This window comes from Bombina bombina, chromosome 5 (genome assembly GCF_027579735.1).
Source record: "Bombina bombina isolate aBomBom1 chromosome 5, aBomBom1.pri, whole genome shotgun sequence".
NCBI lineage: Eukaryota > Metazoa > Chordata > Amphibia > Anura > Bombinatoridae > Bombina > Bombina bombina.
Window position 1 is genome coordinate 415,866,374 of NC_069503.1, and position 144,179 is coordinate 416,010,552.

Sequence of the window (144,179 nt, forward strand, 5' to 3'; positions counted from 1 at the left end):
GGGGGGGGGGGAGGGGGCCGAGAGATGAGCAATGGAGACTACCATAGTCCCAGGAGTACCAGTTCTGAGTTCCTAAATGGATATATCAAATGTTCTCTTTCATTCAATGGAAATATTTTAATAAAAGTTGTCCATTTTTTAAAGAAACCTTCAATGTCATTCTCTTCTTCTATGTTGGTGTCTCTTTGCTCTATCATATATTGTTTTTTTAGGCAATTTTTAAGTTCATTTATACTGGGGCTTGCCCTACCTTTCCATTTTTGAAAATTAAATATCTTGCCGCTATAATAATCATATTAACTATTTTATTATGCTTCCGGAGGTCTTTCGTTGCTTCCCATAGAAGGATTACAGAAACTATATCCAACCTCAGAGGAGAGATTTTTAAAACTTGATTAATCCAATATTCTATTTTAGCCCCAAAATTTTTAATCTTAGGGCATTCCCAGATCATATGGATAAGGTCTGTCGATGGTAATGAACATTTTGGGCATATACAAAAATTAATATTCCCACATCTTGTCCCTTTTTTCGGGGTATAGTAGGTCCTATACAGTAACTTAATGTGGGATTCTCTCCATGTAGCCGATAAAGTAATTTGTGATACTTTTGAAATAGAAGCCTGGATTTTATTTAGATTTATGGGATGTTGGGTTATCATAGAATCCCATACAACTGTTAAGTTTCCTAAATTCATCTCCCCTTTGTTAGATATTAATAATTGATAGCATGGTGAGATTGACATAAACCCATTTTTAGCTAACACCAGCCAGTTCTCCAACTTCCCCCAGGACCAGTTCCAACCAGATTCATTTATCATCTTAGTTATGAAGTGTCTAATTTGCAAGTATGCAAAAAATTCTTTATTACTAAGACTGAATTCTCTTTTTAAACTCTCAAATGTTTTAATACAATGGCCATTCCAGTCTATCATCTGAGAGACATTATTCAAACCTAATGTATGCCATTTTTGGAAAGGTGCCGATTGTAGTCCCGCTTGGAATTTAGGGTTCCCTTTAATTGGCATATAATTGGAGACATTTCCTTTAATGGATAGTAACCTACATATCTTCCTCCATGCCTGTAGTGGATACATTAATGTTTTGAATATTTTAATTTCCTGGGGGACTGTCTTAGGACTGCAGTGTATTAAAGCTGTGGGAAGGTATGGTAGACTTAAATTTTTTTCAAGTTCATTGTTTGTTACATAATCTTTATTTAGAATCCAATCTACAACTATGCGGGCCAATGAGGCCAGGTTGTAAAATTGTATATCCGGCAATGCAAGTCCACCATACTTCCTGGGAAGTGAAAGTTTCATTAACAAAATTCTTGGTTTTTTATTCTGCCATATAAAAATTCTCATCATACTATTAATTTTTTCGATATCCTTCCTTTTAAGAATTATTGGAGTGTTCTGTAAAATGAATAATAACTTTGGAAGCAAGATCATTTTAAATGCAGCAATACGACCTGAGATCGAGAGTGGGAAATTTTGCCATGATTTTAAACTCGCCTCAATTTCTCTCATTACTGGTTTTACATTGAGATCATAGCATTTATCTAGGTCGGAAGTGATCATTATCCCCAAATATCTAAATGATTCTGAGACTCTAAAAGGAATTTCTATCGAGGAGTCTGGGTTTTTTCTAATCCATAATAATTCAGATTTTAATGCATTGATCCTATAACCCGAGAAGGATCCAAATTGTTCTATAATTGAAACAAGTATAGGTATATTATTTTGCGTATTAGAGATATAAAGCAGGATGTCATCTGCGTATAACACAGTTTTAAGCTCTGCTCTACCTATTCTGATTCCTTCTATTTGTGTTCTTATCGCTATTGCCAGCGGTTCAATTGAAATATTAAAGAGGAGAGGAGAGAGGGGGCATCCCTGGCGCGTTCTCCTTTCCAGTAGTATTTCAGAAGATAATGTATTATTGACAATTAACCTGGTGAATGATTTTTTATAAAGGTTCTCCACAAATTTAGGGAAGTACCCACTAAAGCCAAACCTGTGGAGAGACGAGAGCAGGTGATCCTGATGGATCGAATCAAATGCTTTCTCTGCATCAATTGAAACAATTGCTAGATCTGGGGAGTCCCCCTCTCTCCTCTGCCCTGCCAGCTCAGTAGATTTAAAATAGTCTATAGTGACTAATACTTCCCTAATCTTTGCTGTTAAATTTCGTTTCTGCAAAAATCCTGCTTGGTCTTTATGTATTATTTCCGGGAGTACTAATTGCAGTCTTTTGGCTAAAATAGAGGTCAGGATCTTGTAATCAGAATTTAATAGTGCTATGGGCCTATAAGATTCCTTTTTTGTCGGATCCTTCCCGGGTTTAAGAACCAAAGTGGTGTGGGATGCACAGAATTGAGGCGAGACTACCTTTCCATTGATAAACATGTGGTTAAAAAGTTTACTTAACGGTGAAACAACAAATGGTGCAAGAATTTTATAAAATTCATTTGGTAATGCATCCGGACCAGGAGCCTTGTTTGATGGAAGATCCTGGATAATCTTTAGAATTTCTTCCTGTGAAATTGGGGAGTTAACCATTAACATTTTTTCACCGTCAAGTACAGGGTGGGTAATTTTGCTCCAGAATTCATCTGATTTAGTTTTATCTGAAACCCTTAGAGAGTAGATCTCTGTGAAGTATTCTAAGAAAATGTTAGAGATATCATCTACATTTGTATGAGTTTTCTTCTTATGCAGAAGCTTATCTATTAATGGAGATCTTTTTTCTCTTTTCATCAAATTGGCCAATAACTTTCCAGCTTTATTGCCATAGCGATAAAGTCTTGCCTGAAGTTTAAGAGTCTCTCTATAGGTTAGAAATGAGTCTCTTTCATTTTTTGCTTCAATATATCTGATCCAATTTCCCGGAGAGTTATCAAGCAAATAGCGATTATATGAGTTAGTTACAGCTTTTATCACTTCTGTTTCTCTAATTCTTAGTGTTTTATTTCTGTTAGCAATATATGAAATCATTTCCCCCCTAAGGACTGCCTTTGCAGCCTCCCAGAAAATATCTGGGCGGTCAACATAAGTCTTATTAAATTCAGCATATTCTTCATATTTGTTTTTCAGCCAATTTTTAAATTTTAAATCATTCGTCAGCCATGTGGGGAAGAAGAAGCGAGAGGTTCTTAGTTTGAAGTCATTGTATTGCATTTCTATTGTGATAGGGCTATGATCTGATATACAGATAGGAAGTATTTTGGCCATAATTTTCATTTTGCATAGCCTTTCATCTATAAGGAATAAATCTATTCTGGATAGAGTTTTGTGAGCTCGAGACAAACAGGTAAAATCTCTTAGATCTGGATTCTGGAGTCTCCATATGTCCCTGACTAACAAATTTTGAGAGATTTTCTTGAACATTTTAGTTTCCAGGCTATCTCGCTTATTCTTCCCCACTGTAGACTTCTGTCTAAGTCCGTCCAGGGGTTGGTGTGGGGCCATATTATAATCCCCGCCTAGAATTATGTATCCTATTGATTCAGAAATTATTTTTGATTGTAGATTATCCCAGAATATTGGATCGAACACATTGGGAGCATATAAGTTACAAAGTGTATAAACAATTCCTTCTATCTTTAATTTTAAAATTATATATCTCCCTTCCGGGTCTGAAATACTGTGCAAAGTTTCATATTTAACTCTTTTCCCTAACAAGATTGCCACGCCTCTCTTCCTTTTTGTGCCCGTAGAAGCAACCACTTCCTTTACCCAAGAGGACTTTAATTTTAGCACTTCCTGCAAATTTAAGTGGGTTTCTTGTAGCATAGCTATATCAGTGCCAATTTTTTGTAGGTGAGCCAAAACTGATTTTCGTTTGATAGGGGAGGTGAGACCTCCAATGTTCCAAGAGGTTATTTTACATTTATCTGCCCTACCCATCTCTCAGCCACCCAGAAAAAAACAACACAAGGAGAGAGAGGAAAAAAGAAGAGAAAAAAAAAAAATAAAAAAAATCCTGAAGCTATATACCCTCCTAATGCAGGCATTCCCCCTGGGGCCCTGCATAACCCCTTAATAAAGCTTACACCTTGCATCGCGTTTCAAACTGTAATCTGTAAACTCAAAAAGAAAAAAAAGAATATGCTGATTTTTCACCTATTATCGTTCCTTCCTAGCTCTTTTACAAATTTCTCTGCTTTTTCTACAGATTCAAACATATGGACTTCGTCATTAAGAGTAACCTTTAATTTAGCTGGATAAATTATAGTGGCACGATAACCTGCTTTAATAAGTTTCGTACAGATAGGGGATAACTCTTTTCTTTTCCCTGCTGTTTCAGCGGAGAAATCCTGGAATAATAGTATATTGTTTGTCCCTAAGGAGATAGGTTGATTCTTTCGGTAGTACTGGAATATTACCATCTTATCCTGAAAATTTAGTAATTTAGCTATTATTGGTCTAGCCCTAGTCTTCCCTCTTCCTTCATCAAATTGACGCCCTACTCTGTGGGCCCTTTCAACTATTATTGGAGGATAGGAGGGAGGTAATCCTAGTATTTGTTTTAAGGTTTCAGATATGAATTTTCCCAAGTCTTCATGTTGTTTCCCCTCTGGGACCCCTATTATTCTTAAATTGTTCCTCCTTGAGCGGTCTTCAAGATCCTCTATTTTAGCTTGTATTTTGGATAGTGTTATATCTGCAGCTTCTAGTTTAGAGCTGTGGATTGAGCTAATATCCTCCAAGTCTGACACTCTTTGTTCAGCTTCTTGAAGTCTATTTGCAAATTGTCGGATTTCATTAGTGAGAGATACGATATCTTGTTTAATCTCAAGTTTGAGAGATTCAAATCTTGGGGCAAGTGCCTCAGCTATACTGGATACCAATGCTTGAGTATCTGTACTTTCTTTGTTATAGGAGAGATTAGAGGAGAGTGAGTGAATGTCTACCTGTGTTTCTATCGTATTTTTGTTTTTCTTATCTCTATGTCTAGCCGCCATAGCTGGTGAGGGGGTCTTGGTGTGCGTGTGTACAAATTTATCCATGAATTGGTTAAGTGCTTAAAAAAGAGAAAAAAAAAAAAAAAAGGTGGGGGGAGAATTCCCCCACCTAAAGTGCTGAATAGTGATTTAAAGTGTTATCTATTGAGGGGGGGGAAAAAAAAAAAAAAAGGGGGAGTGAGGGAGTGAGTTGTGAGGGTATTTGGTGAGGATGTGAGAAAAAAAAAAAAAAAGAAAAAAAAGAAAAAGGTGAGTAAAGTGTTTTAAATTATGGCGGTATGTGTTCTTAAAGAGAGTTCAAACAGTTTTTTCTAAATATCGTAATTCTTTTTATCTTTTAGTGCTTTTGTTTAATTGTTTAATGAATGACTTTATAAAAAAATCACTTTTAATTAGCCCTCAGTATCCTTCAGCAAATTCAACCAGTATACTTAAGTAATAGCAGTGTTTATAGTCAACCCCTAATAAAAATATCAAAATTCTATCTGCCAAGGTATAAGACTTTAACCTAGCAACAGAAAATATTATGTCATAAATGTGTCATACATGATTGAATTGCTATCGTAGCTCAGCTAACACTCAAGCAACAGCAAAACCTATATAACAAAAATGCATTTTTATAACTTTTGATAATCTGTTAAGCTTATTCAGCCAGTTTAACCAGAAGATTTTCCTATAAATAAAATTCACCAAGCGGATTGGTTAAGACAAATTTTGAATACCTTATTTAATATTAAATGTATCTTTGTGTGCTTCTGAATGTAGGATATATGCTGTGTAATCGAATCGCATTAACTGCACCTTATATCTGAGGCTACCTATCCCTAGACTTAAATGGAATATATTTAAGGGAGGGTAGTTAGTTACAAATACCAGCTAAGCACAATGTTTGTTTCCTAAGAGGATTTTTCAGTATTCTTTGGAAGAATATAATTTTGGAGGAGACAATCTCTAATAGCTATGCATATGTTTAGACAGGTTGGAATCATACACTTAAGGCGCCCCAAGAGTTGAGTAAATTGCCCACATATCAGAGAAAATATTAAACAGACTCCTGATCCACTTGATAGACTTATATCTCGTGTTTTCTGTCTGTGGAGGCAAGCTAATGTTCACAACAACAGCCTACATCTTGGAATGTCAGTTTATCTGTATATATTTACTTAATTAAATTACTAAACTAAGCTTGAAACTCAATCAAGGCACCTTTTTATATCTGAACCACGCAGAGATTACCTGTGGGTTATGTCCCAGTTAAACAATATTAACATATACAAATGGTGTGAACCTTTTTGTAGGCTCTAAAAATACCAGCAAACAGCAGAGTCAGGACAAGAATGTACATATACTATCAACCAGATAAATCAATTTTCAGTTGTCCCAACAAATCTTTAACAATTGCAATACGTTTATACAACCAATTTGTACCTTTTGCTAGTAGTCAAAAGCCCCCCTATGATTTGCATGATAACAATTTTTGTTCTATAGAGAGTAACTTTTGAAAAATGTTACCTAGGTGTAGATATTGAAATCTATAAATATTGTGTGTCTATATGAATTAACTTAACATCCTTTAGAATATACGTAGAACCAATTTTGTATGTAATAAAACTATTACTTCGTTTGAAAGTTCAAAAATTTTCAAGCTTACATGGGAAGAATATAATCAACAGCCCAATCATTTAGGCCACAAACAGTTAGAAAAAAAGTCATTTAAACCTGTTTTCTTTTCTTTTTTTTCTTTCCTCCAGATTGTAAGTGTCCAAAATAAACCAAACAGATAACAAAGTTATCAGAATATATACAATAATCTTAATTCTGTCTGCGAAGACTTTTTATATTCCAACTTAGATAGTTTGTGGCAAGCCAGCTCCCATTTGTTAGGCTAGTAACTTTTCTCCTGTTTGTAATTAAGATTTTGAAACAATGTTCCCTTTTAATTTTCTCTTTTCCCCCTTCTCCTTTATACCCTTGGGTTTCAATTTTTCTCCACCTCTTTTCTTTTTGCTGGAGCTATATCAACTGTAGCCCAGGGCGATTTTTTCAGTTTTTTAGTTATAAAAGAGTTTCTCCCCTTCTTTAAAAAATCACTTGGATGTGTTTTGCTCCATAAATAAATTTCTCCCTTAAAGATTTAACCATCTCTCCTAGCTCCCCCTGCTCTTTCCCTCTGTGAATGTGTTTGTCAGTCTTCCCTTCCTTGCACATAAGTGAAGCGCCTTACCTCCTCACTAGTCCCGGTTTGTAGTGTATAGGATCCGACTGAAGCTGAGACCGTAGCAGGAGCACTTTGTTCAAGAAGCTGTATTCAGAGAGCCTCTTTCTTACCTGACCGCACAAACCGGGTCTCCGGCCGCAGCCCAACTCAGTCTCACCTCCTCTCACGTAACAACGATGGGAGAGGAGGGAATGAAATCCAGACAGCAGCCCGTCGAGGGCAAGGTGCCGTGTAGAACGTGTTCCTCTGATCTCAAGCCGGGCAAGCTCCGCCTTTCACCCCCTCTCACGCAGCAACGGTGGGAGAGGGGGGAAAGTCTCCAGCCGCAATACCAAGGAAGGGACCCCAGGTAAACCCGCAGGTACAAAAGAATTTTTCTCTCTTCAGTGAGACTGTCCTTCAGCGGGTATAGTAGGGATTAGAGCAGGGTAAGAGTACTGACAATTTTAATTTCAGGAGTATTCTGTGCAGTACGGGGAGCGTCGGAGTGTCTTTAGCGAACAATGCCAGGTTACAGTGCTCCTATCTCCGCCGCTGAATTGATGTAAGCCGGGAAAAAGGGAGGGGAGAAACAAAGGAAGCAGGCTGGATGTAACAGTTAGGATGATTTTTCGGGTATTCAATTCAGTTATATCAAGGGGGAAAATATATATTTTTAAGTATTCCTTAAAGGTTTATTGTATCTTGACAGTGGAATGGTTTACCACTGTTTGGGCTCCAGGAGCGATATTTCAGCGTATCCAAGAAGCAACCCCATATGCCGGGGAAGGCGCGCAACCCCACCGCCAAACGCTGTAAGACTGGAGAGCAGAGCTCAGCTGCACCTGTTCAGCTCCTCCTCCACCTGGAACCTAGCTCGAGAGCATACCATCACCCTTGTTCGTTTTCTTTAAACTAATTAGTGTATTCCCTTCGATATGTGTTTCATGAAAATGAACTGAATCCCTTCTATTCTTTTTATTTTCTATTCTGTTTTAGGGGTATTTCGTTTGATACTCTTCACCTTTATATATAGTTTTGTTTTAGCATCTGTAGACATTTTTTCCTTTGCTATAGTGCATGTTTTAGTGTTGCTTGCCCCTATCCATTGTGTGGAGGCATTCTACTTCCATTTCTTGAAAGATTATTAGTTTCTCTGGATTTACTATTTATAGGTATGTGTTTGAGTGAAATTTTAAAAAAATTGTATTATTCTATAAACTACTGACATTTCTCCCAAATTCCAAATTAAAATATTATCATTTAGAGCATTTATTTGCAGAAAATGACAAATGGTAAAAACAAAAAAAAAAGTGTGTGTGTGTGTGTGTGTGGGGGGGGGGGGGTTCAGACCTCAAATAATGCAAAAAAAAAAAATTAATATTTATTTTTAAACAATACAATACTAATGTTTTAACTTAGCAAGAAACCAATATCTGATGATCCTACATCCACACCTTGATTGACCTGGCTGTGTGACATGGAGCATTTTCCTGTTGGAAACAACAATCCTCAGAATTGGGGAAAATTGTCATAGCAGAAGGAAGAAAGTTTTCTTCCAGGATTACCTTCTACATGGCTTGATTCATGCGTCCTTTAAAAAGATACATTTGCCCAATTCCAGCCTTGCTGAAGCACCTCCATATTATCACTGATCCTCCACAAAATTTCACTTTAGGTGCGATACACTGTGGTTAGATGGCCTCTCCAGGTCTCCGTCTAACCATTAGATGATCAGATGTTGGGCAAAGCTGAAAATTAGACTCATCAGAAAAGATGACCTTACTCCAGTCCTCTACGGTCCAATCCTTATGGTCTTTTGCAAGGTTATCCAGGAAGAAAACATGATTCCTTTTGCTCTTACAGCTGTTCCCCAACTCTGAGAATTGTTTACAGCAGGAAAATGCTCCATGTCCCACAGCCAGGTCAATCAAGGTATCTTTTAATTTTGGATAGAGAGGAAATTAATTGCTGCAAATGTATACAAAAGTGTAGTGTTTTTTGGTGCAATACTTTGATGAGATATACTAATACAATAAAAATTGATTTACTTAGTATTAACTAGTATTAACAATAATCATGTAAAGTATAAATGACTTGCAACACAATTTTTCTAAAAAAGAAAATTAAAGGTTAAGAGTTCTAAACCTAGATCTTTAAAAGAAAATTAAAGGTTAAGAGTTCTAAACCTAGATCTTTAAGTACACATTTATGCTGCTCACAGTGGCCTAGATCAGGTCACCAACCTTTTGGACCTCAAGGACCACTAAACTCACAATTTTAAATCCCGTGGACCACTAACATGATTTTTTTTTTAAAAGGATACAAACCACTATAATGTATATATATATATATATATATATATATATATATATATATATATATATATATACATACACACATATATTGTACATAACTAGTATAACCATAGATAAGTTTACATTATGTATATATTTACACATCTTTAAGAATTATTTTTTGGATTTAACTAACTGAATGTCAGAACTGAGAGAATACTTCCAAATGACAGATGATGGGTGAGTGCCAATTTTTGAGCTGGAAACAGAGAGGCAGAATGTGGGGAAAAAAGAATTATGTTTAAAAGGACCACAAGACTTCCAAGTTACCTCCCCAGTTAGGAAGTATTCAAAACTACTTATGATCATGGGCAGACATTGGAGTCATAAATTACGTTTACAGGGAGTGCAGAATTATTAGGCAAATGAGTATTTTGACCACATCATCCTCTTTATGCATGTTGTCTTACTCCAAGCTGTATAGGCTCGAAAGCCTACTACCAATTAAGCATATTAGGTGATGTGCAACTCTGTAATGAGAAGGGGTGTGGTCTAATGACATCAACACCCTATATCAGGTGTGCATAATTATTAGGCAACTTCCTTTCCTTTGGCAAAATGGGTCAAAAGAAGGACTTGACAGGCTCAGAAAAGTAAAAAATAGTGAGATATCTTGCAGAGGGATGCAGCACTCTTAAAATTGCAAAGCTTCTGAAGCGTGATCATCGAACAATCAAGCGTTTCATTCAAAATAGTCAACAGGGTCGCAAGAAGCGTGTGGAAAAACCAAGGCGCAAAATAACTGCCCATGAACTGAGAAAAGTCAAGCGTGCAGCTGCCAAGATGCCACTTGCCACCAGTTTGGCCATATTTCAGAGCTGCAACATCACTGGAGTGCCCAAAAGCACAAGGTGTGCAATACTCAGAGACATGGCCAAGGTAAGAAAGGCTGAAAGACGACCACCACTGAACAAGACACACAAGCTGAAACGTCAAGACTGGGCCAAGAAATATCTCAAGACTGATTTTTCTAAGGTTTTATGGACTGATGAAATGAGAGTGAGTCTTGATGGGCCAGATGGATGGGCCAGTGGCTGGATTGGTAAAGGGTAGAGAGCTCCAGTCCGACTCAGACGCCAGCAAGGTGGAGGTGGAGTACTGGTTTGGGCTGGTATCATCAAAGATGAGCTTATGGGGCCTTTTCGGGTTGAGGATGGAGTCAAGCTCAACTCCCAGTCCTACTGCCAGTTTCTGGAAGACACCTTCTTCAAGCAGTGGTACAGGAAGAAGTCTGCATCCTTCAAGAAAAACATGATTTTCATGCAGGACAATGCTCCATCACACGCGTCCAAGTACTCCACAGCGTGGCTGGCAAGAAAGGGTATAAAAGAAGAAAATATAATGACATGGCCTCCTTGTTCACCTGATCTGAACCCCATTAAGAACCTGTGGTCCATCATCAAATGTGAGATTTACAAGGAGGGAAAACAGTACACCTCTCTGAACAGTGTCTGGGAGGCTGTGGTTGCTGCTGCGCGCAATGTTGATGGTGAACAGATCAAAACACTGACAGAATCCATGGATGGCAGGCTTTTGAGTATCCTTACAAAGAACGGTGGCTATATTGGTCACTGATTTGTTTTTGTTTTGTTTTTGAATGTCAGAAATGTATATTTGTGAATGTTGAGATGTTATATTGGTTTCACTGGTAAAAATAAATTATTGAAATGGGTATATATTTGTTTTTTGTTAAGTTGCCTAATAATTATGCACAGTAATAGTCACCCGCACACACAGATATCCCCCTAAAATAGCTAAAACTAAAAACAAACTAAAAACTACTTCCAAAAATATTCAGCTTTGATATTAATGAGTTTTTTGGGTTCATTGAGAACATGGTTGTTGTTCAATAATAAAATTAATCCTCAAAAATACAACTTGCCTAATAATTCTGCACTCCCTGTATATCAGAAAGCTCTCAGTATGGATGTGAGCTAACCACGACTCATGTTACTGGCAATTACTATAATACTGGTGGGATATGGCTGATCTGCTGGATGGCAATTACTGTAATTCAGGTGGAATGGCTTTATACGCTGGAAAATTATTAGAATGAAAAATAATTAATATTTAATTTAAAAAAAAGAATATGGAGGGGAGGAAGACAAACAGTGATGTAAGTCCATCTGAAGGAATTAGGAAAACTACTACATAGAGACAGGTAAAGGGAAGAAAATACATGAAATATGAGAGACATTTTTTTTTAAAGATTTTATTTTTTCATATACAGTACTTTAATTCCCCTATTTCAAGCCAAGACTATACCAACCTCTGCTGGCTTTAGAAAATAAGCCTCTTCCTCTGAGCAGCACGTGGGGGGAAGGAGTTAAAAATACAATCAAGCTACGCAAGTTGCGCAGTATTACCCAAGGTGCGTAGGGAGATTCTAATTTAACTCCTCCTCCATCAGTTCTCACTAATGTCCAGCCAGGCACTGTAGGGAGTTGTAGTGCAACGGGGGTGACACCAACAAAGGAGATTAATTCCTGCTTGATGGTGTCAAGGACCACCAACATCTTCTCGCAAAACACCAGTGGTTCACGGACCACTGGTTGGCGACCGCTGGCCTAGATTATGAGTTTTGCGTTACGGTGAGGTACGGCTATACTGCTGAAAAATTGTCCATTGCGCATTGAATGGCCGGTAACGCATACTACGAGTCGCGGCGGTATAGGCTGCAATGCAAGCATTTTAGTTTTAACGCAAACACTATATTAAACCTATTTAACCCCTAATCTACCACCCACCCACATCGCCGACACTAAAATAATCCTTTTAGCCCCTAAACTGCAGGCCCCCCACATCGCCAACACTATATAAACCTATTAACCCCTAAACCGTTGCCACCCCACACATCATAACTAATAAACTAAAGCTATTAACCCCTAGTCCGCCGCTCCCCGACACTAAATAAAGCTATTAACCCCTAAACGACCAGCCCCCCACATTGCAACTGATAAATTAAACCTTTTAACCCCTAAACCGCTGGACCCCCACATCGCAAAACACTTAATTAAACTATTAAACCCTAAACCTAACATTCCCCCAACTTTAAATTAAAAGTTACAATATAACTATCTTTAAATAAATAAAAACTTACCTGTGAAATAAAAAAAAAAACTAACATTAAAGGGACAGTCTTGGCCAAAATAAGCTTTCATGATTCAGATAGAGCATGTAATTTTAAACAATTTTCCAATTTACTTTTATCACCAATTTTGCTTTGTTCTCTTGGTATTCTTAGTTGAAAGCTTAACCTAGGAGGTTCATATGCTAATTTCTTAGACCTTGAAGCCCACCTCTTTCAGATTGCATTTTAACAGTTTTTCACCACTAGAGGGTGTTAGTTCATGTATTTCATATAGATAACACTGTGCTCGTGCACGAGAAGTTATCTGTGAGCAGGCACTGATTGGCTAGACTGCAAGTCTGTCAAAAGAACTGAAAAAAGGGGCAGTTTGCAGAGGCTTAGATACAAGATAATCACAGAGGTTAAAAGTATATTATTATAACTGTGTTGGTTATGCAAAACTGGGAAATGGGTAATAAAGGGATTATCTATCTTTTAAAACAATAAAAATTCTGGTGTAGACTGTCCCTTTAAAGGGACACTGAACCCAATTTTTTCTTTTGTGATTCAGATAGAACATGACATTTTAAGCAACTTTCTAATTTACTCCTATTATCAAATTTTCTTCATTCTCTTTGTATCTTTATTTCAAAATGCAATGTTGTTCTTGCTGATTGGTCGATAAATTCATCCACCAACAAAAAAGTGCTGTCCAGAGTCTGAACCAAAAACAAGCTTAGATGCCTTCTTTTCAAATAAAGATAGCAAGAGAACGAAGAAAAATTAATAATAGGAGTAAATTAGAAAGTTGCTTAAAATTGCATGCCCTATCTGAATCACGAAAGAAAAAATGTGGGTTCAGTGTTCCTTTAAACTATAAATGAACCAAACATTATTATTCTAATAAAATAAAATGAAAACTACCAATTAAAAAGCCTAAATTACAAATAAAAAAAACCTAATACTATGAAAAAATAAAAAAAATCGAACATTTCAAAAAATAATAAATAGTAAAATTATGAAAAATATTTTTTTTTAAAAGATTACAAAAAATAATAAACAAAATTGTCAAAAATAAAAATGATTACACCTATTCTAATAGCCCTATAAAAATAAAAAAGCCCCTCCAAAATAAAAACGCCCCCTAACCTACAATAAAATACCAATAGCCCTTTTAAGGGCAGTAAAAGAGCTGAATGCCCTTTTAAGGGCAATGCCCATACAAATGCCCCTTTAGGGGCAATGGGTAGTTTAGGATTTTTTTAGACTTAGTTTTTTTTTATTTTAAATGGTTGGTTGGGTGGGTGGTTTTTACTTTTAGGGGGGACTTTGTAATATTTTAATGTAATAGAGTTGTTTGATTTAGGGCAATGCCTTACAAAAGGCCCTTTAAAGGGTTATTGGTAGTTTATTGTAGGTTAGGGGGTGTTTTTATTTTGGGGGGCTTTTTTATTTTTATAGGGCTATGAGATTCGATGTAAATTGTATTATTTTGGATAATTTTGTTTATTATTTTTTGTAATCAGAGTTTTTTAATTTTTTGTAGTGTTTGGTTTTTTTTTAATTTGTAATTTAGGTTTTTTTAATTGGTAGTTTTATTTTATTTTATTAGAATAGTAATGTTAGGTTAATTTATAGTGTAACGTTAGTTTTTTTTTATTTCACTGGTAAGTTTTTATTTATTTAAATATAGTTATATTGTAAGTTTAAATTTAAAGTTAGGGGGTGTTAGGTTTAGGGGTTAATAGTTTAATCCAGTATTTTGCGATGTGGGGGTCCGCTGGCTTAGGGGTTAATAGGTTTAGTTTATTAGTTGCAATGTGGGGGGCTGGCGGTTTAGGGGTTAATAGGTTTTTTATCAGTTACAATATGGGGGGAGGCGGTTTAGGGGTTAATAGGTTTATTTATTGTCGGTGATGTTGAAGAGCGGTGGATTAGGGGTTAATCACTTCATTTAGCGTCAGTGATGTTGGGGATCGGTGGATTAGGGGTTAATAACTTTATTTAGGTGTCAGCGAAGTCGGGGAGCGGTAGATTAGGGGTTAATAACTTTATTTAGGCGTCATCGATGTCGGGGGGTGGCGGACAATGGGTGTTTAGACTAGGGGTTTATGTTAGGGTGTGAGGTTTAAACGTAACTTTCTTTCCTCATAGACATCAATGCGGTTGCGTTACGACGATTTGACATTCCGCGATCGCAGGTGTTTGTTTTTTCTAACACTCTCTCCCCATTGATGTCTATGGGGGAAAACGTGCACGAGCGCGTAAACTCAGCCCTTGGCTTTTGTGCGGTATGGAGCTTAACACACCATAACGCACAGCACAAGGATGTTTTTCACTAACTCGTAATGGCAGCGCTATTGATAGTGCTGTACCTCTCATTTTATTGCGTTCTTTACGCACCCTGTTTAGCGCAAAACTCGTAATCTAGGTGAGTGTTCTTAAAGGTGTGCTAGAAAGATATGATTTTTATGTTAATTATTTTTTTAATTACTTAGCTGCAGCTAGCTAATGATTTGAAAATAAAATAACTTGCAAATAAAAACTTTGCCTTTAAGGTAAACTGCTGCTAGCCTAACACAGTGTAGCAGATAAAATTTACCTTTACTTTTAAACTATAATTTAGCAAATTTGAAAATGCTGTAATTTGCTAAACAAACTTTTAAGAACACACCAGTGAATGAACAGAACACATAAAATACAGTAGTACACTACAGAATGGGTTAGATTTAAATTAAAATTGATTTTAGCTAAATTAAATTTGTTGGAGAGAATATGCAAGTCTGCAATATTCTCCCTTGAAGATTATAATATATTCTTTCTGTCTCCCGCTTTGTCTCTTAGTGTATGCAACAGTAAAGATCTGTCTCTCTCATTAACACAACAGAGTGGGAATCAGTTATGTGCTTGCATATTTATGCATTCCTTAGTCATACCAAACCAGCACTCAGGATTGGTCAGAAAACGTCACAAATCACAGGCTGACAGAAACATCAATCAAAACCACTAACTTAATGATATATTTCTATTGGCATCCAGGCTGCATTTTAAAGAAAAAAGAATAAAACAATTTAACTAATATTAACAAATTTCTTAGCAAAATTTGTTCATTCATTAAAGGGCCAGTTCTTTATTCATTTTCGTAAAATGTAATCAATAACAAATTTTGCATTAAAAATAGCATCACTAATATATAACATGTCTAATATCAGCACTATATGACATAGAAAAATATTTAAAGCCCATGTAATATAAACTGTGTGTGTATATATATATATATATATATATATATATATATATATATATATATATATATATTTATAATTTATATATCTAAAAAATACACATACACACAAATGTGTGTGTGTCAACAAGCCTCCAGGACAATTCAGAAGGGTACAGAAAATCTTATGTCATGATTGATAGGAAATTATGAACACAGTAGTATACCTAATCTTATAATTTAAGATTTAAAGAAAACTGCAAAATATATGTAGTATATATGATTATGGGTCAGATTACAAGTGGCATGCTAATTTTTGTTTTTTGCTTGTTAGCTAACACTGATGAATGTAAGCTTTACGCGGGTGGGTTAGTGCACGTATTACAAGTTGAAAGTAAAATGTAGTGTGAGGGGGGGGCGGAGTTAACTGCCGAGCAAGGTGGATGCATCAAGAAGGAGCTCTGCTACAGTTTATCATAAAAACTAAACTTTATGCCCTAATCTCGTGAAATTTGTCCTAACTTTGTTCCTGACATTTGATCTGACATTGGCAGAGAACTTGTATGAACTTTTTATGTAGTTTGTAACCCGCCAGCAGAACTTAAAAGAAAGGGGGAGGCACAGAAGCTCTGGAAACGAGAAGCAGTTGCCGGAGGGTCGGGGATCCGCTCCGAAGACTGTAGGTACGAACTAAGGGACAGTCCAAAGGACCAGAGCCTACCACCCGGTCATTGGAGAACACCCGCAAGCCCAGAAACGCTGCAACGGAGATACGCAACCAGATTGTGCAGGCCAACCTGTGATACGGCAGAAGACAAGTTCTACAGAAGTGTAGGGACTCAGTTCGGAGGGTTGGGGCTCCACTCCGGACGAAGGGGTCACCTCTGCTTCCCAGGGAGTGCCGCTGTAAAGGAGGAGAGGAGACTTTCAGACTCACCGCGTAGTGAAGCGATCATCGCTACTGTCCAGAGTCATATCAGAGGTCTTCTAGGTAAGCAGGCCAGGGGCCTTTCAATTTACAGCTGGGCCAGCACGATAACATTTGGGCCACAAAGGGCGCGAAAAGACGCCATTTTCACTCCTGACTCGCAGCACCTGGCAGCCACTGTTATTAAGCAAGTGGGACAATAGTATACAGGGGTTCTCCCTGCCACTAAAATCTGTTAAATGTTGTGCATGTTGATATCTCAGCCCCTTGTGTAGCACAGTTTTGGGCCAGCATATATCTTTATCTCCTAGCGCATACTACCATCCCAGCTGTCCCCTGCAGGGGTCCGGGTAAACAGCGTGCTAAATAGCAAACTACAATTGACTGCCTAGAAGCTATACTAGTAATACCTGGACTGTCCTATCTCATTTGTCATAACAGAATAGAGACTCAATACTTCCGCTTGCCCAGAACCACTTCTCATTAGGCAGATAACAAAGACCGGTGGATGTAAGTGATACTTGGAGAGAAGAGACACCATACTTTTGTTTCCTCTTAGCCCTACACTATAATAGAGGCTGCTCAATCATCAAAGCTATATAATATACACCTGATATCACATCAACTTGGAACTGTGTCAAATTTGCATGCCTGGGCTGCAGGGCCTGATGTACTTTGTTATATAGAACACATGTGTTTATAGCTCTGCCACAACTAGTAGTATTCCAAAGTTCTTTACTCACTCTGCACATTTGCTGAGGGGCTAGCCCCTAGGTAACTGCCCATAGGGCCTGTATACTAAACTACTGTTTCCAGAGTCCTGTAAACTCCTCTTTTCTCCCTTTTTATAGCAATATCAGGGGACATTATTCTTTCACTGTCCTGCATTTTTGCTGCTGCGTCAGCTTATGTTTCTCTGTTGTACACACACAGAGTGGAGTGTTATTGTCTTGTTACTGTTTACCTGCTATACTCTTGATTTATAGGAGCTGCTCATACATTCTGCTTTTTGTACATGTCTCTTACCTGTCAGATCTCAAATCATCTGTTTAACCCCATACTGCAGACTGCGCTTTAGCCCACATTACTAGGTGCCGTCACACCTTACTCTTAATGCTCAAGTTCTACTCCAAATCACAAACTCACCTCTCCCTACAAGCTGGTGAGCTGCTCCTCACCATGGGTATATCCCCTCTGGCTATAAAAATCTACACATAGTGCCCTTATTTTGTTCAATGTAAACCCTACGCAGATCTGTCATACCTACTTCACCTCACTACCTACTGATAACTAAGGTTCACTCCTTTATATGGTACAAAAATCCCTAATTTTATTTTACACTCACTGTAGACTATAACCATATTTTGCTTGCAGTATTGTGTGATTTAATTTTTATTAATTTGCTAAACACACACTGATCTTGTCATATTTAGTATATTCTTACATTCCTGGCCCACCCCAGTGGCGAGTTGGTCACTTCCACATCATTTACCATAAAGTACCTGCCCCTCTTCCCCCTATACTAAACTAAGTGATAACCCATTAGCTTTGGCCTCGGATTGCTTAATCCCCAACACTCGGGGCGTAGTGCTTCCCATCATTTTTATTCTAGCTATCTGCTAGGGCCTTTGCTTCCTAGAGTTGATCTAAACTTTGAAGCATACTGCTGTGTGTACTTATTGCTCTGTGTTGTGGTGATAGTGCTGTAGGTCCCGCCGCACGGGACAGGCTGCATTGGTCCCCCTCGCGCCTCCTCCGCTCCGGCCCAGCTTGTCTGGGTTGGTCACCTCCACTTTCCCTTCCTCTTTGTCGTATCCCCCTCCCTGAGGTGCATGGGGCTCTCTGGAGCTGTCAACATTGTTGAGGTGTAGTACTATGTGCTAGGTGTCACTCCTTATGAGGACAGTGCGGGCCCCGCTCTTACAGTATACCATATATTGCTAATGTCTTACCCAGGTATTGAAATTTAACCCTTCTTTCTCTCTGAGTTTAGTCCAGGGTTTTAACGACTTCTCTGTGGATACGTGGTCAGGGTGGGCCTTGTCTCCACCATACCGACATACTCCTTGGTCTCTTTTAACCATCAACCATGTCACAGTCAGCTAGAAAAAACACCAAGACCCAAGCTGCCTCGAAGCAGACTGTCCTAGACCATTTCTCTCAGCCGTGCAAGAAACCTCCCTCTGTGAGCAAGGACATTAGCGACCCAGAATCTCAAGATGAGGGTTCGCAATCCAGTTCTCAGTCTGTTGCACATCTCAACCACTACATCACCGAAAGTACTCTTCAGAAACTCCTCGCAGCTCAGACTAAATCTATCACTGCTGAGATTCAGAGAAGTTCAGCTGAACTTAAAAAGGAAATCCAAGAAATAGGAGATAGGGTTGATTCCCTCGAATGGCAACAAGACGATTTGGTTACAGATAACTCGAACCTCCTGGCCTACGCAGAAAATCTAGCCGAACAAATCTCCCAGCTGGAGCTGAAGCTGGCAGATGTGGAGGACAGAGCTAGGAGGAACAATATAAGATTTAGAGGCATACCCAAGACGGTAAACACGGGTGGTTTACAGGACTTTCTCACAGCTTTGTTCACCGCATACCTGGGACCCCTGGAAGGCAACTTGCATACTATGGAGAGGGCCCACACGGCTCTCCGGCCACGTTCAGTATCATCAGATAGGCCGAGAGATGTGGTCGTCTGCTTCAACCATTTTACCTTCAAAGACAGGTTGATGCAGGCAGCATACAACAGACCTACTTTGCCCGATAATCTCAAAGACATCCAACTCTTACCTGACCTCTCCTCACATACCTTGCAACAACGAAAGCTCTATGCTCCAATTACTACTCAGCTGAGGAAAGCAGGGATCAAATATAGGTGGGGATTCCCCACTAAGCTGATTGTGACTAAGGACAATCAAACCCACACAGTCTCTTCACCTTCTATGGGAGGCACTCTACTAGCTAATTGGGGCCTCCAAGCTGCCCCCAGCAACCAGCAAGAGTCTCGCTCCAGATTGAGGGTCACAGCCCCTGAATGGTCTGTCAAAGAACAAAGACCAAAGTGGTCAAAACCGAACCCCCCTGACCACACCCTGAGGCCTCAAGCCTCACCCACTTGAGATTGTCGGCATGCTTTTTACTGCCACTGTCAGGTTTATATACTGTGATTTGTTTCCATCTTCAATATTTATTGTAACTAATTTAAGTTAGAGTTTAAATTGTTATATATGGTTAATTAGCTATTATGTGTTTTTCTTATAGTTGAGCGGGGCTACTTGCACTAGTCCCTTTGTCTTTTAGACAAGGTTAACTCCCCCCCCAATTTCTGGTGCCCATTCTAGGGCCCCACATAGGTGGACTATTTCCACTTGCTATCCTTCATCCTTCATCCCCTACTCCAACCAACCTTTGACCCTACCCTTCTCTCCTCCCCCCTCCCTCAGGAATTCTAAATGGCCTCTCTAAGATTCCTCACTCATAATGTCAGAGGTCTCAACACGCTAGGCAAGAGATGCCTTCTATCACGTTCCCTCCGTCACCACGGAGCGGACGTAGCCTTCCTTCAGGAGACGCACCTCCTAGCGGACTCCTCCCCCCCCACATCTCCAAGGACTTCCCAGTATTTGAGGCGGCTTCCTTCACAAAGAAAGCCAGAGGAGTAGCCGTCCTAATACACAAAAGAGTGGCTTACGAGCCCCTCTTTATATTCAGAGACCCTCAGGCTAGATATCTCATCCTTATATGTAATTTAGATCATGTCACATATACCCTTGTTTCGGTCTATCTCCCAAACTCACTTCAACCCAGATACCTCAGGAAGGTCCTTCTGCATGTGGAGAAGGTTAAACAAGGCAGAGTTATCCTTGCTGGTGACATGAACATGGTATGGGATGAGAAGATAGATAGGAAAACAGGCCCCTCTAAGAAACTCCCCCCCAATCAAAACCCTACCAGTCGTAGGTTCCGGGAACTTATTTGCCAGTTCACGTATTTCGACATTTGGAGGTCCCTACATCCTCTAGATAAAGATTTCACCCACTTCTCCCACCCTCACTCTACATACTCTAGGCTTGATTACTTTTTTTGCCACCCCACTGACCTGGATCTGGTCCGCTCCGTGAATATTCACCTTACCCCGTGGTCAGACCATGACCTTATCACCTTAGACATTGACTCTAGTCACACTACTAAAACCAGAGCCCCTTGGAGACTGCCACACCATCTCCTTTCGGATGTCCCGTTTAGAGAAGAGATCAGGAAAGAGATCTGCTTCACCCTCCAGACCAATGATACCCCAGAAGTTAGTGAGAATACTATCTTGGGGGCATTTAAGGCTACTCTACAAGGCCTTTTCATCCGTAAGCAGGCTCATCTCATCAGACAAGCAGGCCTTTCCCTCTCCCAAGCACATAGCAGACTGCAGGTGCTTGAAACCCAACGGCGGATTCCGGACTCGGTAACCCACAAATCTGAGGGGAAGACCTTAGGCGGCACATTTGCCAATTAGAATTCCGTAAAACACAATCCAATCTCCTCCGTCTGAAACACCTCCTATACTCCAAGGGCAATAAAGCAGACTCTTTACTAGCCAATAAAATCAGGCAGCGTGCAGGTGCCACTCGTATTCATGTAATCAAACAGGGCGGCCGTTCGGTCCGACTTCCTTCCCAGATTGGCCAACAGTTCCATAAGTTCTATTCTGAACTCTACAATATAGGCAATACCGCGGTGCTGGGGACAGCCCCCTCTGAAAAAATAGATTCCTTCCTTCACTCCCTTGAGCTTCCCACCCTTGATGACTCTCATAAAGAGTGCATTGACTCCCCGATTACTAGCCAGGAGGTTAAATCAGTCATTAAAAAACTAAAATCTCTTAAAGCCCGTGGACCTGATGGCTTCACGTCCATTTTCTACAAGACATACCTAGCAGAACTCGCCCCTATGCTTACCAGATTTTTCAATAAGGCTATGTCCACAGGGAAATTCGACAGGGAATTCCTTGAGACCTCCATCATCACCATTCCCAAACCATTCCTACCCTTTGCGCTAATTACCGACCCATTTCACTCATCAATACTGACGTTAAGATTTACGCCAAAATCCTGGCTAATCGGCTAGCAAAATTGCTCCCAACACTTATTGACCCAGACCAGGTCGGGTTCATACCAGGGAGAGAGGGCCCAGATAACACCAGGAGGCTCCTTAACATACTCCTAGAGGCCAAGAGACTGAATAGGCCACTTGCGGTGCTCTCTCTGGATGCCGAGAAGGCCTTTGACCGCGTCAGATGGGAATACCTCTGGCGGGTCTTAGAGAACTTCCAGTTCCCTAAACGAATTATTTTGGCAATCAAAGCTTTATATTCCTCCCCAGTGGCCTTGGTGAGAGGACTGGGGTTTGACCCCACTCCCTTTCCTATATCTAATGGCACCCGTCAGGGCTGCCCCCTTTCCCCGATTTTGTTCGCACTGGCCATGGAGCCTCTGGCTGCGGCCATCAGGACAGATAACGAGATTTCGGGAATCACCCTACACGGTACGGCCCATAAAGTAGTCCTATTTGCAGATGATACTACCTTGTTCTTCTCCAGACCCTCACGAGAGATCCCGAGACTCTTGTCCCTCCTAGAGACATTTAGTTCCTTGTCGTACTATAAATTAAATCACTCAAAATCTGAATTATTTACCTCTGGGTTTCCCGAGGAGGTCTCCAAAAACCTATGTAAAATATATAAGTTTACCCCCAGCCATAACTACGTATCCAATCTCGGTGTTAAATTATCCAACTCTCTCCCCCAAATTCTTGAAGATAACTTCAAACCACTTCTGACCGAGCTAAGGTCCCTGCCCACACGTTGGAACTTCAAATGTGTATCCTGGTTAGGACGCATAGCAGCTCTAAAGATGAGCTATCTCCCTAAACTCACGTATGCCCTCCGCTGTCTACCATTAAGAGTTCCCAGAACTCTTTTAGTTCAGTTCCAGAGCGCCTGTACCAAATACATTTGGCAGGGTAAACCCCCTAGAGTTGCTCATAATGCCCTGCAATACCCTAAACTACACGGTGGAGTTGCTTCTCCCTCTATTTTTAGGTATGTGGATGCCGCTATGCTCACTCATATTTCTCAATGGGGTGTCAAGGACTCAGACAGCAAATGGAGGTCTATTGAACAAGCCTCCCTACCACATAACCTTACATTAAGGGACCTAATATGGACGCCACCCCACTGCAGAAGGAATCTGGGCGCCTCTAACCCGATTATAAAGGAATGCTTGTTCGCCTGGGACCGCCTGAGGCATAACCCCAAGGTAGCCCCTCACCCTTCCCCAATTACCTCCGTAACTGGTCTTCTGTCCGTTTACCGGACTCCCATCCAAACGCTTGGGCTCGGCTGGGTATTATGAAGGTGGGAGACCTATGGTCAACCCCGCCACATACAACTTTTCCCCCCCTACACCCAACTCAACATAACTCCATCTACACCTTTGTATATGAAATTTGAATACTCTAGAGTTACTAGTTTCTTATTTAGGTGGGGTTTCAAACCATCTCTACCCCGACAGCTTACCATCTGGGAAGCTAGATGGCAACAGGGGCTCAGACTGGGCAAACCACTGTCCCTACACTATTCCCTTATGGAATGCGCTGCCCCAGCGGACAAAGCCCAGCATATTCTGAAATGGGAACGGAAATTAGACTTTACGAAACCCTCTCTAGAGTGGCAACGCACGCTCCTTTTTACAAAGAAAACCCTTCATTGCATTACCATTCTTGAAACCTACATTAAAGTGCTCACACACTGGTATTATGTCCCAGCTAGGCTTGCGAAAATCTTTCCAGAGGCCTCCCCCACTTGTTGGAGAGACTGCTCACACATAGGAGATATGATCCACATCTGGTGGAGCTGTCCCAGACTCAAACCTCTCTAGAGCAAATGTTTCTCTACATTAACCATTTTAGGTATCAACCTACCCAGAACGCCCGAGACGGCTCTGTTTCACTTAGGTGTATGTAAATTACCCAAACATTATGGTGCACTTTGTATTTACCTTCTATCAGCTGTTAAACTTATATATAGCGAGATCCTGGAAAAGATCCCTTCCCCCAGCCTGGTTGGATATTATATCCACTATGGCATACATGTACTCTATGGAGAAGAGTATCTATTATGCCTCGGGTAGGACTGATTTCTTTGAACTGATCTGGTCTGATTGGAAAAACAGTTTTGATACTCTCTGGCTCCCCACCTTTGACATCTAAATGGCAGTACACCCTTAACCACATAAGCAGTAGATCTGACCACACCCTTGCACATCTGAACTAACCCCCTTTTGAAGTAATCTTAGCGTATCTTCCTACCCTTTTCCCCTTCCCTCTCCCCCCCCCCACCTTCTTGACGATAGCCTATGTCCTGTCAGGACACTGACTCCCTTTTCATAGAAATTTACTTTATGTCTGTAATGATTACGTAAATGCTATGATGTATGATGTATTTTTACTTGATGTACGATTGTCTCGTACAGTTGTTGTATCTATTACTTTTTTTTCTCAACAAAAATCAATAAAAACTACATTTGGAAAAAAAAAAAAAATGTAGTGTGAGAGTGAAACCCAATGCACATTAACTTCAGGACGCGTTAACTTCTCCCTATAGATTTCAATGGAGCACACTTTAAAAAAAAACAAAAAAACTAACACTTATCGGTCGCACACTAAACCGACACTGCGTTAGTCCAATAGCGCTAAACCCAAACATAGTTATGAATATTTTACTTCCCAATGTTCTTCACATGGAGGAAAATGTTCTTTCATATTTTTAAATATACATTTCTATAAATATTTGATTTCTTTTTGTAAAATATACAACTATAAATCTACATGAATATATATATATATATATATATATATATATATATACTGTATATATATATATATATATGACCAACAGAAGAGGGAAGGGCGCACAGACACAGGGATCCTGGTGCAGTATGCTATGATTCCACAGGCTTAAAACACTAGCATAAGCCAAATGAGTACTCACTTGTACCGACCTCAACACATGAGGTATGATGACAGCAAGGGGGCTTCTCACAGCCTGTCAGATCTTCTTAGTGAAGCTGCTTTGTCTCTCCCAACAGAAGATTAACCGTTATCGAAGAGCTCAGCAGCTGGCTTGTCCACTCAGTACAGTCCTTATGTGGAAGTTGCAAAAAGCACTGAGGGGTTAAAACACTGAACCACTTGGTGAATGTAAAAGTATAAGTGTACTTTATTCCAGAATGTAGTGGGGTGAAAATATGACAGTGAGTAAAAACTGCATGCAAGTAGCTAACAAATATAATAATATGATGATAATAATAATAAAATTGTGCTGGTACACTGACACACCAGACTGTGTGTACTTCGTGCAGTAGCACTATAAAACAGTGAAAAACACTGAATTCGAGTTGGGGGGTGTGGCCTGATGCGTTTCGCGATGCTATTGGTCGCTTCTTCAGAGGTAGGTAACTCCCCCCTACTACTCTTAATTTAAGCATCTTGGCTCACAGTTAAAGCCTTCCCTTCCACCATCTTGTTTGTGGGCATGTAAACTCCTCAGAGTTGTCACTAGTACAAATTGGAAGCCGTTTTAAGAGCAAGATGTATAAATATATAATAGTCATTATTACTATTAACTGAAACTGTTTGTATATTTAAAAATAATAGTCATGTTCCTTGTTCAGAGGAGAATTGCCTGGTATTTCGGGGCTGGACTGACCTTACTGGCAGGATCAGACTGATATACTTCAGGAAAGTTTTCTTCTGTGAAAAGCACACTGGTCTAAAAGAGGCTGCTTCCGGGTGGTAAATCGCCATAGAACAAGCCACTGAGCTGTTGTTCGTTCCTGGTAGAGCGCTTCTCTCTTCGTATGCAAATTATTATGACCCTGGGGAAGTCTCCCTATGGGTGATGGGGGAAACCAGACGTGGACTCCTTGCCCAGTGTGCTTAGAGGAATGTGGCTGCACCTCACTGACGACGCCCATAGGAGGCCGAAACGATCGTCTGGGGTTGTCATGTTCCTTGTTCAGAGGAGAATTGCCTGGTATTTCGGGGCTGGACTGACCTTACTGGCAGGATCAGACTGATATACTTCAGGAAAGTTTTCTTCTGTGAAAAGCACACTGGTCTAAAAGAGGCTGCTTCCGGGTGGTAAATCGCCATAGAACAAGCCACTGAGCTGTTGTTCGTTCCTGGTAGAGCGCTTCTCTCTTCGTATACAAATTATTATGACCCTGGGGAAGTCTCCCTATGGGTGATGGGGGAAACCAGACGTGGACTCCTTGCCCAGTGTGCTTAGAGGAATGTGGCTGCACCTCACTGACGAGGCCCATAGGAGGCCAAAACGATCGTCTGGGGTTGTCATGTTCCTTGTTCAGAGGAGAATTGCCTGGTATTTCGGGGCTGGACTGACCTTACTGGCAGGATCAGACTGATATACTTCAGGAAAGTTTTCTTCTGTGAAAAGCACACTGGTCTAAAAGAGGCTGCTTCCGGGTGGTAAATCACCATAGAACAAGCCACTGAGCTGTTGTTCGTTCCTGGTAGAGCGCTTCTCTCTTCGTATGCAATATATATATATATATATATAAATAATCACACCTTAATAGAAATGTTAAATTCTACAGTTCAAAACATGTCATGAAACGTTTAAAATGTATTATATAAAATCATTAACCCCTTCAGTGCTGTACCACCAAAGCGCAACACATTGTGGAATTGGACAAATAATATATAACCAATATAGTTAATATGACTAAGCCATATACCTATGTACTCATATATTTGTTCCCACAAGCTTACTTGTATGAGTACTCTATATGTGTTTGTGTGCATATCTAAATGGTTACCATAGCTGCAACATCATTCTAATTAAAATGAGAAGCTGCATGTTAGAAAATTCTTTTTTAAAAACAAGTTAAAAAATCCTTCAAAATAATAACTTCATAGGTGCACTCCTAGGTTTGTATCTACAAACCCTAATATTAATATTAGTGAATGGTATATTGTATTTGAAATTATGAATTAAACCTAAACAGATACCCAACTTTATCTATGTGTTTATGTACCTGGGACTGATTATCTATAAAAAGGCTGCAAGGTCAATGTCCCTATTTAGACCAGATGGTTCCAAGCTTGCTAAAGTGTGGATCCTAAAGGTCTCCCTGTTTCTAAGCTCTAGCAAGCAGCTACCACCTCTAGGTCCCACTTGTACTTGTTCTATGGCCTTAATATAAAATTGCAATAGATCTTAAAATGTTTCACAAGTGGATTTTTAAGGGTACCCGCCTCAATGTTTTTTATGTGTTCAAGACATCTTGTTTTTAGCAAACGTTTTGTTCTCCCAATGTACTTTAGGGGGGTCGCACATTTGTATTCCAGCATGTAAATGACTAAATCTGATTTGCAGTTTAATCTCTCTTTAATGTTAAGCTCTCTTTCTTTCATGTCCTCCTTAGATTTGTGTGTGTGATCACAACACAAGCAATTTTTTCCAGAGGCATTTAAAAAACCTGGTCAGGGTAGTAGAGTGTATGAGACCCATTCTTTCTTTCTTATCCTGTCAGACTATACTTGGGGCTACCACATTTTTTAAATTTCTATTTCTTCTAAAAATTACTTCTGGTTTCTTACCAATATTATCTTTCAGAAGGGGGTCTTTCATTAGAATCCCCCAGTGTTTGTTCATAATCATTTTTATATTTGAGTACCCACTATTGAATGTGGTTACAAAACTTAAGCCCTTTTATTTGTGCCATGTTTCTGTTTTAATATTTGTTGAAGGTTATTTGTGCTATTTTCTGTTCTTATTTTATTGCCAAATAGAGAATTTCTATCCAAATTCTTTGCTCTATTATAGGCTTTATCCATGGCGGTACCACTTGTCTGTAAGTAAAATTTGTTCTGAAAAAGAAAATAATTATTCTCCAAAACAAACCTTATAGCATCTAGGATGAATGATTTCTTCACATCCTGTAATTGTGGATTACCTCCTAGAAAATACCTGACTGCTTCAACACCACCGCCATGGGGAATTGAAGTATATAATGCATCCACATCTAATGTGGCCAATCTATATGTTGGTTTCCAGGGCACATTCTGTATGATTTCCAATATTTGTGGAGTGTCCCTCAAGTGTGATTTTTGATTGATCGCAAAGGGTTTTATTCCGACAGTCTTGCTTTAATATGTATTACTTTATCTAATAGTCCCTGGTTGATAAGGGCTGCATATTCTTTTAGAAAGGGAGCTGTCGGATCGCCACTCAGGATTGTATAAGTGTCGGAATCAGAAAGCAATTTATATGCTTCTTTTAAATAATCAACTTTATCCTGAATGACGATCCCACCTCCCTTATCTGCATCTCTTATGATAATACTTTCATTACTCTTTAAAAGTGTGAGTGCCTTATTCCTTAAGACTTAAATTGTGTTTCTTATTTTTGAAATCTTTGCACATATCCATGCACTCTTGTAGGACTGTCTCTTTAAACTGTGTGATAAATTTCCCCTGTGACTGTACTGGAAAAAATATGGATCTTGGTCTTACATGACTGTGTTGGAATTCTTGTTTTTCAACCTCAGTTTCAGGGATATCTGTCAACACAGTGGGCCAGTCACCTGGGCAAGACAACACTTGGCTACTGTTCTCCTGTTCTAAATCAAACAGTGCTTCCAAAGTTTCTTTGTCATCAATTGTGAGTGCATTACCTTCTCTACAATTCCTCTCTTTTTCAAAGTGTCGTGCAAGTGTCAGTTTCCTCACAAATTTGTTGATATCTACAAATAGATCAAATGAATTTGGTGTTTTTACAGGGGCGAAGGAGAGACCTCTCTTTAAAAGTGACTCCTCTACTGGATTTAAAATATGTGAGGACATGTTAAAGATTTTTATGGTACCCTGAGCCCTTTCAACTATGGTTTCCTTCTCTTTGTGTTGAAGTCTTCTTCCTGCTTGGCATCCTCTTTTATTGCTATGGTTATTTTCCTACCTCTTAGCTGGTGTTGGCCTTGTGGGGGTCTCCACTCTAGGTCCCACTCTACCTGTTTTGGCCTTGCACCCTCTATTAGTGCCCTTGACCTTAATCTGTTCCCTGGGCTCACCTCTAAAAAATTTTGTTGCTGGGGTACTTGGGAATATTCCATTATTTCCCTATTAGTGTTACCCCTAGGTGTTACTCGAGGAGATACAGGGCCTGCCCATTCTGATCCCTGATTGTGTGAATTTCTAAATTCCTTACACCTGTAATCTATCCTGTTTTCATAATTGAATGAGTTTTTCCTATGTTGTCTGGGGTGCTCATTCCAATGTGCCTGTGGTTGTGCCCAATGTGTGCTATCCCCATAATGATCATAGTTGGAACCTCTATTGGTATTCCTATGCCATTCTTTTTGTTTTTGTTGTTGTTTATCTTGTCTGTGGGTGTAAATATGCTGATTTTGATAGTTATTATTTCTATTGCTAATAGCTTTTACCCGTTTTTTTGAATTGCCATTCATTTTGTTGTTATATGTGGTGGCTCTATAATGTGAGGGTTTATAAACTTGTTTAATTAGATTGGACTTTTCAAAATTAAACTGAGTTTTCTGGCCAATATTCTCCAAAAGGGGTGTAGGTGGTGTATTTGGAGTCATTGGAACTGATGTGTCAGCCTCCAAAATTTCAGCCTCCTCCTTTTCTTTGACCAAAAAATCTCTCTTATTTTTATTCGTTTTCTTATTCTTAGTGTCCCTCTCTAATTTTACTAGGCGTTCCCTAATTTCCTTGTCTATTTTGTCATATTGGGCTTCCCCTTTGTATGCAGAAACAAGAGTTTCAATTTTTTTCAGTTCTATTGTTACTTTCTCTATATTTTGTTCCCTACATTTTATAATAACCTTTATGAGCCTGGCTGAGCAATCTCCCAAAATGGAATCCGATTCTGTAAGTAATTCTATGTCCGTACTATTAAAGATAGGGACTTTTGCAAGAGTAAAACTCTTCGGTGTAATGCCTGCCTTTAGATAGGTCTCTAAACCTATAATATCACACCAATTAAGAATTTGTATTTTACTTAATTTTTCAATTCTTCTAAAAAGCTCCCTCAGATTGGTACTGGTGTCTACATCTGCACCCTCATTATTATCATTTAGATTAATCGATAAGGAGCATTTACGATTGGTGATATTAAAATATACCCTATACCCCTGGGACTCCATCTCCGCAGCAGCTGAATACAAAATTATATATAGATGAATGCCCTTTAAACCAAAACGGGAAAAATAAGCATGCACAATACAAGTGTGTTTCATATATATACTGTGCATTTCTTCTAAGTGAAGAACATTGGAATGTAAAATATTTAGATTAAATACATATTAAAAGACGTTATTAAATATTAAAATAATTTTGCAAGATTTATGGTATTTGAGTGGAAAGGGCTTCAAAGAATTCATATATGTACATATATGTATAAACGTGCATATATGTTTTTATATGTCTATATATGTATGGTAATTTGCCATAGAACAACTTACTGGGCTGTTATTCATTCCTGGTAGAGCGCTTTCCTAAGGGTGATAGGGGAAATGAGACGTGGATTTATTGCCTAGTGTGCTTAAAGGAATATGGCTGCACCTCACTGACGAGGCCCACATAAGGCTGAAATGATCATCATCAGGGGTTCTCATGTTCCTTGTTCAAAAGGGAATTGCCTGGTATTTTGGGGCTGTACTTACCTTGCTCAGCAGGATCAGACTGATATACTTAAGAAAAGTTTTCTTCTGTGAAAAGCACAACTGGGCTAAATGAGGCTGCTCCTAAGTGATAATTCACCATAGAACAAGCTACTGAGCTGTTGTTCATTCCTGGTAGAGCGCTTCTGTCTTTGTATGCATTTGTAAATATTTATGTATATATATATATATATATATATATATATATATATATATATATATATATAAATACATCAATACACATGTATAAACATATATATATGTATGTATATATATATATATATATATATATATATATATACACACCCATACACATTTAAACATATATATTCATTATAGCCCTTTCCAGTCAAACACCTTGTCATATACCATATACCTTTTAACCCTCATAAATGTATTTTATTGATATTTACATGGATGATATTTACCCGAAACAGTATATATGAGTGTTGCACATTATTTTAATGTAATTATGCTGTGTTTGGTGGTGATTTTTTTACCACTTACACTGTACACTAGGTCTTCAGTCGCTATTACCTGTTGAGTGCAAATTCTGCAGTTTATCGTAGTCGCGATATTGTTTGTCGTGACCCGCACTAACTTTAGTGCTCCACTTGTAATCTAGCCCTATATGGGTTGGAAATATGTTTTTCTATATCACATAGTACTGTTCTAAATAGTACAATAAAGTGCATGGGTGTCATTTCTTTTTTTGTTTAGAAGTAAAGGGTTAAGTACATGAAACAGCAGAAGGAGTATGGCAGGGATTGACCTCTGGAGCTAATGACAGTGGAGGGCCCTCTAGTGGGCATGTAGCAACATTAAGAGATAATTAACTTAAAGTCTGGAGTGTGCTAAGTTGTGTTGTTACAATGTTGCAATGTGGGGGACTGGCGGTTTAGGGGTTGGAGGTGGGTGTTTGTGCTTACGTTTATAGGGTCCTGCAGCAGGGCCCTGTTCCAGACTTCAAGGGGAAAGTTTCTTTTTGACCTGCAAAGCATGTGGATGATGGATAGAGCCAAGAGGAAGTCAGAAAGGGGTATCAGGCAGGTTAGTACAGCGAGGTAGGCCCAGGGCCTAATGCAGTCCTCCAGCAGGCAGTTATCACTCTTAGTGAGCATGCTAGCGCAGACCCATTGGGACCTAGTAAGGCCAGCAAGCACAGCAGAGACTAGCACAGGGCAGTTGGGGCATGGAGGGGGGGGGTCGAGACTCAGTCATTGCCTGCCTTACCCCCAGCAGCCATGGCAGCTGTCCTGGCCCTTGTGCAGTCCCTGGCCATGGTAATGAGCCTGGATGGGATGGTGCAGGGTCAGGATGGCCACAGGTCCGGGGGCGGGCATCGCGGTTAGTCGCAACCTTGTTCCCCTGCAGGCCCGTCGTTTGAGGTAGGTTATGCCCCCTTGCATGACACGTCATGCGCGACTTTCCCTCTGGCTCATTGAGTGGGGAGGAGCGCAGCCACCATGTTGGGGGAAGGAGCTCACACCGCACACCAGGTAGGTTGGGGAGTCTCTGGGTAGTGGATGGGGCCCCAAAGGGCAGGTGTGATGCGAGTAGGGAGTGCAGCAGCAGCAGCTGGATAGCGGCACTTGGTGCCAGGAGAAGGTTGCTTGTGGGGATGAGAAGGCAAGTCCGGTGATGGCGTTGAGTGTGGCTGGGGGGCATGAAGGTCATGTCAGAGAGCATGAAGGGCATGTCAGAGCGAGAGAGGCAGCCCCCTTTTGGGTTATATGTGCATTCCCGGGAGGGGCAAGAGGAAATGATCAGCAGTGCTGGGGATGAATAAAGGTCAGGGGCAGGGTACAGAGAATGTGAGCAGCCCCTCTGGGGACTCATTTGCGGCACAGAGTACTCCCCAATCTGTTTTATCCCCACAGATATGAGAAGGATCAGCTATGGCAGCGGGGCCATCTAGTGCATTGGTGGTCGCTGGGCCCAGCAGGGAACAGCCGAAGGATACTGTAACAGCAGACCAAGATAGAGGGAACACAGGACCGGGCGGCTGCAAACAGTGAGTACTGCGTATCAGACAGCACACATGCTGACACTGGGTCAACTACTAGCGATTCCGCTTCAGAGAGCGGGGAGGATCTGGGGCTAGTGGGTAAAGGGCAGCAACAGATGTTTAGGTGGATTAAGAAGATGGCAGCAGGATATTCAAAAGCCAAATTAGGAGTTGCAGGTTAAGTGGAGGTCTCTGCAGGGGCTGCTGTGGTAGGGAACGTAGGTCAACCACAAGGCCAGGTGTCTAGAAAGGTAGCAGCCCAGGGGGATACATATCCCTGCTTGATTCACTCATTGTACGGTCACCTCAAGGCGAAAATTATAAAGACATTTCACGAAGGGCACTATGTGAATGTATTTGAGCTGTCATGAGATGCTTATAGGGCTAAGGAAAGGGTGGCCGATGGCAATGGCCTTAAGAAAGTTTGCAGGCCAGAGACTTATGAGGAATGGCAGAAGTGCTTCAGGGTCCTGGCAGTGTGCTATGTGGACAAATCTCCACTGCAGAGGATATCCATAACAGATTTAAGGAAGGGGCATGGTGTGATTATGACATGGCCTTCCACAGGAAGATGGTGGGAAACCCATTATTGCATTTTGGAATGCAGGACATGCACCTGTGGGCTAAATTGGGGCCGGAGGGGGCGTTTCCTCCACCTGGTGCGCCAGTGGTCTGTGTGTCACGGCCTCTGCCAGAAGAGACGGGGCAGGAAATGCTGGAAATTTCAGGATCGGCAGTGTGACAGGGGGAGTAACTGTTCCTTTCGGCACATCTGCAAACACCCGAGAATTGAGTGTAACAAGAAGAAGTAGCAGAGGCCTGAAAGGCCATCTCCAGGCCAGGAACTGGTGTCACGGGCTCCAACTCCACTTAGGCCGGCGGCCATGGGGCCATGGCTGGCACATTACCCTGATTGGGGTGCGGCAGGGTTACTTCGGTCAGGGTTGGAAGAGGGTTTTAGGATTCCAGTGCTAGGCCAGGTGGTGGGGTTGTTGATTCATTGCAATTTAAAAATGGCTTATGAATTCCCTCAAGTAGTCAGGGATAAGTTGGCAAAAGAAGTGGCATTGGGAAAGGTGGCTGGCCCATTTGAGGCCCTACATTTCGCTGACCTAGTGGTCTCACTTTTGGGGGTAGTGCCAAAAAAGGAGTCGGGAAAGTTCAGATTGATTCACCATTTGTCATTCCCCAAAGGGGCTTCAGTTAATGACGCCATTGATCCAGAGCTCAGGGCACTACCAGTCTGTCGATGAAGCATTGGCTATAGTGAGATCTAACGGTCCGGGGGCGCTGATGTTGAAGCTGGATATCAAATCTGCTTTCCGGCTCCTGCCCCTTCACCCGTCTTCCTTTCGGTTGGTAGGAATGAAGTTTGAGGGGGTGTACTATGTGTACAGATGCCTACCCATGGGGTGCTCATTATCCTGTTCTCTCTTTGAGTGCTTCAGCTTGTTCCCTTCACTGGGTTGTGCAGAAGGCATCTGGGGGTGGGGCTTTGGCTCATTACCTAGATGACTTCTTGTTAGTGGGTAAAGCGGGGTCCACAGAGTTGCAAAATGCTAATGGGGGTAAAGCAGGACATGTTGGCAAAATTTCAGGTGCCACTTGCGGATGATAAAATGCAAGAGCCTTGCACCTGTCTCACCTTTTTAGGTATAGAGATAGACACTGTCCAATCAGTGTGCAGGTTGCCACAGGACAAGGTGGCATGCCTCTTGCAGGTGGTGCAAAGAGCGTGTAGGGAGGACTGGGTCTCCATTAAGGATATTCAGTCCTTGCTGGGCCTCCTTAACTTTGCGGGTAGGGCCATCCTGATAGGTAGGGTGTTTAACCATCATTTGGAAAGTCAGCTGAAGGGTCCCAGGGGTCAGCTTAAGTTGATTAAGGTCACTACTGAGCTGAGGGAAGACTTGGGTGTCTGGGAAAGATTTCTGGTCCACTTAAATAGAGTCTGTATCTGGAGGGCCCCACCTATTTAAAACCAGACGTTGCATCTATTCACAGATGCGGTGGGGGTTTTTGTTTATGGGGCATACCTCAACGGGGAATGGAGCGTGGCTCCATGGCCTGCGGACTGGATAGCTGCAGGATGGACAAAAAACCTAACATTGCTGGATCTTTTCCCAATCATAGTTGCAGTGGAAATTTTGTGGCAGTGGCTAGCAAATAGGTCAGTGGTGTACTGGACGGACAATATGAGTGGGGTTTATGCCATAAACAGATTGTCTGCCTCCTCGCTGGAGGTAGTGACATACTTACGGCAGTTAGTGTTACGCTGCTTGCAGCTTAACATTTGCTTCACTGCCAGACACGTCCTGGGGGTGCATAACGTGATTGTGGATGCACTCTCTTGATTTAATTGGGAGCAGTTGCACCCAGGGTGGCAGCAGATGGATTAACATGGGGCTGAGAACCTGGACAGCATACAAGGGCCATTGGAAAAGTTGGGAGTCATTTTGTCACCAGAGAGGGTTTCAGGTGCAGCAGGCATCACAGGTACAGGTGCTTGATTGGTTGGCAGCTATGAGACAGGAAGGGATCACCAGATAAGGATTGGGGAGTAGATCTGCTGCAGTAGCTTTATTTAACAGAGCGTTAGGGAATACTGATCACTCTAAATTGTTTCTGGTCTGGCAGGTCTTGAAGGTTTGGGGTAGGCTGGACCCTCACCCAAAGGATTGGAGGGAGTTGATCACACTGCGTCGCCTGAGTCAGCTGGTGTTAAAGCTCGGGTCAGTTTGTTCCTCGGAGTCACATAAGAACTTCAGAGGAAGGGCTATTTCTGCTAGTACCTAGGTCAAAGACTGACCAAGAAGGTAGGGGGACTTGGTTTCCCTGGCAAGACATGAATTCCAGGAGTGTTGTCCGGTGCAATGCGTTGGGGAATTTAACAAACTGAGGCCCGATTGGCTGTAACCAATTCCTTGTACACAAGGACAGAAGCTCATTGTACATGTTTCCAGTTCCGCAGGGTGCATGCGAGAGCAGTGGAGAGGATGGGGTTTGACCCAGTGAGAATAGCTCCACATTTCTTTTGTATAGGAGCAGCTACGAGTGCAGCTGTGTGGGGCTTCCTCCCCTGAGGTAAAACAAATAGGGCATTGGAAGTTCGGGAGCTATAAAACATACATTAGGTGTGAATTCCCCTCCAGTTCAGGTGTGGATAATAGGGCATTTGTTTATCCATTGGGCATCCATCAGGGCGCTGCATTCCCCAGAAGGTCATCAGCTTGGATTTCCGACGTCCAGGGCCAATTTTCAATGGTTGGGGCATAGGGGCCTAACATGGGAGGAATTGCCAGCCCTTCTGCAAGAAGCGCACAGGAGGTGGGGGCAGCCTCACATTATTGTGCTGCACTTAGGGGGGAATGACTAGGGATCTGTACCAGCTTTGGATCTCATTAGGAGGATGGCGGCAAATCTGAAGTGGGTGCATGCTTGGCTCCGTGATGTGTGGATAGGGTGGTCCAATGTGGTTGTTCGGCTGCACTGGAGGTATATAGCGACCCAGAAGGTGGCCTACAACATTCGGAAATGGCCGACCGGAATTTCCAGGAGCCCGGACAGCCTAAGAGAGGTTAGGCGGGTGTCCGTGGTGAGGCAGCTGACCGGGAGTTCCATGGGCCCGGCCAGCCTAGGAGGGTTTTCCTGGTCATGCACCAGCTTTTCACAAGACAAGCAAACCAAAGCTTTCAGGGATTGTGGTTGCTCTGAGGAGCCCAAAACCACTGAGAAACAACAGGGGTGAGGTTGTAGGGGGGTAACCTTAGCTGTCTGGTATCCGTGACATCTCCCGCCTCCAGTTCGGCAGACCTGGCTAGACCCTTAATGGTTCGGCCTGGGGCTGTCCAACGGTGGCCCTCCACTTCTCAGTTGCTGGGAGAGTTTATCCCATCTCTCCTGAGCTTGGGGCATCCTGCTTGCATTTATACCCTGCACCATGGGTGCAGGGATAGTCACATAAGGCAAAGTCACAAACAAGTTTGCTAAGGCCAGCTCCCAAACAATTGCTGTCCCACAAGTTCCAGTGTCCTCAAGTTCCATGGCCATACTGCCTCTCTCTGTGACACTCTGTTTAGTACCGGCTGACCCACCCACAAACAAAGCTAGTGCCGGTTTCCCAGCTGTATTCCCACCACAGACCAGAGGGGCAGGTTGCTCCTTGGTGGGGCAGGCAAAGCTCGGGTGCCCAAACATGTGGCACCAACTGTATAAGCTTTTATCCTCTTTGCCTAATGCAACGCCTGCCCCCGGTGAGAAATACTCCGGGACAAGAAAAGGGTAGAGACCCTGCCAAGCTACTGAGGGGAGAGACCATCTGTCTCTTCTCCCGAGAAGGAGAGCTACTGCTGGGAAGAGAGATCAACTGTCTCCTCTCCCAGAAAGGGATTCGGCCGCTGGGGAGAGATATCAATACCCGTCTCTCCCTGCAAGGGCTTCTCTGTAAGGGGAGGGAGGACAACTACCTCCACTCCCGAAGGATGGATCTGCCGCTGGGGAGAGAGACTGACTGTCTCCTCTCCCAGGAAGGGTTTTTGCTGCTGGGGAGAGTTCTGCCACTGGGGAGAGAGACCGACTATCTCCTCTCCCTGCTCCTGGCTCTGCCAAGAAGGGGTTCTGCTTACGGGCAGGGAGGATGACTACCTTCGCTCCCTGTTCCTGGCTCTGCCACTGGGGAGAGAGAGCGTCTGTGTCCTCTCCCTGTTCCTGGCTCTGCTGCTGGGGAGAGAGACTGACTGTCTCCTCTCCCGGGAAGGGGTTCTGCTGCTGGGGAGAGTTATCGACATCCATCACTCCCTGCAAGGGGTTCTCTTTAAGGGGAGGGAGGATGACTTCCTCCTCTCCCTGGTTTCCTGGAGCTGTTACAGGTGCTGGGCAGAGGCTGGCGGCTCTCTGCCCTGTTGCCAGTGCTTCTGCTGGGGTGGCTCCTTTGTCCAAGTCTATAAGCTTGGGGCCAGGCTGCTGATCTGTATCTAGCAGCTCATCGTCTCTTAATCTCTGTTGCCACTCATCTGAGGCCAACCTCCATGATTCCCAGACTCCATGGCATGCTGCAGAACTCAGTATAGCAGCCTCTAGTATGCCTTTTCCAGTTCCCATTCTTGGACAATAAGCGATACCATATCGGATACCAGCCAGGGTACCCTGAGAGATCCAACAGCTGCTCTCTGGAGAGGCCAGTGTTCATTACTCTCAGTTTCACCCCGTTACCAAATTCTGGGTCTTCTGTCAATTTTTCCAATAGTAACCCAGGGCTGCCAAAGCCAAAGCCCTTTGTGGGGGAGCAATCCTCCAGCCATGGCCGTGCTTGCATAGAGAGCCATCGGAGGTCCCGGTAGCCGTCCTCCACCCACATCTCTGCCCGGACCAGTCGATCTAGTTCCAATAGCCATTCCTCCATGGGCTGCTCTCCAGGAAAAGCACTCGCAAGTCCCACCGGACCCAGTACCTCTCATCATCTGTGGGGAGGACCTATCCATCACAATCCTTTTCTTGTTGAAGCCTCTCCCTCCATAGTTGCTGGGGGACAATGCTCCTGCATCTCAGCTGGTCCAGTTCAGAACCAGGACTGTCCAGCTGGGTCAGTGCCTCCTGTACTCTCCTTAGGTACTCAGCTTCCATTGTTACCAGCTACTGTGGCCCATCTCTGTCAGCAGGAATCGTATGGAAGAAGCAGATCCTACCACTGCCAACCAATGTGACGGATACCCCAGCAACCCCGACAGGGTAGCTCCGCAAAACGGGTCCTGCTTCCTCCCTGCCAACTGCAGCTATGTAGCTGGCAGGTGACCACAGCCTGTAGATACCCCTGATGCCCGACAGCACAAGTATTCAGTGTCCCACCCTGTGGCAGACTCCAGCTACCCCGACTGGGTAGCTCTGCCAGAGGGTCCTTCCTTTGCCTGGAACAGGCTGCTATGCAGCCAAGGAAAGTGATTCTAGCAGGAGCCCACCTAAATGACTAGACAGACTAGCATTCAGGTGAAATAAGAACTGCTTTTATTGGGACAAACCCACATCTTTTATACACACACACATTTTGATAAAACAGGGAGACAATACCACAGTTTTCCCGCCATTCCCGCCCCTCCAGACTGACTGGCGCCACAATAGCAACCATAGTCCCACAGAATCCCAGGACACAGTGGTGACGGTTTTGGGGTGATCCCGGGGGAGCGGTGATTCGTTATTGGGGACCGGAGATACAGCCTGTTGAAGTTATGGGGGTAGGGGTGTCCAAAGCCCCCAGTTCCCAAAGCAGCTCTGGTAATTCCCCCACCTCTTGTCCTCCCTAGTGGCTACTAATCCCCAAAAGAGCGAAACTCTGGGGCACATGGTTGCTTGAACAACCAGGGGTAAAGTTAACGGGTGTCCTGCTGTCCTGTGGCCGACCGGGAGTTCCAGGAGCCCGGACAGCCTGAGAGGGGTTAGGCAGGTGTCCATGGTGAGGTGGCCGACTGGGAGTTCCAGGGGCCCGGCCAGCCTAGGAGGAGGGTTTTCCTGGTCATACACCAGCTTTTCACAAGACAAGCAAACCAAAGCTTCCAGGGATTGTGGTTGCTCTGAGGAGCCCAAAACCACTGAGAAACAACAGGGGTGAGGTTGTAGGGGGGTGGGGGGTAGCCTTAGCTGTCTGGTATCCATGACATCAGGCCCAATATGATTACAGCCAACAAAAGGACCTCTATCACCCTGATGGCGTCCACCTAATGGACATTGGGTTGGATTTGTTTATGAAGCACATCAGGAGTGCTCTGTTAAGGATAATATAAAAAAAAAATTGTTCTGGAAACCTCGATAGTGGTTGCAAAAAAAATAAAAATTGTTTAACTTGTTTAGGTTTAGTGTAAATGCGTAGATGCCGCCACCGGTTATGATGTATTTGATTTCAAGTTTAGTTATGTTATATGGAAAGAGTGCCTAATAAATATTATTAGCCAGAAGTTCATCGTTTATTGAATAAACGTGACCGTTACCGGTCTTTCTCCCAAGCAAGTTGTCTTGTTTTATTTATCTAAAGTTTAGTATTAGAATACGGAGGGCGTAAGAGGGGGTTTATCTATTAATCAAAAAATGATCTGCCTGTCTGAAGCTGTGGCATATCAGCAGGAGGGCTTGACACCATGTGAAGACAGCAGCACGTGCTTGCACCAGCCCAGCCGTGGAAAAAAACATTATGGACCCCTCATCTTATAATAATTTTGTCTAGCTACTAGACAGAGTTCAGTAAAATGGAATTTTGGTAGCAACAGTGCATCTGCAGAACATTACTGAATGAGTCCCACTAAAACAGAGCAGACTGAGGTTGTAGGCAGATCCTATTGCTGTAACTGGCTTTAGAGGCTGCAGATATTTTGCAGAGTGTGCACGGCTGTGCAGCATGATATTTCTGACTGGATCTTGCACCCTTAGGTTCCTTCTGGGGGTTCCCCAAACCTTGGTCTCTACCAAAGTGAGTCTATTCAGCCTTAGCAGCCTGTGATCATAAAAGCTTTAAAAAGCATCACTGGGCTTTCTTACACAGCCAGGGGATAAATGCATTCAGAAATTCTCTTCACATGAATGTGGGGTACAGAATTAGTGCCACCCCCATCTTCCTCAAATCTGCTGCCCTAGGCATGGGTCTTGTTGGCCTAGGCCATAATACCCCCCTGATCCCACCCCATAAAAGTCAACGAGGACAGGTTTTTAGGTCCTAATATTAAAAACCTCTCCGCTCAGGTGAGATCCTCCAGCACTGCAAGATCCCTAGTGAATTATTCAAAAGGCAGATTTTGCTTTGCTTCCTTCCAAGGGGCATTTCCTGCATTTCTGTATGTGAAGGAGAGACAAGTCCAGTGCAATATAGCAATCCATGACATGAGTTTTCTGCTGCATTTACACTTTGTGCTTTCAATTTTATATCAGTTTATAATTCAGATTAAATTGTATTACATTTAAACTTTGCACTTTCTATTTTGTATTTTATCTTGTATAGAGCAGTTTATTTAGGATTGTAATTTTTCAAATTCTGATTATGCCTTCACCATTTTTGTCTAACTTTAAGAAATTAGGATCATACTGTTTGTGTGTGCGTGTATATATATATATATATATATATATATATATGTGCGTGTGTGTGTGTGTGTCTTTTATAAATTAGATTGCACTTTGCATTTCTTTTATTTAAATTAAAACTTACAAACTGTCAGCTTCAGTTTCCCAGAAAGCGTCATTACTTTCTATGGGCCAGATAATCAAACATTCTTTAGTTTGGAGAGAGAAAATAGTGCTGATATCACAGGCGCAGACTACACTGAATTTTCTAAGAAAAGGGGAGGAACTTGGAAATCCCAGAGAGATGAGAGACGCCTCCAAAATTTCACATGGGGAGAGAAGGTAACTGGAGATCCCCTGGGGTTGATATAAAGGGATAGATTTATAATGCTTCGGATGCAGCTGTTTCCACACGAGCCTTCAGGCTCGCCAGAAACAAAAGTTTAGAAGCAGCTATCGTAAGACTGCTGCTCCTTAACTCATCCATCAACTCTAAAGTGGCGGACAGCAATTATTCCAATCCAATCAGGTTGATTGACACCCCCTGCTAGGGGCCAATTGGCCGCAAATGTGTAGGTGGTGGCATTGCACAAACATTTCACCATATGCTGTTGGCATTTAGTGATGTCGGGCGGACATGTTTGCCACAGGGAATCATGTCCGTCCGATATTTCATAAATCTACCCCAAAGGCTCAGCTTGCATCAATTCCAAATTAAACTGAAATGTTTTACTACAATTTAACTTGCTTTTGTCTATATTTTAGTATATATTACTTTTCTATTACTTAAAATAAGAGTATGGTGAATTTTGAGCAAACTTCAACTGCATACAGCTGGTGAGACAAATCAGTGAAACCAGCTTTTTTAAAATGCTTAGAAAATTTCACAAGACTTGTGAGAGAGCTTCAGACAGACCTTGGGAACACTCCTGTTCAGCCCAGGGAACTACCCTGTCCCTCCCACTTTCTGAAACTGTCAGTTTACAATTGAGTAAATACAAAGTGCAATGTAGTTTTATACAAAGGCCTCTATTTAACAAAGTCTGGCGGACTGCTGGTGCAACGCCGCCCCCTGCAGACTCGCGGCCAATGGGCCGCCAGCAGGGAGGTGTCAGTCAACCTGATCGTACTCGATCGGGTTGATTTCCGGTGATGTCTGTCCGCCTGCTCAGAGCAGGCGAACAGGGTTATGGAGCAGCGGTCTTTGTGACCGCTGCTTCATAACTGCTGTTTCTGGAGAGTCTGAAGACTCACCAGAAACATGGGCCCACAAGCTCACTATGGAGCTTGTTAAATGGGTGTCAAAGTATGATCCTAAGTTATTAAAGTGACACAGAAACTTTCAAAGCATAATCAGAATGTGTAAAAGCACAGCTAGATCAAAATTTAAATGCATTAAATTACAGACGAGAAAGTACAAAGCTTAAATGCACCAATACTGAAAAGACCCAATCTGAAAGGTATAATAATATAACATTCCATGCACAAAGTACAAGTGTAACAAAACTCTCATATCATGTAGTGCTATATTGCAGTGGGCTTGTCTGCTTTACATACATACATGAGAGAGATCTTTGTGAAGTCTGAACTACAATTTCTCTAATAACTGGAGAATCTTTGAATATCTGGACCTTAGTGCGGCTGCACTATCAGACCTCCAGATCTTAATGCTTCTGAGGCTTTTACTTGAATTATATTTTTTACTAATATAAGCACAAGAATAAGAACTCTATTGATTTAACTTGAGTGGCATTAATGCTCAATAGTTCTGACATTTTGCTCTCCACTTGTAATCTGGGCGTAAGTGTTTTATTATGTAAACCCTACAAAAACAGGGTTATTTTATTGATTCATTTGGAAAGCCCTAGTAATCCACATAAATCATTTTACATGATTTTCTAATTAAATGTAACAGACTCAGGAATCATCTATATTTTATTTTGAATGTTTTATCACTAGTATTGTTTGGTTATGACAAATTAAATGGTTAAAATGTTATTATATTTCTTGAGTTCTGTTACCCAAAATGCTCTCAATTGATTCCAAAAGCAGCAGAGCTTTAACTGCACAATGCAATGTACTTGTAACGTCAAGGAAGTGGTGCCAAAAATCTCTAGCCGTGCAGGGAGCACCTTTTATGTTTCTTTGAGGTTTCCATGGTAATCTGATGCTTCATTAGGATGACTGCAGCACTTTTAATACTCACACTGCAGACGGTTATGTTAAAAAAAAACATCTGCATTAGTGCAAATTGAAAATACTCATCTATGAAAAAAACTGTATATAGAGTACATTTTATTTCTGTGACACCTTTCTGAAATCAAGATCATATGCTAATTTTGGGCTACATTACAAGTGGAGCACTATTTTAACATGCCCCCATAAATGGGCAAATTTGCCCAATTATGGGTGCTTGTTAAATTACCAGCTATTACCAGTAGCTGGTTAATGCTCCCACAAGCTTGCGGTTTCACTTTGCACTTAGCGCAATTAACCAGAGATCTCTGGTTAGTTAAATAAAGGTGCCCCAATTGCCCCCAAAATAAAGTGGACAGTTCCTTAATATGAATAAAAAATATGAGCATTTTGTTAAATTAAAAACTGCATGAAGCAGGTATATATGGTTAAAGTTAGGGGATGTGCGGTGTTTTTAAAAAAAAAAAAGTTACTGGAAGTGCCTTTACATTGAGGTGAATGGGGACTGTGTTTTTCTGTAAATATATATGTATATGTTTATATACATATACTGTATATTTATGTGTTAATATGTGTATATACATATACTGTATATTTATGTGTTAATATGTGTATATACATATACTGTATATTTATGTGTTAATATGTGTATATACATATACTGTATATTTATGTGTTAATATGTGTATATACATATACTGTATATTTATGTGTTAATATGTGTATATACATATACTGTATATTTATGTGTTAATATGTTTATATACATATACTGTATATTTATGTGTTAATATGTTTATATACATATACTGTATATTTATGTGTTAATATGTGTATATACATATACTGTATATTTATGTGTTAATATGTTTATATACATATACTGTATATTTATGTGTTAATATGTGTATATACATATACTGTATATTTATGTGTTAATATGTGTATATACATATACTGTATATTTATGTGTTAATATGTGTATATACATATACTGTATATTTATGTGTTAATATGTGTATATACATATACTGTATATTTATGTGTTAATATGTGTATATACATATACTGTATATTTATGTGTTAATATGTGTATATACATATACTGTATATTTATGTGTTAATATGTTTATATACATATACTGTATATTTATGTGTTAATATGTGTATATACATATACTGTATATTTATGTGTTAATATGTTTATATACATATACTGTATATTTATGTGTTAATATGTTTATATACATATACTGTATATTTATGTGTTAATATGTTTATATACATATACTGTATATTTATGTGTTAATATGTTTATATACATATACTGTATATTTATGTGTTAATATGTGTATATACATATACTGTATATTTATGTGTTAATATGTGTATATACATATACTGTATATTTATGTGTTAATATGTGTATATACATATACTGTATATTTATGTGTTAATATGTGTATATACATATACTGTATATTTATGTGTTAATATGTGTATATACATATACTGTATATTTATGTGTTAATATGTGTATATACATATACTGTATATTTATGTGTTAATATGTGTATATACATATACTGTATATTTATGTGTTAATATGTTTATATACATATACTGTATATTTATGTGTTAATATGTGTATATACATATACTGTATATTTATGTGTTAATATGTTTATATACATATACTGTATATTTATGTGTTAATATGTGTATATACATATACTGTATATTTATGTGTTAATATGTGTATATACATATAGTGTATATTTATGTGTTAATATGTGTATATACATATACTGTATATTTATGTGTTAATATGTGTATATACATATACTGTATATTTATGTGTTAATATGTGTATATACATATACTGTATATTTATGTGTTAATATGTGTATATACATATACTGTATAGTTATGTGTTAATATGTGTATATACATATACTGTATATTTATGTGTTAATATGTGTATATACATATACTGTATATTTATGTGTTAATATGTTTATATACATATACTGTATATTTATGTGTTAATATGTGTATATACATATACTGTATATTTATGTGTTAATATGTGTATATACATATACTGTATATTTATGTGTTAATATGTGTATATACATATACTGTATATTTATGTGTTAATATGTGTATATACATATAGTGTATATTTATGTGTTAATATGTTTATATACATATACTGTATATTTATGTGTTAATATGTGTATATACATATACTGTATATTTATGTGTTAATATGTGTATATACATATACTGTATATTTATGTGTTAATATGTTTATATACATATACTGTATATTTATGTGTTAATATGTGTATATACATATACTGTATATTTATGTGTTAATATGTGTATATACATATACTGTATATTTATGTGTTAATATGTGTATATACATATACTGTATATTTATGTGTTAATATGTGTATATACATATACTGTATATTTATGTGTTAATATGTGTATATACATATACTGTATATTTATGTGTTAATATGTGTATATACATATACTGTATATTTATGTGTTAATATGTTTATATACATATACTGTATATTTATGTGTTAATATGTTTATATACATATACTGTATATTTATGTGTTAATATGTGTATATACATATACTGTATATTTATGTGTTAATATGTGTATATACATATACTGTATATTTATGTGTTAATATGTTTATATACATATACTGTATATTTATGTGTTAATATGTGTATATACATATACTGTATATTTATGTGTTAATATGTGTATATACATATACTGTATATTTATGTGTTAATATGTGTATATACATATACTGTATATTTATGTGTTAATATGTTTATATACATATACTGTATATTTATGTGTTAATATGTGTATATACATATACTGTATATTTATGTGTTAATATGTTTATATACATATACTGTATATTTATGTGTTAATATGTGTATATACATATACTGTATATTTATGTGTTAATATGTGTATATACATATACTGTATATTTATGTGTTAATATGTGTATATACATATACTGTATATTTATGTGTTAATATGTTTATATACATATACTGTATATTTATGTTTTAATATGTTTATATACATATACTGTATATTTATGTGTTAATATGTTTATATACATATACTGTATATTTATGTGTTAATATGTTTATATACATATACTGTATATTTATGTGTTAATATGTTTATATACATATACTGTATATTTATGTGTTAATATGTTTATATACATATACTGTATATTTATGTGTTAATATGTTTATATACATATACTGTATATTTATGTGTTAATATGTTTATATACATATACTGTATATTTATGTGTTAATATGTGTATATACATATAGTGTATATTTATGTGTTAATATGTGTATATACATACACTGTATATTTATGTGTTAATATGTGTATATACATATACTGTATATTTATGTGTTAATATGTGTATATACATACACTGTATATTTATGTGTTAATATGTGTATATACATATACTGTATATTTATGTGTTAATATGTGTATATACATACACTGTATATTTATGTGTTAATATGTTTATATACATATACTGTATATTTATGTGTTAATATGTGTATATACATATACTGTATATTTATGTGTTAATATGTGTATATACATATACTGTATATTTATGTGTTAATATGTTTATATACATATACTGTATATTTATGTGTTAATATGTGTATATACATATACTGTATATTTATGTGTTAATATGTGTATATACATATACTGTATATTTATGTGTTAATATGTGTATATACATACACTGTATATTTATGTGTTAATATGTTTATATACATATACTGTATATTTATGTGTTAATATGTGTATATACATATACTGTATATTTATGTGTTAATATGTGTATATACATATACTGTATATTTATGTGTTAATATGTTTATATACATATACTGTATATTTATGTGTTAATATGTGTATATACATATACTGTATATTTATGTGTTAATATGTGTATATACATATACTGTATATTTATGTGTTAATATGTGTATATACATATACTGTATATTTATGTGTTAATATGTGTATATACATACACTGTATATTTATGTGTTAATATGTTTATATACATATACTGTATATTTATGTGTTAATATGTGTATATACATATACTGTATATTTATGTGTTAATATGTGTATATACATATACTGTATATTTATGTGTTAATATGTGTATATACATATACTGTATATTTATGTGTTAATATGTTTATATACATATACTGTATATTTATGTGTTAATATGTGTATATACATATACTGTATATTTATGTGTTAATATGTGTATATACATATACTGTATATTTATGTGTTAATATGTGTATATACATATACTGTATATTTATGTGTTAATATGAATATATACATATACTGTATATTTATGTGTTAATATGTGTATATACATATACTGTATATTTATGTGTTAATATGTGTATATACATATACTGTATATTTATGTGTTAATATGTGTATATACATATACTGTATATTTATGTGTTAATATGTGTATATACATATACTGTATATTTATGTGTTAATATGTGTATATACATATACTGTATATTTATGTGTTAATATGTGTATATACATATACTGTATATTTATGTGTTAATATGTGTATATACATATACTGTATATTTATGTGTTAATATGTGTATATACATATACTGTATATTTATGTGTTAATATGTGTATATACATATACTGTATATTTATGTGTTAATATGTTTATATACATATACTGTATATTTATGTGTTAATATGTGTATATACATATACTGTATATTTATGTGTTAATATGTTTATATACATATACTGTATATTTATGTGTTAATATGTGTATATACATATACTGTATATTTATGTGTTAATATGTGTATATACATATACTGTATATTTATGTGTTAATATGTGTATATACATACACTGTATATTTATGTGTTAATATGTGTATATACATATACTGTATATTTATGTGTTAATATGTGTATATACATATACTGTATATTTATGTGTTAATATGTTTATATACATATACTGTATATTTATGTGTTAATATGTTTATATACATATACTGTATATTTATGTGTTAATATGTGTATATACATATACTGTATATTTATGTGTTAATATGTTTATATACATATACTGTATATTTATGTGTTAATATGTGTATATACATATACTGTATATTTATGTGTTAATATGTGTATATACATATACTGTATATTTATGTGTTAATATGTGTATATACATATACTGTATATTTATGTGTTAATATGTGTATATACATATACTGTATATTTATGTGTTAATATGTGTATATACATATACTGTATATTTATGTGTTAATATGTGTATATACATATACTGTATATTTATGTGTTAATATGTGTATATACATATACTGTATATTTATGTGTTAATATGTTTATATACATATACTGTATATTTATGTGTTAATATGTGTATATACATATACTGTATATGTATGTGTTAATATGTGTATATACATATACTGTATATTTATGTGTTAATATGTTTATATACATATACTGTATATTTATGTGTTAATATGTGTATATACATATACTGTATATTTATGTGTTAATATGTGTATATACATATACTGTATATTTATGTGTTAATATGTGTATATACATATACTGTATATTTATGTGTTAATATGTGTATATACATATACTGTATATTTATGTGTTAATATGTTTATATACATATACTGTATATTTATGTGTTAATATGTGTATATACATATACTGTATATTTATGTGTTAATATGTGTATATACATATACTGTATATTTATGTGTTAATATGTGTATATACATATACTGTATATTTATGTGTTAATATGTGTATATACATATACTGTATATTTATGTGTTAATATGTGTATATACATATACTGTATATTTATGTGTTAATATGTGTATATACATATACTGTATATTTATGTGTTAATATGTGTATATACATATACTGTATATTTATGTGTTAATATGTGTATATACATATACTGTATATTTATGTGTTAATATGTGTATATACATATACTGTATATTTATGTGTTAATATGTTTATATACATATACTGTATATTTATGTGTTAATATGTGTATATACATATACTGTATATGTATGTGTTAATATGTGTATATACATATACTGTATATTTATGTGTTAATATGTTTATATACATATACTGTATATTTATGTGTTAATATGTGTATATACATATACTGTATATTTATGTGTTAATATGTGTATATACATATACTGTATATTTATGTGTTAATATGTGTATATACATATACTGTATATTTATGTGTTAATATGTGTATATACATATACTGTATATTTATGTGTTAATATGTTTATATACATATACTGTATATTTATGTGTTAATATGTGTATATACATATACTGTATATTTATGTGTTAATATGTGTATATACATATACTGTATATTTATGTGTTAATATGTGTATATACATATACTGTATATTTATGTGTTAATATGTGTATATACATATACTGTATATTTATGTGTTAATATGTGTATATACATATACTGTATATTTATGTGTTAATATGTGTATATACATACACTGTATATTTATGTGTTAATATGTGTATATACATATACTGTATATTTATGTGTTAATATGTTTATATACACATATAAACACATAGATGTATATGTATATATTCATATACATATATCATTTTATTTTGTTGCCCAACGCTGCACAGATTGCCTCCCTGCACTGCAATAGGTGCTTTGCTGTGTCTCACCTATGAAAGTGCTCCTAACTTGTATGATGCACACACTCAGCACACTCCTTTCACACCAATGATTGACACAAGTACTTGATGATGGGGTGAAAAGGCCGCAGCCCGCATTTATTAACTCATAATGAATAGCTAACAACATGGCAACTTCCAAAAACCCCCAACTGAGCTACACAACTTGAAATTGTTCTATTAATCTTTCTTCTAGTGGTATCAAGCCTCCTGACATCCCAAGCAGATTTCCACATGAGTCTGGTCTCAATTACTGACCAAACAATAAGCAACTGAGGAAAAAGCTCCTTAAGCCTCCTCATTCCCCTCCTAATCCTGTCCACCAACTCCTTCTGAGCAATAAACCCTAGGTCATATCCTCCTGCATGGATCACCAGGATGTCAGGAGGCCTGTACAACCTAGCATACCTGCAAACCATACTTACTACCCTATCCCATCTAAGACCTCTCACACCAAACCATCTAAAACCTGCTCCATAGCAAGAAAGAAAAATAGAAAAAGGGCGCCCCCTAGTGTAGCCAGCATAAACAACTTGAATCAGGTAAAACAAATGTATGGTGGGTACTCACAATATATAAAGGCAAAGGTAATGCCTAGGTAAGCGGTCTGAGAACTTTCAGTGTCTCAATGAATTCTGCATCAGCAAGGGCTGGTCCTTCTTGAACCAAAAGGGAGCTCGATGATATATATAATAGGAAATAAAAAGGGCGACTCCTAGTGCAGATCAATTTTAATTTTGTAAGTCCCGGTAATGACCCAAGTGTCCCAGGGTACTCACATTTATTAGCGCACCAAATGGTGCATAAAGTGCCTACTGCACTATTAAAGTGGCCCAGTGCACATATAAACACCGATGTCCTCAATGTATATTGCCAAAGAGCCTCCGGTGATCGAAGATGGTAGGTAAATAAAAGACTCACAAAAAAGTGCTAATGTTAAAAGTTGATATTTATAAAAAAGATTAAAAAAGTATACAATATATAGTATATAAAGCTACTATATTGCTACTCGTTTCTCAGAGTCCTCTGCGCCATTTCCTCAGGCATATAGTACTCACAGCACTTTAGGTCTCAAATATACAAACGTCCTACCAATCACTAACAAGTGACCTCCCCCCCATATGCAGGTCTCTAATTAGCAACACAATCATATAACAAAAATAAAATCATCTATACAATCCATACGCACAAAGGCATTACATACACAGTGAATATAATACATTTTAAAAAACATCGCCAATTACGGAGTCCAACATAAACTCATAAATTGATACGCTATATAAAATATAAATGAACATATATACAATTGGAACATATTATCTATAATGACAACTCGATCCCATATTTGACACATACAATGGCATGTAAAATAGACACATTGTGATTACTGACCCATATTGAAATGTTTGTTACAAATCTATTAATAGCGAGAAAGGCATGTCTATGAAGCTCGCCTTCAGGGTTGATGACATTGTCTCCGAACAAACCAATCAGGATGGAGTTAATAATAGACCAATAGTGACTCTTACTCACGATGAACAGAGACCCGTATGTAAGAGCCACATAGAACAACCGTATAAGAATGAAATTACGCTAGTTGTAATACAAAAGAGATAACAAATTTACAAGACTTATCCACTATACGAAATAAATATAGTGCACAAAGAGTATAGTTAATGGAATAAAACCTATTAACTTTAAAATGAGAAATACAAAATCGTGTTCAACAATTTGATAGTAAAAATAAATGTATGCTTAGAAGTGTATTGTGATCAGAAATAATAGAACCTCAGCTACACCAATGTCTAAAAAATTATTAAATAAGATATACAATATAATACATCAAACTAGTGCTATCCTAAATACTAAATTCATTTATGTGAATGCATATTTAAATCTAAAATAGTGTCTTACTAAATAATCATTACTAACTATGATGACAATAAAACAAATATCTAATTCATCATGAATGATGAAAAGTGAATGAATATAATACATATTTGTAAACCTAAAAAGTTTATAAATAATGAGAAGTGATCATAATAATAATACAAAAAATATAAATAATATACTCTAGTGTGGATACTAATGTTATAGTGTCTACCTACAACTATATATTCCTTCATAATACCAAGGACAGTGTTCTATAAGATAGCCGTCTACAATCAACAATGTCAAATACTTGCTAGCTTTTCAAAAGGCCCCAGTGTCAACAACGTCATTGAGGCCGTCTGGATATAAAGAAGCAAATCTATATATCCAGTATGTCTCTCGCTGTCGAAGTATAGACATTCTATTTTGAAAGTTATTATTCAAAACAATTTCTAATTTCTTATGGTGACACTGGGGCCTTTTGAAAAGCTAGCAAGTATTATTTGACATTGTTGATTGTAGACGGCTATCTTATAGAACACTGTCCTTGGTATTATGAAGGAATATGTAGTTGTAGGTAGACACTATAACATTAGTATCCACACTAGAGTATATTATTTATATTTTTTTGTATTATTATTATGATCACTTCTCATTATTTATACACTTTTTAGGTTTACAAATATTTATTATATTCATTCACTTTTCATCATTCATGATGAATTAGATATTTTTTTTTTATTGTCATCATAGTAAGTAACGTTTATTTAGTAAGACACTATTTTAGATTTAAATATGCATTCACATAAATGAATTTAGCATTTAGGATAGCACTAGTTTGATGTATTATATTTTATATCTTATTTAATAATTTTTCAGACATTAGTGTAGCTGAGGTTCTATTATTTCTGATCACAATACACATCTAAGCATAAATTTATTTTTACTATCAAATTGTTGAACACGATATTGTATTTCTCATTTTAAAGTATATAGGTTTTATTCCATTAACTATACTCTTTGTGCACTATATTTATTTTGTATAGTGGATAAGTCTTGTATATTCGTTATCTCTTTTGTATTACAACTAGCGTAATTTCATTCTTATACGGTTGTTTTATGTGGCTCTTACATACGGGTCTCTGTTTATCGTGAGTAAGAGACACTATTGGTCTATTATTAACTCCGTCCCGATTGGTTTGTTCGGAGACAATGTCATCAACCCTGAAGGCGAGCTTCATAGACATGCCTTTCTCGCTATTAATAGATTTGTAACAAACATTTCAATATGGGTCAGTAATCACACTGTGCCTATCTTACATGCCATTGTATGTGTCAAATATGGGATTGAGTTGTCATTATAAATAATATGTTCCAATTGTATATATGTTCATTTATATTTTATATAGTGTATCAATTTATGAGTATATGTTGGACTCTGTAATAGGCAATGTTTTTTAAAATATATTATATTCACTGTGTATGTAATGCCTTTGTGCGTATTGATTGTATAGATGATTTTATTTTTGTTATATGATTGTGTTGCTAATTAGACACCTGCATATGGGGGGAGGTCACTTGTTAGTGATTGGTAGGGCGTTTGTATATTTGAGTCTCAAAGTGCTGTGATTACTATATGCCTGAGGAAACGGCACAGAGGGCGTAGATAAATGCGTAGCAATATAGTAGCTTTATATACTATATATTGTATACTTTTTTATCTTTTTTATAAATATCAACTTTTAACATTAGCATTTTTTGTGAGTCTTTTATTTATCTACCATCTTCGATCACCGGAGGCTCTTTGGCAATATACATTGAGGACATTGGTGTTTATATGTGCACTGGGCCACTTTAATAGTCCAGTAGGCGCTTTATGCACCATTTGGTGCGTTAATAAATGTAAGTACCTTGGGACACTTGGGTCATTACCGGGACTTATAAAGACACATTGCACTAGGAGTCACCCATTTTATTTCCTATTATACTACTCCATAGGAAGGCTCAGTTGAATCCCAGAATCTTTCACAGCTGCCGCCTTTCTCGCCCAATAAAAGTACGAGTGACCCACTATCCAACAATGAACCGGACCTGTTAGGAGACACAAAATACTATACGCTCAGATTCAGCCTAACATTTTGTAGCACCCCAATCTCCACCTCCCAACATGCTTAAAGACCTCCTCACTCAAACCCAATTCATACGCCTCCTCCAAAAGGAATGGCAGCCAAATTCCTTTGGATCCACCCCAGCTACTTGCAAAGAAGATCTCAGCACCGACCCAAACTGATACTTCGTTAATACACAGCCATCCTCATGCCTCAAAAAAGGACCCCCACATTCATGTCGCCACTTTAAATACTCAGCCACTGCCAAGACTGGGCAACATTCACCACCTATAGCAAACAAACTGATCATCTGCCCCTTCCCCTCCTGGTCAGTTTTTTATTTCCTTAACCAGATCAACAGCTCTTGACCATTCACCCTAACCTCATTCATCCAAATTAAAACAGAATCTCTCTTATTCGCCCCCACTAACTCCAATACTCTAAACGTTCTGAAAAAGGCCAAAACAAAGCCATCTCTAAACAGTAAAAACTCAAACCTTGATTTACAAACTCCTTGTAACACCTCAACCACTCTCTTTAGTAAAGAGAAAACCAACGGCCGCCTCTTGTCCAATGCTCTCTGACATTTGCAGATTCCCCTAACTGCCAATTTGACCAATAATTCTTTTGTCAAATCACCCCACCCTAGCAACTTGAAAAGAAAGGCTAACACCGCCACCTACCATTTCACCATAGTTTTGGACACCCCACTTCCTTCCATTCCTCAATCTAATTCACAATGCATGTCACACTCCTGCCCATAGACATCCCGCCCCCACATTTCTTCAGTCTTTCAAACCATCTCACCCACACCAGGACATATTCTTTCCTAGTATTGTGGGTTAAAGCTCACTTTGCTAACATCAATCCTCTAGAAAGTTCATTTGCCACAACTCCAAAGGGCATCTCACCCCTTCCACTTCCTGAGCCACGTCTCAGAATCTCTCACACTGCAATTGGGAAAGAGAGTCAGCAATTATATTCAACTTCCCTGGCACATGAACCACCTGAAAAAACACATTCCCCCTCAAACACTCCAACACAAACACCCAAAGGAGCTGAATCACAGGGACCGACCTTGCCGTCAACTTGATAGCAAAGACAACCCTAAATTATTCAAATGAAATATCACCTTCCGGTTCCCCAAAATCTCTTTCCACACCATTAATGCCACTACCAACGGAAACAATTCCAGGAACACCAAGTTCTTGGTCAAGCCCCCCTCTCTCGAACTCATAGGCCAGGTATCAGCGCATCATTTTCCGTCCAAATATGCCCCAAAACCATGCGCCCCAGAAACATCAGTAAACAGGTGAAGCTCGTTATCTGACACTGCCACGTCCTGCATGAATGACCACCTGTTTAACTCCTTCAAGAATACCAACCATACCCGCTAGTCCTCCTTCAAATCTTTCAAAATGCGGACCCTGGGGTGTGGCGCCTTCTGGCCCACAGTCGCCATAAACAGACGCCCCCAAAAAAATTATCCTAACAAGGATTACACGACAAGCAAAATGAAGTTTGCCTATGAGTGACTGCAGCTCCCTCAATGTCACCTTCCCTTCATGTAGCGCCCCTGAAATGACAAATCTCAAATCCTCAACCTTCTCCCGAGGCAAAGAGCACTCCATTCTTAACAAATCAATCTGAATTCCCCAAAAACTCAGAGTGGTCAACCACTATTGGGATCCTGAACTGCTCAGCAGTTTCCATAAATGTTCCCAACAAGAGTTCACAATCCCTAGAGTCAGCCGACCTGACAACCAAAAAAAATCATCCAAATAATAAACTACTGAATTCCGACCCGCCCTGTCTTTCACAACCCTTTCTACAAATGAGCTAAATTTCTCGAAGTATGAGCACGAAATTGAACAGCCCATAGGTAGGCATAAATCTACGAAGAATTCCCCTTGAAAGTGGCAACCCAACAGATGATGACAAACCTGGTGTACCGGTAATAGCTGAAAGGCTGCCTCCAAATCCACCTTTGCCAATAAGGCACCCTTGCCTGCTCTTCTGACCATGTTCACTGCCTTCTCAAAGGATGCATAACGAACTGCCGTCAGGGCCGGGTCAATCCTATCATTCACCAATGTCCCTCTTGGATAATATAAATGGTGAATCATTCTAAACTGACCGGCTGTCTTCTTTGGTACTACTCCCAAAGGGGAAAATTGCAAATTATGCAAAGGTTGGTCCCGAAAGGGGCCCACCATTCTCCCCAAAGCCATTTCTTTTTCCAACTTAGATATAACCACCTGCTCTCAGCGGTATTCTCTTACCCGTCAAAGTCACTGTAGGTTTCATCCACCCACAGTTCATTCTCCTCCAGGTCCTGCAACGTTGACTGTGCCAAAGGCAACCCCTGCTGATCCTCAGGGATGCCGTCCAACTTCTCCAGCTCTGTGAATGAATAACCAGACATGTTACTTCCCTGAGCCTGACTGTACCCTCCTTCAGCACCATCCTCACCCAATTCCCTTAAACCCCTACACCCCAACATCTAAGTTTGCTTACCGTTCCCCTTTTAACCCCCTCTGCCCCTATCAATTGCCCCACCCACCCTTTCCTAATCCCCTTAACTCCTGTACTAATCCTTCCACTGCCACGCCCACTCTATCCTGCTCCCCACTCCTACCCTCCTGGACACTACTCACTCCATCCTCTCCTTCTATGATACCAATCCCATATCTCCTTAAACACTCCTAACCCTAGAAGTCCCCACATATTTGCTTGCTACCCTCCTCCTCCCAGTCACTACCTTTCTGAGGTGCCCATCCTGTTCTGTGTCTCCCCTTCTTACATTCCTTGTGGATTCACAATCCTGTCTGCCCTACTCCGTTTCCCTAGCCCAATCCCGCTCAAACCTTCAAGTACTACCGCCTACCACCACAGCCTCTTGCTCTCCTCTCCTCTGTGCAGCCTCCTGCTCTCTGCAGCTCCTCTCCTGTGCAGTCTTAACCGTGATGTCACTGCTCTCGGCCTTCCATCTTCTTTGGCACCCTCTACTGCTCTTGACCTCCATTGCGGTAGACGTGATCCGGCCACCAGCACTCCTTTTTCTCCCTCCAGACCTCTGACTGCTCCCAGCTCTCCCAGTCACTGCCTCCTTCTGTGGCTGACCGCCTCCTGATTATCGGGCTCAGTCGCTCCGGCAGACGTGACCGACACACCGGCCGACTGTAAATTTGCACCTGTTCCGGTGTTTCTGAAAGCTCCCCTATAGTCGTACCACCCGATCCGCTGTCCACTGCCTTATCCTCAATTACTCTCTGCTGCAGCCAGGTAAGCCCCCGCCTCTCGACCAGGCCTTTTACCTGTAATGCACTAGACATCTTAGCTCTAGCATCTTCCTGCTTTAGAAAAAACTGCTGATCCCCCCTATTTGAGCACTCCTTAACACCTCCTCTTGATTAGTACCATTCCTAGCAACCTTACTTTGTGGCCTACAGTGTGGTCACTAACCCCTCCACTCAATTGTTTTCCTTTTGGGGTTCTATATACCTGCAAACATTTATGTGCACTGGTATTACTGAATGGAGCGCAAATCTCTATATTGCACTCCACTCATAATCTTTATTGTTTATACATTTGTTTGTATATTTATGCCATGTAATATAATTATCTACAACATAGCAAATAAATAAAATATAATTTAAGAAATAACCATAAATACTGTGAGTTGTAAATTACAAAATGTAATTATTATTTTTTTGGACATCATCATGAATCAAGGTGTGGATATATTACATGTAGAGTGATGTAATTTTTACAGTGTCATAAAGCAGTCCTGTCAAAATCAGATATTTCAGTCCATCTCTAAGGGGCCTATCTATCAAGCTCTGAATGGAGCTTGACGGCCCATGTAAACACAAGTTATGGAGCAGCGGTCACAAAGACCGCTGCTCCATAACCCTGTCCGCCTGCTCTGAGCAGGCGGACAGGAATCGTCAGAATTCAACCCGATCTAGTACGATTGGGTTGATAAACACCCCCTTCTGGCGGCCCATTGGCCGTGAGTCTGCAGGGGGCGGCGTTGCACCAGCAGCTCTTGTGAGCTGCTGGTGCAATGCTGAATGCGGAGAGCCTATTGCTCGCCGCATTCAGCGATGTCTTGCAGACCTGATCTGCACTGTCGGATCAGGTCCGCAAGACATTTGTTAAATTGGCCTCTAAATATCAAACATTAAAGTTAACAAAGTCATAGGCCTAGATTTAGAGTTGGGCGGTAGCCGTCAAAACCAGCGTTAGAGGCTCCTAACGCTGGTTTTTACCGCCCTCTGGTATTTGGAGTCAGTCAGGAAAGGGTCTAACGCTCAATTTTCAGCCGCGACTTTTCCATACCGCAGATCCCCTTACGTCAATTGCGTATCCTATCTTTTCAATGGGATCTTTCTAACTCCGGTATTTAGAGTCGTGGCTGAAGTGAGCGTTAGAAATCTAACGACAAAACTCCAGCCGCTGAAAAAAGTCAGTAGTTAAGAGCTTTCTGTGCTAACGCCGGTTTATAAAGCTCTTAACTACTGTGCTCTAAAGTACACTAACACCCATAAACTACCTATGTACCCCTAAACCGAGGTCCCCCCACATCGCCGCCACTCGATAAAAAAATTTTAACCCCTAATTTGCCGACCGCCACCTACGTTATACTTATGTACCCCTAATCTGCTGCCCCTAACACCGCCTACCCCTATATTATATTTATTAACCCCTAACCTGCCCCCCACAACGTCGCCGCCAGCTACCTACAATAATTAACCCCTAATCTGCCGACCGCCACCTACGTTATCCTTATGTACCCCTAATTTGCTGCCCCTAACACCGCCGACCCCTTTATTATATTTATTAGCCCCTAATCTGCCCCCCTCAACGTCGCCTCCACCTGCCTACACTTATTAACCCCTAATCTGCCGAGCGGATCTCACCGCTACTATAATAAAGTTATTAACCCCTAATCTGCCGACCGCCACCTACGTTATCCTTATGTACCCCTAATCTGCTGCCCCTAACACCGCCGACCCCTTTATTATATTTATTAGCCCCTAATCTGCCCCCCTCAACGTCGCCTCCACCTGCCTACACTTATTAACCCCTAATCTGCCGAGCGGATCTCACCGCTACTATAATAAAGTTATTAACCCCTAATCCGCCTCACTCCCGCCTCAATAACCCTATAATAAATAGTATTAACCCCTAATCTGCCCTCCCTAACATCGCCGACACCTAACTTCAATTATTAACCCCTAATCTGCCGACCGAATCTCGCCGCTACTGTAATAAATGGATTAACCCCTAAAGCTAAGTCTAACCCTAACCCTAACACCCCCCTAAGTTAAATATAATTTAAATCTAACGAAATAAATTAACTCTTATTAAATAAATTATTCCTATTTAAAGCTAAATACTTACCTGTAAAATAAACCCTAATATAGCTACAATATAAATTATAATTATATTATAGCTATTTTAGGATTTATATTTATTTTACAGGTAACTTTGTATTTATTTTAACCAGGTACAATAGCTATTAAATAGTTAAGAACTATTTAATAGCTAAAATAGTTAAAATAGGAATTAACCTCACTGATGCACACCTTTCGCAGCTGAGAGACAACCATGATTTTCATTGGTCAGCGGATGCTATTAAACATCTGGGTGTCTATCTGAGTGCGGACACGGATAAAATTATATCGCTGAATTTTGATGCCTTGATTAAGGAATTAAAGAACCTGGCAAACAGATGGGACTTTAAAGAAGTCTCCTGGTTAGGACGAGTGGCCACTGTAAAGATGTCTCTACTCCCAAAGGCGTTGTACCTCTTTCGATGCATCCCCCTAAATATCCCTTATGGCATCCTACAGCAGATTCACCGGATCTTTGACAGGTACGTTTGGGCACATGGACCTCCGAGGATCAGTCATAAAATTATGCAGAGGGAGTATGCCAGGGGCGGAGTTGCTTTCCCCAGCATATACCTTTATTACGAGGCCACACGACTCTCGCACATCACGGCCTGGGGCCCTACTGCCGAAAGGCCGGGATGGTTCAGATTGGAGGGACTCCAGCTGCCAGAGGGATTGGACCTTCCCAGTCTTTTGTGGGTTCCGAGCTACAAACAATTGGTAAATATACTTACCAACCCTGTCATACAACATAACATCAAAATATGGCATACACTCAGACATCACTCACAGATTGCCCCACACCCCTTGCCAATCCATCAATTGCGGGGCCTGATGTGGGACCGTCCGGACATCCATGTCGAGTATTGGATCCAGCATGATCTTAACACGGTGGAACAACTATTCTCAAGTGGCAGACTACTGACAGTCCCCCAAGTTCTTGATTCTTTGAGAGGACCACCTCTTTGGTTTCACTTCGAATGTTCTAGAATACTCAGTTTCCTACATTCCTGGAAGTTTGGAACTTGTGGACTTAGGACACATTCCCAATGGGAGGAAAGTTGGATGAATAAGTTGGGTACCTATAAGCCTCTCACGTTAAACTATCAAGCCATTTTGCGAGACCATTCGGTTGGTTTTCCTGGTCAAATCAAACGATGGTGTAGTGAATTGTCCTTAAAAATCTCAGACGCAGAACTGAGCATTGCCATTTCTCTAACAAAAAAAACGATCCACTGCACAACCATCTTTGAGGGCTACATGAAGCTCATCCTCAGGTGGTACAGAGTGCCCACCAGGTTGTCTAAAATGTTTCCATCGACCTCATCGAGGTGCTGGAGGCTCTGTGGCGGTGAGGGATCAGACTCTCATGTGTGGTGGTTCTGCCTTAAAATCTTCGATCTATGGAGAGATGTTGAGACCCTCCTGCATTCCATGAATGTTAATGTGCAGCTGACCTCTAGTCAGGCTCTTTTTCACATATTTGACAATCAACTACCTAAATGCAGTAAACAGCTATTAATTTATATTTTGGTGGCCACAAAGCTGTGTATCGCCAGGGCATGGAAACAAACTGACCCGCCCACTATTACTACTGTTTGTGAGGTGGTACAATACCTGGCTAAAATGGAAACATTTGCATACAACGCTTTGGAGTGGATGGAAGATTATTGGGCGATCTGGGAAGACTGGATCAAAATCCAATAACTCTATAAACATAAACGCCAGGTAGATTGGGCGGAATTTGCCCAAGAACACAATCTGTTGAACACAATTATCTCTCCTCCCCCCTTAAAAATATATATATATATTTTTTTTATTTTTTTTTTATACCCCTCTCTTTTCTATTCCCCCTCTCTCTCTCCCCTCTCTCTCCCCCCCCCTCCCACTAGCTGACTCCCTCTCCCTCTCACCTTCCCTCCACTCCCACCCTTATCCTTAACCAACAAACAATAATAAAAAATAAAAAAAACATGACCAGTTGGGGCAACCGGATTGATCTGTTCTAGTTCAGGGTTCATAGTTGATAACCCAGGTTTCCAGCAGTAAATATTAAATATATTTGTTTTGTTACTTGAGATTCCTATTGAACTAAATGTGATGTTATGAACAGAAGTTTATACACATGTCTTGAGATTACTGTACATTTGTGTCCTTTCCATGCAAGTACCGAGCTTTGATGTAAATTGTGAATTACTTGTAATGCTTTTGTGGCTTCTTCTGTAACGTCCTTTTACTGTATGCTATTTTGAATCTCAATAAAATCTGTTTAAAATTTAAAAAAAAAAAAAAAATAGTTAAAATAATTACAAAATTACCTGTAAAATAAATCCTAACCTAAGTTACAATTAAACCTAACACTACACTATCAATAAATTAATTAAATAAAATACCTACAATTACCTACAATTAAACCTAACACTACACTATCAATACATTAATTAAATACAATATCTACAAATAAATACAATGAAATAAACTAACTAAAGTACAAAAAATAAAAAAGAACTAAGTTACAAAAAATAAAAAAATATTTACAAACATCAGAAAAATATTACAACAATTTTAAACTAATTACACCTACTCTAAGCCCCCTAATAAAATAACAAAGACCCCCAAAATAAAAAAATGCCCTACCCTATTTTAAATTACAAAAGTTAAAAGCTCTTTTACCTTACCAGCCCTGAACAGGGCCCTTTGCGGGGCATGCCCCAAAGAATTCAGCTCTTTTGCCTGTAAAAAAAACACATACAATACCCCCCCCAACATTACAACCCACCACCCACATACCCCTAATCTAACCCAAACCCCCTTAAATAAACCTAACACTAAGCCCCTGAAGATCTTCCTACCTTATCTTCACCATACCAGGTTCACCGATCGATCCAGAAGAGCTCCTCCGATGTCTTGATCCAAGCCCAAGCGGGGGGCTGAAGATGTCCATGATCCGGCTAAAGTCTTCATCCAAGCGGGAGCTGAAGAGGTCCATGATCCGGCTGAAGTCTTCATCCAAGCGGGAGCTGAAGAGGTCCATGATCCGGCTGAAGTCTTCATCCAAGCGGGAGCTGAAGAGGTCCATGATCTGGCTGAAGTCTTCTATCAACGGCATCTTCAATCTTCTTTCTTCCGGATCCATGTTCATCCCGCCGACGCGGAACATCCATCTTCACCGATGACTTCCCGACGAATGACGGTTCCTTTAAGGGACGTCATCCAAGATGGCGTCCCTCGAATTCTGATTGACTGATAGGATTCTATCAGCCAATCGGAATTAAGGTAGGAAAATTCTGATTGGCTGATGGAATCAGCCAATCAGAATCAAGTTCAATCCGATTGACTGATCCGATCAGCCAATCAGATTGAGCTCACATTCTATTGGCTGATCGGAACAGCCAATAGAATGCGAGCTCAATCTGATTGGCTGATTGAATCAGCCAATCGGATTGAACTTGATTCTGATTGGCTGATTCCATCAGCCAATCAGAATTTTCCTACCTTAATTCCGATTGGCTGATAGAATCCTAGAATCAGCCAATCGGAATTCGAGGAACGCCATCTTGGATGACGTCCCTTAAAGGAACCGTCATTCGTCGGGAAGTCGTCGGTGAAGATGGATGTTCCGCGTCGGCGGGATGAACATGGATCCGGAAGAAAGAAGATTGAAGATGCCGTTGATAGAAGACTTCAGCCGGATCATGGACCTCTTCAGCTCCCGCTTGGATGAAGACTTCAGCCGGATCATGGACATCTTCAGCCCCCCGCTTGGGCTTGGATCAAGACATTGGAGGAGCTCTTCTGGATCGATCGGTGAACCCGGTGAGGTGAAGATAAGGTAGGAAGATCTTCAGGGGCTTAGTGTTAGGTTTATTTAAGGGGGGTTTGGGTTAGATTAGGGGTATGTGGGTGGTGGGTTGTAATGTTGGGGGGGGGGGTATTGTATGTGTTTTTTTTACAGGCAAAAGAACTGAATTCTTTGGGGCATGCCCCGCAAAGGGCCCTGTTCAGGGCTGGTAAGGTAAAAGTGCTTTGAACTTTTGTAATTTAGAATAGGGTAGGGCATTTTTTTATTTTGGGGGGCTTTGTAATTTCATTAGGGGGCTTAGAGTAGGTGTAATTAGTTTAAATTTGTTGTAATATTTTTCTAATGTTTGTAAATATTTTTTTATTTTTTGTAACTTAGTTCTTTTTTATTTTTTTGTACTTTAGTTAGTTTATTTAATTGTAGTTATTTGTAGGTATTGTATTTAATTAATGTATTGATAGTGTAGTGTTAGGTTTAATTGTAGGTAATTGTAGGTATTTTATTTCATTAATTTATTGATAGTGTAGTGTTAGTTTTAATTGTAACTTAGGTTAGGATTTATTTTACAGGTAATTTTGTAATTATTTTAACTATTTTAGCTATTAAATAGTTCTTAACTATTTAATAGCTATTGTACCTGGTTAAAATAAATACAAAGTTACCTGTAAAATAAATATTAATCCTAAACTAGCTACAATATAATTATAATTTATATTGTAGCTATATTAGGATTTATTTTACAGGTAAGTATTTAGCTTTAAATAGGAATAATTTATTTAATAAGAGTTAATTTATTTCGTTAGATTTAAATTATATTTAACTTAGGGGGGTGTTAGTGTTAGGGTTAGACTTAGCTTTAGGGGTTAATACATTTATTAGAATAGCGGTGAGCTCCAGTCGGCAGATTAGGGGTTAATGTTTAAAGTTTGGTGCCGGCGATGTTAGGGAGGGCAGATTAGGGGTTAATACTATTTATTATAGGGTTATTGAGGCGGGAGTGTGGCGGATTAGGGGTCAATAACTTTATTATAATAGCGGTGCGGTCCGCTCGGCAGATTAGGGGTTAATAAGTGTAGGCAGGTGGGGGGCAGATTAGGGTTAATAAATATAATATAGGGGTCGGCGGTGTTAGGGGCAGCAGATTAGGGGTACATAGGGATAAGGTAAGTAGCGGCGGTTTACGGAGCGGCAGATTAGGGGTTAAAAAAAATATGCGGGTGTCAGCGATAGCGGGGGCGGCAGAATAGGGGTTAATAAGTGTAAGGTTAGGGGTGTTTAGGCTCGGGGTACATGTTAGAGTGTTAGGTGCAGATGTAGGAATTGTTTCCCCATAGCAAACAATGGGGCTGCGTTAGGAGCTGAACGCGGCTTTTTTGCAGGTGTTAGGTTTTTTTTCAGCTCAAACAGCCCCATTGTTTTCTATGGGGGAATCGTGCACGAGCACGTTTTTTAAGCTGGCCGCGTCCGTAAGCACCGCTGGTATTGAGAGTTGAAGTTGTGGTAAATATGCTCTACGCTCCTTTTTTGGAGCCTAACGCAGCCATTCTGTGAACTCTAAATACCAGCGGTATTTAAAAGGTGCGGCCAGAAAAATGCCAGCGTAGCTAACGCACACCTTTGGCCGCAGAACTCTAAATCTAGGCGATAGAAAATAGAGTCACAAATATTATAAATTGATAATGATCTATTACTGGATTTATGAATGATCATTAAAAAAAAAAAAAAAACATGACTGCAAAATGCCCAAAACAAAAGATGATTGGTCCCAGTTTGCCATACAATATAATGATGTTATTAATCTCCATATATATCTAAGACTAAGAAATGCATTCACCTTTAGTGCTGTACATGAAAGTTGATTTCTGATGCACTGCCCATTGCTCATAATACAGGATTATACATGGGGGCATATTTATCAAGCTCTGTATGGAGCTTGAAGTCCTGTGTTTCTTTTTTCAGGCTCGCCAAAAACACAAGTTATGAAGCAGCGGTCTAAACACCGCTGCTCCATAACCTGTCCGCCTAATATGAGGTGGCGGACAGACATCACCGGAAATGTGCGGCAGACATGATCCGCAATATCGGATCATGTCCGCTTTCACATTAATAAATAGGCCCCATAGTGTATGCAATACAGAAAAAACTGTAGAGTATCATGTCCGCCAGACATCGCTGCATGCCGACAGCTTACGCTGTCGGCATTTAACATTGCACAAGCAGTTCTAGTGAACTGCTTGTGCAATGCTGCCCCCTGCAGATTTGCTGCCAATCGGCCGCTAGCAGGGGGTGTCAATCAATCCGATCGTACGCAATCCGGCGGATTGATGTCCGCAGCCTCAGATGCGGCGGACCAGTTAAGGAGCAGTGGTCTTAAGACCGCTGCTTCATAACTGCTGTTTCCGGCGAGCCTAAAGGCTTGCGCGGAAACAGGGACATCAGGGGCAATTCGGCCCTTGATAATTCGGCCCCTAAATATGTCAAGTTCTACACACTAAGAGGCTGGACGCTAAGCACTAATTTTCACACTGGCCCAGCCCCTCTCACAAGCTTAGTCAAACACAGCCCACTTTGTAGCTCTCTTTCTGACATGCTCAGTGCATGCCTCCGTCTTGACCCCACTTATAATCTGAAACTACCTTGTCAATATTACAGCATGGATCCCATTGTTCAGGTTTTCAAGAGCACAAAATACTGTCTAGCATTGTAAAATCCTACTGATACTACAATTTAGTTGGTGTTTTTTGATGACAGTGCTGTGTCTGTCGTTCGTTGTGGAAAATGATTGCACACGTCTAATATACAGTATGTGTATATATGTGTGTGAATGTGCACATACATATTTACTTATATTAACACATAAATACACATGTATACACATACAGACACATTTATAGACATGTATATACACACATACACATATTTAGACTTAGATTTTTTTTTAACCTTTACACTTTACTTCAGTTCTCAATCCACGCTAAATATTCTAGCGCAGTTTTGGCTTTCGCTCATGCACAAACTAAGGCCTAGATTTGGAGTTTGGCGGTAGCCGTGAAAACCAGCGTTAGAGGCTCCTAACGCTGGTTTTAGGCTACCGCCGGTATTTGGAGTAATTAAAAAAAGGGTCTAACGCTCACTTTTCAGCCGCGACTTTTCCATACCGCAGATCCCCTTACGTCAATTGCGTATCCTATCTTTTCGATGGGATCTTTCTAACTCCGGTATTTAGAGTCGTGGCTGAAGTGAGCGTTAGAATTCTAACGACAAAACTCCAGCCGCAGAAAAAAGTCAGTAGTTAAGAGCTTTCTGGGCTAACGCCGGTTCATAAACCTCTTAACTACTGTGCTCTAAAGTACACTAACACCCATAAACTACCTATGTACCCCTAAACCGAGGTCCCCCCACATCGCTGCCACTCGATTAAATTTTTTTAACCCCTAATCTGCCGACCGCCACCTACGTTATACTTATGTACCCCTAATCTGCTGCCCCTAACACCGCCGACCCCTGTATTATATTTATTAACCCCTAACCTGCCCCCCACAATGTCGCCGCCAGCTACCTACAATAATTAACCCCTAATCTGCCGACCGCAAAGAGCCGCCACCTACATTATAGCTATGTACCCCTAATCTGCTGCCCCTAACACCGCCGACCCCTATATTATATTTATTAACCCCTAATCTGCCGCCCTCAATGTCGCCTCCACCTGCCTACACTTATTAACCCCTAATCTGCCGACCGGACCGCACCACTATTATAATAAAGTTATTAACCCCTAATCCGCCTCACTAACCCTATAATAAATAGTATTAACCCCTAATCTGCCCTCCCTAACATCGCCGACACCTAACTTCAAACATTAACCCCTAATCTGCCGACCGGAGCTCACCGCTATTCTAATAAATGTATTAACCCCTAAAGCTAAGTCTAACCCTAACACTAACACCCCCCTAAATTAAATATAATTTAAATCTAACAAAATTAATTAACTCTTATCAAATAAATTATTCCTATTTAAAGCTAAATACTTACCTGTAAAATAAATCCTAATATAGCTACAATATAAATTATAATTATATTATAGCTATTTTAGGATTAATATTTATTTTACAGGTAAATTTGTATTTATTTTAACCAGGTACAATAGCTATTAAATAGTTAAGAACTATTTAATATCTACCTAGTTAAAATAATTACAAAATTACCTGTAAAATAAATCCTAACCTAAGTTACAATTAAACCTAACACTACACTATCAATAAATAGATTAAATAAAATACCTACAATTACCTACAATTAAACCTAACACTACACTATCAATAAATTAATTAAATACAATACCTACAAATAACTACAATGAAATACACTAACTAAAGTACAAAAAATAAAAAAGAACTAAGTTACAAAAAATAAAAAAATATTTACAAACATAAGAAAAATATTACAACAATTTTAAACTAATTACACCTACTCTAAGCCCCCTAATAAAATAACAAAGCCCCCCAAAATAAAAAAATGCCCTACCCTATTCTAAATTACTAAAGTTCAAAGCTCTTTTACCTTACCAGCCCTGAACAGGGCCCTTTGCGGGGCATGCCCCAAGAAGTTCAGCTCTTTTGCCTGTAAAAACATAAAACATACAATACCCCCCCCACAACATTACAACCCACCACCCACATACCCCTAATCTAACCCAAACCCCCCTTAAATAAACCTAACACTAAGCCCCTGAAGATCTTCCTACCTTATCTTCACCATACCAGGTTCACCGATCGATCCAGAAGAGCTCCTCCGATGTCCTGATCCAAGCCCAAGCGGGGGGCTGAAGAGGTCCATGATCCGGCTGAAGTCATCATCCAAGCGGGAGCTGAAGAGGTCCATGATCCGGCTGAAGTCTTCATCCAAGCGGGAGCTGAAGAGGTCCATGATCCGGATGAAGTCTTCTATCAACGGCATCTTCAATCTTCTTTCTTCGGGAGCCATCATCTTCCATCCGATGCGGAACATCCTCTTCTCCCGACGCCTACTAGCCGAATGACGGTTCCTTTAAATGACGTCATCCAAGATGGCGTCCCTCGAATTCCGATTGGCTGATAGGATTCTATCAGCCAATCGGAATTAAGGTAGGAAAATTCTGATTGGCGTCCCTCGAATTCCGATTGGCTGATCGGAACAGCCAATAGAATGCGAGCTCAATCTGATTGGCTGATTGAATCAGCCAATCGGATTGAACTTGATTCTGATTGGCTGATTCCATCAGCCAATCAGAATATTCCTACCTTAATTCTGATTGGCTGATAGAATCCTATCAGCCAATCGGAATTCGAGGGACGCCATCTTGGATGATGTCATTTAAAGGAACCGTCATTCGGCTAGTAGGCGTCGGGAGAAGAGGATGTTCCGCGTCGGATGGAAGATGATGGCTCCCAAAGAAAGAAGATTGAAGATGCCGTTGATAGAAGACTTCATCCGGATCATGGACCTCTTCAGCTCCCGCTTGGATGATGACTTCAGCCGGATCATGGACCTCTTCAGCCCCCCGCTTGGGCTTGGATCAGGACATCGGAGGAGCTCTTCTGGATCGATCGGTGAACTTTATTATAATAGCGATGCGGTCCGGTCATCAGATTAGGGGTTAATAAGTGTAGGCAGGTGGAGGCGACGTTGTGGGTGGCAGATTAGGGGTTAATAAATATAATATAGGGGTCGGCGGTGTTAGGGGCAGCAGATTAGGGGTACATAGGGATAATGTAAGTAGCAACGGTTTACGGAGCGGCAGATTAGGGGTTAATAATAATATGCAGGGGTCAGCGATAGCGGGGGCGGCAGATTAGGGGTTAATAAGTGTAAGGCTAGGGGTGTTTAGACTCGGGGTACATGTTAGAGTGTTAGGTGCAGACGTAGGAAGTGTTTCCCCATAGGAAACAATGGGGCTGCGTTAGGAGCTGAACGCGGCTTTTTTGCAGGTGTTTTTTTTCAGCTCAAACAGCCCCATTGTTTCCTATGGGGGAATCGTGCACGAGCATGTTTTTGAAGCTGGCCGCGTCCGTAAGCAACTCTGGTATCGAGAGTTGCAGTGGCGTTAAATATGCTCTACGCTCCTTTTTTGGAGCCTAACGCAGCCATTCTGTGGACTCTCAATACCAGAGTTATTTTAAAGGTGCGGCCAGAAAAAAGCCAGCGTTAGATACGCGGGTCCTTACCGACAAAACTCTAAATCTAGCCGTAATACTTTCAACGATTGCAATTTAGCTGTTGCAGTTTCCATTGAAACTATAGGTTGCACTAGAGCGATGTCAGCCACGCTAAACCTTCTCTGATAAATGGGATTCAACATGGACTTGTAATATCAAGTTGCGCGCTAATGATAGCGCAGTCCAGCGAATTGCAACAGGTGCTATCATTAGCGTACCACTTGTAATCTGGGCCTTACTTGGGGGGCAAGCATTAGTGCAATAATAAAATGCATTTTATTTTTTTGCTAAAAAGCTCCTTTTAATTCAAGAGCGATTAGAATAAAATTCCCTGCCAATTTTTAAAAAAAGCTAATGAATGAATTGATAAATTTAGACTCAAGATGACGAATTCATTGTGCGAGTATAAGTTTCTTTAATGTCATCAAGTGTTAAATTAGGCTTTTTGTTATATTAAATTCTTGTATCCAATTTGTGTGTAGTTTACCAGCAACATAATACCACAATCAACTGACAGAGTATTATTCTACTCCACATGAATTAAATCATTCTTTTAAGGAGAGAGCTTTCTCTTTGTATGCAGTATGATTCAGAAAGTATTTTCAATAATTGCCTTTTTGCATTTTCTTTCTTTGATTTGAGGTTCTCTTGGCAAAATATCTATGCATTTTATATTTAAAATACAGAATTTCATCCTATCACTAATTGCCAGGGTAGGCAAGAAACCTTTTACCCTTCTGTTCTTGATAATGATATTAAAGGAATTATGAAAATAATACTACTAAAGTAATACATTTAAATAAAGTTATGTCTTTAATTAATATACGGCTAGATTTAGAGTTCTGCGGCCAAAGGGGTGCGTTAGCTACGCGTGTATTTTTCCCCCCGCACCTTTTAAATACCGCTGGTATTTAGAGTTCTCTGAAGGGCTGCGTTAGGCTCCAAAAAGGGAGCGTATAGCATAACTTACCGCCACTTCAACTCTAAATACCAGCGGTGCTTACGGACGCGGCCAGCTTCAAAAACGTGCTCGTGCACGATTCCCCCATAGGAAACAATGGGGCAGTTTGAGCTGTAAAAAAACCTAACACCTGCAAAAAAGCAGCATTCAGCTCCTAACGCAGCCCCATTGTTTCCTATGGGGAAACACTTCCTAAGTCTGCACCTAACACCCTAATATGTACCCCGAGTCTAAACACCCCTAACCTTACACTTATTAACCCCTAATCTGCCGACCCCACAATGCATATTATTATTATTAACCCCTAATCTGCCGCTCCGTACACCGCCGCAACCTACGTTATCCCTATGTACCCCTAATCTGCTGCCCCTAACACCGCCGACCCCTATATTATATTTATTAACCCCTAATCTGCCGCCCGCAACGTCGCCGCCACCTACCTACAATTATTAATCCCTAATCTGCCGAGCGGACCTCACCGCTACTATAATAAAGTTATTTACCCCTAATCCGCCTCACTCCCACCTCAAAAACCCTATAATAAATAGTATTAACCCCTAATCTGTCCTCCCTAACATTGCCGACACCTAACTTCAAGTATTAACCCCTAATCTGCCGACCGGACCTCGCCGCTACTCTAATAAATGTATTAACCCCTAAAGCTAAGTCTAACCCTAACTCTAACACCCCCTAAATTAAATATAATTTTAATCTAACGAAATAAAATAAATATTATTAAATAAATTATTCCTATTTAAAGCTAAATACTTACCTGTAAAATAAACCCTAATATAGCTACAATATAAATAATAATTATATTGTAGCTATTTTAGGATTAATATTTATTTTACAGGCAACTTTGTATTTATTTTAACTAGGTACAATAGCTATTAAATAGTTATTAACTATTTAATAGCTACCTAGTTAAAATAATTACAAAGTTACCTGTAAAATAAATCCTAACCTAAATTACAATTAAACCTAACACTACACTATCAATAAATAAATTTAATAATTCCGATCAGCCAATGGAATGTGAGCTCAATCTGATTGGCTGATTGGATCAGCCAATCGGATTAAACTTGAATCTGATTGGCTGATTCAATCAGCCAATCAGATTTTCCTACCTTAATTCCGATTGGCTGATAGAATCCTATCAGCCAATCGGAATTCGAGGGACGCCATCTTGGATGACGTCCCTTAAAGGAACCTTCATTCGTCGTTAGTCCGTCGGTGAAGAAGGATGGCTCCGCGTCGGCTGCTTGAAGATGGTCTCGCTCCACGTCGGATGGAAGAAGATAGAAGATACCGCCTGGATGAAGATATCTGCCGGTCCGGATGTCCTCTTCTGCCCGGATAGGATGAAGACTTTGGACCCTTTGGAGGAGCTCTTCTTACCGGATAGGATGAAGACTTCGGACCCTCTTCTGGACGGATCGGTGATACCCGGCGTGGTGAAGTCAAGGTAGGGAGATCTTCAGGGGCTTAGTGTTAAGTTTATTTAAGGGGGGTTTGGGTTAGATTAGGGGTATGTGGGTGTTAGGTTGTAATGTTGGGGGGGGTGTATTGTATGTTTTTTTTTACAGGCAAAAGAGCTGTTTACTTTGGGGCATGCCCCGCAAAAGGCCCTTTTAAGGGCTGGTAAGGTAAAAGAGCTTTACAATTTTTATTTTAGAATAGGGTAGGGCATTTTTTTATTTTGGGGGGCTTTGTTATTTTTTAGGGGGCTTAGAGTAGGTGTAATTAGTTTAAAATTCTTGCAATCTTTTTTTATTTTTTGTAATTTAGTGTTTGTTTTTTTGTAATTTAGTGTTTGTTTTTTTTTGTAATTTAGTTTAGTTGATATAATTGTAGATAATTGTAGATAGTTTATTTAATTTATTTATTGATAGTGTAGTGTTAGGTTTAATTGTAACTTACGTTAGGATTTATTTTACAGGTAATTTTGTAATTATTTTAACTAGGTAACTATTAAATAGTTATTAACTATTTAATAGCTATTGTACCTGGTTAAAATAAATACAAAGTTGCCTGTAAAATAAATATTAATCCTAAAATAGCTACAATATAATTATTATTTATATTGTAGCTAAATTAGGGTTTATTTTACAGGTAAGTATTTAGCTTTAAATAGGAATAATTTATTTAATAAGATTTATTTCATTAGATTTAAATTATATTTAATTTAGGGGGGTGTTAGGGTTAGGGTTAGACTTAGCTTTAGGGGTTAATACATTTATTAGAGTAGCGGCGAGGTCCGGTCGGCAGATTAGGGGTTAATAATTGTAGGTAGGTAGCGGCGACGTTGGGGGGGGCAGATTAGGGGTTAATAAATATTATGTAGGGGTCGGGGATGTTAGGGGCAGCAGATTAGGGGTACATAGGGATAATGTAGGTGGCGGCGGTGTGCGGTCGGCAGATTAGGGGTTAAAAAATTTAATAGAGTGGCAGCGATGTGGGGGGCCTCGGTTTAGGGGTACATAGGTAGTTTATGGGTGTTAATGTACTTTAGAGCACAGTAGTTAAGAGCTTTATGAACCGGCGTTAGCCCAGAAAGCTCTTAACTCCTGGCTTTTCTCTGCGGCTGGAGTTTGTCGTTAGATTTCTAACGCTCACTTCAGCCAAGACTCTAAATACCGGCGTTAGAAAGATCCCATTGAAAAGATAGGATACGCAATTGGCGTAGGGGGATCTGCGGTATAGAAAAGTTGCGGCTGGAAAGTGAGCGTTAGACCCTTTCATGACTGACTCTAAATACCAGCGGGCGGTAAAAACCAGCGTTAGGACCCCCTAACGCTGGTTTGGACGGCTAACGCAGAACTCTAAATCTATGTCTTGATTCCATCTATCTAAATTTATCTTTCTTTCTACATATTATAGCTGCCTGGTAGTTTAAAGGGACAGTTTGCTCCAGAATTTTTATTATTTAAAAAAATAGCTAATCACTATATTACCCATTCCCAATTTTGCATAACCAATGCTGTTATATTAATAGACTTTTCTCTTGTAAGGTGTATCCAGTCCACGGATCATCCATTACTTGTGGGATATTCTCCTTCCCAACAGGAAGTTGCAAGAGTCCACCCACAGCAGAGCTGCTATATAGCTCCTCCCCTAACGACCATATCCAGTCATTCTCTTGCAACTCTCAACACGTATGGAGGTAGTAAGAGAAAGTAGTGTACTATAGTTAGTTTTTTATCTTCAATCAAAAGTTTATTGTTTTTAAATGGTACCGAAGTTGTACTATTTTATCTCAGGCAGCATTTAGAAGAAGAATCTGCCTGCGTTTTTCTATGATCTTAGCAGAAGTAACTAAGATCCACTGCTGTTCTCACATGTCTGAGGAGTGAGGTAACTTCAGAGGGAGAATGGCGTGCAGGTTATCCTGCTATAAGGTATGTGCAGTTATAAGTTTTTCTAGGGATGGAATTGCTAGAAAATGCTGCTGATACCGGATTAATGTAAGTTAAGCCTAAATACAGTGATTTAATAGCGACTAGTATCAGGCTTACTATCAGATATATACTCTTATAAATTTGCAATATAAAACGTTTGCTGGCATGTTTAATCGTTTTTATATATGCTTTGGTGATGAAACTTTATTGGGGCCTAGTTTTTTTCCACATGGCTGGCTTAAATTTTGCCTAGAAACAGTTTCCTGAGGCTTTCCCCTGTTGTAATATGAGTGGGAGGGGCCTATTTTAGCGCTTTTTTGCGCAGTTAAAATTACAAAATGAATCATCCAGCTTCCCTCAGCAGTCCCATGAATACTATAGGACATCTCTAAAGGGCTAAAAAGGCTTCCAAAATCGTTTATGGGGAAGGTAAGACCACAGCTCAGCTGTGGCAGTTTGTTGTGACTGTTAAAAACGTCTATTTTGTTTTTTTTATCAGTTTTTTTCATTAAGGGGTTAATCATCCATTTGCAAGTGGGTGCAATGCTCTGTTAACTTATTACATATACTGTAAAAATTTCTTTGAGTTACTGCTTTCTTTTACTGTTTTTCAAATTTTGACAATTTGTTTCTCTTAAAGGCACAGTAACGTTTTTTATATTTGCTTGTTAACTTGATTTAAAGTGTTTTCCAAGCTTGCTAGTCTCATTGCTAGTCTGTACAAACATGTCTGACATAGAGGAAACTCCTTGTTCATTATGTTTAAAAGCCATGGTGGAACCCCATCTTAGAATGTGTACCAAATGTACTGATTTCGCTTTAAGCAATAAAGATCATTTTTTGTCTTTAAAAAATGATCACCAGAGGATTCTGTCGAGGGGGAAGTTATGCCGACTAACTCTCCCCATGTGTCAGACCCTTTGACTCCTGCTTCAGGGACTCACGCTCAAATAGCGCCAAGTACATTAAGGGCGCCCATAGCGTTTATTTTACCAGAGGATTCTGTCGAGGGGGAAGTTATGCTGACTAACTCTCCCCACGTGTCAGACCCTTTGACTCCCGCTTCAGGGACTCACGCTCAAATGGCGCCAAGTACATCAAGGGCGTCCATAGCGTTTATTTTACAAGACATGGTGGAAGTTATGAATAATACACTGTCAGCGGTATTAGTCAGACTACCTGAAATTAAAGGAAAGCAAGATAGCTCTGGGGTTAGACCTAATACAGAGCATACAGATGCTTTAAGAACCATGTCTGATACTGCCTCACAATATGCAGAAGCTGAGGGGAGCTTCAGTCTGTGGGTGATATTTTTGACTCAGGGAAGATGATTTAACCTGATTCTGATATTTCTACATTTAAAATTTATGCTTGAGAACCTCCACTTGTTGCTCAGGGAGGTTTTAGCTGCTCTGAATGACTGTGTTACAATTGCAGTGCCAGAGAAATTGTGTAGACTGGATAAATACTATGCAGTGCCGGTGTGTACTGATGTTTTTCCAATACCTAAAGAGGTTTACAGAAATTATTTATAAGGAATGGGATAGACCAGGTGTGCCGTTCTCTTCCCCTCCTATTTTTAGAAAAATGTTTTTAATAGACGCCACCACACGGGACTTATGGCAGACAGTTCCTAAGGTGGAGAGAAGAGTTTCTACTCTAGCAAAGCGTACTGCTATCCCTGTTGAGGACAGTTGTGCTTTTTTAGATCCAATGGATAAGAAATTAGAGGGTTACCTTAGGAAAATGTTTATTCAACAAGGTTTTATCCTGCAGCCCCTTGCATGCATTGCTCCTGTCACTGCTGCTGCGGCACTCTGGTTTGAGTCTCTGGATGAGGCTTTACAGGTAGCGACTCCATTGGATGAACATACTTGAAAAGCTTAGAGCACTTAAGCTAGCCAATTCCTTTGTTTCTGATGCCTTTGTTCATTTGACTAAACTAACGGCTAAGAATTCTGGTTTTACTATACTGGCATGCAGAGCGCTATGGCTTATATCATGGTCAGCTGTCGTGACTTTAAAAAATAAGCTACTTAACTTCCCTTCAAGGGGCGGACCCTATTTGGGCCTGGTTTGAAGGAGATTATTACTAATATCACTGGAGGAAAAGGTCATGCCCTTCCTCAGGACAGGTCCAAATCAAGGGCCAAACAGTCTAATTTTCGTGCCTTTCGAAACTTCAAGGCAGGTGCGGCATCAACTTCCTTTAAGGCAAAACAAGAGGGAACTTTTGCTCAGTCCAAGACGGTCTGGAGACAACTGGACCTGGAACAAAGATAAGCAGGCCAAAGAGCCTGCTGCTGCCTCTGAGACAGCATGAAGGAACGGCCCCCTATCCGGTAATGGATCCTGTAGGGGCAGATTTTCATTCTTCGCCCAGGTGTGGGCAAGAGATACCCAGGATCCATGGGCATTGGAAATTATATCCCAGAGATATCTTCTGGACTTCAAAGCTTCCCCCCCAAAGATTTCACCTTTCACAATTATCTGCAAACCAGATAAAGAAAGAGGCATTCTTACACTGTGTATGAGACCCATCCAGTTTCAAGGGAGGAACAGGGACAGAGTTTTTACTCAAATCTGTTTGTGGTTCCCAAAAAGAGGGAACCTTCAGACCAATTTTGGATCTAAAGATCTTAAACAAATTCCTCAGAATTCCATCATTTAAGATGGAAACTATTCGTACCATCTTAACTATGATCCAGGAGAGTCAATATAGGACTACAATGGATTTGAAGGATGCTTATCCTCACATTCCGATACACAAAGATCATCATCGTTTTTTCAGGTTTGCCTTTCTAGACAGGCATTACCAGTTTGTAGATCTTTCCTTTGGGTTAGCTACAGCCCCAAAAATCTTTATGGAGGTTCTGGGGTCGCTTTGGCGGTCCTTAGGCCACGGGGCATAGAAGTGGCCCCTTATTTAGACGACATCCTGATACAGGCGTTAAACATCCAAATTGCCAAGTCTCATACGGACGTAGTACTGGCATTTCTGAGATTGCATGGGTGGAAAGTGAACAAGGAAAGAGTTCTCTATCCCCAATCACAAGGGTTTCCTTCCTAGGGACTCTGATAGATTCTGTAGAAATGAAAATTTACCTGACGGAGTCCAGGTTGTCAAAGCTTTTAAATTCCTGCCGTGTTCTTCATTCCATTCCGCGCCCTTCGGTGGCTCGGTACATGAATGTAATCGGCTTAATGGTAGCGGCAATGGACATAGTACCGTTTGCACGCCTACACTTCAGACCGCTGCAACTATGCATGCTCAGTCAATGGAACGGGGATTACACAGATTTATCCCCCATGCTAAATCTGGATCAAGAGGCCAGAGGTTCTCTTCTCTGGTGGCTATCTCGGGTCCATCTGTCCAAGGGTATGACCTTCCGCAGGCCAGATGGGGACACTTGTTACAACAGATGCCAGCCTTCTAGGTTGGGGTACAGTCTGGAACTCCCTGAAGGCTCAGGGATAGTGGACTCAGGAGGAGACCCTCCTAATAAATATTCTGGAACTGAGAGTGATATTCAATGCTCTTCAGGCTTGGCCTCAGTTAGCAACTCTGAGGTACATCGGATTTCAGTCGGACAATATCACGACTGTGGCTTACATCAACCATCAAGGGGGAACAGAAGTTCCCTAGCGATGTTAGAAGTCTTAAAATGATTCACTGGACAGAGACTCACTCTTGTCTCCTATCAGCTATCCATATCCCAGGTGTTGAGAACTGGGAGGCGGATTTTCTAAGTCGTCAGACTTTTCATCCGGGGGAGTGGGAACTCCCTCCGGAGGTGTTTGCACAAGATCAAGCAGGAAAGTGCTTTGGTGTTTTTGATAGCGCCTGCGTGGCCACGCAGGACCTGGTATGCAGATCTGGTGGACATGTCATCCTTTCCACCATGGTCTCTGCTTTTGAGACAGGACCCTCTACCTCAGGGTCCTTTCAACCATCTAAATTTAACTTCTCTGAGATGGACTGCCTGGAGACTGAACGCTTGATTTTATCAAAGCATGGCTTCTCCGAGTCAGTCATTGATACCTTAATACAGGCATTAAAGCCTGTCACTAGGAAAATTTAACATAGATATGGCGTAAATATCTTATTGGTATGAATCCGAGGGTTACTCATGGAGTAAAGTCAGGATTTCCAGGATATTATCTTTTCTCCAAGATGATTTTGGGAAAAGAATTGTCAGCTAGTTCCTTAAAAGGACAGTTTTCTACTCTGTCTATTCTTTTGCACAAGTGTCTGGCAGATATTCCAGACGTTCAGGCTTTTTGTCAGGCTTTGGTTAGAACCAAGCCTGTGTTTAAACCCGTTGCTCCGCCATGGAGCTTAAATCTGGTTCTTAAGGTTCTTCAAGGAGTTCCGTTTGAACCTCTTCATTCCATAGATATCAAACTTTTATCTTGAAAAGTTCCTTTTTGGTAGCTATTTCCTCGGCTCGTAGAGTCTCTGAGTTATCTGCTTTACAATGTGATTCTCCTTATCTGATCCTCCGTACGGACCTGGGTTTTTACCTAAGGTGGTATCTAACAAGAATATCAATCAAGAGATTGTTGTTCCATTCTTGTATCCTAATCCTTCTTCAAAGAAGGAACGTATATTACACAATTTGGACGTGGTTCGTGCTTTAAAGTACTACAGATTTTCATCAAACATCTACCTTGTTTGTTGTCTACTCTGGACAGAGACTTCAGCAACCTCTTTTTCTTTTTGGTTAAGAAGCATAATCCATTTAGTTTATGAGACTGCTGGACAGCAGCCTCCTGAAGGGACTACAGCTCATTCTACTAGAGCTGTGGCTTTCACTTGGGCCTTTTTAAAATGAGGCTTCTGTTGAACAGATTTACAAGGCGGCGACTTGGTCTGCGCTTCATACTTTTTCAAAATTTTCAAAATTTGATACTTTGCTTCTTCGGAGGCTATTTTGGGGAGAAAGGGTTTTTACAGGCAGGGGTACCTTCCGTTTAAGTACCTGCCTTGTCCCTCCCTTCATCCGTGTACTTTAGCTTTGGTATTGGTATCCCACAAGTAATGGATGATCCGTGGACTGGATACACCTTACAAGAGAAAACACAATTTATGCTTACCTGATAAATTTATTTCTCTTATGGTGTATCCAGTCCACGGCCCGCCCTGTCATTTTAAGGCAGGTAATTTTTTCATTTAAACTACAGTCACCACTGCACCCTATGGTTTTTCCTTTCTCTGCGTGTTTTCGGTCGAATGACTGGATATGGCAGTTAGGGGAGGAGCTATATAGCAGCTCTGCTGTGGGTGGACTCTTGCAACTTCCTGTTGGGAAGGAGAATATCCCACAAGTAATGGATGATCCGTGGACTGGATACACCACTAGAGAAATAAATTTATCAGGTAAGCATAAATTGTGTTTTTACCTCTCTGATTACCATGTATCTAAGCCTCTGCAGACTGCCCCTTATTTCAGTTCTTTTGACAGACATGCCTTTTAACCAATCAGTGCTGACTCATAAATAACTCCACGTGAGTGAGCACAGTGTTATCTATATGACACACATGAACTAGCACTGTCTAACTGTGGACAACTGTCAAAATGCACTTACTTAGATAAGAGGCGATTTAGAAATCAGTTTGAGGTTACCTAAGTTTAGCTTTAAAAAAAGAATACAAAAAGAAAAAAAGCAAATTTGATGATAAAAGTAAATTGGAAAGTTGTTTTAAAATTGCATGCCCTATCTGAATCATGAAAGTTTAATTTTGATTAGACTGTCCCTTTAAAGGTACAGTTCACCCCCAAATTTTCTCCCCTTTAAATTATTCCCAATGATCCTTTTAACCTGCTAGAGTGTATTAAATTGGTTACAAGTAGCTCCTTTACTCCTATTTCAGCATTTGAAATAGCTGATTTAGCCTGTGGTATCGCCACCTATACTGAACAAATTAATACTGGAGTAGAGGCTATTGAATAGCCTAAGTATACACAGCCAGCAGGAGAGATTACACTATCAGTGGGATGCAGGATAGTTAAGTAATAAAATTATCATTTTCCATTGTTCTCTCTATGTATTGAGCTTTGGTGTTCCAGCCAAATAAAATATAAGGAAGCAAGTCTGTTTACACAAACTTAGAACATAATGAGATCTGATATCACCTTTAAGTTCAACCCATTGTAATAGGCTGTGGTTTCAAAGCACAAAATCAGCTACTTCATATACACAAATAAGCATGAAAATGGAATTTCTCAAATATTTTATACTCTGCAGTTGGTATAACAAGTTATTTAAAATACATTAATGAAAAAACAATTTTACAGTGTACTGTCCCTTTAAGTTTAAATAACGTTTCTGCTAAAATGTACATTTTCAAAGTTGCATTACATTAAAACCAAAACTTTAATGATTCTGAAATTTGGCAGTTTTGTAGCAATTACTAGTTGGCTCCAAGCAATCTACTTTGTTATATACAGTATATATATATAATTCACAGCGCTAAAAATGGCTAAAGGAATCTTACAGTAAGAGCATAAAATAAAAATTAAAATAATAATAAAATAAAAATAATAATACAATATAACATAACTTATAACATAACTTATGGAATGCAAAGTGTAGTAACAATATTACTTAGATAAATAACCTCTGGATAAAAAAACCTCACAATAAACTTGCTGGACTTAGCAAACATATAGCATAGTCACCAAAATGGAGCCACTACAAAGGGCGTTGTACAGGTGTTAAATCCCAGTAGATCTCATGAGGTTAGTATTACTTCTGTTTAAAGATGGTAATAGTTGGTGAAGTTAGGAACGTAGAAAATCCCAGGTGCTGCTTGAATTCAAAACTAGTTGCCAAAGTTTCTCTATGTTGCTTGATATCTGTTGGGATAAAAGACAAGCACAACTCAGATTCAAGGTAGTAGAAATATTTTTTATAAAAACCCACTGCGCATATATATGCATTTACAAAAGGGAAGATTTAAAAATGCACTTCAATACAATCTTTGGCTTTCTCAGATCACTGATTTTCTTCGTGATGTAATACCAACAACCTTCTGTTAGATTATACCAATAAAAATACTGGCCTGAATCACTAGCCTGGATCAGGCAGAAAGGAGGACTGTCTTTCCAGCTTATAAAACCGGCTTCTTTTTACTCGACGCGTTTCCTCTGCACTAAGCAGACTTTCTCAAGAGTTTTTTGAAAGACTGTGAATACTCATAAACTGAACAGCCGTGATTAAATACACAATTGCGGAAACACCCCCCCCCCTTTTCTATTGGACAACCAGAGAGGCTCGGTAACCAATCATAATCTTCTCCTATACGTGTCATTGTACACCTCTTTTCTCTGTTGGAGAATAATATTCATGCGCTTTACCGTGTTACAGGAATATACATGCTTTAAATTTTATAACATGCCAAATTTGCCAACAGTAATTTCTAATTTGACTTTTCCATATACTTCCATTGTTAATGGATTGTCCAAAGCTTTCTGGGGTATGTTTTTCCACAAGCATAATCCATTTAATTTATACAAACAAACTATCTAAAAAATCTATATATACACACCCATGTATATAAAAAGAGGGATATGTACATTAACTACAGAGAGCTCACACAGTGAATAATTTTCCTTTTCCTAACACCTATGGGCTACTCATAATCACATTTTAATACCAGATGACACTTGCTTCTATATCATAGGTCGTTGTTATGTTTCAGTCTATGTTAACCAAAAGAGCCTAAAGAAACCTAGTGTCATCATTATTTCTAAATAATAAAAAATGGCACTTTTTCTTACAGAACATATCATCTATAAAAACCTAGCATGGCTAAGTGTCAAATATCTGCAGGGATTACTTGGGGTATATCTATTATAGGGAGTGCACCCTATGCAACAGTTTGTATATTTACTTGTATCATACCATACAGTATCAGAGTCATCTTATACATTTTGTGAACTACCTAATATCTCTTATATCAGCACTATATTCATAAATGACTGCCATCTAAAAGATGTGCATATATAAAATAAGATTAATAGCTAATATGCAAGCTTGAAAAAGCAGACTATATAAGCTAAAAACCTAAATGAAAAACATTTCATCCATGCTTGAAGGTCAATGTCTATATTTAGACCTTGAGGGAATAAGCTCCCTAATTTATGGATCCATTTAGTCTCACATTTTTGCAGGTTAAGCAATCTTTTGCAGGTTAAGCAATGTGGGTGGTGGGTTGTAATGTTGGGGGTGGTATTGTGTTTTTTTTTACAGGCAAAAGAGCTGATTTCTTTGGGACATGCCCCACAAAAAGCCCTTTTAAGGGCTGGTAATAGAGCTGTTAACTTTTTTAATTTAGATTAGGGTAGGGAATTTTTTTTGTTATTTTATTAGGGGGCTTAGAGTAGGTGTAATTAGCTTAAAATTCTTGTAATCTTTTTTTATTTTTTGTAATTTAGTGGGGGGGGTTTTTGTAATTTAGTTTAGTTTATTTAATTGTAGGTAATTGTAGGTACTTGTAGTTAATTGATTTAATTTATTTATTGATAGTGTAGTGTTAGGTTTAATTGTAACTTAGGTTATGATTTCTTTTACAGGTAATTTTGTAATTATTTTAACTAGGTAGCTATTAAATAGTAAATAACTATTTAATAGCTATTGTACCTAGTTCAAATAAATACAAAGTTGCCTGTAAAATAAATATAAATCCTAAAATAGCTACAATATAATTATTTGTTATATTGTAGCTATATTAGGGTTTATTTTACAGGTAAGTATTTAGTTTTAAATAGGAATACTTTAGTTAATAAGATTTAATTTATTTTGTTAGATTAAAATTATATTTAACTTAGGGGGGTGTTAGGGTTAGACTTAGCTTTAGGGGTTAATACATGTATTAGAGTAGCGGCGAGGTCCGGTTGGCAGATTAGGGGTTAATACTTGAAATTAGGTGGCGGCGATGTTAGGGAGGGCAGATTAGGGGTTAATAAATATAATATAGGGGTCGGCGATGTTTGGGGCAGCAGATTCTGGGTACATAGGGATAATGTAGGTGGCGGCGGTGTCCGGAGCGGCAGATTAGGGGTTAATTGTGTAATGCAGGTGTCAGCAATAGTGGGGGCAGCAGATTAGGGGTTAATAAGTTTAAGGTTAGGGGTGTTTAGACTCGGGGTTCATGTTAGGGTGTTAGGTGCAGACTTAGAAGTGTTTCTCCATAGGAAACAATGGGGCTGCGTTGGGAGCTGAACGCTGCTTTTTTGCAGGTGTTAGGTTTTTTTTCATCCCAAACTGCCCCATTGTTTCCTATGGGGGAATCGTGCACGAGCACGTTTTAGCTGCTTACCGCTACCGTAAGCAACGCTGGTATTGAGGGTTGAAGTGGAGCTACATTAGGCTTAACGCACCCTTTTTGGAGCCTAACGCAGCCCCTCAGACAACTCTAAATACCAGCGTTGTCTTAAGGGTGTGTTGGGAAAAAAAGCGACGTTAGCTACGCGGGTCTTTATCGACAAAACTCTAAATCTAGCCGTATGATTCTTGAAACCTTTTTCTATATTTGTTATATGTTCATATACCCGTTTCTTGATCTCCCTTTTGGTTCTACCAACGTAAATCAAATCACAGCTGCATGTAAGTAATTATACTGCATAATAAGTATTACAACTCGTGCAGCATTTAACTTCAAATTTTTGTTTCTTTTCATAATTATAAAACGTGCTGCCTCATTGAATAAGTGGGCATAAGCAACAATTTAATATTTTGCATTTATACAAACTATTACTCATAGTTAACCATCCAGACAACGTATTGGCCTTTTTACCTACAGACTGGATTGCTTCTATTGGTTTAAGTTTAGAGGGTGCTAGACTATTCTTTAAGTTTTTACTCCTTTTAAAAATCACACTAGGTCTATCTGGTAGATTCTTTCCTAAGATGGGATCTGATTTTAAAACATCCCAGTGTTTATATAATGCAGTTTTTTATAGACTGAGCTCCTACTACATAGGTGGTAATAAATGTATTTTCTTCACAACTTTGTTTTTTAGTATATTTCTGTAATAGTTCCTCTCTAGGGATGACTGCTGATCTCTCTCTAGCAGTCGTCACTAGAGTGGGACTAAGACCCTTATGTAAGAATTTATTCTCCATAACATCAGCTTCTATTTCAAAATCCTTATCCATAGTACAATTTCGACGGAGTTGCCTAAACTGCCCATATGGAATATTTGTCTTCCAGCTGAATAAATGCTACTATTGGCATTAAGAAAGCCATTGCTATCAGTTGATTTTCTGTAGTTTTTAACTGCTATGGTGTTGGAGTACTGGTTTCTGTCAGGGTGCCAGTAATCAGACTGAGACGAGAAGTGCAAACAAAAAATAATAAAAAGTCAACAAGTCAAATAACAAGCCAGGAGTCAAAACCAGATCTGGTAGTCAGACGAGCCGAGTCAGGAGCCAAAGCGAATAGTCAGACGAGCCGGAATCAGGAACAAGGAAACAGCAGAGTCAGGAACAAGCCAGGGATCAGGAACCAGGAAGGAGATCAGACAGCAAGGTAATACACAGGAACTCTCACAAACAGGTCTGAGATAACGCAAAGGCAAAGCATACTGAACAGAGGCCCTTTAAATTATAAGTTATGACATCACAATTCTGAAACTGCATCCTGTCTCACACAGATGATGCACACCAGTCTGGCCATAAAAGTAAATGCAGGAAATGAGCAGCATCCCCCACAATGCACCATAGTCAGCAAAAGTGGTGAGTAAAATGGCTGCCAGCAGCACAGGGCAAACCAAACAGGGAAAAAAACGTGACTGTACCCTCCCCTCAGCGACCCCTCCCCCGTGGGAGGACAAAAGGCTTATTGGGGAAACGGGCATGGAAGGCATGGAGGAGGGTAAGTTCATGAACATCAGAGGAGGGAAACCAAGAATTCTCCTCCAGACCGTAGCCCCTCCAATGAACCAAATACTGTACACGGACCCTGGACATACGAGAGTCAATAATCCTGCTGACCTCATACTCCTCATGGTTGTCAACAAAGATAGGACGGGGACGAGGCAAGACAGTGGTAAACCGATTACAAGCCAATGGTTTCAAGAGGGATACATGAAAAACATTGAAGATGCGCATTGCAGGAAGAAGGTCAAGAGCGTAGGCCACAGGATTGACCCGTCAGAGTATTTGAAAAGGACCAACATAACGGGGAGCCAGTTTATTGGAAGGCACACAAAGGTTCAAGTTGCGGGAGGACAGCCAAACTCTCTCACCAACCTGGTAGAAAGGCGCGGGCAAACGCCTACGGTCAGCCTGGAACTTTTGGCGCAGCTTAGAACAATGAAGGCAATCCGGAATCTGCACCCACGTGGAACAGAGTTGCCAGAGATGCTCCTCCAAAGCCGGAATACCCTGAGACATAAATGAATCGGTCAACAAGGATGGTTGAAACCCATAATTTGCCATGAACGGGGATAACTCGGAGGAAGCATTAATACCACTATTACGAGCAAACTCTGCCCAAGGTAACAGTTCAGACCAATTATTGTGGTGATCTGAGACATAGAAATGGAGGAACTGTTCCAGTGCTTGATTAGACTGTTCCGCAGCCCCATTGGATTGAGGGTGATATGCCGAGGAGAAGGAAAGCTGAATCCCCATTTGAGCACAAAAGGAACACCAAAATCTGGAGAAAAACTGGCTATTCCAGTTCAACACTATCTCCTTGGGTAACCCATGTAAATGGAAGCAAGCTCCTGAGTGGTAGGCAACTTCATCAAGGGAATGCAATGTGACATTTTAGAAAAACGGTCAACCACCATAAGGATAACAGTATTGCCATTGGAAACAGGGAGCTCGACAATGAAGTCCATGGAAAGTTGTGTCCAAAGACAATCACCATTAGCAATAGGTTGAAGAAGATCCACAGGAAGACGTTGAGGAGTCTTATTCTGTGCAAAAACTGAACAGGAGGCAACATATGCAGAAACATCTAAACGAAGACCTGGCCACCAGAATTGTCGAGTGACAGACCAAATCATTTGGTTCTTGCCTGGGTGACCTGCAGCTTTAGGATAGTGGTACGTGTGCAAAAGTTTAGTTCGAAGATTCTCAGGAATAAAACACTTACCACTAGGTTTCTCAGGAGGTGCATTGGTTTGTGCAGCTAGGATCTTCTCCCTCAAGGGAGAAGTCAAATTAGTACGTATGGTAGCTAAAATATGATCAGGAGGTATAACAGGAGTAGGTACAGAATCCTGCTTGGACAGAGGCAAAAATTGTCAAGAGAGGGCATCAGCCCTAACATTCTTACTACCAGGCAGGTATGAGTCCACATAATTAAACCGAGACAAGAATAGCGCCCATCTGGCCTGTCGGGGCGACAAATGTTTTGCTTCAGATAGATAAGTTAAATTCTTGTGGTCAGTAAGAATGAGCACTGGCACGCTAGTACCCTCGAGAAGATGCCTCCATTCCTTGAGTGCCAAAATTATGGCCAGTAGTTCCATGTTGCCAATTTCATAATTGCACTCCGCTGGAGACAATTTCTTAGAGAAGAAACCACACGGATGCAAGGAGCCAACAGGCGTAGGACGTTGATACAAGAGGGCACCTACTCCAGTCTCAGACGCATCAACCTCAAGAATGAAAGGCAGGACAGGATTTGGATGAGCCAGAACTGGAGCAGCAGCAAAGGCAGTCTTAAGACTATCAAAGGCCTTAATGGCAGTAGGTGACCAATGGAGTGGATCATTCTCTTTACGGGTCATGTCTGTGATAGGTTTGACCAAGGAGAAAAGTTTTTAATAAACTTTCTATAGTAATTGGCGAACACCAAAAAACGTTGAATAGACCGAAGACCAACAGGGCGAGGCCACTGCAGAACTGCAGATAACTTGTCAGGATCCATGGAGAACCCTGCAACAGAGATAACATAACCTAGGAAGGTTATTTGAGTCTGATGGTACTCACATTTTTTGAGTTTACAAAACAGGCCGTTCTCACATAGTCTCTGAAGAACCCGTGTAACATCAGAACGATGAGCCTCAAGTGTGGGTGAGTGTATGAGGATGTCGTCTAAGTACACCACAACACACTGTTGCAACATATCTCGTAGGACATCATTAATAAATTCCTGGAAAACCGCTGGAGCATTACATAGGCCAAAGGGCATTACAAGATACTCATATTGCCCGCTCCTGGTGTTAAACGCTGTTTTCCATTCGTGGCCCTCCTTGATCATAACGAGATTGTATGCTCCTCTCAAATCAAGTTTAGTAAAGACCGTAGCTCCCTTGAGGCGGTCAAAGAGTTCCGTAATGAGTGGAATAGGGTAATCATTCTTAATGGTAAGAAGATTAAGACCCCTATAATCGATGCATGGCCTTAACTCACCACCCTTTTTCTTCACAAAGAAGAAGCCAGCCCCTGCAGGAGAGCAGGATTTGCAGATGATCGCCCGCGACAGAGCATCGGCAACATACTCCTCCATAGCACAATCCTCTGCAACAGACAGAGGGTAAACCCGGCCCGAGGAGGATTGGCTCTGGGTTGCAGGTCTATGGCACAATCGTAAGACCGGTAAGGAGGCAACATACCAGCATGCACCTTGTCAAAAATGTCTAGGAACTCTCGGTACTCCTCTGGCAATTGAGATACCGAATACGTGCACAAGACTTTAACTGGTTTCCAAAGACAAGTGGAAATACATTGCAGGGACCACAACAAAATTTCGGATCTGCGCCAGTCGAGACTGGGATTGTGCTTTTGGAGCCAGGGATAACCTAGAACAACCGGAAAATGCGGAGAGTTTATCACCTGGAACTGGAGGGTTTCAAAATGGAGAACCCCAAAAGCCATGAACAATGGAGCAGTTTCGTGAGTAATGAGTGCGGGCTGAAGGGGCCTGCCATCAATGGCCTCAATAGCAAGCAGAACGGACCGAGGCAAAACAAGAATGGAGTGCTTTGATACAAAAGCACTGTCAATGAAATAGCCTGCATCGCTGGAGTCAACAAGAGCCTGGGTGACTATGGAGGAGTCCACCCAGGAAAGGACAACCATGACCAAAGGTTCCGGGGATGAGGATAAACCACCCAAGGTCTGCCCCCGACAGGACCTTAGGTGTGAACGTTTCTTGGCCGTGTAGGACAAGACTTCAAAAGGTGACCCTGTAACCCACAATAGAGACAGAGCCCCTCACTTCTCCTAATGGCCCTCTCCGCCGCTGAGAGACACGTGAATCCCAACTGCATCGGCTCAGCAGTACCTGGTGACTCAGGACCAGGAGGCATGGAAGGAGAGGGAGGCATGGGTGGGAACGAACACATAGGAGACAACGGAACATGAGGCTTCCGCATGCTCTCCTTGAAAGAGGGCCTCTCTTTGAGTCTGATGTCAATTAGGATAAAAAAAGACACCAATGCCTCGAGATCCTCTGGTAAATCTCTGGCAGCAACTTTGTCTAAAATCGCATCAGAGAGCCCATGAAAGAAGGCAGCAACAAGGGCTTCATTGTTCCAACCAACCTCTGCGGCAAGCATACGGAACTCAATAGCATACTGAGCAACAGATCTTGTACCTTGCTGAATGGACATGAGTCGTTTAGCAGCAGAGGAGGAGCGAGCCGGAACATCAAATACCCTTTGAAAGGAGGCCACAAATTCAGGGTAATTTGAAATCACAGGTTTATTAGTCTCCCACAAGGGATTAGCCCAGGCAAGAGCTGTGTCAGAGAGTAATGATATGAGAAATACCACCTTAGCTCTGTCAGAGGGAAAAGACTGAGGTAACATCTCAAAGTAAATGCCCACCTGGTTCAAAAACCCTCTGCACTGAATAGGATCCCCTTCATATCGCTGAGGTAGAGGTGCAGAACCGGACATGCTCCTGGTAGGACTAGGTGCAGCAGCGGAAACAGGAGCTGCCATAACTTGTGGGACACTTTGGTCCAAATGTGCAGTGCGAGTCAGCAGGGTTTGCAGGGCTAGTGTAAATTGATCCAAGCGGTGATCCTGTTCATCCATCCTGGAAATGATGGCAGGTAAAGGTGGATTATTAGCACCATCAGGATTCATGGCCTTTGCGTAATGTCAGGGTGCCAGTAATCAGACTGAGATGAGAATTGCACAAATAATCACACCTTTATTAAAGACAAAAAATATTAAAAAGTTCACAAGTCAAATAACAAGCCAGGAGTCAAAAGTAAATCTGGTAGTCATACGAGCCGAGTCAGGAGCCAAAGCGAATAGTCAGACGAGCCGGAATCAGGAACAAGAAAAACAGCAGAGTCAGGAACAAGCCAGGGATCAGGAACCAGGAAGGACGTCAGACAGCCAGGTAATACGCAGGAACTCTCACAAACAGGTCTGAGACAACGCAAAGGCAAAGCATACTGAACAGAGGCCCTTTAAATAATAAGTGATGACATCACAATTCTGAGACTGCATCCTGTCTCACACAGATGATGCACACCAGTCTGGCCATAAAAGGAAGTGCAGGAAATGAGCAGCATCCCCCAAATGCACTATAGTCAGCAAGAGAGGTGAGTAAAATGGCTGCCAGCAGCACATGGCAAACAAAACAGGGAAAAAACCCTGACAGTTTCTGAATAAAGTAAGATCAAGAAAATCAACTTTCTCACTATCTATCTTGTATGTGTATGTTAGATTATAATTATTCATATTGATATGTTTGCAAAATGATTTAGCTGAATTACAGTCTCCTTTCCAGACCATAATAATGTAATCTATATATCTGTAGTAACTGATTATGTTGTCACGGAAAGGATTATTGTTCCATATAAAGTGATTTTCAAAAGAAGCCATATAAATATTGGCATAGGATGGGGCCATGGTAGTCCCCATCGCTGTGCCTTGTGTTTGTATACAAAAGGTATATATATAAAAAGTCTAATTATATAAGCACTTTACTACAGTAAAGTTGTTTGTTTTGTTCAATACATATTTATATCTATGAGGCTTATTTAATTTACTATAGCACTTTGGCAGATGTATTTGGATGGTGAGAGTGCATGATCCAGTGGACATAGATAGATAGATAGATAGATAGATAGATAGATAGATAGATAGACAAGCAGGCAAGATATATAGATTTGAATTGAACTGTGAAGGGACAATTTAAAAGTAAATTTCCAACCCCAAGTGAAAACAAATTAAAAGTGTTAACCATAGCAACTTTAATACAATGTACATATTGACATCACAGATGTGTTTCAGTGAGTGTACAATAAACCAAATAACATATAATAAACACAAACAATAAAAATAATCATACATAATCAAGGTTGAAGGTGTTATTTCTCATTTTAATATCATTTCAGTATAGAAAAACTCAGTCAAATCAAATCCAGTATAAACAGTGAATCTATAGCAATAATCAGTAGTACTCAGCCACAGTTGGAGATCTCGTTATCATACTTTACTAGTTAACCACTACAAAGTATGTATCAAGGGCAGATGAGAATAGGTTGTGAACAAGCCATAAACTTCTTACAGTATAACTATAGCCAATCAATCTCATATGTTTACAGAAATTAAAATGGGTTTATGCAATTAACAAATATGCCCCTTTGGGATGGTTTAAGAGAGTAGTAGCCAATAAGTATTAAGCTAGTATAGTGTGGGCACACCCCTCCTAAGTTACATATACAGGTCAGCAATAATGTATCAACTACAACCCACTGGTTTGTATGGAGATAACTTCATCCTATGGGCTTCATTTATCAAGCCTTCAACCCTCAATCTGCCTGTGTCCTGTGTAATTCAGATTTAAGATTTAAAAAGGTATACACCCTATTTTAAACAATGGCTTTTTCCTGCGCCTGGATTCAGTCACGATGTGTATTTGTGTCTGATCGATTTCACATATTTTCCACCCGTATTAAGCCAAATCAGATTAAGTTCTCCAAGTTATCACACTGTGTAGTCTGAAAGTCACATTTAAAAGTCTATCCGGATAGCAAATGTGCATTCAGCCCCTGCTTTATCTCAAACTCAATACAAAACAAAAGTCTGGAAGTCTGAATGAAAGCAGTCTCACAAGAGCCTGTTATGTATAAAAGGTGTATAATAAATGTGTAATCTAAACAAGTCTACAATCAAACACAACTGAAAATAATAGACAGTCACAAAGTCTGAATGAATATAAATAGGGACATAGAAATAAATTGTTAATTTTATATGTACTTGGCGATGGTCGTATTACTATTTACCGTTGCAGCAACCCTTCTCCTTAGAAGGCACAGTAGATAACGGCTTGCTTTACAGCAAAGGGAAGAGGTTAGCCGGCAAAGACAGATCATAAGGATGTTGAGATTATTTTTTGCCCAGTTGTGGTCTTGAAGTTTTAACAGACAATGAGATAAGACACCTAGGGACTTTATTAGATGCCATGAGCACAATATTTAGGTGTTATAGTTGCCTCCCTGAAAAACCAGAGGAATGGAGTGAAACTTAATTTTGTCTGTATTGCTCTTATAGTTATAATAAAAATGTGTTTAATGTAATTAAATTAATTTTTTTCCATCCAACTGTTGTGGTATTTAATGTAACTTTTTTAATTCATTATTTTTTTCTTCTTCTCTTTTGCGATCATGCAGGGTATCCCTGTATTAATTGGCTGCAAATACTGCATCTAGTCTGGCTTCTAATTTATCACTCTTTGCCAACTATTGATGCAAATATATCCAGTGCCCATATTTGTTAAATTTTGCCATCAAACACTTATTCGGAGGGCTTGAAATGATGCAGATTTTCGCAAATATGCTCGCTCCTACTTTTTTAATCTTTAATAAATTGAGCCCTATATATTGAAAGAGGGGGGGACCTAGCAAATCTTTTATCTGCCAATAATTAAAAAAAACAGGACCATATCTGTGAGTCCTGTTATGCCATTGGTAAATGTTGATACTGACATCAAGGTCATCTTGATAACATAATACCCTCTATTGTCAGAACACACTGTTCATAGAGCTAATAACATTTATTATTATTTGCAGTAGGGAAGGTTGGAGTTAACAACAGTAACAGTGGATCAGAGCAGAAAAGTTAGTTTTATCTGTGGTTTGAAAGGTAGCAGTAATGGTTAACAGTAGTGGGGGATCAAGTGAGTAATATTTAGGATTAAACTACCCTGATGGTTCTGGTGAGCACCATTTAGAGTTAAACTCAAACTGTGGTGAAAGCGTTGGGCGTGAGTCATGTAGGGTTTAACTATTGATGGTACTACCTGAACTTGAATAAATTATTTTGAATCCTCTGTATTGCCTTGTTATGTCTAAAAACCGAACTAGGAGTCTCTGCAAAAAAGGGATCAGCGTGATCACTGCAAGTTTGCTGCACATCATAGAAATTGTCATAAGATAAGTAGTTCCCTAGAAATCAAAAGCTGTTGCAGTGCATGATCCACTAAATATTTGAGCTGCAGGAATTTAACAATGTATAACCTGCTATTGATAGCAACCTGTGAAGCAGATATACTGAGGTAATGATGCTATTAATACTGCTTTGCATACAACCTACATCTTAATATGTTGCACTTGGCCTGCCTTGAAATTACATTCTACCTCTTCTTTGCTAATTCAGGGTGGCTAAACGTTATCTTAATGTTGATTGAAGTGGCCATATGAGACCAGTGATTCATATGCTAAAATAGCAAACGTACTGCAAGTTGTTATAATTTTGTATTGGACAAACAATACAGTAAAAAAAAATATCTTTTGAGAGTTTCTTTTCTTCCTCAGGTCTGAAACATTTCTGATCAATATGATGGGATTTACATATTATATCTTGAAACACAGAATGGTTAAAAGGACAGAATGCGTTGTACAGATCTGAGTACAGGGACAGGAAGAACTGCTGTAAAATCATGAACGCGTCTGAGATGAAAGGCTGACAATAGCTGTTAGACTAGAGGGACACACCATAGACATAAGGATGGGATACTACTCAAACATATGGGGCTGGACTGAGCTTGTTAGGCAGGATCAGACTGATATACTTCAAGAATGTTCTCCATTGTGAATAGCACAATTGGGCTTATAGAGTCTGCTCACAGATGTTGACTTGACATAGAGCAAGCTACTGAGTTGGTGTTCATTCCTGGTAGAGCACTTCCCTTTCTGTATGTAATTAAACATGTTTTAGTTCATATTTCATTTTACAGTTTCTGCCTCAATACTGTCTCTTTTAAAATACACACAATGACTATGTCAATGTCCTGAGAAATTTCCAGCTTGATTATGAAATGTGAAACTAAAATCTATAATGTTTGATCTTCTTTAAAGTTGGTTTTGAGAAAACATTTAACTTCATATCTTTTTAATCTTTTTAATTAATCTCATTAATCAGAAAATGTACTTTTTTATAAAGTCTAATTTGTAAAAGCTGTTTTGTTCCTTGTAGCATAGAAAAAAAACCAAAATGTTGTTTTGGAAATTACATTAAAAATTCAATTAAAAATATTGCCTCTTCCAGACAGAAGAGATATTTCTTATCAATGTTTCTCTTGGCCCATATTACAAAGTTGAAATGTTTCATATAAGAAGAATGTTATAAATAATTCAGTACAATACAAATATCTTCTGTAGAAACTGCATTGCTTAAAGTTTTTGTTCAGTATAATGTAAAAAATGCACCCCAAAAGTATTTGTTTTGGTTTTGCAGCTGTTATTCAAAATGTACCTTCTCACAGAGGATTCCTTTATCAGCTTGGGAGCATTTGGGCACAGTCTTCAGACTTCTTCTATTTAACCTCACAGATAGCAGAGGTAAATCATTCTGGTCCAGGGGTTTTCAAACTCTTAGGTGGTGGGCCAACCCTCTGATGTAATTTACAAGGCAGCGCCCCCCTTATAATAGTTGTTCCCTTTGAGTGCCTCACTCACCTTTCAATTTGCACTTTGTTTCTTGTGTGTTAAACGTAAGTTACTTACTAAGACAGTAAACACAATATAGTCTCTTAGCGATTTGACCTTTCTGCCTTTCTTCACCACGACATGGCAAGTGTTATTGTCGTTTCAGCTGCTTGTGTTTTTCATAGGATAGAGCAAAGTGTGACTGCACCCGTGCCTCCCCTTATATGCTTTAGCAGCCCGTGGGGAGGTACACCTCACACTTTGAAAACCACAGTTCTGGACTGATCCTTCCAGGATGATTCACAATACCAACTCTTACACAATTGGTTGCATGAGAGCAGTTGAAATGGCTACACAAGCAAGTCCTGAACATGGCCCAGACACTGTCCACATGCTAAGTGGGCTATAAGGTGTACTTGTCTGTAAAGTGTCATTTAAATCACCTAATATTACACTTATTTAGACTTATATGACTGCAAAAATGCATGCCATGAATATGCTCACATATTTATCATAAATCTAGTCCCATAAAAATAAGTCTCCATTTGTGAGCCAAGGTGGATGTTTGATCATCATTCATGACTGTTTGTCCAAATTAAAGATTTTTATGGTCTGAGCCCTAATAACATTGCCTATTTTCTGGGTTTATTAGTTTGACTATGATATAAAAATGATAGAGCCAATACTGATTTTCACCTCCAAGGTGATTGTTTTACTTCATGGTGTTTGCTTTATTTGCATAGCTAAATACAGGAGACATGGGTGTCTCTACTTACAGATTAGAGAGTTAGCAGGCAAACAGTGTATAACAGTTTGGAAACTTGAAATGCCAAGTATCCATGATGCTTATTCCTGGCAGATGAACAAGGAGTAAAATCAGTGCAGTTGAGCAGGACTTTTTATTACAGCTGCTCGTAACCTCCAACCTTATTTAACCCCCTAACTGCAGGAGAAGGTAGTTGATCCACCATCTATTTAAAACTGCAACAAGTTCAGTTCCCAAGCTCAACATATTTTGATGTAAAAACATGTTCCTCAGGAGCAATTCTGTTTAATGTGTCAGCTGAAATTATTTTAAATAGTTTGGTTCAACTACCTGTTCTTTAGTCTGAGTATACATAATAAAATATTTGTTTTCCTTTGAGGTAGTCCTGCTCTCTGGTTTGATAAGGTTGCCACCTGTCTGGGAATGAACCAGACAGTTTTGGTTTCCATTTGTGTGTCCTGGTTTGAAGAAGAGTCAGGCCCGGACACGCAAATGTTCGGGTTTGGTGGTATATGAATAGTTATTAACTATTTACTAACTAACTAGCTAAAATAAATACAAATTTACCTGTAAAATAAAACCTACCCTGAGTTACACTAACACCTAACATTACACAACCATTAAATAAATTACATAAATTAAATACAATTACCTAAATTACAAAAAAAACAAAACACTATGGCCTAGATTTAGAGTTTGGCGGTAGCCGTGAAAACCAGCGTTAGAGGCTCCTAACGCTGGTTTTAGGCTACCGCCGGTATTTGGAGTCAGTCAGGAAAGGGTCTAACGCTCACTTTTCAGCCGCAACTTTTCCATACCGCAGATCCCATTACGTCAATTGCGTATCCTATCTTTTCAATGGGATCTTTCTAACTCCGGTATTTAGAGTCGTGTCTGAAATCTAACGACAAAATTCCAGCCGCAGAAAAAAGTCAGTAGTTAAGAGCTTTCTGGGCTAACGCCGGTTCATAAAGCTCTTAACTACTGTGCTCTAAAGTACACTAACAGCCATAAACTAACTATGTACCCCTAAACCGAGGTCCCCCCACATCGCCGCCACTCGATTAAATTTTTTTAACCCCTAATCTGCCGACCGCCACCTACGTTATACTTATGTACCCCTAATCTGCTGCCCCTAACACCGCCGACCCCTATATTATATTTATTAACCCCTAACCTGCCCCCCACAACGTCGCCGCCAGCTACCTACAATAATTAACCCCTAATCTGCCGACCGCCACCTACGTTATACTTATGTACCCCTAATCTGCTGCCCCTAACACCGCCGACCCCTATATTATATTTATTAACCCCTAATCTGCCCCCCTCAACGTCGCCTCCACCTGCCTACACTTATTAACCCCTAATCTGCCGAGCGGACTGCACCGCTACTATAATAAAGTTATTAACCCCTAATCCGCCTCACTCCCGCCTCAATAACCCTATAATAAATAGTATGAACCCCTAATCTGCCCTCCCTAACATCGCCGACACCTAACTTCAATTATTAACCCCTAATCTGCCGACCGAATCTCGCTGCTATTCTAATAAATGGATTAACCCCTAAAGCTAAGTCTAACCCTAACACTAACACCCCCCTAAGTTAAATATAATTTAAATCTAATGAAATAAATTAACTCTTATTAAATAAATTATTCCTATTTAAAGCTAAATACTTACCTGTAAAATAAACCCTAATATAGCTACAATATAAATTATAATTATATTATAGCTATTTTAGGATTTATATTTATTTTACAGGTAACTTTGTATTTATTTTAACCAGGTATAATAGCTATTAAATAGTTAAGAACTATTTAATAGCTAAAATAGTTAAAATAATTACAAAATTACCTGTAAAATAAATCCTAACCTAAGTTACAATTAAACCTAACACTACACTATCAATAAATTAATTAAATAAAATACCTACAATTATCTAAAATTAAACCTAACACTACACTATCAATAAATAAATTAAATACAATTCCTACAAATAAATACAATTAAATAAACTAACTCAAGTACAAAAAATAAAAAAGAACTAAGTTACAAAAAATAAAAAAATATTTACAAACATTAGAAAAAAATTACAACAATTTTAAACTAATTACACCTATTCTAAGCCCCCTAATAAAATAACAAAGACCCCCAAAATAAAAAAATGCCCTACCCTATTCTAAATTACAAAAGTTCAATTCTCTTTTACCTTACCAGCCCTTAAAAGGGCCCTTTGCGGGGCATGCCCCAAAGAATTCAGCTCTTTTGCCTGTAAAAAAAAACATACAATACCCCCCCAACATTACAACCCACCACCCACATACCCCTAATCTAACCCAAACCCCCCTTAAATAAACCTAACACTAAGCCCCTGAAGATCTTCCTACCTTGTCTTCACCATGCCAGGTATCACCGATCGTTCCAGGCTCCGAAATCTTCATCCAAGCCCAAGCGAGGGCTAGACATCCATCATCCGACGGCTGAAGAAGTCCAGAAGAGGCTCCAAAGTCTTCATCCTATCCGGGAAGAAGAGTAGATCCGGACCGGCAACCATCTTCTTCCAAGCGGCATCTTCTATCTTCATCCGATGAAGACCGGCTCCATCTTGAAGACCTCCACCGCGGACCCATTTTCTTATTCCAACGACTTCCCGACGAATGACGGTTCCTTTAAGGGACGTCATCCAAGATGGCGTCCCTCGAATTCCAATTGGCTGATAGGATTCTATCAGCCAATCGGAATTAAGGTAGGAAAATTCTGATTGGCTGATGGAATCAGCCAATCAGAATCAAGTTCAATCCGATTGGCTGATCCGATCAGCCAATCAGATTGAGCTCGCATTCTATTGGCTGATCGGAACAGCCAATAGAATGCGAGCTCAATCTGATTGGCTGATTGAATCAGCCAATCGGATTGAACTTGATTCTGATTGGCTGATTCCATCAGCCAATCAGAATTTTCCTACCTTAATTCCGATTGGCTGATAGAATACTATCAGCCAATCGGAATTCGAGGGACGCCATCTTGGATGACGTCCCTTAAAGGAACCGTCATTCGTCGGGAAGTCGTCGGTGAAGATGGATGTTCCGCGTCGGCGGGATGAACTACATGGATCCGGAAGAAAGAAGATTGAAGATGCCGTTGATAGAAGGCTTCAGCCGGATCATGGACCTCTTCAGCTCCCGCTTGGATGAAGACTTCAGCCGGATCATGGAACTCTTCAGCCCCCTGCTTGGGCTTGGATCAAGACATCGGAGGAGCTCTTCTGGATCGATCGGTGAACCTGGTATGGTGAAGATAAGGTAGGAAGATCTTCAGGGGCTTAGTGTTAGGTTCATTTAAGGGGGGTTTGGGTTAGATTAGGGGTATGTGGGTGGTGGGTTGTAATGTTGGGGGGAGTATTGTATGTGTTTTTTTTACAGGCAAAAGAGCTGAATTCTTTGGGGCATGCCCCGCAAAGGGCCCTGTTTAGGGCTGGTAAGGTAAAAGAGCTTTGAACTTTAGTAATTTAGAATAGGGTAGGGCATTTTTTTATTTTGGGGGGTCTTTGTTATTTTATTAGGGGGCTTAGAGTAGGTGTAATTAGTTTAAAATTGTTGTAATATTTTTCTGATGTTTGTAAATATTTTTTTATTTTTTGTAACTTAGTTCTTTTTTATTTTTTGTACTTTAGTTAGTTTATTTCATTGTATTTATTTGTAGATATTGTATTTAATTAATTTATTGATAGTGTAGTGTTAGGTTTAATTGTAGGTAATTGTAGGTATTTTATTTAATTAATTTATTGATAGGGTAGTGTTAGGTTTAATTGTAACTTAGGTTAGTATTTATTTTACAGGTAATTTTGTAATTATTTTAATTATTTTAGCTATTAAATAGTTCTTAACTATTTAATAGCTATTGTACCTGGTTAAAATAAATACAAAGTTACCTGTAAAATAAATATAAATCCTAAAATAGCTATAATATAATTATAATTTATATTGTAGCTATATTAGGATTTATTTTATAGGTAAGTATTTAGCTTTAAATAGGAATCATTTATTTAATAAGAGTTAATTAATTTTGTTAGATTTAAATTATATTTAAGTTAGGGGGGTGTTAGTGTTAGGGTTAGACTTAGCTTTAGGGGTTAATACATTTATTAGAATAGCTGTGAGCTCCAGTCGGCAGATTAGGGGTTAATGTTTGAAGTTAGGTGTCGGCGATGTTAGGGAGGGCAGATTAGGGGTTAATACTATTTATTATAGGGTAAGTGAGGCGGATTAGGGGTTAATAACTTTATTATAATAGCGGTGCGGTCCGCTCGGCAGATTAGGGGTTAATAAGTGTAGCCAGGTGGAGGCGACGTTGTGGGGGGCAGATTAGGGGTTAATAAATATAATATAGGGGTCGGCGGTGTTAGGGACAGCAGATTAGGGGTACATAGGGATAATGTAAGTAGCGGCGGTTTACGGAGCTGCAGATTAGGGGTTAATAATAATATGCAGGGGTCAGCGATAGCGGGGGCGGCAGATTAGGGGTTAATAAGTGTAAGGTTAGGGGTGTTTAGACTCGGGGTACATGTTAGAGTGTTAGGTGCAGACGTAGGAAGTGTTCCCCATAGCAAACAATGGGGCTGCGTTAGGAGCTGAACGCGGCTTTTTTGCAGGTGTTAGGTTTTTTTTCAGCTCAAACAGCCCCATTGTTTCCTATGGGGGAATCGTGCACGAGCACGTTTTTGAAGCTGGCCGCGTCCGTAAGCAACTCTGGTATTGAGAGTTGAAGTTGCGTTAAATATGCTCTACGCTCCTTTTTTGGAGCCTAACGCAGCCATTCTGTGAACTCTCAATACCAGAGTTATTTAAAAGGTGCGGCCAGTAATAAATTATACTGTTTCGCCCCCGATTGTAATAGAGAGGGGGACGCGACAGGGTTGTCCTCTCTCTCCGGTTCTGTTTGATATAGCAATTGAGCCTCTCGCAATCATGCTATGGGATTCACTTAACAGCATAAAAATTCGGAACTATGAGGTAAAGATCGGATTATATGCTGATGATCTTTTAATTTATCTTTCTAACACAAAGTTTAATATACCAATTCTTCTTCAAATAACTGATCACTTCAGCTCTTTTTCGGGATATAAAGTGAATAAATAAAAATCTGAGATCTGCTGGCTGAGGAGAAATAATAATTCCATCACAAATACCCCATTTAAAGAGGTCTCTGAATCTTTTAAGTATCTTGGGATTCATATACCGATCAATCTTAAAGACCTTTATAAACTTAACATATTTCCTATATTAATTAATATTAAAGAGAAACTAAAGGACTGGCAGCATCTACCATTATCTATTTCTGGGCGATCAGAACTGTTTAAAATGATTCTTCTCCCTAAGCTTCTTTATATCTTGCAGAATGTTCCACTAATCCTGGTAGAAAAAGACATTCGCTCAATTAACTCTGCACTTATACAATTTATATGGCAAGGGAAAAGATCCAAGATATCTTTTACCAAACTCACTGCACCAAGGGAGTATGGAGGCATAGCAGTACCAAATATTAGATTTTACAATCCTAGTTTTCTTGCACGCATAATCATGGACTGGATTTTCACTAAAGATTATGTTCTCAATAATGAATTGGAACGTAATATTTGTGAACCATATCTCCCACTGGCCTTGATCCATTGCTTGCCAAAGAAACTCCCAAAAAAAATCAAAAGATTTAAAACTATATATAATCCTATAAAAGCTTGGTGGAAAGTAACTAAACTCCTGGCAATAAATGGAATTGCCTCAAATTACCTTCCTCTGATAGGAAATCCACAATTTCAAGCAGGCATAAATTCAGCGGTTTTTAATCGATGGTACAACAATGGCCTGGCAAAGATCTCCTCTCTGATAGATAGCGAAAGAAAGTGCATTAAGACTTTTGAAGAGCTGAAGACTGAATTCAACCTCGTTAACAAAGATTTTTTTGCATATCTGCAAATAAGACACTTCACAGCTGAATTAGTTAAAGAGGCCGACTGGCACTGGGCGTTAGGAAAGCTGGAAAATTGGCTAAGTCTTGTCAAAATCGGCCTTATGTCTATTTCACCGTGTTATCACTTACTCAGTGCCAGTAAAGCCACCCCTACTTTGGAAGGGCTGGCAACGACATGGTCCTCCCTAATATCTCAAAGTAATATTGTATCAAAAACTATCCAGTCATCGATTAACAAAGTGGCATCTACCACTATCTCGGCCACTTGGCGAGAGGCGCATCTTAGGCTCCTTCACGGGGCTTATTTCACCCCGGAGAAAGGCCTTAGAGTGCATAACCAACAATTTAATAAATGCCCCAAATGTTACTATCCAGCGGCAGATTTGACACACATGTTTTGGCATTGCCCCAAGATTAGAAGATTTTGGATTAAATTGGAATACTGGCTCAAAAATGTTCTGAAAATCGAGAAAACTTCCCTATCATTATATCAAATCATTTTATGTTTAAATATTAATAATACCGCTCGGAGTAACGAAAAATTAGTAAATCTTTCTATCTTGGCCTCTAGATACTTGATCTGCAAAAAATGGAAACTGAGAACTGTGCTAACTATTACTGAAGTTAAGAATTATCTAAAGAAACAATGTGTACTAGAACAAAAAGATACAAATATTGATAAAGAACCGGATATAAGAAAATTCTTTAACAAATGGGAAGTTTTTATAAAAACATTTCAAGAAAGGGAAATTGATTTTCTGATTTTTCCATTTAAAAACTCAGAAATAGTTCTTCTTGGTATCTGGTAACTGGAGATAAGGGTTGGATATCCTTTTTTTTTTTCTCTTGTGTATTACAAGTGACGTTTGGTGTGAATGTGTGTTACATGTTGTATGGCTATGCTCTGTCTTATTCTAGTGGTGGCTATTGCTTTACCACTAGTCTAGTCCTTGATCATAAACTAATCTAACATTTAGATTTGGATAAGGAACCCACTACGACACCAGGAAAAACAGGGAAAGTTTTAGAGTCTACATAAAAATGACACTGCTGCGAGATTTCAGTCCTTAGTTATCACAAACAGATTTTGTTCCTCCTCGGTTACAGAGGTGGATAGTGATCATTAACTTCTATAATTACATATTTATTCTTTTTTCTTACTTCCCTTTTTCCCCCTTTTTTTTTTTGTCTTTTTTTGTTTCTTTGCTTTTTCTCTACGAAGGTTATAATGATCAAGAAATTGTTAAAATAAGAAGTTAAAACAAGGGGAAAACCCTGCAGAGTATACAATTTAATTTAGAGAAACCGGGTCAATACTGATAAATATTTTTGTTTCCAACTTTAAATTTTTGTTTTCTTTGTTGTCAGTTTTGGGCCCTGCGTGGCGCCAAATATGTTTTACTTTTATTCTTTGTATGCTCTGCTGGTTATAAATAAAAGTTGTAAAAAAAAAAAAGGTGCGGCCAGTAAAAAGCCAGCGTTAGCTACGCGGGTCGTTACCGACAAAACTCTAAATCTAGGCCTATGGCCTAGATTTAGAGTTTGGTGGTAGCCGTGAAAACCAGCGTTAGAGGCTCCTAACGCTGGTTTTAGGCTACCTCCGGTATTTGGAGTCAATCAGGAAAGGGTCTAACGCTCACTTTTCAGCCGCGACTTTTCCATACCGCAGATCCCCTTACGTCAATTGCGTATCCTATCTTTTCAATGGGATCTTTCTAACTCCGGTATTTAGAGTCGTGTCTGAAGTGAGCGTTAGAAATCTGACGACAAAACTCCAGCCGCATAAAAAAGTCAGTAGTTAAGAGCTTTCTGGGCTAACGCCGGTTTATAAAGCTCTTAACTACTGTGCTCTAAAGTACACTAACAGCCATAAACTACCTATGTACCCCTAAACCGAGGTTCCCCCACATCGCCGCCACTCGATTAAATTTTTTTAACCCCTAATCTGCCGACCGCCACCTACGTTATACTTATGTACCCCTAATCTGCTGCCCCTAACACCGCCGACCCCTATATTATATTTATTAACCCCTAACCTGCCCCCACAATGTCGCCCCAGCTACCTACAATAATGAACCCCTAATCTGCCAACCGCAAAGCACCGCTACTTACGTTATCCTTATGTACCCCTAATCAGCTGCCCCTAACACCGCCGAAATCTATATTATATTTATTAACCCCTAACCTGCCCCCCTCAACGTCGCCTCCACCTGCCTACACTTATTAACCCCTAATCTGCCGAGCAGATCTCACCGCTACTATAATAAAGTTATTAACCCCTAATCCGCCTCACTCCCGCCTCAATAACCCTATAATAAATAGTATTAACCCCTAATCTGCCCTCCCTAACATCGCCGACACCTAACTTCAATTATTAACCCCTAATCTGCCGACCGAATCTCCCCGCTACTGTAATAAATGGATTAACCCCTAAAGCTAAGTCTAACCCTAACACTAACACCCCCCTAAGTTAAATATAATTTAAATCTAATTAAATAAATTAACTCTTATTAAATAAATTATTCCTATTTAAAGCTAAATACTTACCTGTAAAATAAACCCTAATATAGCTACAATAGAAATTATAATTATATTATAGCTATTTTAGGATTTATATTTATTTTACAGGTAACTTTGTATTTATTTTAACCAGGTACAATAGCTATTAAATAGTTAAAATAATTACAAAATTACATGTAAAATAAATCCTAACCTAAGTTACAATTAAACCTAACACTACACTATCAATAAATTAATTAAATAAAATACCTACAATTACCTACAATTAAACCTAACACTACACTATCAATAAATTAATTAAATACAATATCTACAAATAAATACAATGAAATAAACTAACTAAAGTACAAAAAATAAAAAAGAACTAAGTTACAAAAAATAAAAAAATATTTACAAATATAAGAAAAATATTACAACAATTTTAAACTAATTACACCTACTCTAAGCCCCCTAATAAAATAACAAAGACCCCCAAAATAAAAAAATGCCCTACCCTATTCTAAATTACTAAAGTTCAAAGCTCTTTTACCTTACCAGCCCTAAACAGGGCCCTTTGCGGGGCATGCCCCAAAGAATCCAGCTCTTTTGCCTGTAAAAAAAAACATACAATACCCCCCCCAACATTACAACCCACCACCCACATACCCCTAATCTAACCCAAACCCCCCTTAAATAAACCTAACACTAAGCCCCTGAAGATCTTCCTACCTTATCTTCACCATACCAGGTTCACCGATCGATCCAGAAGAGCTCCTCCGATGTCTTGATCCAAGCCCAAGTGGGGGGCTGAAGATGTCCATGATCCGGCTGAAGTCTTAATCCAAGCGAGAGCTGAAGAGGTCCATGATCCGGCTGAAGTCTTCTATCAACGGCATCTTCAATCTTCTTTCTTCTGGATCCATGTAGTTCATTCCGCCGACGCGGAAAATCCATCTTCACCGACGACTTCCCGACGAATGACGGTTCCTTTAAGGGACGTCATCCAAGATGGCGTCCCTCGAATTCCGATTGGCTGATAGGATTCTATCAGCCAATCGGAATTAAGGTAGGAAAATTCTGATTGGCTGATGGATCAGCCAATCAGATTGAGCTCGCATTCTATTGGCTGATCGGAACAGCCAATAGAATGCGAGCTCAATCGGATTGGCTGATTGAATCAGCCAATTGGATTAAACTTGATTCTGATTGGCTGATTCCATCAGCCAATCAGAATTTTCCTACCTTAATTCCGATTGGCTGATAGAATCCTATCAGCCAATCGGAATTCGAGGGACGCCATCTTGGATGACGTCCCTTAAAGGAACCGTTATTCGTCGGGAAGTCGTCGGTGAAGATGGATGTTCCGCGTCGGCGGAATGAACTACATGGATCCGGAAGAAAGAAGATTGAAGATGCCGTTGATAGAAGACTTCAGCCGGATCATGGACCTCTTCAGCTCTCGCTTGGATGAAGACTTTAGCCGGATCATGGACATCTTCAGCCCCCCGCTTGGGCTTGGATCAAGACATCGGAGGAGCTCTTCTGGATCGATCGGTGAACCTGGTATGGTGAAGATAAGGTAGGAAGATCTTCAGGGGCTTAGTGTTAGGTTTATTTAAGGGGGGTTTGGGTTAGATTAGGGGTATGTGGGTGGTGGGTTGTAATGTTGGGGGGGAGTATTGTATGTGTTTTTTTTACAAGCAAAAGAGCTGAATTCTTTGGGGCATGCCCCGCAAAGGGCCCTGTTCAGGGCTGGTAAGGTAAAAGAGCTTTGAACTTTAGTAATTTAGAATAGGGTAGGGCATTTTTTTATTTTGGGGGTCTTTGTTATTTTATTAGGGGGCTTAGAGTAGGTGTAATTAGTTTAAAATTGTAATATTTTTCTGATGTTTGTAAATATTTTTTTATTTTTTATAACTTAGTTCTTTTTTATTTTTTGTACTTTAGTTAGTTTATTTCATTGTATTTATTTGTAGATATTGTATTTAATTAATTTATTGATAGTGTAGTGTTAGGTTTAATTGTAGGTAATTGTAGGTATTTTATTTAATTAATTTATTGATAGTGTAGTGTTAGGTTTAATTGTAACTTAGGTTAGGATTTATTTTACAGGTAATTTTGTAATTATTTTAACTATTTTAGCTATTAAATAGTTCTTAACTATTTAATAGCTATTGTACCTGGTTAAAATAAATACAAAGTTACCTGTAAAGTAAATATAAATCCTAAAATAGCTATAATATAATTATAATTTATATTGTAGCTATATTAGGATTTATTTTACAGGTAAGTATTTAGCTTTAAATAGGAATAATTTATTTAATAAGAGTTAATTAATTTTGTTAGATTTAAATTATATTTAACTTAGGGGGGTGTTAGTGTTAGGGTTAGACTTAGCTTTAGGGGTTAATACATTTATTAGAATAGCGGTGAGCTCCAGTCGGCAGATTAGGTGTTAATGTTTGAAGTTAGGTGTCGGCGATGTTAGGGAGGGCAGATTAGGGGTTAATACTATTTATTATAGGGTTAGTGAGGCGGATTAGGGGTTAATAACTTTATTATAATAGCGGTGCGGTCCGCTCGGCAGATTAGGGGTTAATAAGTGTAGGCAGGTGGAGGCGACGTTGTGGGGGGCAGATTAGGGGTTAATAAATATAATATAGGGGTCGGCGGTGTTAGGGGCAGCAGATTAGGGGTACATAGGGATAATGTATGTAGCAGCGGTTTACGGAGCGGCAGATTAGGGGTTAATAATAATATGCAGGGGTCAGCGATAGCGGGGGTGGCAGAATAGGGGTTAATAAGTGTAAGGTTAGGGGTGTTTAGACTCGGGGTACATGTTAGAGTGTTATGTGCAGACGTAGGCAACAATGGGGCTGCGTTAGGAGCTGAACGTGGCTTTTTTGCAGGTGTAAGGTTTTTTTTCAGCTCAAACAGCCCCATTGTTTTCTATGGGGGAATCGTGCACGAGCACGTTTTTGAAGCTGGCCGCGTCCGTAAGCAACTCTGGTATCGAGAGTTGAAGTTGCGTTAAATATGCTCTACGCTCCTTTTTTGGAGCCTAACGCAGCCATTTTGTGAACTCTCAATACCAGAAGTATTTAAAAGGTGCGGCCAGAAAAAAGCCAGCGTTAGCTACGCGGGTCGTTACCGACAAAACTCTAAATCTAGGCCTAAATTACCCAAAATAAAAAACAAATTATCAGATATTTAAACTAATTACACCTAATCTAATAGCCCTATCAAAATAAAAAAAGCCCCCTAGCCTAAACTAAATTACCATCCTTCGTTGAGGACTTCTCCGGGCTTTGTTGAGGATGGATGTCCGGTCTTCAAAACTGTAAGTGTTAGTTTCTTTTAAGGGTTTATTGGTTGTGTTTTATTTTTAGGTTAGGGTTTGGGCAGCAATAGAGCTAAATGCCCTTTTAACTATTTAGTAACTATTCTACCTAGTTAAAATAAATACAAACTTGCCTGTAAAATAAAAATAAACCCTAAGCTAGATACAATGTAACTATTAGTTATATTGTAGCTATCTTAGGGTTTATTTTATAGGTAAGTACTTAGTTTTAAATAGGAATAATTTAGTTAATGATAATAAATTTTTATTTAGATTTATTTTAATTATATTTAAATTAGGGGTGTTAGGGTTAGACTTAGGTTTAGGGGTTAATAAATTTAGAATAGTGTAGGCGACGTTGGGGGTGGCAGATTAGGGGTTAATACGTGTAGGTAGGTTGCGGCGACATTGGGGGCAGCAGATTAGGGGTTAATAAATATAATGTATGTGGCCGCAATGTTGGGGGCAGCAGATTAGGGGTTAATAAGTATAATGTAGTTGGTGGCGGTATCCGGAGCGGCAGATTAGGGGTTAATAAATATATTGTAGGTGTCGGGGCAGCAGATTAGGGGTTAATAAGTATAATGTAGGTGGCGGGGGGCAGAGCGGCAGATTAGGGGTTAATAAATATAATGTAGGTGTTGGCGATGTCGGGGGCGGCAGATTAGGGGTTAATAAGTGTAAGATTAGGGGTGTTTAGACTCGGGGTTCATGTTAGGGTGTTAGGTGTAAACATAAAATGTGTTTCCCCATAGGAATCAATGGGGCTGCGTTACTGAGCTTTACAATGCTTTTTGGTAGGTGTTAGACTTTTTTTCAGCCGGCTCTCCCCATTGATGTCTATGGGGAAATCGTGCACGAGCACGTACAACCAGCTCACCGCTGACTTAAGCAGCGCTGGTATTGTAGTGCGGTTTAATTTTTTAATTTTTTATTTAATTTTATTTGGGTACATATATGCAGATTTCAGATTGCAGTGTTGGAGAGAACCTCTAACACCTTCTCCTACTGGTATGTGAAAACCCTCAGCAAAACCTTTTCTTAGAAATTGTGCCGCTTGCTGATCAGGGTATATCTGCAGCCAAGATTCAAGGGCGTGCCCCAGGATTAGCATTGGGGCCCTTTGTTTGAGTGTTTTGAGGAGGTCGGTCTGACCCTGCCTCTCTTTTCTTGCTACAATCTGTTCCTGGGTGTGTGCCACTGCAGTATTTGCAGACAAGTTGGAAAAGACAAGATGTGCCTTTATCACAATGCCTTTCTTGGTATAACCAACATTCCCTACCCTTCTTCCAATTTCTTGTGTTACAAAAGGAATTCGATCTATTCATGAGAGGAGGAAAAGAGGAGCAGTCAGGGCCTGTTCTGGCCAATAATTGCATGTCAGTAGTATCAAACGTGAAGACTGGGTTCCATGACATTTTTCACCTGAATTTGGAATCATAGTCCCGCCAGGCACCCTCTTTATATTTTCTGTATAGCCAATGGATGGTGTCAGTATATTTTATAATCATATCAAATTGTGAAGGATTTTTGGCCAAATTGCATTCTGAATATTCTGAAGAATAACCATTCATCAAATGACTATGATCTTTTTACCGTTTTTGAGCCAGAGCCCTCAGCCCTCCTCTCTTTTTGCCTATAGGCTTCACCCAAAAGTTCAAATGCATTCACATATTTCCCCTGCTGTATCTTTTTGACTGTTTTCGGCTTAAGGTGTTCATGCAGAGAATGAATAGGGCAGGGATAAGAGTCTCCATGCAATGCCAATTTTCTATTAAAAGTTACTGGGGGAGGGGGAGGCGCTTAATGCCTTTTGAACCTGTTCTGACTGTGAAGTACTAAGGGGTAACTTTGTGTTACTGCTAGGGGGTTTGTTCACCTTTTTCAATGTGTTAAGATCATGTAAAACCTTTTTTACCATTCTAAACATTCTTTTCTGACCCTGACCCATATTGCCTAAGGATGTGTTGCTGTCTGTATTTGATTCAGCTGAAGATGTGTTAGATATCTCTTCCCTCTCATGAGAAAATTGAGACTCACCTGTTGTTAAAGGTCTAGCTGTAATACTGTGCCTTGCAAAACTGATTGCGGTATCAATGTATTAGCGGTCATCGCCGCATTGCTCATCACCATTGCCTTGTCAGCCTTGCTATTTGTATCTATGCTTGCCATAGATCTCATTGATTGATAAGGCCTTAACCCCCTTTGCGCTCCACTTCCTAATCTCGCCATTCTATGCAGTGTATAACTTGCTCTTTTCGGCTGTCTAACAGATTGGTGACTACAAGGCGTTCTAATTGCTCCTACCCCTCCCCGGCTACTCACTTTGGAGCGGATCGCGGTCATTTGCCTCTGGTCTTCCAGTCTGCATCACAGAAGTGTTTGTGCTTATGACCGGAATACTCATGGGAAGAGGCGTGGCTAGTGCCGGATCTACTTCTGGCTGCAGATTAATTTGGGGCCTAAAGTCAGCAGCTACTACCACTGGATGCTGTTGCAGCCTATCCTCATGAACGCCGGATAATGCGTTTGCTTGACTTGGAGGGGTTTGTAACTGTAGCAACTGCGCTATATTAATGGGGAGGGGGTCTAGTGTGGGTATGTCATTTGACACTGCCGGCGGTATCTGAGGCCTATTGACCGCAATATTACCCTGAGTTGAAGTTGCCAGCATATTTGAAGCGATCTGCGAGAAGAGCACAGACATCGCTTCATGTCCAATAATCCCACAGTACTACTGGAGGTAGTAAATTCTTAGTTTATTGGAACATTAGAATCCAAAGCATCACAGACAGCGATGTTTCGGGTTATTCACCCTTAATCATGCTATGACAATTGTTCAAATACACTGTGTTTAAATACACTCCCATTTACCAGCAACAAACAACATGTGTGCTAAACCATATACCATATATACAAAATGTAACAATTTCTATACACTACCTGGTGGCCATAGTAAAATCAATGTAACAATATGTATACACACAAAATATTGCAAAATATACAATGTTGCAAAATATAATGTCATATATACAAAATATAATGTCATATATACAAAATATAATGTCATATATACAAAAGAGTCAGCTTCAGGTTTAATCTAAAAATATTCAGAAGTTAACTAGACTTGCAAAAATATATATTTTAAAAATAAAACTAAGATTTCCTTATATATTTTAACTCAGCAAATATAAACATAGCTATAAGAAAACAGAAAATTCTCTCTGTTTAACCCATTAGGAATTATGGCATCCAATTTGCAAATCCAAAATAGTTCACTTTGTTTTAACATAGTTTCCCAGTTACACCCTCTCCTAGGTTTTTTGACACAGTCTATTACCTGCCAACGTAGTTGACTGATTCCATGACCTTTTTCTATAAAATGTAAGGAAACAGGGGCGTCCTTGTTGCCACACCTAATGTTTGATCTATGTTCATTGATTCTATCGTGTATCTTACATGTCGTTTCCCCAATGTATATTTTTGAACACGGGCATTTTAATAAATAAACCACATGAGCTAAATTGCAAGTATGGTAACCATTTATCTGGTATTTGTACCTAGTTCTTGGATAATGAAATTCTTTCCATCTAATGATGAAGTTACAATTACCGCAATTCAAACATAGGTAACTGCCGGTAACTGCTGTGGCTTTTAGTTGTTAGATAGCTTTTTATGTTTCTCTTAGTACAGCCTATGTCAGTTTTAACTAATTTGTCCCTAAGGTTGGGTACTCTTTTATAGGCCATTATTGGGATATTCTGAAGTTCTGCTACATGGGTATTATATTGTTGTAAGATATGCCAATACTTCCTCATTATGGACTCAATTTTTCTGCTATTAGGATTGAATTGAGATACAAATATAATTCTGTTAGAGTTATCCTCCCTCACTTGATTCACCGCCATTAACTGACATATCTACAGGTGTTTGTTTACTTTATATATTTTTCTTATCTCATTATTAATCAGGGTTTTTGGATACCTCCTTTCTACAAATATTTTACCCATTGTATTAAGTCTGTCTTGCACACAAATAGAGGAACGAGGAGCTCTGGATCCATAGATTAAAAGGTGAACTTTATTAAGACATCAAACATAGTAAAACATTTAAAAAATTAGCATTAAGGATACAACCAAACTGGTAGAATGTGAGTCCCCTGTGAGAGGAAACCAGCTGATGTGTTTCGAAACAGCTCTAGGAGTGAGCATGGATTATGGTTTCTTCAGTGCTCTGTTGCTAAAGTGCTTGGATGGGAGAGAGGTGACAGGTGTCGAGTGATGTCATTAGAAGCAGCTGTAGCCACATCACTGGAGAGAACACTACAGAGAACACTGACGGATCGGAAGCCATAGGTGCAGCAATGGAGATGCTACCCATACTGACTGTCTAAGCGGAGGATCTGAAGTAGCAAGACCCGATGAGCGGTTTCCCACCGACTGGGGTAAGAGATATTTGTGCCCTTTTTTGTCTGGGAGACTGATGGCCACTATACCCAGTGTTAAGAGTGGGACCCTGTGGACCGGGCTTACATAGAAAGACACTTAGCGTTCTAAAAAGGATTAATTTCCTCACACCCTCCTTGTAATTTAAGTGGAGTCTGGCTCACGGAGCATATTTAGGGGATTAATGTGTTCACTACCCCTCTGACTCCTATAGTGTTTTAATCAACAGACACCTCCCTTTCCTCCATACACTAATCAAGCATTACTTAGACAAATAGAGTCTAACGGACTGAGTTGTATGATATTTGCTCCCCTATATACTTGGCACATTTTCCTTTTATGTGTTATTAAGTCTGTCTTGTATGATAGAATCATCACTAACAATCCTATTCACATGTATCAACTGGCTTCTAGGTAGCGATTCTATGAGTCTGGGATAATGGAAACTAGATTATTGCAACATATTGTTTCTATTAGTCGGCTTGTTGTAAATATCTAATTTCAAACTCACATTGTTATGATCCCTATATATTTTAGTATCTAGGAAACTGATAGATTCCTCACTGTACTCTATTGGCATATGAGGGTGCGACATACGTGCCCATGGCAGTCCCCTGCCGTTGGATATAAAAGGAATCCTGAAATAAAAAGTAATTATGATATAAAATTACACCTTAAAGGTCTTCAATAAAGGACAGCTGTTGTTCATCATATTGCTGACTATTGTGTAGTGTTTTCTTTACTGCACCAATCCCACTCTCATGTTTTATGGATGTATATAGACTACCTACATCTAGGGTGTATATAATGTATTTCTCATCTAGTAACTCTAAATTCCTTATTTTCTTACAGGTAGTTTATGAGTTGTGCGTTCGTGTATTTTAACGCTGAAAAAAATGTCATGTTAGTATTAAAACAGCAACACGGCCATTACAAGTCTTGACGGTATAGCTGTACCACAAGTCTTTTGGCCTATAACGCAACGTCAGTCCCGCACTCGTAAAAATGATATTTTTTCATGGGACTTCCATAGCGCAGCCATTATGAGTTTTGTGGTGAGGCTAAAAAGCTTGCGTTACAACCTATAATGACAAGATCCGTACCACCACCTGAGAGTTGTAGTTATGAGTTTTACACAACAAAACTGTTACATAAAACTCATAACTAAAGTGTTACAAAGTACACCAACACCCATAAACTACCTATTAACCCTTAAACCGAGGCCCTCCCTCATTGCAAATACTATATTAAAGTTATTAACCCCTAATCTGCCGCTCCCGACATCCCCGCCACTAACATTTTTTATTAACCCCTATTCCGCCACTACCCGACATCGTCACCACTATATTAAAGTTTGAACAGCCAATAGAATTTCAGGAGCTCTCATCCTATTGGCTGTTTTGAACAGCCAATAGGATTTCAGTAGCTCTCATCCTATTGGCTGATTTGAATTTCCAAAATCAAATCAGCCAATAGGAATGCAAGGAAAGCCATTTTGAAAAGTCTCCCTTGCATTGAAGATTCAGTATACAGCAGTGACCGTATGAAGAGGATGTTCCGCGCCGGATGTCTTCAGGATGGACCCGCTCTATGCCGCCAGGATGAGGATAGAAGACGCCGCCTGGATGAAGAGAGAAGACGCCGCCGGGATGAAGAGAGAAGATGCCACCTGGATGAAGATGGAGCCGTATGGATGAAGATGGAGCTGCCGGGATGAAGATCCTTCAAGTGGGACTTCAGCAACTGTGAGTACATAAAGAGGAGTTAGTGTTAGGTTTTTTAAAGGTTTTTTGGGTGGGGTTTTTTTTAGATTAGGGTTTGGGCATTTTTTAAAAGCGCTAAATGCCCTTTTAAAGGCAATGCCCATACAAATGCCCTTTTCAGAGCAATGGGTAGCTTAGGTTTTTTTAGATTTTTTATTTGGGGGGGGGGTTGGGGTTTTTAATGTTAGTGGGTCTTTGTATTTGTTTTTAGAAAAAGAGCTGATTTATTTAGGGCAATGCACTACAAAAGGCCCTTTTAAGGGATATTGGTAGTTTATTATAGATTAGGTTTTTTATTTTGGCGGTTATTAGAATAGGAATAATTGTTAATATTTTGGATAATTTGTTTGTTATTTTGTGTAATGTTTTTTTTTTTTGGGCTGGGTTTTTCTTTTTAGAATAGCCATTTTTTTTATTTTTAATGGGCAGAAAAAGAGCTGAATGCCCATACAAATTCCCTTTTCAGGGCAATGGGTAGATTATGTTTTACATTATTTTTAGTTTGTGGAATTGGTGGGGTGGGAGTTTGTAAACTGTTAGGGGGTGTTTGTTTTTCTTTAATAGGAAAATAGCTGTTATCTTTAGGATAATACCCTACAAAAGGCCCTTTTAAGGGCCCTTGGTAGTTTATTATAGATAGGGTTTTTTATTTTGGTGTTTTTTTTCTGGGTTTTTTTTTTAAAGGGTATTAAAAAAGAAATATTTTTTATTGTTTTGGATAATTGCGTTTGTTATTTTTTGTAATGGTAGGTTTTTTATTTTTTGTAATTGTAGTGTTTTTTATTTTTGTAATGGTAGGTTTTTTTATTTTTGTAATGTTAGGTTTTAGTGTAAGGCAGCTTAGGTTTTATTTCACAGGTACGTTTGTATTTATTTTAATTAAGTAGTTATTAAATAGTTAATAACTATTTACTAACTAGTCTACCTAGTTAAAATAAATAAAAACTTATCTGTGAAATAAAAATAAAACCTAAGCTAGATACAATATAACTATTAGTTATATTGTAGCTAGCTTAGGTTTTATTTTACAGGTAGTTTTGTATTTGTTTTTAAATAGGTATTATTTAGTTACTAATTGTAACTTTAATTCAGCTTTATTTTAATTATGTTAAAGTTAGGGGGTGTTAGGTTTAGGGTTACGGTTAGGTTTAGGGGTTAATATAGTTTAATTTAGGTTGTTGCGATGTGGGGGGCTGGTGGTTTGGGGGTTAATAGGTTTCTTTAGTGGAGGTGATGTGGGAGGCCAGAGGTTTAGTGGTTAATAACTTTATTTAGTGGCGGCAATGTTGAGGAGCAGCTGAATAGGGGTTAATAGATTTATTATAGTGTGGGGGATGTTGGGGTGCAGGAGAATAGGGGTTAACAACTTTAGTATAGTGGCGGCGATATTGGTAGTGGCAGATTAGGGTTAATCCCCATTGATGTCTATGGGGAAAGCGTGCACGAGCATGTCAAAACAGCGCTTGTATTTTGTGCGGTATGGAGCTCAACATAACCATAAAGCACGCACAAGCCGACTGTTTCAAAACTTGTAATGGCAGCGCAATGGAGTGTGAAATAACGCAACTTTTGTTGCGTTCGTTTCGTACCCTGTGTTGCCCATAACTTGTAATCTACCTGATAGTATATTCACTGGTGTCTTTAATATAAGAGCTTAATTGTTCCACATGTGATTGCAAGATTCTATCTAAAAACGTAGATATGTTTGAGAATACAGAATTAACACTTGCCACAATGGGACAACCAGGTGGCTGTTCATAGTTCTTATGAAGTTTGGGTAAACTATATAGTACCGGTATTATAGGGTCAGTACTCAAGAGAAACTTTTTAAGTTTATTATTTATCAACTTATGGCTGATTGTACGTTTTAATATACTTTCAATTTCTTTAGATATTCTGTTTGTTGGATCAAAATTTACTTTTAAATACACAGTGGAATCTGATAGTTGTTTAAATATTTCTTGCACCTAATCACTTTTTTCCATTAACACTGTAGCCTCGTCCTTATCAGATGATTATATTATGATATGTTTTTCTCTCAATGATTTAATTGCATTCATCTCACTTTTGGTCATATTATTTATCCCTTTGTTGTTTTTGTACATGTTTTTCTGTTTAAGTGTGCCTATATCTTTATTGACTAGAGCTACAAATATCTCAATATTGTAGTGATTCACATGTGGAATAAATCTGCTTTTGTCCCTGAGTTTTACACTTTTTAAAGTAAAGGTATCACTGTTATTATGTTTCTAATTGAAACCCATGCATTTTATTTTCAATATTTTTAATGCCCACATTGGTGCTATCCACACGTGTATGATCAACATTTTATGTGCAATAGTCTCATTATTACAAGCACCACTAATTTATTACAGGCACCACTAAAATGGCACTTTAGTCTCAAAGTCCTGAAAAAATTATACAAATCTTTTTCAAACTGGAAATAGTCTGTTTCTTTATATGGACAGAATGACAGTCCCCTATTTTAAAGCTTCAACTCTGCATCACTAAGTTGCGATTTTGAAATATTACCACTAATTCTGATACAGCCTCTGGCCCTTCCGTCCCAGCTTTATTGACTAGAGCTACAAATATCTCAATATTGTAGTGATTCACACGTGGAATAAATCTGCTTTTGTCCCTGAGTTTTACACTTTTTAAAGTAAAGGTATCACTGTTATTATGTTTCTAATTGAAACCCATGCATTTTATTTTCAATATTTTTAATGCCCACATTGGTGCTATCCACACGTGTATGATCAACATTTTATGTGCAATTGTCTCATTATTACAAGCACCACTAATTTATTACAGGCACCACTAAAATGGCACTTTAGTCTCAAAGTCCTGAAAAAATTATACAAATCTTTTTCAAACTGGAAATAGTCTGTTTCTTTATATGGACAGAATGACAGTCCCCTATTTTAAAGCTTCAACTCTGCATCACTAAGTTGCGATTTTGAAATATTACCACTAATTCTGATACAGCCTCTGGCCCTTCCGTCCCAGCTGGCCACGGCCTTGTTGGTTCTTGATCTCTGCTCCGTGTGTGCCTTATTCCAATTCCTCGCCTCCTCCTTTGCTTGATGTGTCCTCCGAAAAACTTTCCCACTGAGGACATTGTATCCACTGTTTCTTTTGTTCCGCTTGTTCCATACTGATCACGTTGATTGCCTCTTCGCCGGAAACCGGAAGTTCCTCTCTGAAGGTTTCCGGTATCAGGGAAGCACCACCTGTAAACCCTTCTGGTCAGGTGATCCTGCTCATCTCAAGCAAATTTGGCTTTCTTTTGGTGTTGTGGATTATTTTTGGATTATTGGACTAGTGCTTTATTGTGTAAGGGTTTATGCAGCAACCCTATCCCCACACATGGAGATATTCTGGTAAAGTGCTGTATATACAAGTTTTTGATTGCTTGTATTGTTGCCTGAGGAAACTGGCCAATAACTGCAGCCAATTGCATAGTATCCATGGAGGGGGTTAATAATATCTCTGTACCCTGCCTAACTGGGGTGCCTGGTTGTAAATTTTCATTTTCAAGAGTGGTAAATTGTGTTTGTGGTTGATTATGTATGTCAGCGTTAATCACATATATGTGAGACTAAGCTTTGCTTGCACTCCCTTCACCCATAGACAGTTGAGTTGGAGGTATCACCTCCTCCTTATCCATTACAATTATTGTGTCTTCTTCCTTTCTAGTAGGTAAAAACTTCAAAGATTCCTTCAACCTTTTTGGAGGTGACACCTTTCTTTTTGATCTCTGCATCATGAAGATAATCGCTGAGAAAACCGTTCACTTCAGGATCACAGGAAGAAGAGGCTGGGAAACTCTCAAGCATGGCTTTTTTTTTTTTTTTTATATATTTTTTTATTGAGATTTTAGACAATTACAATAAAATACTTTTGTCTATTTACAGCAACAGAAAATATATATAATATATGCAGGTTAATATGGCACATAATAAGCTATTCAACAGGATTATGAACCTAAGATATATACGTCTGTAATGATTCCTTTGAAGGGAATAGAGAATAAATTGGTGTATAAGCACCTAATAAAAATCCCTCTATATATGACAATATATGACTGTGTAGTAGAATATGATAAAACATTTACGATTATACGGTTGCTAAGGACGTATCTATTGATCAACCAACGAATAAGTAAGTGGACTGAGCTTAATGAAATCTCTTTTCTTTTTGGTAGGAGTAACATTTAGTATGTAATAGTAAATATATAAAAAAATAAACATTGGGAGGAGATCAGCAGACAAGAGCTGCCTGAAAGATATGGGGAGGGGGGGGCGTGGCCAGGGAATTTGAATGATATTATTATAATGAGACCTATTCACAAGCATGTTTCTCTTGGAGTCAATATAAAGCCGATGAAATGCATAAATAGAGGATTAACACATATTTGAGAGATACACCATAAGTAACCTTAAATTATAGAGGGTATACATAACCATGATCTATTATCCAAAATATCAGTTACATATCATCTATATGTAGCAATATGAGTTATTGCCTGGAAAATGATAACGACAAACACATTTATGGAGTGCGGTCTGCATATATCACAACACCTATATATCTAGATCCTAACGAACACATACAATTATAACAATAACACGACAAGGAAATAAATCCTCAGTTTTTCTAGCATATATTTCTCAAATAATTAGAGTGCCAATCTTGGACCTTACTAAACTATTAATATAGACCAAAGGGATTGTATTGACATTATAAAATAGTGTGATGAAAGGACATGGGAATCTGTTAGTTAGGGTAGTACTAACTCTAGAGATGCAGTGCAAAGATTGAATGCTACTGATGGTTATCCAAGTTGTAATTATGTACCTAAAAAACCCCCACTGATAATCTAGTCTGCGGTGTAGCATATGTGCTTATCTTATCATAGGCATGACATGCATTTGTAAATGTTGACCAATAATGAAAGGATAGGTATCTTATGGACAGTGTAGTATTTAGATCCTGGCGTAAGTATTAACCAGCCAAAGACATAGACCCTATAGTTAACTAATGGCATCACAAATATGGCATATAGAGGGTGCAAGTAATATGGCATACTGAGAATAGTATAGTATAGCTCAGCCCCAGATATGAACATCAGATATGCAAATAACATTTTGGTGATTAAAAAATAAAGCAGCCTTTGCAGCATATGTACAGTGACCTTGTATAGCAATATTGGAATATGAGATTAATCTAGGCATAAGAGCACAAGAAATCACCCAGGAAGCACATATTTATTCTATTAGGATAGGAAACAGCCCATGTTATGTTCCAGTCTCTGAAAAACAGGCGGGCTGAAATATATAGGGAACTTAGAAACTACCATAGGTATAAGCATAAGGCAATGTGAAAATGATTGAGGAGCACAGGTGCGAATGAGTTGCAACAAAAAAGTTTATTATGAAACGACTTGCATAGTTACAACGCAAATGAGTGAAATAAATACACAAAGGTTAGTGATAAACTAACCGAAACAAACAGTGTGAGGGGAGAATAGGAACATACTCCCCGGGGCTAATACATGACAAAAAAGAATCTACTGTTAGGAAGCAGACTACAAAAATAGACAGGTATACGCGTTTCAGCAGATTGCCTTACTCATTACCATTATTATAAGCATAAGGCAATATACACACAAGAGTAAGCTTAGATGTGGCAGCCTGCTAAAAATATGATTATTTCTAGGCCAAATGTTGTGTAAGGTAATGGTAGCATGAGTAGTTAATGGTATGAGATATACCATATCATGCTGCAGCATAATATGAAAGTAAGTCATTGAGATATGTATGCCAAGAACTTTGTCTACTTGGTCAGCCCATTAAGTCCTAGGTAGTTATGATATAGGGGGCATATATGTCTCATTGTAGCTTAAAGAATGAGAGGATATATATGCTGGGACTTGACACCTGTTAAACATGGATTTGTTCATATCAAACTGTTGTGCAAGGAAGATCTGCAATGAAAATATTATGGTAGTATAAACGCAAAGATTATAGGAAAATGATAGAAATGGTAACCCTTGGGCCTTTAGCATTAGTAGAACATGTAAACTCAATTAAACATATAAGGAAGAATAGATGCTTAGTAATCTGCAGAGCTAGTTCTACATATTAAACGTATACATGTGTGAAGTAGGAGAAGGAACTATAGGGTTACATAAACCACAAATGAGATATAGCTATATAGCAGGGAGCGTACAAGTTAGGTGAACAACTGAGTGTGTATGCTATGCTGAAAGGTAAGCATATTCTTTCATATCTCACAGTATATTAGGTACCATATCAATAATAAGTACAATAGAATATATCTAACATGTGGAGCTTAAAACTTGTATACCTACAATTATGAATTTGTCTTTGTAATAGTGTCATCTCAAGATAAGTTGCTGCTTGTAAAGTTATTAAAGAAGGAACTATATTACCTAAAACAGAGTGGGAACAACAGTGATAATATGTAGGCTATATTGCAGTGAGAGTGTAATCCAGGACTAATATACTTATTAATAAATATCTTAACTTGCAATTGGATGGGCCTCCCCTGTTAATCATTAGGATAACGACCCCTAACCATGTGGAGATTTAGAAAGTCTCTATTATAAATGAAAGCATTACCACCAGGTTTATCTGATATATAGAGAGGAAAAGCAGAAGTTTAAATAAACGCAGAACCGTTAGAGAACAGAAAATATCAAGTGCTCATGTGTTTTTGGGTGAAGAACATTTTCAACAAATACATATCCCTAAACAATTACAGCTATAACTACCACATTACATAAGACTACAAATCAGCGTTTGTTTATAACAATAATACAAAGATCAGAGTCAGATATCAAAACCTTATGAACATGAGAAATGAGAGATACTGGCATTAATTATGGGACTGAAAGGGGTCCGGAGGTAAGTTCTGGTCATCCTACCCCAGAAGCAACGGACTGGGTGACATCTAGCAAGCAGTGATACTGGCATTGTGTCACATATGCAAGGGACTGCCACTGGATAATTGCAATCATTCAGCATTCACTGCCATAGTTCAAAGGTTTCAGTGGAAAAGTGTCTTGTGATCTAAAATCCTTTGTGAACCTCGCACTTTCTGTGCCGCCATCAGCAAGCTGATAATAAACCTAGCATTAGTGTTAAGACTGCCATGTGTCAGGATGCCGGCCGTATCATCCTGAGTTTTGGCCAAGAAGGGCTCAATGCTTAAACTATGCTGAGGCATAGCGTACCCATAACTAGCTGCGTAGTGGAGGTTACCTGGGTCCCTGGTAGGTAGGGTAGAGGCAAGTTCCTTTTCACCTCCCTCAGATTGGATCAATTGGCTCTTGGATAGAGCCGATGAGTGAAAAGGGAGAGTTATAACGGTTTACAGTTTCCTGTTCTGCGTAAGATCATCGCCTCTCTCCGCCATCTTTGATATGTGGGTATCTCCTTGAGCGCCTGGATTTCTGATCACAAGCGTGAGTTCAACAAAATTGTTTTGCATCTGCAAAGAAAACTTAATGAGATGTGCCTGTATCTCCTCCATAGCCAGAGTAGAAGGTTCAACTAGAAGAGGCTTCAGAGTTCTTTAATATCCTTAGCTGCTTTGAACCAGGTTACTGAGGAGGGTGTTGAGAACTGCAGGGCAGGCTAACCTTCGGCTAATTCAGTTCCCAAAGCGCGCAGAGAAAATAGACTTAGCTTGCCAGAGTCACCATACTATTAGGTAGTCAGGCAGTCCTGATAGAAATATGTGCTGATAATTAATAGATTAATATGATAGCTTAGGGAGCTTCATTTAGTGTGACTAGTCATGGCCGCCTCTTAGCCATGCCCCCCCCCCAAGCATGGCTTTTTAAGTGTAGGAAGCCTCCCACCAAATCTGCAACAATGTTGCTAACTATCCAGCACCTCTTCTCCTGTCCCTTTCCCTAATGCCTAAACCCTTAGGATGCTACAGGCCCATTACAGGTCCCTGCACAAACTTATGGAGACAGTGCACAGTGCAGCACACAGAGCAGTGCGGGCCCTGCAACCTGCATATATACATTTTCTGCTGGCTTCTATCTCCACACTGTGAGCTGTGTATCTGTTCATAACAGCAAGTACTTTATGGGAAACAGACAATTTGTATATGCAGAGTTCTGTGACAATGTCAATCATGTCAAATGCTGCCTACTTCCCTTTGTCATCCCTGCCTGGCACCCCAAGCAGTAGCTCATTTTGCCCATCCCTGAAAACAGCCCTGAGTGAGCAAAGTAATTGCGTCACTGTTTCAGGCTTACTGAAGGGTGCAGGTCTGCTCATCTGCGATGCTGTTTGCAGTGAGTGTGGACCAGCAGCAGCATTTTACAGACTATTCTCTTTACGAAATAAGGAGACCGAGCTAATATGTTTTACTTTACTTTGCATAACTATCAACATTTAATGCTGTGACATACAACTTTTGCTGTTCTACCAAAAAGAAACTGTAACCTCTGGATCTCGGTTATTTTTCTAATAATTTCTCTCTGAGTTGTCTTTCTGACAGTGTCGAGCCATGTCTAGCATCATAATCTACGTTCTACAAGTAACGTAAGTAAAGTAAGTAACCCTGTTGTTGCGACAGTCAGTGACTTACCCCAGAATCACAGATCTTCATCTGCCAGAGTGCCAGACTGCCAGTGCCTGCTGCATGTGTGAGTATTTCTGTATGTATATGTGTATCTGTGTGTGTGCATATGTATGTGTATGTTTATTCGTGTCAGTATGGTTGTGTGTATATGTGTGTCTGTATGTAAATATCTGTCAGTGTGTATGTATGGTATATGTACAGTATGTGTCTTTAAGGGTGTCTGTATTTGAGTATGTGTATATATGTATTTATGAATCTGTGTTTGTATTTTAATGTGTGTGCGCACGTGTGTGCTTATATGTGTATGAATCTGTGTGTGAGTGTGTGTTAGAGTGAATGTGAGTATGTGTGAGAGAGTGTGTGTGTGACATAGAGAGTGTGAATATCTATGTAAGAATTTATGTTTATATGCTATTATACGTAGTGTGTACTAAGCAAAAAATAAATAAATTCTGGTTTAGCCTAAACTAAAGGTAGGCAACCCTAAGCCTAGAGAAAGAAGAGGTGAAGAGGAATTTAAGGAATTTATATGAGTGCACATATCATATTTTGTTTTCCTTTAACGGATTTACTTTACCACTGGAGTTGTTTTTGTGTCTTTTTGTTTTGTCACCAATGTCTTTTGGTATCCTGGTTGCATCCCCTTGGTGTTTTCCTGATGTAAAAACCATTTTTTTAAAGAAAATTTAGACTTTTAATAATGTATGGTTTAATGTATATACAAACAATATATTTTTTTGGTAAAAACTAGGTTAAAAAGGAATCAGAAACTTGCGCAGCAAAGGGGGTAAGTAGTGCAGCAATGTGCAGCAGTTAGTAAATATCTATTTATATGCTGGTATACATATATATTTATGTGTTAATATGTCTATATACATATTAACACATAAATATATATGTACATAAACAAATACATATATATTTACTGGGAACACACAGTTCCCATAGACGGCAATGTAAAGGCACTTTTCAGTGCCATTTATTTTCTAACACCCAACTCCCACCAACTTTAGACCCCCAAAACTGCCTAGTGCAGTTGTTTAAAAAAAAAAAAAAAATGTATATAATGCCCTCTATTTTGAGGGCATTTATGGCACTTTTAGAGAAGGAACTAGAGATCGGATCACTAATTCTAATGGCTGGTTAATTATCGTGTACCTGGAAACCGGCAAATTTGCCAGTTTGCGGACGCGTGATAATTTAATGCTCCACTTGTAATCTAGCCCTTGATCTTTTACATATTTCTAACTGACACATAAGAGAATTAACGAATATACTAAAATGAGAAAAGTTATTCTTTAACTTAAAATATTATTTTCAAAAGGTTTTTATTTAGATTTCACAATAAACTTTGCATTGCATTGCAATCTTTGAAATTTAGTGTGTTTTTATTATGTGTAGTCAATTTGGGACAGCTTTAATGAGCCCCTGCACTGATCAGGGAATCACTGAGTAGAATGTAGCAGGGTTATGGTTCTAAAAAAATCACAAAATGCAATTCAGTCTTTCTAGGGGCAGTGTGAGCATCACCATTTTCAGAGTTATATAACAAAAAATAAGAACATGTAGTGAAAGCACACTTCAAAGTTTTGTAACTTGGCAAAATTATTATAAAAAATGATCCAGGTAGATGATTTATGGAAAAATAAAACATATTTTATTAACTTGTTTAAAAGTGAAAATAATGCAATCAAGTATAAAAAATATACAATCCTGAAAAAGTCATACAGACTAGGGATCAGGCCTACACTTTTCATGCCCCATCCTCTCTCTGCACTTCATAAGGGCTCACCAAATTACTATGGGCTAGATTTCAAGTGGTGCGCTATTTAGCACTTTTGCTCGTGCGCACATACCATCAGAAACAAAACTTTTAGCATGTGTATTTATGATTTTTAGTCCTAACCTTTTACGTGAGGTCATCAGTCGTCCTAACCCGACCAGCACAAATTTAGTTTGCGCTTGTGCGGTCTCATTTACTTTCAACTTGTAATATGCATGCAAGTTAATACGGGCCCAACATTTTAATATTGTGCGTGCTAATAGCGCGCCACTTGTAATCTAGCCCTATTTGGGGAATTACATTTATAATTTTATGTCATTATAATATGGAATAAAATGTAATCACAAAAGTTAACATTTAGATTTATAATAAGAATTAATTGCATTTTTAGGTGTATGGGGTTAAAGACTTTTATGATAAAAAATGTTCAATATGTGCAGGATAACACTACCTCTGGGGCATCTGGGCTATCGTTTTAACCGATGGTTTATATATTATGTGCATGCTTTAGTCCAATATCATATTTTTGTTCAAGTTAAAAGAATTATCCTTTTGGGTAAATTGTTCTGCATTCTTTCTGTATTAGGCATTCAGTTATGTATTTCCTTCTGAATCCATTTTGTAGATTCATCTGAATTATAGATAGGATGGGACATCGTTAGCAATAAACGTGCTTCATATATCAATGAGAAGATGGTGACCTACAACATAACACTGATAAAATGCTCCAGTGGGAGTTTAAAGACCACAATAATAGGGTTAGGTAATATTCATATCTCAGTATACACTGCACTTTATATTTATGTATCCTAGAGCAGAAAGCGTCACATCAAAATCTGTAGAAAAATAAGAAGGCATTTTACTATAAAAATGAAAAGACCAAATTTAAAGGACCAGAGAATTCCCAGTTAATATGTAAGATGAAATGATATGTTCTAAATTATAGAAAAGTTATGGAGCCTTTGATTAAAAATAAATGAAGGCATAAACAGTTCATTACTTCATTCCATAGCTGATAAAGGATCTTAAAGACAGCACAGGCTTGGTCAGTTAGTATATACAACAATATTATTGACTGAATAAGGGTTAACAAACACACGGCTAGATTACGAGTTTTGCGTTATAGTGAAAAAGCAGTGTTATCAGGTTATAACGCTGCTTTTTCACTACCTCTGCTATTACGAGTCTTTCAGGTTTAGGGGCAAAGCTCACTTTTTTGGCCTTACTGCAAATCAACTTACGCAAATTGCGTAAAAGTCTTTTTTCAATGGGACTTCCATAGCGCCGATATAACAAGCTTTTCCTGGGAGGCCAAAAAGTGAGCGGTACACCCTATCCCGTCAAGATTCGTAACACAATCTAAAGTCAGTAGTTATGAGTTTAACACTACAACGCTGTAGCATAAAACTCATAAATAAAGTGCTAAAAAGTACACTAACACCCATAAACTACCTATTAACCCCTAAACCGAGGCCCTCCTGCATCGCAAACACTAAAAGAAAATAATTAACCCCTAATCTGACACTCCGGACATCGTCGCCACTATAATAAACATATTAACCCCTAAACCGCCATACTCCCGTATCACAAACATTAGTTAAATAGTATTAACTCATAATCTGCCGTCCCTAACATCGCCGCCACCTACCTACATTTATTAACCCCTAATCTGCCGCCCCTAACATCACCGCCACTATACTAAAGTTATTAACCCCTCACCTTAAGTCTAACCCTAACACCCCCTAACTTAAATATAATTAAATTAAATCTAAATCAAACCTTCTATTAATAACTAAATAATACCTATTTAAAACTAAGTACTTACCTATAAAATAAACCCTAAGCTAGCTACAATATAACTAATAGTTACATTGTATCTAGCTTTGTTTTTTTTTATTTTACAGGCAAGTTTGTATTTATTTTAAGTAGGTAGAATAGTTACTAAATAGTTATTAACTATTTAATAACTACCTAGCTAAAATAAGTACAAATTTACCTGTAAAATAAAACCTAACCTGCCATATACTAACACCTAACCTTACACTACAATTAAATAAATTACCAAAATTAAAAACAATTACATAAATTAAATACAATTACCTAAATTACAAAAAAACCCCCACTAAATTACACAAAATAAAAAACTAATTACAAGATATTTAAAGTAATTACACCTAATCTAATAGCCCTATCAAAATAAAAAAAGCCCCCCCAAATAAAAAAAAAACCCTAACCTAAACTAAACTACCCATAGCCCTTAAAAGGGCCTTTTGCGGGGCATTGCCCCAAAGAAATTAGCTCTTTTACCTGTAAAAAAAATACAAACAACCCCCCAACAGTAAAACCCACCACCCACACAACCAAACCTCCCAAATAAAACCCTAACTAAAAAAACCTAAGCTCTCCATTGCCCTGAAAAGGGCATTTGGATGGGCATTGCCCTTAAAAGGGCATTTAGCTCTATTGCTGCCCAAACCCTAAGCTAAAAATAAAACCCACCCAATAAACCCTTAAAAAAAATAACAATAACCCCTGAAGATCCACTTACAGTTTTTAAGAGCCGACATCCATCCTCAACGAAGCTGGGAGAAGTCCTCAGCGAAGCGGCAAGAAGTCCTGAACAAAGCCGGGAGAAGTCTTCATCCAAGCCGGCAGAAGTGGTCCTCCAGACGCGCAGAAGTCTTCATCCAGGCGGCATCTTCTATCTTCATCCATCCGGTGCGCAGCGGGTCCATCTTCAAGACTGTTCCAATCAGTCAACAGAATGCAAGCTCAATCCTATTGGCTGATTGGATCAGCCAATAGGATTGAAGCTCAATCCTATTGGCTGATTGCATCAGCCAATAGGATTTTTTCAAACTTAATTCCGATTGGCTGATAGAATTCTATCAACCAATCAGAATCTAAAGGACATCATCTTGGATGACGTCACCTAAAGGAACCTTCATTCATTGGAAGTCGTCAGAAGAAGAGGATGCTCTGCGCAGGATGTCTTGAAGATGGACCCGCTCCGCGCCGGATGGATGAAGATAGATGATGCTGTCTGGATGACCACTTCTGCCAGGTTGGATGAAGACTTCTCCCGGCTTGATTGAGGACTTCTTGCCGCTTCGCTGAGGACTTCTCCCGGCTTCGTTGAGGATGGATGTCGGCTCTTCAAAACTGTAAGTGGATATTCGGGAGTTATTGTTAGGTTTTTTTAAGGGTTTATTGGGCGGGTTTTATTTTTAGCTTAGGGTTTGGGCAGCAATAGAGCTAAATGCCCTTTTAAGGGCAAAGCCCATCCAAATGCCCTTTTCAGGGCAATGGGGAGCTTAGTTTTTTTTAGTTAGGGTTTTATTTGGGGGGTTTGGTTGTGTGGGTGGTGAGTTTTACTATTGGGGGGGTTGTTTGTATTTTTTTACAGGTAAAAGAGCTGATTTATTTGGGGCAATGCCCTGCAAAAGGCTCTTTTAAGGTCTATTGGTAGTTTCGTTTTTAGTTTTAGTTTTTTTTTTATTTGGATATAGCTATTAGATTAGGTGTAATTAGTTTAAATATCACGTAATTTGTTTTTTATTTTGTGCAATTTAGTGTGTTTTTTTTTAAATTTAGGTAATTTTATTTAATTTAGTTAATTGTATTTAATTTAGGTCATTTATTTAATTGTAGTGTAAGGTTAGGTGTTTATTTTACAGGTAAATTTGTATTTATTTTAGCTAGGTAGTTATTAAATAGTTAATGACTTTTTAGTAACTATTCTACCTAGTTAAAATAAATACAAACGTGCCTGTAAAATAAAAATAAACCCTAAGATTAGTGATGTCGGGAATAGTTCGCCGGCGAATAGTTCCCAGCGAACATAGATTGTTCGCGTTCGCCGCGGCGGGCGAACATATGCGATGTTCGATCCGCCCCTATTCGTCATCATTGAGTAAACTTTGACCCTGTACCTCACAGTCAGCAGACACATTCCAGCCAATCAGCGGCAGACACTTCCTCCCAGACCCTCCCACCTCCTGGACATCATCCATTTTAGATTCATTTGGAAGCTGTATTCTTAGTGAGAGGAGGGACAGTGTAGCTGCTGCTGATTTAATAGGGAAATCGATAGCTAGGCTAGTGTATTCAGTTTCCACTACAGTCCTGAAGGACTCATCTTATCTCTGCTGTAAGGACAGCACCCCAAAAAGCCCTTTTTAGGGCTAGAACATCAGTCTGATTTTTTTTTTCCTGTTTAATCTAATTGCAGTTGCCTGCCTGCCTGCCAGCGTGTGTGTCAGGCTTACAGCGTATACTGTGCCCACTTGCCCAGTGCCACCACTCATATCTGGTGTAACAGTAGTTTACATCTAAAAAAACAACACTTTTTTGACTGTGAAATGATAGCAGACAGCTGCCAGTACCCAAGATGGCTGCCAATAAGGCAGATGGGGACTGTTAGAGAGCTGTTTTGGGGGGGATCAGGGAGGTTGGGGGCTAAGGGGGGATGCTACACCACAGCATATGTAAATATGCTTAAAAATAATTTAAAAACCTTTTATTTTAGTACTGGCAGAGTTTCTGCCAGTACTTAAGATGGCGGGGACAATTGTGGGGTGGGGGAGGGAACGTAGCTGTTTGGGAGGGATCAGGGGGTCTGATGTGTCAGGTGGGAGGCTGATCTCTACACTAAAGCTAAACTTAACCCTGCAAGATCCCTACAAACTACCTAATTAACCCCTTCACTGCTAGCCATAATACACGTGTGATGCGCAGCAGCATTTAGCGGCCTTCTAATTACCAGAAAGCAACGCCAAAGTCATATATTTCTGCTATTTCTGAACAAAGGGGATCCCAGAGAAGCATTTACAACCATTTGTGCTATAATTGCACGAGCTGTTTGTAAATAATTTCAGTGAGAATCCTAAAATTGCGATTTTTTTTTTTTTTTTTTATTTGATCGCATTTGGCGGTGAAATGATGGCATTAAATATACCAAAATGGGCCTAGATCAATACTTTGGGTTGTCTACTACACTACACTTAAGCTAAAATTAACTCTACAAGCTCCCTACATTCTCCCTAATTAACTCCGTCACTGCTGGGCATAAAACAAGTGTGGTGCACAGTGGCATTTAGCAGCCTTCTAATTACCAAAAAGCAACGCCAAAGCCATATAAGTCTGCTATTTCTGAACAAAGGGGATCCCAGAGAAGCATTTACAAGCATTTATGCCATAATTGCATAAGTTGTTTGTAAATAATTTCTGTTTGTGAAAAAGTGAAACAATTTTTTTTTATTTGATCGCATTTGGCGGTGAAATGGTGGCATGAAATGTACCAAAATGGGCCTAGATCAATACTTTAGGGGCGCGATCCGATATAGATCGTAGTTTGCGGTGCAAGCGAGGGAACCCGCATCGCCCGCAGTTTTAGCTCGCAACTCGAGCTATCCCATATATGGCGCCATCAGATGCTAACGTGCCGTTATTTCGGATAAACCAGCGATGTCCAGAAATCTGCGCAAGTACAAATTTCTGGCGTCGCCAGTGACTTGCGCCACATTAGAAACTGCCGGCGCCTACAAAACCTGACTAAAGTCTAAATCACCCGCACTGTCTAACACGCCTCCCTAACATAGCCCGACACGTCTAACCCTCTATCCGCTATCCCCCCTCACTATCCTAACAATAAAATATGTATTAACCCCTAAACCACCGCTCCCAGAGCCCGCCGCTACCTATTAAAGTTGTTAACCCCTAAACCGCCGCCAGCTATATTAAATCTATAACCCCTAAAGTGAGCCCCTACCCCGCCGCTATCTATTTTAAAATTATTAACCCCTAATCTAATCCCCCTACCCCGCCGCCATCTATATTAAATTATTTAACCCCTAAAATACTAAACTATCCCTACCACTAAACCTAAGTCTAACCCTACAAATAGCCCTGAAAAGGGCTTTTTGCGTGGCATTGCCCCAAAGTAACAGCTCTTTTGCCAGCCCTTAAAAGGGCTTTTTGCGGGGCATGCCCCAAAGAATTCAGCTCTTTTGCCAGCCCTTAAAAGTGCTTTTGGCGGAGCTTTGTCACAAAGTAAACTGCTCTTTTATATGAGAGTTGTACTAGAGAGCGCAGGAAGGTGCACCAAACTCCTAAAAATACCTATGAGTCCCTAAATAGGTAGCATATATGAACAAGAAAATAATAAAAGTAGATAGGAGCGCTAGAAGCTAAAGGTGATATAGTAAATTAACGTTGAGACTATTTAAAAATTTTAAAAAATTAAAATTAAACAAGGCAATAAATGTCTAAATAAACAAAAATGTATTCACATTAAGTGATAAGTAAAAACGGACGTCTCCGTAAATAAAAGCAAGAATACAATATAGTTGCCACCATTGGATATATGACTAGACTTGAGTTGCAAAGTTCACATTGACAGCAAGGATAGTCCGATTCCACACTGAAATTTCAATCGGAAGTTCGTTTGCTAGCAAAACAGGGGCATACCCAGACGAGTGCACATTCAGTCTCCTCCGTGACTAGTTGTACGGCCGTAATGACGTCACTATTGAGGGCGCTGTCCCAAACACACCTTCTGATTGGTGTAAATGCGAGGTCAGTAAGTTGCAGTATTACTTGGCTTTCTTTGCTATAATGTAGCAATCATCGAAGAGAAGATTCCTGCACTTAGTGCCAGATAGCACGCAGGATGCCGGACATAAGGCTGAGGATTGTCGTTTAGAGTAATGTCCAATAATGACCCGTTACAGGTCTAGTGGCAAAATTGGAAAAAGCTAACAGTGTTAGCGGTATTGCACACTTTCCATATGACGAATATTAACTTCAGCTTGTATGTCAAAGCTTGTCTTTGTCTTGTCTTTATCAGTTGCAGCACATCAACGCGTTTCTCCCTCTGCAGGGCTTTTTCAAGATGAATATTCTGCAACAGGTGTATCTTCTTTTAAAGGTGTAGCTTGCTTCTCATTGGTCAACTTCCATTGGTTCAGCCAATCGGATTGAACTTGAATCTGATTGGCTGATTCAATCAGCCAATCAGATTTTTCTATCTTAATTCTGATTGGCTGATAGAATCCTATCAGCCAATCGGAATTCGACGGACGCCATCTTGGATGACCTCATTTAAAGGTACCTCATTCGTCGTTCAGTCGTCGGCTGGGATGGATGCTCCGCGTTGGAGGAGCGAAGAATGAAGATTGAAGATGCCGCTTGATGGAAGATGCTGCCCGATGGAAGAAGACTTTGCTGCCGCTTGGAGAAAGACATCACCGGGATGAAGAATTCATTCATCCTTTTAAGGGCTGGTAAGGTAAAAGAGCTTTGAACTATTTTTAATTTAGAATAGGGTAGGGAATTTTTTTTTATTTTGAGGGTTTATTATTTTATTAGGGGGCTTAGAATAGGTGAAATTAGCTTAAAAATCTTGTAATCTTTTTTTTATTTTTTGTAATTTAGTTTAGTTTATTTAATTGTATTTTTAGATAGATATTTGTAGTTTATTTAATTTATTGATAGTGTAGGTGTATTTGTAACTTAGGTTAGGATTTATTTTACAGGTAATTGGGTAATTATTTTAAATAGGTAGCTATTAAATAGTTCATAACTATTTAATAGCTATTATACCTAGTTAAAATAATTAACAATTTACCTGTAAAATAAATATAAACCCTAACATAGCTACAATGTAATTATTAATTATATTGTAGCTATCTTAGGGTTTATTTTATAGGTAAGTATTTAGATTTAAATAGGAATATTTTAGTTTATAATATGAATTAGATTTATTTAATAAGAATTTAGTTAGGGGTGTTAGGGTTAGATAGAGTTAATATAGTTAATATAAATACTATAGTAACTATATTAACCCTAATATAATTAGGGTTAATATAGTTAATATATATAATGTAATAACTATATTAACTATAATATACTTAGGGTTAATATAGATAATATAGCTGGCGGCGGGGTAGGTAGATTAAATTAGGGGTTAATAATTTTAATATAGATGGCGGCGGTGTAAGGGGGGCAGGTTATAGGGCAAAAGAGCTGTTAACTTTGGGGCAAAGCCCCGCAAAAGGCCCTTTTAAGGGCTGGTAATAGAGTTTATTACTTTATGGATATTAGATTAGGGGTTAATAATATTAATATAGCTGGCGGCGGTGTAAGGGGTCAGATTAGGGGTTAGTTTATGTAGATGGCGGCGGTTTAGGGGTTAAATACTTTATTAGGGATTGCGGCGGGGGATCGCGGTTGACAGGTAGATAGACATTGCGCATGCGTTAGGTGTTAGGTTTTATTTAGCAGATCGCGGTTGACAGTTAGATAGACATTGCGCGTGCGTTAGGTGTTAGGTTTATTTAGCAGCTAGTTTAGAGAGTTACGGGGCTCCAATAGTCAGCGTAAGGCTTCTTACGGCTGCTTTTTGTGGCGAGGTGAAAATGGAGTAAGATTTCTCCATTTTCGCCATGTAAGTCCTTACGCTGTATATTGGATACCAAACTGCGCGGGTTTGGTATACCTGCCTATGGCCCAAAAAACTACGGGCGACGGCAGAAATATACGCGCGTAACTTCTAGGTTACGCGGTATATAGGATACCAAACCCGCGCAAATATTGGCGTGGCCTGCTTTTGCGGGCGACGGTTTTTATCGGATCGACCCCTTGGTTGTCTACTACACTACACTTAAGCTAAAATTAACTCTACAAGCTCCCTACATGCTACCTAATTAACCCCTTCACTGCTGGGCATAAAACACATGTGGTGCGCAGTGGCTTTTAGCAGCCTTCTAATTACCAAAAAGCAATGCCAAAGCCATATAAGTCTGCTATTTCTGAACAAAGGGGATCCCAGAGAAGCATTTACAACCATTTATGCCATAATTGCATAAGTTGTTTGTAAATAATCTCCGTGAGAAACCTAAAGTTTGTGAAAAAGTGTACAATTTTTTTTTTATTTAATCGCATTTTGCGCTGAAATGGTGGCATGAAATATACCAAAATGGGCCTAGATCAATACTTTGGTATGTCTTCTAAAAAAATATATATACATTTCAAGGGATATTCAGGGTTCCAATGTAACTAGCGCTCATTTTGAAAAAAAAGTGGTTTTGAAATAGCAAAGTGCTTCTTGTATTCATTTCCCTATAACTTGCAAAAAAAGCAAAGAACATGTTAACATTGGGTATTTCTAAACTCAGGACAAAATTTAGAAACTATTTAGCATGGTTGTTTTTTGGTGGTTGTAGATGTGTAGCAGATTTTGGGGGTCAAAGTTAGAAAAAGGTGATTTATGCCCTTTATGGATTAAAACCAGACCGTGCATCAACTATGTAATTTTCCATGGTTTTGCCATGGATCCCCCTCCGGCATGCCACAGTCCAGGTGTTAGTCCCCTTGAAACAACTTTTCCATTACTATTGTGGCCAGAAAGAGTCCCTGTCGGTTTTAAAATTCGCCTGCCTATTGAAGTCTATGGCGGTTCGCCCGGTTTGCCCGTTCGCAAACTTTTGCGGAAGTTCGCGTTAGCCGTTCACAAACCCAAATTTTTATGTTCGCTACATCACTACCTAAGATAGCTACAATGTAACTATTAGTTATATTGTAGCTAGCTTATGGTTTATTTTACAGGTAGGCATTTAGTTTTAAATAGGAATTATTTAGTTATTAATAGTAGGTTTTATTTAGATTTATTTTAATAATATTTAAGTTAGGGGTGTTAGGGTTAGGGTTAGACTTAGGTTTAGGGGTTAATAACCTTATTATAGTGGCGGCGACGCTTGGGGCGGCAGATTAGGGGTTAATAAATGTAGATAGGTGGCGGCGATGTTAGGGGTGGCAGGTTAGGGGTTAATAATATTTAACTAGTGTTTGCGATGCGGGAGTGCGGTGGTTTAGGGGTTAATATGTTTATTATAGTGGCGACGATGTACGGAGCGGCAGATTAGGGGTTAATAAGTATAATGTAGGTGTCGGCGATGTCGGGGGTGGCAGATTAGGTGTTAATAAGTGTAAGATTAGTGGTGTTTAGACTCGGTGTTCATGTTAGTTTGTGTTTGTTTCCCCATAGGAATCAATGGGGTTGCGTTACGGAGCTTTACACTGTTTTTTTGCAGGTGTTAGACTTTTTCTCAGCCGGCTCTCCCCCTTGATGTCTATAGGGAAATCGTGCACGAGCACGTACAACCAGCTCACCGCTGACTTAAGCAGTGCTGGTGTTGGAGTGAGGTATGGAGCCCAGTTTTGCTCTACGCTCACTTCTTGTCTGTAGGTAAGTGAGCTGTGGCAATAATGTGCAAGTTAGCACAGCACCCCTTTTACCCCAAAACTCGTAATCTGGCCCATAGTAATTAATATACTACATTGCTTATTCTACCCCTTAACCCCTGCAGATGATAATACTCAATGCCTTAACTGTGGACGACAACTAAGTGTCATCACCTGGGGCGGGGGGACTTTCAGAGCTAATTGCGCCACCCTGTCGTTACAGGCCCATACAAAGTCACATATTCTAAAGACAAAGAAAAAGACAGCAGGGACTTTTTGTTATCTCTCCCTGAATTATGAGATCCTGAAAAGTTTCTGCTCTCATTTCTCTGTCCTTGGAATATGTGCCTTTAATAAAGAAGTTTTTTTACAGAGTGTTGTCACCATTGGAGTTTTTCCTGTGATTTGTGTGGACAGTGGCAGTGTCCAGGTGTACATGCACTTGTCACACTGGTGCTGGACTGTGAGTTCATTATATTTGTTATATGAGCTCCCTTTGTTCTTTGAAACCCCCAAAGCCCACCATTTGAAAAGTAATCTCTCTTGTAACTTGGGGGTACATAGTGAAAAAATAAAAATAAAAAATATACCATATTTTAATGAGGGTGTCTCTAGGCACTTATAACAGCCCATCAAAAAAAGCCTAGAGGACCCAAGACCACTTATTTTAAAGACCAAAAACCCCTCTTTAAAATAAAGCCCTTACATCGGTTTTATTAGACATGTGATCACTGTAGTAATAATGATTAAAATAAAAGAAGGAGAGATGGCGCTTACCAGTAACAGGGGTCCATGTAAAGTGACGTGCATTCATAGGACGCAAGTGAGGCAGCGCCTCCCCTGGCCAATGTGTGTAATTACACTCTTTAATAATAATAATTATAAAAAAATAAATATAAAAAATTATTTTTTGTAAAATATTTTTTTGGTCATCAATGGAAATCCCCCCCCCACCCCTACCACCCACCATGCCCAACTGCACAAATTATGATTAATCACATTACATAGTGACAGGAGGAGTACATATACATTCGTATTGCGCAAGGAAGTAGGGGCTGTTAGCCATTATAAATGTATTTTGTTGTATGGGCCGCTAGAGACTGCCACCCAGTGGCAGTAAGCTTAATGCTTATCTCTTTTGCGGCCCATACCGCTCCCACCAGAGGCTGGTGTCTAGAAGTCTCTGGAGCCTTGCCCACCCCTCAGCCAATCAGCCTTCAGGAGCATGTCTGCTCTGACTCTGGGATTGGTCTGGTTCTGGGCAGGAGAGCCGACACACAGTCACATGCCGGTGAAGAGGACATTACAACACACTCAGTCAGTTTGTTTGAGAGGCAGGTGTGAGAGAGCTGCCGTCCATACCCCCGCAGGACACACATCAGGAAGCAGAAGTGGACACTGAGTGAGAAGCTGGAACAGTGGACCTGACTGGATGACAACACTGCTGCTGAGCCTGACCACTTGTTGCAAGTAAGTCATGTTTTAATTTATTGGATCACCAGGATGCTTGGTAGAATACTACAACCATCAAAGCTTTCTTTGTTAATATTTTTTTTTTTTGAAGCCTGAGAATCCGGGACTTTGATGGAAGAGGCAGGTGGGGGGATGGGGTCCGTGGGAATGTTCGTGCAAAATGGGGCTATACCAGTTATCTGTCAGACTGTAATGTCAGTTACTTTTAGATTCCTTATAGTAACACACACTAAGCCGGCCTGTGACTGATCTGGGTATGATCCATCTCATATGTGGATGCGTGATGGGTATTATAATTACTACAATATTTTTTCTCTTCTGAATCATGTCTGTTTTTATTTATTGCAGGTAAAGGAGTTTTGTGACAAAACTTTTCCTTAACCTGCAATAAATAAAAATAGACAAAAATTCAGAAGAGAAAGAATATTGTAGTAATTTTAATACCCATCACGCATCCACATATAAGTCCTTTATTATTGTGCCCCAGAAACAGTGGTGTTTAACTTTTTGGCTTTTGATTGCAGCGGGCAGTAGTCTTATAACTTTGCAGAGAGCAGGACTTCACTACTAATCTGTTCAGCAGTGCTGGTTTAAGCTCCTCCCCTTTCTTAATATGGCCTGTCAACCTGCTTTTCTCTCTGGCAGTGTAGAGAACCGGTTATTAGAACTTCCAGACCTGCACCCTGTTCCCCAGGGAGATTCTTTAGTGCTGGGATAGGCTCCACCTCCAAAATAACCTCAGTCTCTCTCTCTCTGGACTGCTCTGTGAGTACTGAGGGTTGATAGGGCAGTGCATCCTTCTGTGCAGCACGCAGTGAGTAAAGTAATAATTTTTAGCAGCAGGATAAGTTTTCCTTGGTAGGTTTTTCATTTTGTGTTTTTAAGGGCAAGATTTCAGTCTGATAGCTGCATATGGCTATTAAGTGAGGTTTGAATAGTTTTTTTAGTAACTATCTGCAAACTATTTTACATATGTATTTAACGCTTCAGAATTTTAATATTATGTGTGTCAATAAAAGTTTTGGAGGTTGTGTGCGTGTAAAATGTTTGGTATTGCTTTATTTCAGTTTTTTATTTAACTATATTAATAGATGGATGGATGTATGTGCTTGGGCTAGATGGGCATACAAAGTGCAGGTGTAGGGAGGGGGTGCCTTTAAGACATCTTAATGTATTATTCCAAGAGATCTACTGATCTTCCCCACAGCAGTGAGCATTGCACGGAACCTTTTTTACACCGGTGCTGCTGCTGCAGGAATCATGTGGGTGGATCCAGAGGTAATGCTGAAGTCTGCTGTAAGTAACTCCTATATTATTGTCAGTGCTATAGAGGTCTGAAGCTGTGTCTGTTCTTGTTGTCTCCCCTCCTCACCTCTCTGATTTCCTCCATTCCCTCTCAGGGCTGTGTGGTCGGTGTCTCTCTTCCTTCTGGTAGCTATCTCTTCTGTGCAGAGCATGTTTATTGCAGGGAAATCTGCTCAGCAGCTGCTTGCATTATAGTGATCCAATTAAAATATAGCTCCAATCTTTCCGTCTAAAAGTATGAGGTTGCCTATATATGCATGTTTTCCCATGGTACCTGTATGTTGTTTTTTGTTGTTGTTATATAAAGTGACATTTTGAGATGTATTGGGGGGGATGTGTGTGTATGTTCCTGTATGAGTGTGTGTGTGTGTGTGTGTATCTGTATGAGAGAGTGTGTGTGTTTGTGTGTATCTGTATGAGAGAGTGTGTGTGTTTGTGTGCATCTGTATGAGAGTGTGTGTGTGTGTGCATCTGTATGAGTGTGTGTGTGTATCTGTATGAGTGTGTGTATCTGTATGAGAGTGTGTGTGTGTGTATCTGTATGTGTGTGTATCTGTATGTGTGTATATGTATATGTGTGTGTATCTGTGTGTGTGCATCTGTATGTGTGTGTGTGTGCATCTGTATGTGTGTGTGTGCATCTGTATGTGTGTGTGTGCATCTGTATGTGCGTGTGTGCATCTGTATGAGTGTGTGTGTGTGTGTGTGCAACTGTATGAGTGTGTGTATCTGTATGAGTGTGTGTGCATCTGTATGAGAGAGTGTGTGTGTTTGTGTGCATCTGTATGAGAGTGTGTGTGTGTGTGCATCTGTATGAGTGTGTGTGTGTATCTGTATGAGTGTGTGTATCTGTATGAGAGTGTGTGTGTGTGTGTGTGTGTGTATCTGTATGTGTGTGTATCTGTATGTGTGTATATGTATATGTGTGTGTATCTGTGTGTGTGCATCTGTATGTGTGTGTGTGTGCATCTGTATGTGTGTGTGTGCATCTGTATGTGCATGTGTGCATCTGTATGAGTGTGTGTGTGTGTGTGTGCAACTGTATGAGTGTGTGTGTGCATCTGTATGAGTGTGTGTGCATCTGTATGAATGTGTGTGTGCGCATCTGTATGAGTGAGTGTGTGTGTGTGTGCATCTGTATGAGAGTGTGTGTGCGTGCATCTGTATGAGAGTGCGTGTTCTTAACCTACTAATGTGAGAATGTATACAGTACTGCAAGTAAAATTTTACTTGCAGTACTGTACAAATTCCCTAATTTGTAGGTTAAGAAATCCCATGACAGGCCAAACAGATTGTTTACGGACATTAAATGATATTAAGAATAATAGAAGCTATAGTACATTTGTTATGTCACTATAAAATAACCACATTTAGTACTATAGCTTCTATTATTCTCACTGTTATGTGAAAAGTCGCTGCACAAAGTGGAATTTATTACTATAAGTACCTAACTAAAGCATTTCTCATTTTAGCATGCTTATTTTGATTAGCATTGTTTCCAGCATTCTTCATAGCTACACAAAAGCTTTACTTCCTAGTTATGAATAATGAAACAACTTTGCAATATATTTTCATAATTTATTTTGCCCCTTTCTCATGTAATTTAGCACTGAAAGTTGAGCAATTTCTAATTATCAGAACATGAAATGCACCTTGCTTACTTCTCAAGGCTAATCCTGCTACATAGATATCAGTCCCTAATTGGCTTTAGTAGATAACAGCTGCAAAACTCTTTATACTAACTTTATGATTGTGGCTAGCCTTGTTGTCTGAGAAACAAAGCCCTGATTGGCTTTTATATTTTACTTATGTTATCTAATTTGCTTTTTTCTTTTGGTACACTTTGAAAAGCATACCTAGGTAGGCTCAGAAGCAATTACTTTGAGCCGACTGCAACAGTGAAACTCTCGGCAGGTCCCTCTACCCACTTGATTCCTACAAAAGCTATCCTGTATACCGACCATGTTTACAGCGCTGCAGAATCTGTTGGCGCTCTACAAATACCTGATAATAATAATAGCTGCTGATTGGTGGCTGCACATACATGCCTCTTGTCATTGGCTCATGTAATATGTTCAGTTAGCACCCAGTAGTGCATTGCTGAATATCCTTCAACAAAGGATACCAAGAGAACAAAGCAAATGTATTAGTAGCAGTAAATTGGACCCGCAACCTGCCAATTTAATTGTAAATTTAAGCTGCCTCTGTTGCGTTCATATGTGTTTCTCCAGTGTATCATCGCCAGTGTCTCACCAGCCTCTGAACTCACCGCACGTCACTGCCGTGTATAGGAGCAGTGTTGTCTTCAGCGCCGGCACCAGTCTGTGTGATCCAGACTGTAGCGCCTGGAGAACAGGAAGACACGACTCCGTCAAAGGCGTACAATCTATCCGCAGGAAACAAAAGCACTCCTGGGCGTCACAGGTATGTAAGCTTAATAAATATTCCAGAGTGTCCAGAAAGCAGCTTTCTATGTTGAAATTACTCACAAAATTACCATCAATATGTATATTAAAATTGCGCTCCTTATTTGGGTACGATAAAAACAAAAAGGAGCCTCAGCCCCATAAGCGCATGGTGAGGGTCACAGAAAAAAGACTGCAGACATGTTTCGCGTGGTATTCCATGCTTGGTCACTACTATCTGACTGCTGTGAGCATGTTCTCTTCTTAAAGAGACATCAATTAACAACAAATAAAAACAACAAGTTAACCCCTACCTACCTAAATTTATATTTTGCTATGCACATATCCCCATTTACTAGTTTAGTTGGGGAATTATTTTTGAACCTCCTATATCAGTGGATAAACCTTATTATTAGGGTTGCACCAATACCATTTTTTTTTAAGACCGAGTACAAGTACCAATACTTTTTTCAAAATACTCGCCGATACCAATTACCGATACTTTTTTAATGTCATGTGACAGTGTCCCAAACACAATACAGACTAATGATTTAAGATAGCTTCTTTATAATTATGAAGAACTGTAACTCAAAAGATATTATGAAATAATAAAACAGTTTTATTTGCTTGTTGTCACAAAGTTGTAAAAACTCGAAGAAATTTCACAGAACACGTTTATAAATAAAAATATTACATTAAATTATATTCATAATAACAATAAATAACAAATGTAATATCACAACCAACCAAAAGTGCAATGCAGTAAAAAATATACCAGTGCACTGTTTAAACATGGGGAACAACACTACGGGCTAAATTACATTTGACTGGTAAGCTTTACCAATGCTCATTGCATGTGCAACTCCATTAAAGTCTATTGCGTTGGAAATGTAAACAGAGCATTGGTAAAGCTTACATATCAAATGTAATCTAAATCTAGTCCTATTATTGTAAAATGTGTGTTCACAGGATTTAACTTAATTTTTTCTATGAACACTCTTCCTGCAATTATATAAGCTAAGGATGTTCCTTAGAGTACAGTATGTTTTGAGCATAATTGTGCAAGAGAAGAACTAGCAGTATAACAGGCAATCTAGCAATTATAATATTTTTTGGAAAGTAGCAAGTTCTTTTTAAGGAACAGAAGCATCTCTGTATGTTCAGCTATGCGTCTGCTTCTGCTATCAGTAATGTCATTTAATGCTAAGCTGAACAGTCTCACTTTCAGCACTACTGCATGGGGCAGAAAGATAATTTTGGGCCATTTTAGCCAGAGCTGGAAATCTCAGTTTATTAACTACCCAGTACTTCAGGGGTTTGTCTGAACAAGGTACAGTGATCTCTCTTACAATAATGCAAAACAACAGCAATTTGTATTGGAAGAACAGAAGTGAACCATTTTTAGTTGAGTCTCCACTACAGCTTAAAATGATATGGGAACATGCAGTTTGAAAAATCTCCACAAGATAGAGTATGGGTAGGAAGTGCAGGTATCGGTTTAAGTATCGGTGCATTTGCATGAGTACAAGTACTCATGCAAATACTTGGTATTGGCACCGATATCGATACTAGTATCGGTATCGGTGCAACCCTACTTATTATGGGTTATGACTTGGACCATTTGAATTAAAGATACAGTCTATAAAAAGATTATGTTTATGGTGGACTGTTTTTAGAATATATTATTGGCATTAATAATCACCATGTTAAATACTAGGATTATTTACGAAGTAAGCAAGATGAATAATCAGTCCTTGTATTTCATATTTTACACTATATGAAGAAATATGTAGAAAAAAGGGAGTATGTGTTACAAAAATGTTAACAATTCCTAAATAAATAGGTTCACATCACTTTCTTTATTTATCTCTAATGGGTGTCTAGTATTCAGTAGGAATATTCATTTCACCTCTTTGTAGCTAAGTTTGTATTCCCTGTCACCCCCCTTTTGTGTTTGGGGACATGGTCTATTGCTTGAATGGAAAATAATGATGCATTACCCTGGTGCATGTTTTTAAAATGTTTAGATACTGGTGTGACGGTGTCTGGATCTTCTATGTCTCATATGTGTTCGAGAGCTCTGTCTTTTAGGAGGCGTTTGGTCCTACCTACATATTGTATATAGCACCCCCTACATGTTAGGAGATAGATTACATGGTTGGAATTACAGTTTAATTTGAACCTGATATCATATTCTCGATTTGTAATTGTAGATTTAAAATGTGTACCTTCTACAATATAGTTTGCACCGTTGTGCTCTACACTTAAAAAATCATAATCTGCTAGGTAGCCATGTCCTGCTGTTACTGCTAGGTAGATCAGATGGTGCTACTATGTTGCCAATAGTTTTACCCTTTTTGGCCACAAATTTGCAGCCTCCCATAGCTACCTGCAATAAACCAGAGTCTATCGCTAATATGGGAAGGCTTTGTTTTACAATATCACAGATTTTAGTATATTGCAGACTATATGGGGTACTGAATACTACATTTTCATTCACTTTTGTATTGTATTTTTTTTGTAAGAGTTTTTATATTTCAACAGATCCTCCCTTGGTATTGTGTTTACCTTGTTTTTAATATTATTTAGTAATGACTCTGGATAACCTCTAAGAGTCTAATAAGAGTCTCTCCTTGAGTACTAAACATTCTCTTTCATATGTCTTTTCATCCGAACAAATTCTTCTTGTTCTTATAAATTGACCTTTTGGAATAGCTTTTTTGGCATGGCCAGGGTGACTCAATTTGTAATTTAAGATTGTGTTACCTCCTGTAGGTTTCCTATATACCGTTGTCTTTACCGTATTGGTCTCTATGTCTGCAGACAGCTCCAAATCTAAGATTTTTATATTTGTTTTGAGTTGTTCAGCTGTAAATCCCAGATTCATATCTTTGGAGTTAATAGCCTCCAAAATCTTGCTGCAGTTTCATCAATATATCTACCTACCATACAAACATAGGTGAGTTCATGGGTGAAACATTTAGGCATGTTCAAATGTGGTCATTCCAAGTGTAAACCCTGCGATTTTGTCAAAATCACCACTACATTTTCTAGTTTTGTAACAGGAAAGGTGTATAATATCAAATCCATGTATGAATTGTACATCAAAATATGTGGTATATCTCATCGAATGTGCCCAGTGCAGAGTCCAATATGTTGGACTCACCTCGAGAGATGTAAACACGAGGATAAGGGAACATCTATCTTCCTTTTAAGAATACAAGGTCCTCTAAACCCATAGTGCAACACTTTGGCACTTTTCATGGAGGTGATCTTGCCTTTTTCTCGTGGTGAGCAAATGAAAAGATTAGTAAACCTAAAAGAGGGGGTAATGTGGATCTTATCCTGAAAAAGAGAGAGGCATACTGGATTTTTGTACTGGGGACTAGAATCCCTAAAGGCCTTAACTCTAAATTTGACATTATGAATATATGGGAATAGGGATCCTGTGACATCAAGCAAGAATATTAAGATTAATATTAATATACCTACTATAACACATTGAAGGGCTTGTATATTGCAAATGTACATAGTTCCATAAGCCTTACAATAACTAAGTGTGTTCCATTAGCCAAGTATGAATTACCAATATTATTATCAGCTCTAGTCTTTTTTGAGTATATGCAATAGTTAAGAGTTTTTGCCATCTAGAATCTCTGATAACACTAAGTTCTCATGCTTTTGTCCTGCATTATACTTATTAGATCTTTCAAACCGTATACACAGCAACTGTTAGGTATTCTCATGTTTCTCATTGTTCAAATGTCACAGTGTTACTGTATTTATTTATTTATTTAAAATGAGTTACATTTCCTCTATTCTGTATAGTGAACTGAGGATAATATGAGTTATTGTGTGTAAGCGTGTGAAGTAAAAGTTAACTTCAGATACAGCAAGGGGTGTGTTTTTGTTGGACCAATAGAATGTTATTATACATTATTTTAACAGGTGTGACTCTAGGTACTGCAGGCTATGATTACGGCTTTCGGGCTGAAACGTGTAAGCCATTAGTGCCACACCATTTTGCTGAATGTTGTTTGTTGCTGCCACTTCCATGCTATCCTGTTTTTATTGGAGTGTCATTTTGAATGAAGGAAGAATAAAGTTTGGATTTTATCTTTACATGTGGTGAATATTTTCTGTCCTGTGAATTTACATCAATATATCTTCCATAATAAACAATGTGTTTCTTGTGATAGTTGCCATCTCCATAGACGTGGCAGGCTTCCCACCAACCCATAAAAAGGTTGGCGTAGGAGGGGGCAAATTTTGCCCCCATAGCCGTGCCACGCCTCTGGAGATAGCAACTCCCACCAAACATGAAAAAACTATGTTTCAGGAGGAATTATATGGCAGTTAACAAAAAGTATATAACATCCTTTGTGTAATTAGAGAAATTATTTAGAAAATATGCTACAGCCACAAGACCCTGGTGGTGTGGGATGGATGTATATAGAGACGTAACATCAACTGTCAAAAAAACAATATGATTTCTGCCATTTAAGACTTTTCATATTGTTGAGTACCTGTGTAGAATCTTTAATGTAACTCATTAAGTTGCCGACTAGTGGTTGCAAATATGCGTCCACTAGTTCAGATAGAGGTTCAAGGAGAGAACCTACCCCTGATATGATTGGCCTACCTGGGGGGTTTTTGCTATCTTTGTGTAGCTTGGGGACAAAGTAAAAAATAGTAAAAAGTAAGGGGGGTGGAAGGGAGCAGCGTATCAAAAAAATGTTTCCTTGAAGGCCCCTACTTTTTTCCCTAGTTCTAGTAAATCCTTTAATTGGGGTTTGAATTTCTGAGTGGGATTGAAGGTCAATTTGGAGTACACCTCCTCATCATTTAGCTGTCTTTCAGCTTCTGTGATATAATATTCACGATTCATAATGACCACATTCCCACCCTTATCGGATTCTTTGATCACGTTTTCAGTGTTGGATTGTAAGGTTTTTAGAGCTTTATTTTGAGCATAAGTTAAATTCTGTTTATATGGGTTAATGTGTGTCTTTTTATTCATTATGCTCTCTGAAAGTTCCTGTAATTTCAGCTCAACTGTACGCTGAAAGACATCTATACTCTTGCTTCTGCTTTGTATGGGGTAAAACTCACTTTTGTTCATGCTAGGTTTAAATGTTGGTATTATTGTACTCTTCTCAACCTCCATGCTATCATTCAGCATGGAGGTGAGATCTAAGACCAAACTTTGTTCATTAAACGTTAGATCATTGTTGTTATTTACCTGCATTTGTATTTCAGCACTTGTGTCATGTTTGGCAACGTCCTCTGGTTTTGAAAAATGTTGTTTTAAAGTTAATTTTCATACGAATATATTAACATCATGGATGGTGCCAAACAGGTCAAAATGTGCAGTTGGAGTATAATTAAGGCCTAATCCAAGTACTTCCCTCTCCCCCTCTGTGAGTTCATGCTTAGATGCTTAGATAAATTTATCACATTTCTTATGCATATTTCTTTATTTGTGTGCGTGTTTGATATCTGGTTTTGCCTCCCCTTACGTTTGCTTCCCCCCTACTACCTCTTCTTGTTTTTTTCTTTTTGGCTTTGTGTCTGTGCACAATTCTTTTTTTGACATATTATCTACCATTTCTGAAGGAGTATCTAATGCTGACATGCCAGTTGTATCTACCAGGTCATCATTAGAATCATGTTCAGAGGTATCAACGTCATACTCAGTCTCTGCAAATGGCACTTTTTTACTATTTTTCTTGGACAATATATCCATTTTATTTTTGTGGAACTGATTTGTATGACGCTGACTCCTCCCCCCACTTTGCCATCTATAAACTTTATTAAACTCATAATCTATTTTGTCCCTTGACATTTATTGTTTTTTAAAGTCCCATAGCTCTTTTGTAAATCTTGCCATGTTCTCTTCAAATTTCTTATCATGGGATTTAAAATACTTGTCCATCTGGAACCCTTGCAAATCCGTTTGCACGGTTTTAATATATTTAATTGATTCCAGTCTCTGTTGTTTTTTGAAGGTTATTAATAAGTCCATTAGTGCAAGTGAGCAGTCATCCAAGATTTTATTCAATTTTTTAATGAAATCCAGATCAGTGACTAAAAATGAGGGTTAATGATTCTTAACCCTCTGGGTATTCTTTGTTGTCGTTTGTATAACAAAAAAGTCTTGATGTCAAGGTCCAATTTGATGTCTTTACGTCTGAGTTCATCTATTTGGAAAAAACAGTCCATCTAGTGTATTTTCATTCTCTAGTAAAATATGATCCACTTCCTGATCATACCCTTCTAATGAGGCTTCTAAGTCTTTAA